We start from the raw sequence: 144,179 nt of genomic DNA on the forward strand, positions 1-144,179 counted from the left end.
TATGAAAGGTAATTGACGTGTAAATTTCAACAGGCTTTACTTATTAACCAGTGGGGAAGTTCCTCTCTTTCGACTACAAGACGCTTTTCTAAGAGTAACACCCCTGCACTCAGGAACGTGTGCTGGGTCCTTCTGTGCAATGGTTGCTAACAAACAACTCCCCAGGTTGCTGCTGTCTAGGCTGTGGGGCTGCAGAAAGCTGGATTCCTGTTGTCTGTGTGGGTAGAGATCAGTGTTTACTCAACAACACAGCGTTGGTTGGTAAGGAAAAAAATTTTTTTCCTTCCCAAGCATACCCTGGAGTCTTTCCAAAAAGGAGAGTACTGCACAGAACAATCAACAGAATGAGAGATGGCAAGTCTGCTTTCAGACAGATGGGGACAGAAAAGCCAAGAAAGCAAAGCACGCACTAAGCACCTTTACACACTGAAGGAATACCAGGCACCAGAGAACAGATTCAAAACCTCGCCTGCTGGAGGGCACTCGGGTCACTGGACTGTTCCTCCACCACAGATACTTTTCTTTCCTTCTTGTACCTTTTTCTCTTTCTTCCCATTTTCTTCCTCCATAGCCACAGCCCCACAAAAGCAACTGCAGAATAAAGAGGCTGCCCGACCCCAGTCCCATGGAGAAGACTTGAGCTTGCTGAATTATGGACAGCAGGTGTCACTTTCACCCCAAGACTGGGCTCCCACCACCACTGAGAAATCCTCCCCAGAGACAGAAGAAAATACAAACCTCAAATACTGATATCTCTTTTATTTTCTTTCATCATTCAAGTTTGTTCAGAACATTACAAGAGGCATGAAAGAAAAAATAATTCCATTTTTAAAACTCTGTCCAAAGTATAACATATGAAACCATGCCATTACCTTAGGAAACAAAAGCATTCAAAATTAATTTGGTATTAAAGTTCAAGATTCAGACTAACCTCAAAGTATGGCATGTGCAGTGTTTAAGTGCAAGAAGTATATTCATTCCAATTATTTTACAGAGATGCTGGAGTGACGTGTGCAATTTGAAATATTCAAATCCTTTAAGGTTTCTGAACTAAGTGTTTAAATGAAAACTGAAATGCTGCATAGTTTCAGTGGCTTTCAATTTCCTGTTTGATCTCAGAAATATATGGATGATCTTTGCCGTGAGCTATTTCCATGATTGCAATGGCCTAGGAAAAAGCAAGACAAACAATGAGAGCCTAGAAGCCAATCTCCTCACACCTCCACCCGGGGTAACTTTAAGTTGGATCTCTCTGCTTTAAGGCACAGGATGCAAACTGGGCATTAGAGCCTATGTTCTCCACCAGGACCTGTTTTTTTTTATTATTTTATTTTTATTTTTTAAATTAATTTATTTATTTTGAGATGGAGTCTCGCTCTATCGCCCAGGCTGGAGTGCAGTGGTGCGATCTCCGCTCACTGCAAGCTCCGCATCCCGGGTTCACGCCATTCTCCTGCCTCAGCCTCCCGAGTACCTGGCACCACAGGCGCCCACCACCATGCCTGGCTAATTTTTTGTATTTTTAGTAGACACGGGGTTTCACTGTGTTGGCCAGGATGGTCTCGATCTCCTGACCTCGTAATCCGCCCGCCTTGGCCTCTCAAAGTGCTGGGATTACAGGCGTGAGCCACGGTGCCTGGCCTTGGTTTTTTTTTAAAAAAGGAGACAAGACTATCTGGTAGCTAACTCATCCAGTGTCTACTGCTAGGTAAAACATTCTGCAAAAATATCCAGCTGGAGAAATGATGTCATGAAACTGATTTCATGACATTCTCTTGCCCCAAGATTCTAGCTCTTTCAGTAAAACATGCTTTAAGGACTAATTTTTTTGATTATGTTCAACCCAGAAAATAGGTGATGCTGGTAAAGTCCATAGTGAATTTTATATCAAAGCTATTTTGATTTTTAGTTGACATTACTAACCTGCAAGACATAGTTAAACTATTTTTCCCTTTCGAAAAGCATACTCTTTCCTTTTAATACATATTCTAAAAACTTAAAAGAAAGGTAGCAGGTTTCATTGAGGGATGCTAGAGAATGTACTTAAGGTTTCTTTATAGTGAGGCAATGTAAAATGGTCAAGTTTCCAGTGGTTTAATCATTTCCTAGCTGTGTGGCCTTGGGTAATTTACTTAACCACTCTGTGCCTCATTTTCCTGAACTGTAAAACTGGAATAATACCTACCTCTCAGGGTTGTTAATTCAGATACAGTGTTTCGAACAGCGCCTGGCATACAGGAAGTTTATATCAAATGTCATCTCTAAGAATGTATTTGCTCTTTTGTATTCAGCCAAATTACTCAGAGAAAAAAGTATTCCCCCAGAGAATTTGTAATGGCCTGTGACTATGACAGCCATTACTATCTTTTATATATTCTCCTCCTAGATCTCAAGCCAAGAGGAGGCAGGCCAAGTAACAGTGCAAGCCTTCGGAAATCACCTGTTCCAGGTGCCGACTCTGCCCAGGCATTCATTTCAAGACTCATGTTCCTTGCTCAGATCTGCTCCAGACTTCATTGATCTATTACTTAATCACCTGACACACTTTGCAGTTGTGACCTAAATGGCTAATTCTCAGAAGACAAATTCCATGGTTTAAAACAGAAAATTTTGTTTTGTGCTCCCTTCCAGCCTGGCTGTGCCCTGACCCTTCTATTTGGGATGTGCGCCTTATTCCATCTTCGCAAATAGTCTATTGGGAAACTTTGGAGAAGGTGAAAGATTAGGCCTGCAGGCCCTGTCCATGGCCCCAGCATTTTATAAAGTCTCTTACAGGAGTAAATGGACTATCCCCTCAATTACACTGTATTGACTGTGAATTCCACATCACAAACAATGAGAATCAATACTCAGGATGATGACTCTGACCTCCCGTGATGTGAGGGTCGGGGCCTGGCTCCTGGGCAGCACAGGGCCGCCATCAAACCGAAGGCGAATGCTGCCCAGGGGTCTGGCTCCCCACCAGTTTCATCACAGCTTGAGTGGGAGGAGCCGAAGCTTTCAATTTAGACCCTCATTTGAATGAAGGCCCCACCATGCACCCTAGGCTATTACTCACTTAACCTGCTTGAACCTCACTTTCTTCATCAGGAAAGCCTCTCGTTTTTGTGAGAATTCAAAGGAAAAGCACACGAGGGTCTTGGTATGTAACTGGTCCTCAATGAACTGAGAGGATGATTAAGTGCATTTTAGAAACAGCAAATGCGCAATTCTAACATCCTAACCCTAACTCTCCATATCCTACCTCCTTGATTTCACCACAACTGGGGATCATCATTCTGAAAATCCCAAAGGTCAAACAAATGGAGAATTCCTCCAGGCACAGGCTGGGCCTGTGATCACGGCCAGCCCTCTGGATGTGGGCACCCATTCCCTTTGAGGGAGGCCTGGACACAAACACAGCAGAGGTGCACTCTCTCACTCCCCCATCACCTGCGGGACCCACCCCCGCTGCTCCCACGGCAAGAGGGTGGGTGAGAGCTGCTCACCCTCCACTGCTTCAGCCATTCAGCCTGGTGAGGCATGAAGGAGATGTGCTAAGGAGGCCGTCTGGCCACTGGGAATCCTAAGGCCGAGTTACAGACATACCTTCTTCAGGGCTTTCTCCCCTGCGGCTTTGTGTTCCAGGCCCATGTAGAGTCTCCCTAGCTTCAACCACATGGAGGCCACGTTGAGGGAGTACAAAGGATAGTGCTTACTAGAACAAGAGAAGAGACAACAGGCCACCATGTCAGCGGCTACTGAGCCGCCCCACAGGCTGGGTGCAGTAAGCCGGAGGCTGCCATGCTTAGGGCCAAACTCTGCCCACCAGTGGCCTCTCCAAATCCCACCAGGGTTTGGGTGGAGAGTGTGGATGCTGCCACCCTGCGGAATCATTGCAGATGTTGTTCATTATTTGTAGTTTGTGTGTTTCTGAAAAGCTACATAACAACTGCAGGAGAAATCCTATTCAAAAGCATTTGTAAACACAATCTTCAATCCCAGTCCAGATTTTTATATTTCAGACATACCCAGAGGAAGACCCTGGGAAAACAGCTTGTGAAGTAAATGTCCCATTTATGAAGGCAGCAATTAGGCCTATCACCTTAGGTACTCAGACATACAGCCACCCACCCAACCCCCACCCACCCCAATGTGTCTTAAGACCCCAGCTTTCTGTCACACTATGATATGGGCTGGTTTAGCAAAACAGTAAGTGCTCTGAAGTCAGAACACTTCCTGTGTCTTCTGGATGTTCTTTCCCCATTGTCCAGCAGGGGCTTTAGATACAGCAAGTGTTCTCTCCGGCTGTACCTGAAGACTGACTGATGGGGTCTGCCTGGGAAACAGCCATTTCCCTAAGAACAGGGCCCAGAGGCAGCTGGTGGGTGAGCCAGTGTGTGTGTTTACATGTGTGTAAGAGGTGTTTACTTAAAGGCTAGGCTGTTCCACCCTGTGTCTCCTGAAAGTCAGTCCAAAAAGACATGTTCTAGCTGTATTCCTGGGCAGGAGGCAGCCCTGGGACCCACGGCCCCACGGAAGACCAGAGCTGGGCTTCCGGGAGGTGGCTCACGCAGATAACGATGGGTCTAGCAGAGCAAGGCCCTGCTGGGAGAACCACAGGGCTGGGATGCTGTCTGTCTGCTCCTCTCTCCCTACAGATCTCACACAGAGAACTGTGCATGAGGCCAGTGCACTTCCTCACACACTCCAGGAGAAAAGGAAGGTTTGAGTTTATCCCCAATTTAACAAATTCTGTTTCCAAGAGCAGATTTTAAGAGCTGGCTTCCTTTGGGCTCCCCCTGCTGGCTAATCAGGGCACAGTGGGGTAAGTAGAGGGTGGAGTGGGCAGTGGACATTCAGACCAGACACAACCTTCACAGACCCTAATCTCGGAAGTGGAAGGAGACTGAGGGCTTCTCAAACTCCTGAGAAACACCTGGGATGCTTCCAGAACACAGATTTCTGGGTCTAATGCCCAGCGACCCTGATTCACTTGGCCCACTTGGTGTTGGACGTACCCTGTAAATGCATAATATCAGTGCCTTTAAAAAGAGCTCCAGTGATCCCATCTAGGCCACCTCAGCCCTGAAGCGTCTAGTCCGAGTCAGAGGACAAAGCCACAACTTCCGTCTGTCACCCACTTTTAGGTTTAGTAACCCTCTCAGGCAGGAAATCTCTCCAGGGCTAATATTCATTATTACTACAAATTAAAAAGCAACTTTTTTTTCTTTTTTCCAAACCTGGGGTGGGGAGATTAGATAACCACGGTCAACCCACTGGTCCCAGAGCTTCCCCATTTGCAAACTGGGGCTGTAACTTGAAAAAGCAAAAGAAGGGGATGGTGTGAGTAATGATGAAAAGCAGGGTTTCTGAGACCACCACTTAGTAATTAAACTTGGAAGCAGTGGGTGGGAAAAGAAGCAAACTAGTGGCTTCTCAAAACTAGCCTGAGTTAACTACTATGGATATGGCCCTGGATGGACCTGGGAGGGATCTTGCCCCAGTATCCGCTGCATAACCTCAACCTGTCTCCTTGGGATGGTGGTGAGAACAGGCCTGACTCGGGAGCAGTGCCCTGCACCAGCACCTCCAGATGTGGGTGCAGAGAAAAGGCAGCTGCGCTAGGCAAGTCTCAGCAATGGGCAGGAAGACGACACTATCGTATACATTCTAAACAACCAAATTCCACTCCGTGGATGATTAGAACAGCCTCTGCAATCACCTGTAGGGCTTAATGATTTTCTGTCCATACTGCAGGGCTCCTTCCCAGTCCTGCATGTACAAGCAGACACCCATGGCCTGGTACATCATGTGCAACATGTACACGTTACTGTCCTCAAACACAGAGCTCATCTTCTCCTGGCTGAGCTCGCAGATCTCCAGCAGCTCACTAGGGGGTGCTGTGGAGTCAAGGAAACGGCCACCGGGCCCAAGCTGCCTGGAGGCTTCCCCAGGCTGGGTTCAAGGAGTTCTTTCGTCCACTCCACTCTCACCCTTACCCCATGAAAAAGTAACTTACAGAAAGCCAAGCAAAAGTGAAAGGAATTACATTTCTCCAGAAAAAACAAATGAGGAAAACCTGAAGATCGGAACTGCTCAACTCAAGAATTTTAGCCGCAGGGTCCAGACCCCTAGTTCTGATGTAAACAATGTTGATTAAAATCACGATTCTAATCAAATTCAAATCCTCACCCAAGTTGGAACCCTGAGCACGACTCCCACTGTGGCAAAGTTCTTTCTTATGCTGAGAAACAATGTGCCTTTCTCTCATTTCCTCTCACTGGTTTTAAATTCTACCCTTTAGAGTACAAATCGAATCCCTTTTCAACTCCCAAGAAAATACTACAATACAATGGTTAAGAATATGGATTCTGATAGAGCTGGGACAAAATCCTAGATCCTATCACCATCAGCTGTGTCCTTTGGGCAAATTACTTAATATCTATCAGGCTGTTTCCTCATCTGCTGCATGGGAATGAGCAGAGTCCCTGCTCAGAGTGTGCCAGTGAGGAGAGCTGAAATAAGCAAGGCCCTTGGCACTGTGCCCTGCCCAAAGTAAAATACCCAAAGCACAAGGCCATCAAGGCTCTGTCCTTCACGGTCCTCCACCACATGAGGCTCCGAGCCAAACTAGCCAAAATAAGGGGAAATAAGATCATACAACTCCAACAGGATGGACACCACATTGTGGGTGGTCAGTACGCCTTTACACATTTACTAGGAGACATTCCTCCTTTGGTTTTCAGAATCTTAAATCCATCCTTCTCCTGCTCCCTCTTTCCAACTTCCCACCTTGCCTTGTTGGCGAGGGATAATAAGCTATCAGGGCAGTTGTAAAGGATATATTTATAGTGCTTGGCCCTCCGGAACTCTTCAATGACGTTGCGTGCATATCTGACCATGTCTCGGATGGCTTCTGCCTTTGGGGGATCGCTGAGCTTCCGGATTTCCACCTTGGCCTTATCCTGAAGGAAACGTCCACAAGGGCAAGGCGTTACCGCCCATGGAAACCACACTGATAGGGAAACCTCTCATATAATACACATTCCCACACAGCGGTCGACACTGGCCCATTCCAAGGTTACAAAAGAATGAAAGGAAATCAGGCAATGCATCTGAAGAAATTCAGTACTCCATTACCTTTTTACAGAAACAAAACAAAAAGATTAATTTTCTAGATACTCCTTATCTAAAATGTGTTGGCTATGGGCAGATATATGTGTTTACACATCTACGAATCAAGAGACTAGAATAAGGAAGGATGGCATTGACGGAACAATTTGGAAAATGCCAGGGAAACTTCCACATATTCTGGTGAACAGGTTGGAAAGCCTAAAGATTATACTCATGTGCTTTTCCCCCCTCCTCCTTTCAGCAGTTGTTTCTTTTCAAGAAAGAGCAGTTCGGCAGACCTTTCTCCTGTTTGTACAGTGTAATGGAAATGTTTTCTTTAGCTACTAGGAGCAGGTCTGAACAGAGACCTGGTCTAACTAGATTCCCTTTGGCTGTCTTTGTAAGGAGGGTTTAAAGGGTCAAAAAGATCCTAGAGGAGATCCGCCAAGTCAGACAAGCTCTTCGGCAGAGACGTCCTGAGATCAGAGTGCAGTCAGCGCTCTTGCCCAATGAACAACCTTACCTTGTCCTTGGTGGTGCACTCCTGGCACTCACAGGTGAAGAAATAAGAATCTCTTAACCGGTCATTTCTATCTTCCGTTGGGTACAGGAGATCAATATAGCTGGTAAAAACCTACGGGGTCCAAAAAGATAAAGCTTCAGTCTGCTACAGGTAAACTCAATCCTCGTCATTCCTGTGCCTTTGCAGTCACCTGCGGGGCCCATGCAGAGGATAAGGCAGGCTGCAGCAGAGGAATGCGCTGTTTACTTTAAGGCACCGAATTCCTGAACTGAGCAGCCACCTGACGTTGGCTTTCTCTAGAAGGTGTTCACTAATCCACAGCTGAACTGGGAGCTGAAGCCAAGGTGCAGGTTAGTGGAAAGAGTCTGTAGAATCAAGGAGTCCTTAAAACAGTGTCCTGGAGGGTTCAGAGGATCCCTGCCTCCCTCAGCTGCCTCTGCCTGGCCTTCATGTAGTTTCATGTTTCACCACCTGAGACGGCGCAAATGCTTCGTTGCCGTCATCACTGGATGCTGCGTGCAGGGGAGGGCATGAACACGCACACGCCACACACATGCAGCTAAGCTCCCCTTCTCCTCACATCAACTGGCAAGGGAGCAAGAGGCTCCACTCAGTGGGCTGGGACCCACAGCTCTGGGTGGCCAGCGGAGGGTGAACACATCTTCTAGGACACCAGAATGCTGCGGCCTGGCCCAGCGGGCAGCTCCTGATCCTGCAGGGCAGGGAGCTTGGAAAGTCCTCACCTTTGGTTCATGGGGCTCCACCGTCCTTGCCTTTTCCTAATGGGGTCTGTAACTAAGACTTGGAGCATATGGAGGAGACCAGCATTTAGATGTCCATTATCTACTCACTGGGACAGCACTGGCTACTCATCCCACACAATCAGGCAAATGTCTGACTGAACAGATGGATCTCATGAAGCCGCTAGCGTGCCAGTGACCGCGGGCACCACCAGGCAGGCAGGAGAGGACGCGCACAGGGCTGGGTGCTGCAGGGACAGCTAAGCTCTCCCCAGCCCATGGGGAGGTACTGGACACGTTGCAGCTCACCCCGAAACCCTGGGGAATGGGGTTTCTCCTTCTCTGAAGGGTAAGTAATCCCCAAAGCACTGACTTCCCAAAAATGAGGTTACTGCAAAGGTTACAGATCCAGGAGAACATGAGGGCAAAAGGAAACCGCAGCCACCCCTGCCCTGCCTCACACCGCAAGAGCCTGCCAACAATCTCTGTAATGACTGACAGTGCAACGTACGGAAGCTTCCAGAAGATGGCGACAAAGGCCACTCCAGTACCACTGCTCACAGCCAGACTGAGCCAGCCTAGGTGACAACCTGCTCATCTCTGCAGTCAGCCCACAGGTGCACTGGAGCCTGGGTGACTGCACTCTGACTGGCTGCAATTATCTGTTTCAAGAAAGGCTTCAGAGCAGTCTCCATAAGACCTTTGGAAACTCAGACACCCCAGCCGAAAGGGGACACACCCTCATCGTAATGGATTTAGCTGAAGGTAGAAGGGCCAACCTGCCTGCATCTTGGGCTTCAGCTCCCAGTGCAGCTGTGGATTAGTGAGTGCCTTCCAGAGAAAGCAAAGCACTTCTCATTCAGCACACTGACAGTTACACTTTACACTTCAAATACCCAGGCATGCACCGCAAAATAGCATTACAAATTGCTAAACTGAAATTTAACCTAAGTGTGTGATTACAAGTTCCTAAAAACTCATGTGTCTTGCTGGGAATTTACTTAAGAACACAGAGCATACTACAGCAATCCACCAGGCCAGCCCCTCCCTGGTGAGACATCTCATGAGGTAGTCAGGAATCACACATGGGAAGGGAACAGGGAATCGCTGAGCAGGTGATGGGAAGGCTGGTTCTCTCCACGTCCTGAAGCTGAGGAGGGAAACTAAGGTGCCCCTTGGCCACAGACTGCCTTGACTTCTCCTATTACTGCATATACCTGGACCTTTGATTTAGATTCCTAAAAAGTGAACTGCGACCTGAAGTTCAGATGTGGAATTGATAGAACACGAAATTCTGATGTGTCCCTTGGAGTGCCAGCTCTTTAGCTACTGCTGCGTCACTTGCTTTCTTTTGCTTTGGACCTTTGAGGGATGGTGGGGAACAAGCAAGAATTCACCAAATAAAATAAAATAAAATAAAGCTCAAGCTCAGTTGTTTGGCAATAGGGATACAGAGACTCTAAAGATAATCAAAAGTTTGACTGCGGTCATTTTGGTAGTAAATGTCTTCTTTCTCTGTAAATCTCTATAAAGCTTTGGGACAAATTTGACTCAAATTTATTACTTCCTGTTTTTCTTGACTAGAGATGGAAATGTATGTACCAAACAGAAGCCCCAAAGTGTGGGAATCTAAACTACAGGTTACAAATCTGATCACTGACTCCTGGAGAGCCTGAGGGCAGACTCAGCTAAAGTGCTGGAGGCAGTCACAGCTCATACTGTCAAGTGACACTGCACAGATCTGTCCACATTGCCTTTTAAAGAGCAGTCTCAAGCCCCCTGCTGCAGCCACCCATAGCCATGAACTCACCTCCTCTCCTGGCTTGATTTCCTGTACAGCTCTGACTTCTGCCAGGGTCCCTTTGTAGGTCACAATGACATTGGGGCAACAGCTATGATTCATCAATGCAACACTGTCAGTCAGAAGAGAAAACCCAGTTTTTAAAATGAGATAGGCAGACTGTTTAGCCTCCTTCACTACTTACTTGCTAAGTCAGAGGAACTGAATCTTTGCAAGACATTTTTTAAAAATCTAATAGTTGGCTATCACATTCTAAGAGGTTGTTCTGCATGCACTGATAATCCTATCTACCATCTCACACTTTCACCATATTAAAAACTGAAATCCACAATTCAAGTACTATCTAAGCCAAAACCAAAAAACACACAACAGCAAAAACAACAAATGCCACAAATATTCCTTCCTGATAGAATGCAGCTCTCAGAACCCAATACCCACAGCTAATTGCTACTTCACTATACACTGTCAAACACAGGTGCGTTGTCGCTTTCAAGCAGCTTTTTGTATTAGTGGATTATTTCTCACGTTTTTTTCAGATGTTGAGAAATGCCAGCTTCCTAAGGGAGGAAGGGTGTGTGATCCCCTGAGAGACCCGGAGACACCCGTCTGAGTTTCTCTGCACCTCAATTTCCTCATCTGGAAAATTGGGACATTATTGCTCCTGCTGCTCACTGTCTGCTTTTCAGGGACAGCGAGAAGGAGAGAGAGAGATTCGCCTATGCGAGGTGCTTTGAGCTTTCTGATTATATGAAGGTCAAAGTTCTGAGAACAGAAATTTCTAAACTACAGGGAAAAAGTGCTTGATCTCTGAAAATGCTGCCTTTGAAATCACAATGCCGATATGATTTCAGCCCAAAGGGATTTTTTCCCCCAATTAAAACTGCCCAGAAACTGGGGCTCATGCTCCTACGGGCACTCACAGCCATGTGTGTCATTGCTCTGGTGGCCAATGTCACCTCCCTGACCCTCCAGAGACCACAGCCCCTCTCCTGCTTGCTCCGAGAATACAAAAAGGGAAAGGGGTTTCGAAGCCTGATGAGGATGAACTGCCCCAGGCTGGCTATGGCCTATGGCCAAGTGCACTCCCCCACCTCCTGGTTGCTAAAGGCCTGAGCAAAGTATGTGGTTGGCCTGGTGCCTGAGATAAACAGGTAGCAGCTTCCTGTCTTGACCTTGGGGAGGGCCACCTCTGCACTGCACCAAGGCCCACTTGGCTTCCTGGAAAGTGATGCCCAAGGAATCAGGTCCTAGGAAATCAAATAAACAAATGCATCGAAGGGTAGTTGTATTAAAATAAAAGCACATTTCTAAAACCATCTTGTGGAAGTATTAAATAGCTGAAGGCAGACTCGGGTATCTCTTTAATGAAGGTGGGGGAAATGCACTAAGTCAAAGACCCTAAAACAATGCATGTTCTTGGTGTCATAATTCTGTTGGCAACCACCGACAGGTGAGAATCCTCAAAGCACCTCACTCTTTTTTTTTTTTTTTTTGAGATGGAGTCTCGGTTTGTTGTCCAGGCTGGAGTGCAGTGGCGCGATCTCAGCTCACTGCAACCTCCACCTCCCGGGTTCAAGTGATTCTGCTGCCTCAGCCTCCTGAGTAGCTGGGATTACAGGTGTGCGCCACCATGCCCAGCTAATTTTTGTACTTTTAGTAGAGACGGGGTTTCACCATGTTGGTCAGGCTGGTCTCCAACTCCTGACCTCCTGATCTGCCCGCTTCGGCCTCCCAAAGTGCTGGGATTATAGGTGTGAGCCACCATGCCCGGCAGCACCTTACTCTTAATCTTTTAGTCTTTTAAGATATTAAGAACAGAGACATTCCATAGTTCATTTCAGTTATAAAGGTGTCAATACACGCCTTCTTCAGTGGGTCCAATGCCCTCTTTTTCTCCTGCCTTTTCCCAGGGGCCAAAGTTAAAAAAAAAAAAAAAGCTTCTTTCCTCACTTCCAGAATTCCAACTGCAGATGATGCCATTTTGGCCCCAAGGACAAATATTACATGAACAAACTTTTTAGTCTCTCTGGTTCAAGTAAACCTGTGACAGCTGCTCACGAGACACAGACTGTACGGATTCTTCTCTTTCTGACCTACACAACGCACAGCGTCTGGCAGAGACGCACATAGCTAAGGGCAGGCACATCACTCAGGGCAAATGCATGAGTATTAAGGGTTTCCTACCTATGTGGCAACCTACAGACAAAGGCCCCTGCAGTATGTTAAGCAACCTCCCTCTGGATAGAACTTATCTACAATGTGGATTAATTTGGAGGCTGGGGGGATGCATGATGAATTCCTTGGCTCTATCTGTGAAGCAAGGGTTTGATTTCAGGGACTGAAGCATTTTGGAAATACTCATTCCATGAGACAGACAAAGGCAAAATCATTCTTGGCAATCCATTAAAGTCAGATCTATAAACATCTCCATTTGTCAACTGGCTAGCCTTTGCTGAATTACTCAAGTATTCTTCAAATCCAGAGAAAATCCTATAGTTCTTTGAAATTTTTATCCGGCCCACTACTTCAGCATATTCTCCCTCCAAATTGTGCTGTTTCTGTACTGGTATTTATCAAAAAGGACAGATGGAGAAGAAGCTCATATAGTCTGTACTCAAGCTTGTGGCCAATTCTTGGTTGGCAATTAATGTTTCACTTTGAGCATAAGAAATGGAAAGATTTCCAGAACCACAGATAGGCAGAAAGCAAATTTCTCAGCAGGGCATGAGCTGTTCCTTCTATGCACGCTATAAAATATTCTTTAATAACAGCTCTCTGCCTAGCAGGACTTAACAAGCAACTGTTCTCTTAACTACTACCTTTGGATCCTTAAGTGTAGGGGAAATATTTTGAAATCTGGCAGATTAAAAAGCTGTTTTAATTCACTTTGAGTTTCATGTCTGCCACATGCAGTTAGGTGGGTTATTTAAAAATGAAAAAAAAATCAAATTAGTGTTAAGTAAGTAAAAAGGAAAGAAATGAAGTCAAACACAGCCTACTCAGGAAATATCGCTGATCCCAAATGAGAAAGTTCTTCATCTTCAATTGTGAAGCCATTACAGTTAACCTGCAGCAAGAAAAAGGGAGAAAGGAAAAAAATGAGCTGGAGCTTCTTTCTGGGTAGAGATTATTTTTTTAAATTTTGACTTTTAACAAATTAGGAAGATGTTTTGGTGTAGTGGTTTTAAAACCTTTCTTTTGCCCATGTTATCATTCAAACAAAATTTACTTATCAGTTCCATGCATAAACAAACAAGCAGAATTGTGATGCATCCCTTAGTGTAGCCTACCTACCATCTAAATACAGTGGTCCAGGCACGCCAAAGACCCCCAAGACTCTGAGGACTGACGTTTGCACACTTGCATGGGAGTTAAGATACCTGGAGTCTAATCTCAATTCTGCTACAGCTTTGTTGTAAGATCTTAAGCCTATCACTGAATCACTGTGTCTTTAAAGAAAAGAATCAATTCAGCTGGGCGTGGTAGCTCACGCCTGTAATCTCAGCACTTTGGGAAGCTGAGGCGGGCGGATCACCTGAGGTCGGGAGTTCAAAACCAGCCTGACCAACATGGAGAAACCCCATCTCTACTAAAAAAAAATACAAATACAAAATTATCCAGGCGTGGTGGCGCATGCCTGTAATCCCAGCTACTTGGGAGGCTGAGGCAGGAGAATCATTTGAACCCAGGAGGCGGAGGCTGCAGTAAGCCGAGATTGTGCCATTGCACTCCAGCCTGGGCAACAACAGCGAAACTCTGTCTCAAAAAAAAGGAATCAATCCAATGCTCATCTCATAAGGTGAGGTGGTAAATATGAAGCCCTTATTCATCTAATCTAACTGCTATCCCTCTCTCTGTTAGGGAGGCAGAGGGATTGAGGGCTTAAAGCTAAGGCACTGAGACCTTGCCTTTCAAGTCTCAGCCAAATCACCTACAGGCCACCTTCTCACCCTTTAAAAGAAACGTTGTACGGGCCCGCTGGCTCACGCCTGTAATCCCAGCACTTTGGGAGTCCAAGGTGGGCAGATCACCTGAGGTCAGGAGTTCAAGACCAGTCTGGCCAACATGGTGAAACCCTGTCTCTACTAAAAATACAAAAATTAGCTGGATCTGGTGGCATGCACCTGTAATCCCAGCTGCTCCAACTACTCGGGAGGCTGAGGCAGGAAGATCACTTGAACCTGGGAGGTGGAGGTTGCAGTAAGCCGAGATTACACCACTGCACTCCAGCCTGGACGACAGTGTGAGACTCCATCTCAAAAAAAAAAAAAAAAAAAAAAAGAAAAGAAATGTTGCATAGAAAAATACCAAGGGCAACTTTCACCATTCTGGAAGCCTAACTTAGAACAAGCAGGCTGAAAATGAGGACTATACATGCCTAACTTATGTACTGTTCTATAAACTCATTCTTTCCACAGATATGTACTGGGAGCCCTTACATGCTGGGCACCGTGCACAGAAAAACAAACAGAAAGACAAACAGGCTGAAAATTTGTGGCCTCAAAGAAAATCAGACTATTAGGAGACAATTCGGTAGGTGATCTTCATGTCTCTAAAATTTCAGCACTGGAAGAAAACTAAGACTCTACTTTTTAGAGGACGAAACTGAAGTCAGAGAGGAACAATGATTTGTCCACAGTCACAAAGATACTTGGTGACAAAGGCTGAGACCCCTGCTTGTCCCACGCTGCTATGAAGTCTCTGTCCGTGAGGCACTCACACTGAACGATTCCACCCCACTCTCTTCTGCACTTGGAGACACAGCACTGTTACAATTCAGGCCAACAGATGGGCTTTGTAAAACTAGCATCCTCTGAGCACTCACTCTGGGCCAGGCACTGTGCTAGGTACTTCAGATTTACCATCCCATAAATCTGCAATATCACTATAGCATTACTACAGCAACTCATTTTACAGATGTGAAAATTGAGGCTCAGGAAGGTTCAATGATTAAGTGACTTGCTCAAGGATATGTAAATGATAAGTGGCAGAACAGGAGCCAGAATTCAGACTAGGCATTCTGAACAGCAACTCTGGTTTCTTCACACTATACCATGTTCCTTCTAAAATTGGTCAGATCTACTAAATGCTAATGTGGTTATTTTGCTTAACATTAAAGGGCCAAACGCAGGGGCTTGAAAATCTTGGTATACAAAGCAATAAGAGGTATATGATGGGTTTGACTTGCAGTATTTACAATTCAACACAAAAAGCAGAAAATGGGAGGGTACTGTGGATTAGTAAAATAATACACAGGCTTTGAAATCCTGAGGGATTGGGCATGTGTAAGTAGAAGACTTGGCATATTATTTTTTGTGCCAACTCTAAGTACCCTGACCAATTCTGTCACACAGACATTGACTAACAACCATTAACCAATGACCATCAACCAACATTAGGTAAGAGTAAATTAAAGTTTTCATTCATTCAACAAAATTACCGGAGCATGACCTGTATCCGGTATTATACTGGGTTCTAAATGATCTATGTATCATCTCAGACTGAGTACTACCACGCCTCAGCAGTTTCTGGTACAAATGTTTTCAGAATGAAACAATGAATCAGAAAAATTTGCAACACTTTTCAAAACTGATCTAGGGACAGACAGCTTCTGACTACTTTGGGGATGAGATTCTTGTTTCTCTGCTTTTTCAGTCCCTCCTCTGCAGCAAGCCCACTTAGACCAGTCGATGACTCCAGATTCCTTCAGACTCGATCACTTTATGACCATCAGTCCCTTTATTCCCTTCCCGGCTCCTCTTACTGTGGAAGACTGCGTGTGTTTCTTCATGAGCTAAGGCTCCCATGAGCCTAAGAGTCATTACTGTTCCTTTTGTGATGGTGTTTAAGCCTACTTACATAGCAATTTTCCTGCCAGCTTTCCTTCCCTTCTGAAATATCCCTAGAGAAGAAAAGTGAACTTGCATGTTAAGAAACATGCATGGTCCATAGTCTTTTTTCTGAAGTCAAATCAGGCGTAAGAACCTTGCAAAAGCTATTCTCATAATTAGCATTTAGACTAGATGTAGGCTGCACACCAAAAATACACTTCCCAATCATGCATATGTTCCCAGTGATTAGAACACACCTCGATGCTGTCAAAGATGTGTGGTCACCTTCTGCTGCCAGCTGCTGCCAGGTCTCGAGGTAACCCACAACAGCCTCCCATGGACCAGACGGTGGAAAGGGCTCAGGGGCTGGAACAGCAGACACGTGGTAGCTGCTGGCTGAGAGGTGGGACCGGTGGCATGTGGCTGCAGCAGCACTTTGCATTTCTGCTTTGGAGTTTTCTTTGGGGATAGTAAATGTCCCCTTTCAAATTTACATATGAAAAAATTATGTGTGTGTGTATTTGTGTGAACACAAATAATCTCAAAATGTATACTTATTTGTATTCACATGTAATCTCAAAATGTATACTTATTTGATAAAGTCAATAAAGGAATTAATTCTCTATAGTTACGTGTATGTGTGTATGCATATGTGTGTGTATATATATACATTTTTTAAGGTATATAAATGTTCTGAATTTTCTGAGTCAGTCCATATTTCAAAGAGTCAGTCACTTTCACCACAAATATACTTCTACTTGTGAGATGGAGTCACTTGATTTTTGGTTATGAAAATATGGTCCTGTAACTACGGCATCAACATTGAGAAATCCTATAAGCATGCATCACTGTGTTAGAGGAAAAGCTATCTTTTTCCATAGCCAGAAAAGTAGATACTTTATGTTTATTTCATCTCTCTGCTTTCTCATATATAAACTAATCCAGAAAAAATTATGTATTCATTTTTTCAGAAAATGTAAGAGAAGTCGATTCCTCACTTCCCATTGTCAGCCAAATCTATTGTCTCAGGATACTTAGGAAAGTACAATTTAAACCCAGGATAATATGAAAATTAGAAAGGTCTTTTATTCCTTCTACCTTAACACTCAAAACTTGAAGCCACCTTTTCACCTACAAGGAATCGCATATTTTTCTGATTATGACAGTCACATAACTGAAATATATCTAAATAAAGTTTATAAAAGAATTCAATAAATTGTTAATAGTTGTTCACAGTTGGGGAGAAGCTGAAGTGGGCAGAAGTGATGAATGACTCACTTTTTTTTTTCTTTATAGACAGGGTCTCTCTCTGTTGCCCAGGCTGAAGTGCAGTGGTGTGATCACAGCTCACTGCAGCCTCGAACTCTTGGGCTCAAGTGATCCTCCTACCTCAGCCTCCTGAGTAGCTGGGACTACAGACACACGCCATGGTGCCTGGCCACTTTCTTTATGTGTGTAATTTTTAAAGTGTGTGCTTTTTGCCTTTTTCTCCTTCTTAGCATGCTTTTTGTAAGTTATACATGCTCACTGTAGAAAATCCAGAAAGTCACCCAGTAAAAAGCCTAAATTTTTCCACAACTCGGAAGACAACTGTGAACTTCCACTTAATCTTTACGTTATGTGTGTTTTCGTATTATACCCTTTTTTCATACTTTTCATACTGCTTTGATACTTAATGTTATGTCATCAGCATTTCCCAAGTTTAGACAGTCTGTGAAACGTAACTTATAAAGGTTATGTAACCTTCCATCACATGGAGATGCCATAATTTATGTAACCAAACTCCCACTACTGGCCATTTATAGTATTTCCTTTTCCTCTTTCCTTTTCTTCTTCCCTTCCTCCCCTCCTTTCCTCCTTCCTTCTTTCTTTTCTGCCTTTGGCTTTTAAAAGAATCCTACAATAAACAATTTATACGTAAATCTCTGTCCATGATTTCTGATTATATCCTTAGGACAGATTCCTGCAAATAGAGTTACTGGGCAAAGGGTACATTAGGTAATGCTTATTCTATTCTAAGACAAAACCATGGAGGTGTCCACTTCATCTCTTTTACACATCCGGAGACTGATGTAGCTTCTTGCTCCCATGGAGCAGAATTCTAGTATTTCTCTATCTGGGAAGGTCACTTTCAACTAGATGCCCAGTTTGTAGAGGGCATCGCAAAGGCACATGAGAGAGAAATCCAATCTAGTAAGTCAGGCCAGGAAGAGCCACCCTCACGATAACAGGAAGGTTGTGTGTTCCCCGAGGCATGGCCGCTGCACCCTTTGTTCTCTCGTCCTAACAATGCCCAAGGCTTGCCTTGCCAGTGGCCTAGTTTCCAAAGCTGTAATCACTTTCAAATTGCTCTTGCTTAGAAGCCTAAGATTTCCTTAGATCTGATTTTGGTAAACCTAGACTTCTCTAAACAAGAGTTCTTAGCCACCGTCAGGAAAGACTTCCACATCTAGACCCACTTGGGCTCCTCTCGGCAGTGACTGTCCTTCCTTGGGCCATCACAAAGGGCCCTCCTATCAGTGCAGCCTTGGTTAGAGTGAAAAAACACTACAGATAGAACAGAAGGTTTAAGAGAGTAAAAGTAAAATTTAATGTAGGAACTTCAAATGGTCTTTTCTTTGCAAAGAGCTTAAAGTATGCCAGAGTACCAGGGCACTGACAACTCCTTTGTTTTCATGAACTCTTTGTGAGGCAGAGGCAGAGGCGAATTTCCTACACTCCACCCATCAATGAGGGCCAGCAGAGGGGACCTTGATCTGCTCAAGGTCACTGAGCAAGGCTATGGCAACACACGGTCCAATTGGCTCAGAGCTTCGTTGTCAGGAAGATGCCATCATTCTATTTGCATTCATCTTCACTGAGTGCTTGCTGGGGAGAGGGCCTTGGAGAGGGAAAGGCCAGACTGAGTGTTACCTGCTGCCAGCGTCCTTACCTGTGCAAAGACTACTATGAGGCTATCATTGTCAGGGAATTCGAGATGCTTGGAGTAAAAGTGATGGAGAGCAGCTATGTCACTCTGAATCAAATCCTTCTTCTCATTATCTAACTTATCCAGATCTGTGGATAAATAATCCATTATTCACCCAGTAGAAAGCGTGGGATTTCTAGCTACATCCTATTTTTGCTGTAAATGATACAGAGGAAAGGAATGGGCGGAAAAAAAAAACCCCAAAACTAACATGTTGAACCCCCAGAGAACATTCTTCCCCATTACTTGGTTTAACTGACAAACCCTAAGGAAAGAAAGCAAGCCATTTCTTCCTTCTCTCCCTCTGATGACTAGAAGTCACTTGGGACATGAGATTTCGACTGACTGTTAGCAATGAGGTCAGGGATGGGTAGCAATGACTCATAACCAGCCTCAGCCTAGTCAAGGGCCCCCCAATTGGCCCGGGAATCTGGGTCGTGGTCAAACAACTGGACAATCCCTGATTTCACGGCTTTCAGTAAGAACATCAGCTATTTAGAGGACTGCAATTCAGCAAAGATCCAAAAATATTCAGCATGCCAAGAGGGCCAGCAGGAGGTAGCTCAGGGTGCAATAATTCATCTTGGGAGCTCCTACCTCCTTTAATTATTTCCTAACAATCCTGTCAACTCAGAAGAAAAAAGCTAAAAGTGCTTTTCGAAACAGCACAAGAGTCAAAATAAAAACTAGTAATCAAAGAAATCACTACTCCTCTGAGCACAAACTAGCCCGTCCTCGCTTCAATCCTGCCCAACCCATGTGAAATCTGTGGCTGAGAGAACTGCGCGGCTGGTCACAGAAAGACTTACGTGATTCAAACTCCTTCACAGCTAACAATTTTTCCGAAGGTGTTCTCTCTGGGTGGATTTTCTAGCAATTGGGGAAGAAATCACACAGATACAGATTTTTTAACAACCAGTGTAATAAAGTGGCACTTTCACTTTTACATCAACATAAAGAAAAAGTAACAATTCTTAAGGAAGTAAATAAAACAAGCTACTCAAGGACTCCACCACTAGGGCTCTCCACCAGCCAAATCCAAAGACTCTTCTAAAGCGCTTTTTAAAATGTCTACCGTGTACCTAACACCCTGATAATACTATGCACACAGTAGGCTCAGAAATGCCTGTTACGGGAAAGAACAGGGCCGGAAAACAACTTTTTAGGGTCCTTACTTAAAAGGACTGGGTCTACAGACAAACCATCCTATTTATTATTTCTCCTTCTAAAAAGGAACAAAATCAAACCCCCCATCCATTTTACACTTTCTTTAAGCATAGGCTAAAATGATCTCAAATTCTGTGTTTCAAAAAGAACACTTTTGGTTGTATCTGTGAGCCCAGATTCACTTTAAACGCGTTGCTGGCTTTGTTCTAGACACCCCAAGAGGAGCTAACAATAGTAAACCCGCTAGGCTTTGAGAACATGAATAAACTTGGTGTTGACAAGAGTTCAAAGGCAGAGCTCAGGAGCTGGCCCAAGGCCGTGTCTTTGTAATCTGGCTATTCAATTTGGGGATACAGGTGGTCTAGCAGGGCACGCTCACCTCCCTAGTTAACATGTTAAGCCTCCCCTTGGTAGTTTGGTAGCCTGTCTCCCCTAATCCTTTGCAAGCTACTAGAATACAAATGGTCTGTTTTTTTAATCATCAAGTCCTATAGAGATGAAAAGATGGGCAGGTAACTTTCATTTAATACACTATTAGTAGTAGTAGTAATTATAATAAAACTTGAATGAAGCTTGTATAAACTCATCTTTGCATTCAGACTACCCTCCTGGTGCCGAAATATTTCAATAGTTCTTTTTTGGAGCAGAAATCTTCCATTCACGGGATGCATTTTTATAAGATTTATAAGTCATCTCGCTTGGGAAAGCTTTTCATTCAGGAAAGTCTACCAGCCTCTTCTGAATTCTTAACATATCACTATAAATATCATCAATAATTCAGGGGAACAAAATAATAAAACACCAGCTTGGCCACCCAATCCTCCCAAGATGTGCGGAGATCCCATCTGATGACTTACTGACTCTGATACCTCATACCCAGTCATCCTATTCCCTCTGACTCATTCAGCCCAAATACTCTGCATAAATTTAAAAATAACTGTTATTAAGGATCCGAAAGTTAACCTCCTGCAGGGGAACAATTCTGATGTTTTGGTCTCACTCTACAGGCAACCCATGAATGGCTTTTGTTACTCTCGGCTGGCGAGGTAGCATTTCAGCAAGCACCTGACCCAAGCTGAACATAGCTGAAGGATGACCTCAGAGTTTTGAAATGTTCTACTTCTGTTTACACAGCCCAGGATCCTAACTTGGTCTGGGGACAGATACATGCTAATCATTTCCATCACATTTGGCTTAGATTAAAAAATAGAAAAATTTTAAGGGTGGAGGAGGGCTGGTAGGTATACAGGAGAAGTGGATGAAATTTCAGTTTGTTTGTTTTTTTTTTTCATTTTTAGAGACAGAGTCTCATTTACTTTGTTGCTCAGGCTGGAGTATGGTGGCACAATCACAGCTCACTGCAGCCTTGAAGTTCCGGGTTCAAGTAATTCTCCTGCCTCAGCCTCCAGAATAGCTGGGACCACAGGTGTATACCACCACACCTGGGCAATTTTTTTAATTTTTAAAATTTATTATACAGAATGGGTCTCACTTTGTTGCCAAGGCTGGTCTCGAACTCCTGGATTCAAACAATCCTTCTGCCTTGGCCTCCCAAAGTGCTAAGATTACAGGTACGAGCCACTATGCCCAGCCAAAATTTCAGCTTTAAAAGATTTATAGTCCAGAGGCCCTGCCACCAACTTCTCTGACAGCACTGAGGAGCAAGACCTCCACAGCCTGGACATATGCCGTCTAAGCCCCACACTGCCTATTTCATTGGATCACAAGGACAAGTTCTATGGCATTTTCCTGTCCTCTTTTTAGTTTGGCCCTTCGAAGATTAGGTGTCTAATTATTATGCAATCAGCAAGAATGAACCAGACCAGGCGGAGAACAGTCAGTACGGTGGCTAAAGCAATTTCATCTTGGATGCTGATACACCATGTTGATTTCTGGTTAACTCCTGCTCTGGGAATGCTTCTAAGATTTCTACTTTGTCTATGGCTACCTTAAATCCTGCCTTAGGTCAATACAATCTTGAGCACAAATCTTGCTCTCAGGCAGATTTGCATAGCATCCTTGCCTTTCCTTGTAACTGCTGTACAAATTTCTTCCCTATGGTATATAAGCCCTGGGTCTGGTGGGTAATGGTGCAGGGATCCACCATCTTGTCGTGCTGCCGCCCAAGACATAGACATGGCTTCAGTTCATAAGTCCTAGTAAATGTTTCTAATAAACTGGATTTGTCAGCTTCTTTCTTCTGTCTCTCAGCTTCCTCACTCTTTGAGCGTAAGTTTGCATAGTCCTGCCCACCACGGAATAGTCAGAGTTGGCATCACTTCTGGAGAAAGCCATTGATGACTATCATCTGTTTCCATCAAGGGCACCTCTTTCTTTCCTTCTTCTTCACTTTTTTTTTTTTTAACTCTCTTCCCCTCTCCCTTGCCTCTATTTCTACTTTTCCACTCTTTCTCTTCTTTGCACATGTCATAGTCAAGGCTGTTCCATCCAATTCTTTGCCTGCCTATGCACAGGCAAGAAAGGAGCCAAGAAAGCAGAATATTACACAGGAAAGGGGAACAGAGTACACTCTTTATGTCAGAATGGAAAGAGAGGAAAATCTCAAAGCTGCTCAGACCAATCTGGTTCCCTAGGAAGCTCTAATTATTTGAGGTCAGGCTTTTCATGTCATGTATTTCCATGTAAACCTGTCATGAAAACAGCTCAGAATTTCAGAGCTGTGGCTATGCTCCCGGTCTAGGGTAAGCAACATCCTAATTGCACAGGGCACACAACTAACTAGATTATGCCTGGAGTATTTTCCCCACCCTTGTCCATATGGATATGATAGGAAATGTAGTCTAAGGATGTTTAACGAGAGATGGTTACCAAAGGTCAGTTACTCATCTTTCTGACCTTTAAAAGAAAAACAAAATAAAATGCACTTGAACATTGTCCCATTTCCTCACCTGTTTGGCCAGAATCCTTGCTGTTAGTCTTACAGTCTCCGAGGGATTCCAGTTTTCCCCAAAAACAACCATGGGAGAACATTCCAGCTTGTGCATGGGCCAATCTTCTTTCTGGGAAGATTGAAAAAAACATTATTAAAAAATAGCACATACACTGGAATAAAGTGTGAGAGGAGAGGATGCAGTGAGTCCCCCTAGTTAAGGTCAAGTAAAATATGTTTCCTTTTGGAAAACACGAGGGTGCTCACAAAAGCTAGAGATAGAAACATCCTTTAAGATAGGCACGATTGTATGACCTTCACTCAGGCCTGGGTCAAGCTTGTTGGGATGAGAAGATCTACTTTGTGTTTTTTCCTCAAGCACCTCATGGCTTTCTGCAGCCCCTCAATATTCTAAACAACACATACATCTTTCCATCATCTGTGCAAGCTGTCAAATTGCAGAGGGAGCAATTTGAGTATCAGCCATTGATTTGGCTTTGTTGCCTCACAGTTCCGCTCTGGCTTTGTTCTCACGTCAGGGCAAATAATGGAGAGTTGACTTACACAGCAATGAGTCCCTTTTACAGGCGACTTTTTAAAAAGCACAAATGAGGGTTTCATGAAGGGCAACCACTGGAAAGATTTAGGAATAGTTAGGACTTCCCAAAGATGCACTGGATAAAACAGTAGTATTCTTTCTTTCCTTTTTTTTTTGAGACAGTGTCTCGCTCTGTTGCCAGGCTGCAGTGCAGTGGCGCGATCTCGACTCACTGCAACCTCTGCCTCCCGGGTTCAAGTGATTCTCCTGCCTCAGCCTCCTGAGTAGCTGAGATTACAGGTGTGTGCCACTACGCCCGGCTAATTTTTGTATTTTTAGTAGAGACGGGGTTTCACGATGTCGGCCAGGATAGTCTTGATCTCTTAACCTCATGATCCACCTGCTTCGGCCTCCCAAAGTGCAGGGATTACAGGCGTAAGCCACCATGCCTGGCCTAACAGTAGTATTCTTTCTATCATACGCCCTGAAGTTTCCCTGCCCCGGGTAGAGGGATGAAGGATATTTGCTGCTGGAAGGGTGGAGGTGCCATCACTTGAGATGGGGAAGGCATTGAGAGAAGGACACCATGGTGTTTTGGAGGCTGAGGGAAGCAAGTACTTTGAGGACTAGCGAGTAAATGATGATGCCAGTGCTGGAGATAGGCTTAGTGTGAGAGGACGGAGAATGTGATTTGGAATCATGGAAGCTTGATGATTTTCATAAAAACCAGTTTTGGTGGGATGATGGGGTAAGAAATGACTGGGAGCAGATTCAAGAAAGAATGAAAGGAGACACAGCTTAGAGTAGTGAAAAGTTGTGGGGGATTTTTTTTTTTTTTAGATGGGAAATATCAGAGCACGTTGTATACTGATGGAAGCCCTTATACACTGTCTCTTTCACGATGGAATTGGGTACTGTCCTGCTCTGTCCTTGGCCTTTCCTAGCCAGAAAATGGCCATAAATGCTCAGGGCAGGGAGGCTGACGTGGGCGGATCACCCGAGGTCAGGAGTTTATGACTGGCCTGGCCAACGTGATAAAACCCCATCTCTACTAAAAATAAAAAAATTAGCCAAGTGTGGTGGCGTGTGCCTGCAGTCCCAGCTACTCAGGAGGCTGAGGCAGGAGAATCGCTTGAACCCAGGAGGCAGAGGTTGCAGTGGGCTGAGAGTGCACCGCTACACTCCAGCCTGGGCAACAGTGTGAGATTCTGTCTCAAAAATAAAAATAAATGCTCAGGCCAGAAAGCTAGAGTCATCCTTGACGCTGCTCTCTCATTCACACTCCACATTCAGTCAGTTCTGGCAAATCCTCTGTCTCTGCCTGGAATCTGATCACTTCTTAGCTCCCCAACCTTTCTACCCGGCTGCAGCCCCAACATCTCTCATGACTAATGTCCTGCCACTGCCTTCTAACTGGATGCCCGCTTCTGTCCTTGCTCCCATGGACTAGGTTCCAGAGAGCAGCCTGAGGGATTCTGTTGACAAAATTCGGATCAGGCCAGTCCTCAGCTCAAAATCTAATGGCTTTTCTCATCCAGGCAAAAGGCCAAGCGCTAAAGGTGACCTAGGAGGCCACACGTGATGGGAGCGCCCCTGCACCACCCCAGCCCATCATCTCCCACCGTACTCTCACCTGCCTCACTGCACTTAGCCACAGCAGTGTCCTGGCTGCGCCTGGAGCCATGTACCTGCCTCAAGGCCCTTCGCACTTGCTCTGTTTTGTGGCTAGCACTCTCCTCCCCTGGATATCCATGTGACTCCCTCCCTCCTCTCCAGCCGCTGCTGGAATGTCACCTTCTCAAGATACCTGCCACAATCACCCTGTCAGAAAGAGCACTTCCCCATCATTCTCCCTTTCCTTGCTTTCTGCTGCTTCTTAGTACTTCTCACCACCTGAGCATATTACATATTTATTAGTTGTTTGGTTTAGTATCTTTTACCCAGGAAAATAAAGAAACTTTGTTTTGTTCGTAGCTGTAACCCCAGAACTGACAACAGTGCCTGGCATTTACTAGGCACTCAATATAGTTGTTGAAGGAATGAAGATATCTCCCTACCCCCTTCCCTCCACACTGATCCCCCAAGAAGGAAGCACATAATGTCACTTAATGATTTAATGCAGTCTATGGTGCAGCCCCTTAGCTCAAGTTCTGGGCCAAGATGTTCTGCAGAGTTAAATAATGCCGCGCCAAATATAACTAAGAGCAGGGAGGAAAAGAAATGACAAGATATGCACAAGGGAGAAGAGAATCTGTTTTTAGCCAAAGCCTAAAATGAGAGCATGGTGATGAGGCGAAGAGGTGGGAACAGGTGGGTCTGGCTCCCTGCAGACTAATCGGCTCCCTCCTCAGCTGCAGGGCAAAGAGGAAAAGACAGAGATGACCCTCGGGATACCTGAGAGGATATGGGGACCTACCAGCTGGGGACAGATGGATCATTAACAACTATAGACAAATGCCCACTCTGACTCCAGTAACTCCAAGAAAACTCCAAGACATAATCTCTGTCCCTAATGGGCCTGCAAGCTGTTGTTTTCTGAACTGCAGGTGGTGCTTTGGTGTTTAGCAACTACACTGAATTCCTGGGAAGTTAAATATGAACATTTATTAATGTAATTATTATTTATAAAATATAATCAATTTATTAATGTAGTTGATTTAAAATTAATGTTACTGTAAATATTACATAATGGTGACATTTATTGATATGAATGTCCTCAAAAGGAAGGGAATCAAACACAAGGAAAGCTCTGGGAGGAAAGCAGAGTGCTGTCAAGCAGGAGGGCTGCTGACCTGGGACTCAAGAAACCTGCATTTTATCCCCACTCGCAGCGAAGCAGCTGTGTGACAACGCAGATCTCTTAATCCCTTTGCGCCTGTCTCCCTGGCTGTAAATAACATGAACCCTAAGTTACTTAGCAAGTCCAGAATTCTGAGTCTGTGAGTTTACACCTTCCAACAGCGATAATCAGATATCAAGCTTGAAGACTACCAACAAAAGTGGACCAAATAGGGATCATCAGGCATTCATCAGGCACAAAGGATCCCATCAGCAGATCCACAAGAAGCACTCAGAACAGTGCCTGGCACAGGCTGCGCTCTGAAACATTGGTAATTGTTCATTCATTCATTCATTCATTCATTCAACAAGTGCTGCAACTGACCCTAGAGGCAGGGATGGGAGACGAAGTCTTTGACTTCAAGCAGTTTATGGCAATGTCAGAACCAAGATAAAAGTAAGAGCACCTACAGTTAGATACAGTCCCGCTCATAGCAGTTAAAATCAGGTAGCTGGATAAATTCAAGAAAATGCAGAATCAGGTTAAATTTCATCAAAGGAAATTTACCATAGTAATAACGTTTCACTTTCTTTTTTGAAGGTGGATTAACGGAGGAAGGGCAGAGATATAACACGATGGCACTGCACAGCTTTAATTCTTAAAAAAGGAAGATGTGATAGTATCTAGTAAAAATGTCAGGTTTTAAGCATATTTTGATACATTCTCTTCTATCATAGAGATGGTCCACATATTTTAAAGAACCTGACAGCAGCAACTACCCTAGTTTTGCCCATAAGAAATTACAAGCAACCAGACTGGACAAAATTGAAAAAAAAATTAGGCTAACCTGATGAATAGGAATGAATGTTATAAATTACCGTATTTTTGAATACTGGCAGTACTGCTGTATACAGAGTGATTTTGCAACTCTTTATGCTTTTTAAAATGTTATCAATTTTTCTAAAACTTTTCCTACTATTCTTCAAAATTCGAGTTAGTGCTCCCGCCCTGACTGCAATACTTATAAAATTTTCTGTAAACTAGGATCTCATTTTCCAAAAAAAAAAAAAAAAATTAATAAAATACACATATAAGCACAGAAGGGATTCAGGAAGATATATACCAAAGTATTCTCTCAAGGAACAAGATTATGAATACTTGTTCTGTTCTTTTAGTCTGCACTTTCTGATTTTCCCATAATGAGGACAGACTGTGTAACTTAAATCCATAAAAAAGGTGAGATATGGAATTTTTCATACGGATGGTCCTCTTTTAAAACTTCTAATTCATTTTCAACTAAGATAATAACTACTGTGCATGACTTTCACTTTCGTGCACAGTCAAAAATGCTTAAAGATGCATAAAGAGTTGCGAAATTGTCTCATGGTGCACCAGCATTTCCAGCACTGGAAGAAAAGAGTGATTATTATGGCATCCAGTTTTCTGCTGAGCAAATATGTTGCCTTCCTCGATAAGGAGACTGGATTTTCATCATGAAGTCCCTTTTCTGCCTCTAGCATTTGGTGTTTCTATTCTTCTAACAACAAACACAGCCTACCTGTACACATCCACATCTTATTTCTTAAAATGTGGAACAGGGAGAAAATGTCACAGGATTTCTGCTTTCCACTAGCATGATCCTTGAGAAGAAGTGTGCAAAAGCAATCAGGTGGACACCTGACCACCTTATACAAAGATGGCCCGTGCTGCTGAGCTACCATCACTAGGACATATGCTTTGCGTTTTCCCAATACAAGCGATGAGACATACTCAGTCATTCACACACATTTCTTCCTACTGGTGATGTTAAAGATTTAGAAAAAAAGAGTGGCCCAAATTTAAGATGCTTCCTATGGCTGACAGGAGTGAACTGAACCAGGATTGAACCTACGACTCTGGCCCCATTACACTAATCACCCATAACAGCAGCATTTATTAGACATGTTCTATACTTCAGTTATTTTCTAGTCAATGATAAGGGCCTACTATTTTCTCACATGCTCCTCATACACACTTTAAAAAATCCCTTCCTACTTTCAAAGCTTACTCATAACCCCCTCAGCAGCAAAACACAAAGGTTTTCTTCTTTACATTCATTAGAGTTAAGAAATACACCCTAGAAAGTCCTACTGCACAATGATTATTCTATATAACAACTTTCTAAAACTCTTCTCTTGAAAATATCCTGGTACAATTTATGGGTGAGTGGGTGAATGAGTAACATACTTTGCTTCCCAGGCGTATTTAGAAAAATAAATACAGTTCATTAAAACACACAGGTTACAAAATAACGCACCCAACTAAAAAGGAATTTCTGTTTCTTTTGTATTTCCTCCCATTACCCTTTCATGCATTAGCAATTAAAATCTTTCCTCTGGCACCATCACACTGAGTCAAGTGAACTAAGAGGAAAGTAACGGGACAAGATAGAACCAAATTGTATCAAATAAAGCAAAATCCGAAAGCACTGCAGACAGAAGAGGGCTTGGGGAGAACATACACCATGGCTAGGATCCCCTAAGAAGCCTTACTCCATGTAAAGAGGAAATCCCCAGGAAGCAATGTGAGCCTTTAGCACTCTTGGAGAGGTGTCTGGCCAAGGCAACAATGGACGCAGCTCTCCCCTTTCACATCCACTGAAGGCCACTTCTCTTTCTCTGACATTCCCACAGAACCTCCTTTCCTAGAGGGCCCTCACTTCTCCCAAGCACACTACTGTAAAGGGGTGAAAGCCCTCCCCAAGTAGTGTGTAAAGTCTCATCTCTGTTCTGCCACTGTTTGACCTTGGGTGATCTTGGGTCACCCAACCACTTGGGACTACGCTTTCTTATCTACTGACATATTGAACTCGATAACCTCCATCCCAACTCCACCATCTGCTGTGTGGCACTGACCACCTGATGACTCCAGGGGGGTAGGGCCTACCTTTGAGGAAGGACCAGTTAATTACTAGCAGCTGAAGGCCATGCTTTCTTAGGTGGAGAATCACTCAATTACCTTCCTCATCGCTGCTCTTGTTTTGTGCCACGTTTTATCCTTTAAGCAGAGCCTCTACTTTGATCCCACGCAAGCACTCCCTTAAGCCGAACCCTGAACACATTTATATCTGGAGCAAATGCCCCAGATTCCTCCCTAATGATTTCCTTTACGAAGCCCTTGTGCTACCCTTTATTTCTAGGCACTTACTTTTATTAAACCTTTATGCCTGCTCTATCTCTTTATAATACACTGCCCACACTTATTTAGTTCTTCAGTACTAAAGGATGAAAAACCTTAATGGTCATTAGCCTCTTCCTTCAGCAGTGGGAGACAGATGAAACAAAAATGAAACTTACAGGTCAGATCCAGCCTGCCACCTCTAGAAACAAGAGGCTTCAGGAGCTGCGGTACCACTCACCTCCTAGGAGGGTACTTTGGTCACCAGATACTTAACAGAAGCACAGGAAAGCAGAATTACAGAAGTAATCCCCAGTGCTCAGGGTGCCCCTGTCCGGGAACTGAGTGAGCAGCAGGGGAAACTCCATCATGAGGCTGGACACAGCAGGCTCTCTTGGCCTGCAGCCTTGCAACAGTAGAATCCCGTAACTGTTTCCTCCATCCTGGGGTTCCTTGCTCCCCAAGTAATTGTCTCATTATGAAGCGGCCACCTGTACAGTTTTGTCTTCAAGGGCAGGAAATCTAGACTGTTCAACTTCTTGTTGTAGAGTAATAAACTGGCATTGTGGCACATACAGGTTGGGATATTGGTTAATGTGAGCCTCCCCCAAGGGAGGACACCCCTCATTGCACGCTTACAAATGAGGTCTCTGGGTCTGCGAATCTGGGATTCTAGGTCCTGGGGGCAGGGAAACCATAAAGGGCATCTCAAATCCCAATGTGGGCCATGACGATTCATCAAAATACTGCCACCTCATGAGGCCTAACAAGTTAGTTTAGCAGCGTGCTCAGAAGACTCAGACTCGGAGCTAACTCCACATGCCACACACTCTGATGGTACTCATTAATACACTGTTCACAGCTACTTAAAGGAGTTAAGACTCATTTTGTAATAAGCCTTATTCACACAATGTACACCATCAGCACCCTCAAGTTCTTAGAATCCAGTCATTCTCTCAGGCTGAAAAACCAAGCCCCTTAAATCAAAACTATGCTGTTTATTTCTTTGCATAAAGCTAAGCTTTAGTCTAGCCTGAATTACACAAATTCGATTTTCCTGTGGACTGTAATATGTTTATACTAACTCCTCACACCTGTATATAGGGTTACAGCTTATATAAAACTTTAATATCTATCACATCATGTAGTCCCTAACTCATCAAGGTGGGCACCATTGTGCTCAGTTCAGATTTAAAGAAACTGAGCCTCAGGGATGTTTTGTAACTTGCCAATTTCTTTCTTTCTTTTGAGACAGAATTTCACTCTTGTCGCCCAGGCTGGAGTGCAAAGGCACGATCTCGGCTCACTGCAACCTCCGCCTCCCAGGTTCAAGCGATTCTCCAGCCTCAGCCTCCAGAGTAGCTGGGATTACAGGCACCCGCCACCACGCCTGGCTAATTTTTTTCTATTTTTAGTAGAGATGGGGTTTCACCATGTTAGTTAGGCTGGTCTCAAACTCCTGACCTCAGGTGATCTGTCTGCCTTGGCCCCCCAAAGTACTGGGATTACAGGCATGAGCCACCGCGCCTGGCCATAACTTGCCAGTTTCATAGAGCTAGTAAGTAGCAGAGCCAGGACCTGCTCCTGGGACCATGGCCTCCTGCTACTCCATGCCGTATGATCTGAACTACATGTGACTCCCTATGCTTGCTTTGCTACAGAACGGAATGAGTTAATTTTTCTAGAAGTGTTTAACTTACATATAGAAACAGCTAACTCATCTGGCAGGCCTAGAATCAAACCATATATGTCGCAGGGCCTGCTGATCTCTACAATGCCGTTGCACTACTCTATCTACAATTGGTAGGAGCAAAGTATGATCTTTCCTCTTCAAAAGAAGGCACCCTCCCCGAAAACTCAACTACAAGCTCCGTTTATATTCTCACTGCCACACAGGCTGACAGCCTCCAGGAGCCTGCTGTGGGAAACACAGGGAAGGGGACGGTGCATACGGTCTTCAGAGCTAAGGCAGAGTCTGAGCTTCCCAAGCCAAGGTCTCAGCCTGTGCTTCATTCTGGGGAGGGGCCGCTGTCCCTGGGGCGCTACAGTCAGATGAGACACCAGGGCTTAGCAATCTCTCCCACTGCTAAATAATGCTCTTTGAGGCCTTTCAGAAGCCAACAGTGTAGGGAGGTGAGAAAGAAAAAAAAATGAAATAGTGGGTAATCCAAAGTAGACCGGGGATGGGGCTGGAGGGTGGGGATGGGGGAAGGACAACACCAGGTATGGAACAACAAAAAGAGATGCAGCTATAGAGAAAATCTTCCCTGTCCCGTAGAGCCACCCTTTAACAGCATCACCATTTCCCAAGGTGTATTAATAGGTTCCCTTTAAAAATAAATGCCACGGGGTGTCCAGAGAGATCAAACAAGAAGGCTTAGAAATTCACAATGCCATACTAGTATATTAAAGACTATAACAGGTTCTGAAGTAAAGAGACTACATTCCCCTAAATTGTTTGAACATGAAATGCATTTTCTGTGGAATACCTACGAACATTTTGTGGAACAAGTGTTTACTATAACAGTTTGGGAAATACCACTCTTAGGCCCTCAAAGAGTCTACCAAGAATTCCTCCAACATCCTCCTTATTAACCTTCCCATCCCTACATTTCAGGATTCATTTGAGACTCATCCATGCTGAACCCCTCAGCCCTGGCTGCTCCTGAGGCACTGGCCCCAATTACGAGTTCAGAATAGCCCCCCTCTGGCTATACAGAGGCTGGACTAGGGGATCATCTGAGTCTCACTGCAAGCAGGTTAGGTTCAAACAGCCCAAGGGTAAGATGTAGCCTGCTATGGAGGGATTTATAAAAATACAACAACAAAAACGTTAAAAACTTAAAGATAGCATTTTAATATTGTTTATTTGTCAACTCTGCATTTTCCGTCTGTGGCTGCAGTCCTTGGGGCAGACTTGCTAGCACACCTGCCTGTATCTAACATGGTCTTCTTCTGCACCTCGATGTTGGTCCTGCATGCGGCCTCAAACGGTTACTGCCTATCACTGGCCGCCTGTGAGGTCGGGGTCAGCACACATCCAAGGATATCCAGCCACATCCTATGCTTTCCAGCTCTGGCTCCAGGAGGGCGCTGAGGAATGCCATGACAAGGAAGAGGAGGACTTCAGAGGAAATTAGGCCCTCCCTGCCAATGGCCCAGCACCTACCTGACACTCCACATTGCAGTAAAATGCCTGCTTGCATCTTCCACATTTGGACAATCCTTCTTTCCTTAAAAACAGAAAGGGCACTGTAGTGGTGACAGACACAGAAACGTGAAGCTGTACATTTTATCATGCAATAACAAAAGCCACTTGGTTGGAAAGCAGAGCCAAGGTTCACCTTACCTTACTCTCCCACCGAGAAGGCGCATGTTCCTTAAGAGTTTGACCAGATTCAGCCCTTGAGGAGTGAGTGAGTCAAATAGCGCATGCACTCACATTTACTAAACCCACCAGTATGAAGAGCACTGTCCAAAGAGATGAGGGACAACAGCTCTGACTGACTGGTGACCTGGCCAAAGACACCAAGGCTATGAACATCGTCTGCACAGAACTACTGTACAGGTCAGTAGCTCAGGGCAAGTTCAAGTTCTTATGTCCCGATTTTCTCATCTGCTAAAGAGGCACAGAAATAAAACCACATTGAAGGTTTGACCCCATGAAGATGGAGTGTTGGGGTGCACCTACTCTGGTGAAAATCCCATGTGAGTGACAACTCTCATTATTTAGAAATTGCAAGAAATGCAAAGATGGAATTTAGTATGCTAGGACTATTCGAATGTTGTCCAGAAAGCTAAGTTTAAAAGTGCAACCTAGCAAGTGGAGATAGATTCTTTTTTTTTTTTTTTTTTTTGAGATAGGGTCTCACTCTGTCACCCAGGCTGGAGTGCAGTGGCACGATTCTGGCTCACTACAGCTTCGACTTCCCGGGCGTAGGCCGTTCTCCCACATCAGCTCCCAAGTAACTGGGACTATAGGGCACGTGCCACCATGCCTGGCTAATTTTCGTATTTTTTGTAGAGAAGGGGTTTCACCATGTTGCCCAGGCTGATCCCCAACTCCTGGGCTCAAGCCATCCACCTGCCTCAGCCTCCCAAAGTGCTGGTATTATAGGCATGAGCCGCCGTGCCCCCACCAAGAAATAGATTCTTGAATACGGTATTATGGGATCTGATTGCTATACATACCCATTTTGTCAGTGTACTATTTAGCTATTCTTCTGCCTCTTCATAATGGGGTCGATTCAACTTATTCATTGTTATATTATTTTTCCTGCTTCCCATAAAGGACAGGGACATTGTTGCTTCCCAACTGTTAGGTGCTCGCGTGTGTATTGTGTGAGATGAACCAAAGCTTTTTCAAAAGCTGAAAAGCCACTGAATTAAGCCACATACTACAAAACTCTTTACTTTTTTTCCGAAGTGGGGAACAATTACATTGTCTAAGTCAGAGCGCAATCGGTAAAACCTGCTGTCGAACTCTTGCCCACCCCGGTGAAGCCAGCTTCTGGACTTGAGGAGATACCAACACCACGAAGCGGCTACACTACCGCAGAGCCACCCTGTGCCACCTCGTCCCCCTTCCTCTGCAGCCCAGCAGAGCTGACGGGGGCGGGGGCGTGCGCGGTGGGGGCTGACATCTTATAATACGGATATACATATTGTCACGCTGCAGAATCCTCCGCGGCTTCTCGTCAGCAAGTGGTAGTCACCACACTCCTCCTACAGAATTAAGGAAGTCTTCCAAAAATTCTACTGTTGGAACTAAACAGACTGCCTTGCAGCTTTCATGACAGCACTTGGATTCCAAGAAGCAGACTGAAGAATGTGGGAGAAAAATGCGTCTTGGGGTTGAGGCATAAATAAATATTCCAAGTTTGCAGACCTCAATAGTTCAAAAAGGAACCCGCTAATTTAGCTGATGTATTCTCTGGCCTAAAATACTCCCCCTATCCCCTAGGGTATATCTGAAGGGACTGAACTCTGACTTTGCATTTTGGAATATAGAAGAAACAAGATGCACAGACCCTTGCTCTCTCGGGAAATGCACTAAAAAATCACGGTGAAGTGACTCGTCAGCAAGCACTGCGTGATGTGCACTGTGCAGAAATGCCCAGGGGAGGAAAAGCAAAGACAGCAGAGCCAGGGAGGAAGCTTGCAAACTTCTTTCCACAGAGAGGTGTGTCAGGAAATAGATAACGGTGGGAGATGCTACCCTTTAAAAATGTCTATCCAAAAAGTCATCTTTAATATTTGTTTTTATAGGGGGCAGGTTAGAGACCTCTGAGAGTTTGGCTGAAGCTTTTAACTTACTCTAATAACCCACCTTCTCCCCCAACCCTAATGAAACAAAAGAAGTCTGTAAAATTTCAAGGGCTTTGCTGAGCTGTTAAATGCTGAACAACAACAAAAAAAATTAAAGGCTCAGGGGCCACCTGAAAGCCCATATGTAGGACCAGCAAAGAGCCTCTGACACCAGCGTTAAGACCCCCTGATGTAAGAGATTAGAAAATTACCATGGTTAAAAAGACATTTATTAGCTCCACAACATACAAAAAAAGCAAGGATTAATACAGGTTTTCTTGCACAGAAACCAGTAGTAAAGTTAACCTGAAACCAACACTTGTTTGCAGTCTCCACGTAACATCCCAAGGAGAGAGTAGGCAACTAGTCTCTAGGGAACTAAGAAAGAACTCTAGTGAGATTTCATCAAAATAATACCTCTACCAAAGGCTGGCCTTCATTCGAACCAGCTCGTCACCAAGTCCACAGCCACAAATAATAAAGAGCAGGAAGTAAAGGCTAACTTTTCAGTTTTGACAATATGATATGTCATTTCTACTATCTATCTCAGTGATTCTCAAGAAGGTCTACAGACTGCTGGGGTCCCGGAGACCCTTTCAGGGAGTTGGTGAGAGACAGAATTCAGATTATTTGCTTTTTTCTCACTGTTTTAACATTTGCAATGCAGAAGGTGTAAGGCATAAGGCGTAAAGGTTCCTGAAGGGTAGTAAACCTTCAGATGCCTAAGCATAAATCAAAGCCCAGGAAACACTGTATTCTTTTTTTTTTTTTTTTTTTTTGAGATGGAGTCTTGCTCTGTTGCCCAGGCTTGAGTGCAATGGCACGATCTTAGCTCACTGCAGCCTCCACCTCCTGGGTTTAAGCAATTCTCCTCCCTCAGCCTCCTGAGTAGCTGGGATGACATGCATGCGTAATGACACCCAGCTAATTTTTGTATTAGTAGAGACAGGGTTTCACCATGTTGGCCAGGATGGTCTCGAACTCCTGACCTCAGGTGATCCACCAGCCTCAGCCTTCCAAAGTGCTGGGATTACAGGCGTGAGACACCGCGCCTGGCTGCAAACACTATATTCTTTACTGCCACACTGGCAGTAAGAGGGTGAAAGCCAGTCTCATGAATGTCCCTGACGACGCAGTAATGAATATTAACTTTACTAAATCTCGATTCTTAAGTATATATGTCTTTGGCATTGTATAGTGAAGTGGGAAGAATGCAAAAAGTATTTCTGCTTCATACTGAAGTCCAGTGGGTATCTCACGGAAGAGCACTGGTGTGATCACTGGCATTGTAAACTGAACTAGCCACTTTCTTCTTGGAAAAATTCCTGGCTTTTTTTTTTTTTTTTTTTTTAACTTGAAAGAACAGTTTTAGATAAACTGTGGTTATTCAGACTTGAGCATTTGGCAGATATATTACTGAAATGAATGAAGTGAGCCTGTCACTTCCAGGAAAACAACACTTGTTGCCAATGATAAAATTTGAGTTTTCAAGCAAAAATTAGCATTTTGGAAAACATAGATCTGCCATCTTAAGCTTGACAGCTTCTCAATACTGAAGACTTATCTGATGAGACTAGTGGTAATATTAAGAATTATGATTTTTTGATATGGTTTGATAAAATGAGTCAATTTTCAGGAGATCTGTACAATCTAGGTAACTAATATTTTCCAAATGGCCAATGACACTGTTTTAAAAGTTATGCATGGCAAAAAAGTCATTCCAAGTGCAAGGTAAACCAATAGATTTTATGTCATTGAGTACATAAAGTTCACAATATGGCTTCTGATTGCACATCACAACTTTTAAGACAACATCAATTATCAAAGTTTACTGATTAATCAAATAAGAACATCCGCATTTAACTGAGAAGGGTATCGAAATACCCTTCTCTTACCAATTACATATCTATGTGAAACTTTATTTTTGCTACATAATCCAACTAAAACATAACATGACACACTGAATTCAGAAGCATATTTGAAAATCCAGTTGTCTTCTATAAATCCAGACATTAAAGAGACTTACAAAAATTTAAAACAAAAACACTATTCTCAGTAATTCTTTTGTTTTGGAAGATATTTCTCACAGAAAAATGTTAGCATAATAGTTGTCATTTTAAAATGAATAAACCTTCATAATTTTCTGTTTAACTTGACATATGATACATAATGATTGCTATAACTCATATAAACAAAAGCTCTCTGCGGTTCTCAATAATTTTTAAGAGTACAGAGGGACCCTGAAACCAGAAAGTTTGAAAACTGCTGATCTATTTTAGTAATCTCATCAGGTCTAAGAAGCTATTGTTATTCCTATTTTTCAAATGAAGATAATGAGGATCTTAGACGTGAAACAACTAATCTAACATGGTCATTCTGCAAGTAGGTGGCAGAATTGGAATTCACACATTTTGTTTCCATCACGCCGAAGCATCCTTCCTTGAGTGCTGTGACAATGGTTCAGGAGGGTAGACTCCACACAGCAAAAATAGTCTCTCTACATGAGTGGATAAGCTAATAGTAACAACAAAGCATAGGAGAGGCATGCTTTACTCTGGTCTGCATAATGCCCCGGCTCCAGTGGTATCCCATTAATGTCACTTTGCTTTAAAGATGCAATGGGGAGGGGATCCAGGATCATTTTTCAAAATGAGATATGGGGAGGGAACATCCGCACAGAAGAGCGTCTCTCAACCCATTGTGCTCCAGGAACCCATTTCACTTGAAACAGATTGTAAGAAAACAAGGATTGATGTATTTATTGTGTACATAGAAGGTCCCTCCTCTCATTCAGTATCGTGAGCCTACATGTTTCTCCAACAGATCCTGGGAGAGTCCAAGCTGGATCATGTGCTCTAGGAACCTGGTGAGAGAACACCGCACTCCTCACTAAAAACTGAAAAGCTTTGCCTGGCTCTAGGGAAGATTTTACTACATGTATGCTCAGTGAACCAAATACCTGGTTATATGTAAATTTTCTTTTAAAATAATAATTTCAACTTTTATTTTAGATTCAGGTTTGCTGCATAGGGATTTTGCATGATGCTAAGGTTTGGAATATAAATGATCCCATCACCCAGGTAGTGAGCATAGTGCCCAATACATAGTTTTTCAGCCCTTGCTCCCTCCCCTCTCTCCTTCCTAGTAATCCCAGGGTCTAATGTTGCCATCTTTACGTCCATGAATACCCAATGTTTAGCTCCCACTTCAAAGTGAGAACATGGCTGGGTGTGGTGGCTCACGCCTGTAATCCCAGCACTTTGGGAGGCCGAGGAGGGGAGATCACGAGGTCAGGAGATCAAGACCATCCTGGCTAACACGGTGAAACCCTGTCTCTACTAAAAACACAAAAAATTAGCTGGGCATGGTGGCAGGCGCCTGTAGTCCCAGCTACTTGGGAGGCTGAGGCAGGAGAATTACTTGAACTCGGGAGGCAGAGGTTGCAGTGAGCCGGGACAGCGCCACCGCACTCCAGCCTGGGCAACAGAGATTCTGTCTCAACAACAACAACAAAGAAGTGAGAACATGAGGTATTTGGTTTTCTGTTTCTGCATTTGCTTAGGATAAGGGCCTCCAGCTGCAACTATGTTGCTGCAAAAGACATAATTTCATTCTTTTTTATGACTGCATAGTATTCTATGGTATATATATATATATATATATATATATATACAGTTTTGTTTATCCAGTTCACTGTTGATGGGCACATAGGTTGATTCTGTGTCTTTGCTAGTGTGAACAGTGTTGCAATGAACATTTGAGTGCATCTGTCTTTTCAGTAGAACAATTTATTTTCCTTTGGGTATATACCCAGTAAAGGGATTGCTGGGTCGAATGGTAGTTCTAAGTCCTTTGGGAAATCTCCAAACTGCTTTCTACAGTGGCTGAACTAATTTATATTCCCACCAACAGTGTATAAGCGTTCCTTTTTCTCCACAGCCTCACCAGCATCTGTTATTTTTTAATTTTTCTGGAGACAGGGTCTCAATCTGTTGCCCAGGTTGGAGTGCAGTGGCATGATCATGGCTTGTAATTATGGCTGCAGCCTCAAACTCTTGTGCTCAAGCAATCCTCTCACCTCAGCCTCCCAAGTAGCTGGGACCACAGGGACACACTACCATGTCCGGCTAATTTGCTATTTTGTAGAGATGAGGGCCTCGCTATGTTGCCCAGGCTGGTCTCAAACTCCTAGTCTCAAGTGATCCTCCTGCCTCAGCCTCCCAAAGTGCTGGGATTACAGGTGTGAGCCAGTATGCACAGCCACATCTGTTATTTTTTGACTGTTTAATAATAGCCATTTTAACTGATGTGAGATGGTTTCTCATCGTGGTTTTGATGTGGATTTTTCTGATGATTAGTGATGTTGAACATTTTTTCATGTTTATTGGCCACTTGTATGTCTTCTTTGCCCACTTTTTAACGGGGTTACTTGTTTTTTGCTTGTTGAATTAACTTCTTCACAGGTTCTGGATATTAGACCTTTGTCAGATGCACAGTTTGTGAATATTTTCTTCTACTCTGTAGGGTGTCTGTTTGCTCTGTTGATAGTTTCTTTTGCTGTGCAGAAGCTCTTTAGCTTAATTAGGTCCCACTTTCAAGTATTGTTTCAACTGCTTTTGAAGACTTAGTCATAGTCCTTTGCCAAGGCCAATGTCCAGAATGGTATTTCCTAGGTGTTCTAGGATTTTTATAGTTTGAGGTCTTACATTTAAATATTTAATCCATCTTGAGTTAATTTTTGTATAAGGTAAAATGTAAGGGTCCAGTTTCATTCTTCTGCATATGGCTAGCCAGTCATCCCAGCACCATTTATTGAATAGGGAGTCCTTTCCCCATTGCTTATTTCTGTTGACTTTGTCAAAGATCAGATGACTGTAGGTGTGCAGCTTTACTTCTGGGTTCTCTATTCCGTTCTGCTGGTCTATGTCTCTGTTTTGTAACCATACCATGCTGTTTTGGTTACCATAGCCTTACAGTATTATTTGAAGTTGGGTAATGTGATGCCTCTGGCTTTGTTCTTTTTGCTTAGGATTGCTTTGGCTATTTGGGGTCTCTTTTGGTTCCACATGAATTTTAGAAAAGTTTTTTTCTTATTCTGTGAAAAATGACTTTGGTAGTTTGGTAGGAATAGTGTTGAAATCTGTAGATTGCTTTGGGCAGTATGGACATATTAACAATATTGGTTCTTCCAATCCATGAGAATGGAATGTTTTTCCATTTGTTTGTGTCATCTCTAATTTCTTTCAGCAGTGTGAATTTTCTTAACATAGGTCTTCTTGGGCCAGCTTGCCTTCAGAGCAGAGAAGAAAAGCTAACAGTTTTTGATAGCTACTGTTACTGATAGTGAATAACATAAGAATCGCCTTTGATCTATTTTGGTTTAAGCAATTCTAGATGAGGTGGTGGGGTGGAGGCGGGGATGAAGCCCTGTTTAAATTATTCAGATATGTGCTGCAGTTCTTTCCAGAGCTAGCGAGAGATTTAAACTCTTCATAAGTCTCATGGCTGAAATTCAAACTAAAACTTGCTGAGCTGGTACCTGCACTGTGTATGTGCAGTATATGTGCTTGAGAGAGGAGAGAGATCCTATGAGTGTTCGACTATTGCTGACTGAGGAGTTACAGCCAGAGAGAAACTTCATATGGGCTATCCATTTTCGCTGTAGGACTATACAAAGCATTTGGAACAAACTCCGTTCCTACAAAAGACACAGTCGTAAATTTTTCATTTGCAATGTAATCTGATCTGAATTGTTCAGGAAGTCTGGGAAAAGACTGAGCAAAATAAAGAAAACAAAATTTCCCTAAAAAAAAAAAAAAAAAAACTGAAATAACCCCAAAGGAATGGAGCGAAGAGGAAAGTGTAGAGTGAATCACTAATAACCTCTCACAGTGGTTCTCAACCTTGGTTGTCTGGGGCAGGGATCATCAGTTCTCATTCAATTGGTATGTGTTGGGCCCAGGCACTAGGACTTTTAGAAAGCTCCCAGGAGATTCCAGTGTGCTTCTAGAATGCGGAGCCACAGGCCTATGGTAACACATTTGGGTGGAGTGGCTTTTTCGTGTGGAAATTGCTGTATACAGTTGAAGCACTCTGCAAGGCAGATTGTTTAGATTTTTCTGAGATTCTTAAGAATGAGTCACAGGATGGATCAGGTTGTTTAACTACCTTGATGATGAACATTTACATAAGAATAAAGTAGCTGACCCTGTCTTTTTCTAACCTAAGATCAAGTATCCTAGAAGCAGGTGCAAGTTTTAAGAAAGAAAACCTCAGCTTTCGTTCTGCTGCTTCTTGATTCCTGTCTCACAATTTAGGATGAATATGATGAGTTACTCTTCCCACTTCCCTCTCTCAAATCCTTTTTTCTTTCTGGTACTTGATGTACTATGTGATCTTGGGCAAGTTACTAGTCCTTTCTGAACCTCAGTTTCCTTCACTGTCAAATAAAGATATCGTTTCCACCTCATAGGTTTGCTATGAAAGTTAAATGAGAAAATGCAAGCAAAACATTTAATACATTGCTTAGAACACTGTAAACGTTCAATAAATGCTGGGTACTACTACACTTTTAATTAGTCTTTGTGCTTTTTTTTTAAAGTGATGTCAACTGTTGAAATACCATCAGCACAGTCTCACTCAGACTCATAGCTAGAGGATCTATGTTTCTAAAGCCTTTGTTTTATGGGCAAATATCTACCCTACTGTGAACAGAAGGGCTCTCTGAACTTAAGAAATAGTTCTATCCACAAAGGAAGAAAAGAAATGTTACAGGAAAATGCAAGTATTTGATTATTACTGACTGGAACAGAACTTAGAAGACACGCTCCTGTCATTTCCTACTGGAGGAGACACACACAGTGATTAATTTCCTTGCTTTTAAAAATCGGAAACCATGAAGATCAACAAGTTAGAAATGTAATTAACAACTCCTGCTAGTTAATGCGTTGCCGCAGGTGCTGTTGGTCTAGATAAAAAGGATTTGATTCTGTAAGCTCCCTACTTTCTGCTACTGAAATGAATGCTTAGTGGGTTTCACCATGAAAGAAAATGATACTGGCATAGAGGGGGTTTGCAATAACAATTACTTTTAACTAATGGTGACAGAAGAAGTGACAAGTACGCTCTGTTGAACAGAGGCAGCCCCAGCCAAATGAAAAAGAGAATGGGAAAAAAGCCCCAGCAGTGCAATATAACTTCACCATAGGTTGAAATAAGACAATCAGAAACAAAGTTAGCCTCCCACCCAGCGAGGGTGGTTATACTAGCAAGGCCTCCAATCTTGTTTAAGAGAAATAAAAATTGGAGGAATTGTGGCAGAACCCTATTATAACCCTGGTCAGGACACAAGGATAATACTCAGGCTACAGGTTTTTGTGTAATAGTGAAAGGTGCTCCATACATCACTTTAATCCACAATGTAACAGTGAACGGGACCCACGTGCAGCGGGGGGCTTCTTCCCAGGGCTGTGCTGAACCTTCGCTCAGCACCAGGCTTTGTTCTGAGGCTTGTTAAAAGTTAGAGCCCGCATCCTCTTGGGGAGGCAGGAAATATTTAGGGCAGTAAGGTAGCAACTAATAGGTTTTCCCAACTATTGGAACTGGAGCTGTAATTTACAAGGAGGAGGCTGGGCTTGGTGGTCAGAGTAATGGCTGACCTAGTTATAAAATAACACAGATCTGTTTTCATGCAGGCTCTGGCCCAGACAAAATTTACCTTTGCCTTAGAAAGCAAAAAAAAAATTCATGAAGCTTATGAATATAGGAGAGAAATATTTAGCCTGTGAAACAGTGAACATTACATTTTCTTTTCAGCCCCTGGACAACACCTATATCCGAAGCTCCTCTTGTAGGCCCTGCACAATCTCTAACAGTTAAAGCTCGTCCAAAGAATGAATGTACGCACTTTTAAAATTTCATGTCTTCCTCTGGAAATGCTCTGTCTTAACTTTTGTGCAAGGTCAGAGTAACACTTCCTTGCTACTTTTATCTTTACTTCTCTAATGCCTTCTGATTGAAAAGTCAAAAGCAAAGAAACAACGAATGCCTTTCTAACTCAGTTCTCTCATAGAGGAACTGACAATAAAATAATATCCACCGCTTCTTCCAGTTAAATGACAGATGTTACTATTAGTACTTTGTAATGAATACCAATATTATTAGATTCCCCTATGCTTGCTGTTGCATAAAACTCACGTGATTAAAAATCAAAGAAAATGACAAAACCAAAGTAATATAAATAACTACTTGAAAACTTAAAATACTCCTAACAGTATTCCTCACTTCAACATTCTGTCCGTAAAACAGAAATAAACCATGGTAAAAATTCCTTTATAGTCTAATGCTAATTGTGAGTTCCCAGAACATGGTCAGGTCTGCTGCAGCAAAACATGTGTTAACTACCTGTCCAGACAGAACTGTTCTGAATCTTACTTACAGGAAAATGTGTGTTTTTTGTTTGTTTGTTTGAGAGAGGGTCTTGCTCTGTCACCTAGGCTGGAGTGCGGTGGCACAATCTTGGATCACTACAACCTCTGCCTCCCGGGTTCAAGAGATTCTCCTGCCTCAGCCTCCAAGTGGCTGGGATTAATTACAAACATGAACCACCACACCCAGCTAATTTTTGTATTTTTAGTAGAGACGGGGTTTCACCATGTTGGCCAGGCTGGGCTTGAACTCCTGTCCTCAAGCCATCCGCCCGTCTTGGCCTCCCAAAGTGCTGGGAATACAGGCGTAAGCCACCGCGCCTGGCCTGGAAAATGTTATCTTTTTAATTGCCTACAGAAGAATTTTAAGAGTTGAGATTCTCTCATCCCCTCAGTTTTATTTTCCTGCAAACAAAATATAAAAAACTGAATTACCAATTTGTTTAGGCGAATTACCCCGAATTGTGGACTTTACCTTGAAAACTTAAACTGATCAGATACCGTTTGAACAGATTTAGCAGACATTTTTCTTTCAATCCTTATTGATTCCATTTGTATTTCTCTGAATGGAGAACATTTTTAATACTATAAAACCTTGCACATGAGGCTGTAAGAAGACATGTTAATCTATCATAGCTAAATAATTTCTATTCAAAAGTGTTATTTTCTAGGTACAAAAGTACTGTGCTACAGCCATACTGGGAAATAATATTTTTGTTTAAAAAAAAAATGAGTGGCTGGGCACGGTGGCTCATGCCTGTAATCCCAGCACTTTGGGAGGCCGAGGCAGGTGGATCACCTAAGGTCAGGAGTTCAAGACCAGCCTGACCAACATGGAGAAACCCCGTCACTAGTAAAAATACAAAATTAGCTGGGCGTGGTGGCGGGCGCCTGTAATCCTAGCTACTCGGGAGGCGGAGGCAGGAGAAATGCTTGAACCTGGGAGGCGGAGGTTGCAGTGAGCTGAGATCACGCCATTGCACTCCAGCCTGGGCAACAAGAGCAAAACTCCATCTCAAAAAAAGAGCTATTTGGGGAAATCTGCCCTGCCTACATGAGAGTGGTAAATATAAATATCAGGCAAAATGATTCAGCATCCAAATGGCCCACATGACCTGGAATTGAGAGCAGAAAGCTACCCCTAGGACTGAGCTCTTTGAAGATACAGAAGTTAGGGAAATAGCACTTACTGAGCATGTTGTCTTATTCATCTCTGAAACTCCACAGTGAGAGCACAATGCTTGGAATAGTAGGATGTTCAAAAAATGTAAATATTAAATTATTGTAAAATAAATACAAACAAGTCGATAAATAAAATGAAAGCTGTGTGGGCTGAAGTAGTTAAGAAAAAGCTTTGGACCGGGTGCGGTGGCTCATGCCTATAATCCCAGCACTTTGGGAGGCCAAGGTGAGTAGATCACCTGAGGTCGGGAGTGCGAGACCAGCCTGGCCAACATGGTGAAACCCCATCTCTATGAAAAAATACAAAAATTAGCCAGACGTGGTGGCACGTGACTGTAATCCCAGCTACTCAGGAGACTGAAGCGGGAGAATCGCTTGGACCTGGGAGGCAGAGGTTGCAATGAGCAGAGATCGTGCTATTGCACTCCAGCCTGGGTGACAGAGAGAGACTCTGTCTCAAACACACACACACACACACACACACACACACAAACAGAAAAAGATAAAGCTTTAGAAAGAGATGCAATTTGAGCTGGATCTTTCTTGAGTATAAACAAACTGAGGCTCTAAGGCCTTACCTAGGAAGGAGGCAGAGGATAAGGAAGGAAATATTACAGAGCAAAGTACTCTAGATGACAAATAGACAATAGGAAGAATGAAGAATGACATTCTTCAGCTTTGCAAAGACCACCCAAATTGAACTTGGAGTCTAAGTCAAAATGTAGTGAGGGATAATGCTGGATACGATGGGAGGGGCACTTAGTAGGGAACTTGTCCTGAAGAAAGCAGGGAGTCAATGAAGAGTTCTGAGAGTATTTACAAGAATTCATTTCCAAGAATGAACAGTTGCATATTAAGAGAGGTGACGAGGCCTATGCAAAGGGCCACTAGCAAGATAAGATGCAGAAATGAGACTAATATATTTCGCAAATATTTATTGCAGTAACAGAGGCTAGTCTTCTTGCTAAATGCTGGGGTTACAAAGATGAGTAAGACCTAGTTCATGCATTCAAGGAGCAAGTGTGATAAAGGAAGTTTGTATGAGGTGCTGTGGGAGCAAAGACGAAGGGAACTAATCCAGACTGCAGAAATCAGGACAGATTTCTCAGAACCAAAGGAGTGAGCCAGGCAAAGAGGGACATAGAGAGGAGAATCAGCAAGGTGCATATATGTGTGTGCATGTGTGTATATGTGTGCATTCATTACTATAAACAATTTAGGATGACCAGAGTGAAAATAACACAGCAGAGCAAGCTAGACTCAGATATGGCTCCTGAGGCTTGGCCTGAGGGTGTCCATCAGGAAGCCCCGACTCTACCATGGAGTTCTATCAGGGGCGTCCTCAGATTCACAGACAGAGAAGATCAAGAGAGGTGGGCTTCTCTCTCTCTCTCTACCTAGAAAATATTTAGTAGCTGAGTGCCTTGTAAAGCTGGAACATGTGCAGAAATCAATTAAATATTGGATGAAATAAATAGATTGTTCCTAAATCCCTACTTCCTTGTTAACCTGAATGTTTTAAAGTTAAAAAACAAACAAACAAACAAAAACCCTAAAGGTTTTTTTAGAGTGCTGTTTAAAATATTTACTCAGGTGTATGGGTAGGCCATATTTCATTAACTTCTAAAATATATCTACCCAGAGCTGGGGCTATTTTAACCAACTTAGGGATGTTGCCAATTCATTGGACCTAAGTATTATCTGATCAAAGCTCTCTCCTAGTTTGTGTCAGTCATGAGACAGGGTGTTGTAGTTGTAGGAGTGGAAAGATGTGATGTCTTTCCTCATCCATCATAAGGGTCGTGGCCAACACCCCTGGAAGAAAAGACATACTAGCAAGATAAAAACATAACAAATGTATTTAGTCAAAGTTTTTATGTAAAACAAGATCCTTCAAAATGAGAGCCCAATAACTCAAGAACTCAAGGAAAACTGCCTATTTTTATGCTTAGGTTCAATGAAGAATGGACAAAAGGGTATGAGCTAATAATGGTAATAGACTGAGGGGCAGGGAAGGTCACAGAGTCTTCGCTTCTGAGGCCCTTCCAACCCCTTTCAGTGGAAAGTGCTCTGTATGCCAAAGGGCCAAACTTCGGGGTATCATTTTCTGAGTGTCAACATGGTTAAACATTCTGGTTAACAGAATGTTCTTCATGACATCCCTGGATGACCAGAAGAAAGAAAAAGAACAAACCTTCCTGCCTTTTATACAGCATCTGCTGAAGCCTTACAAAATTCAAGGAACTGGAGGTAAAATAAAGATGAATAAAAGCTGGAAAATAAGCTCCGTGGTGGTAGGGATTTTTGTTCCTTTTCTTTGGAGTTGTTTTCCAGAACTATAGAACCCACTAAGTGTCCACAAATACAAATGTTTTTGATTGAGTTAAAAAGTAGAATTCCTACCCTTAGGGAGTATACTATTGGCTCATAATTAAATGTGTCTTATTGGTGAGGTTTTAAGAGCATATGAGGCTATCACTGTGAACAGCAACTGTCACTGTACCACGGATTCATGGAATTGACAGACAAGAGATTTTTCAGGTGGCAAATGAGCAAATGTTTCCTATCCAAACATCACCAGAGTAAGAAAAATCCCCATCTCATCAAAAATATGAGCCAGTACCTACATCCCTGAAGAGTCTTTCTTGGTACCCAGATTAAAGAGAACACAGATTTCAACATAACTCCTTCCAAGTGCCAAGACATAAAATCCTTGAGATTTTTATTTGGCTCTAATAAGAACCTGTATCTTTTTGGACAGCCAGATTATCTTACCATGTCCCTCCCCCAAGATACATTCAGGTCTTCAAGCCCTGTGTGAATTTCACTTCTCTAGGGAGTTGTCCTTGTTTCTCCTCTCCTCCATGATGACTCCGCGTCCCCTGGGCACCAACACACCCTGAGCATCACAGTGCACTCACTAAGACACAACTGTGTCTTTGTTATTATAGCACGCATTCATTTTTATCTCTAGGGACTATAAACTTGCCAAAGATAAGCACTTATGAATTCTCAGATCCACTTTTTCTATAAAAGCTAACCCAATCCATTTTAATAACATACATACAATATTTCTACTTAGTCATCCGAAACCTTCCACTTCATGTACAAGAGTCGCTAGATTTTATGTTAATAAATTAACACAAGGAGTTCCATGCTATTTTTAAATTTTTGATTGAAAAAGAATCTGAGAGACACAGCTGGATTCTCAGCGAATGTATGGACTAGAAAGATAAGTTGTTTCCTGAACCTTCAAGACTTTTTTGTATTATTTTCCTGCTAAATTGCATATTTCTGTCCTTCAGAGAAGTCTTGAAGAGATCTGATTTCCTTCTGTTCTATTGTGTTGGTGTGAACGCCTTTGCAATTGAATAGGAAGCCGCGGAGGGTGGCAGGAACAAGTCAGCAGAAGTTACACAAAGTGAGGTGTGTGCTTTGTGACTGGTTAGAGCTCTAATGAGGCCAAGGTCATGGGTTCAACCCCTGAAAAGGCAGGTACTTCAGTTAATTCCCTGCCAAAGGACTGCACCCCTAAACTACTGCAGATTTCCTAGAAATCCAAAGAAGTGAAGGTTGGGGATGTGGGTGGGCTAACAATGCAAGTTCCTGAGAGGCAAAGGAGACCTCAAAATGCCCTGCCTCCCTCAAGTGTCAGAACAGGCCACTCATCAGGAGGAAGGGGCCAGTGCAGGGGCCCCTGCCCTGACACAGCTACAGAAAAACGCTGAGTGAGCAGGAGGATCAGAAGAGAGCTCAAGGTCTGAATCTGCCAAGTAAAATCAGGGTGCCTTGTTCTAGGTGTGTCTAGTTCCCTAGTGATCATCAGGACACACATACACATGTATTCAAAGATACGTAACCAAACCCATGGAGGAGCTGTCTGTGAGAAGAGCAGGAAATGAGAGGGAACATTCTGAAAAATCAAATTTGCCTTGCACATACCAGATAAAAGCATACCTTGAACTCAGAAGTATGATTACCTCAACTACATCTGAGGTCCAAAAAAAAGATGTGTGTGGATGGGGGGAGTCAATTTAATTATTCATGACTCCAGGAAGATAAAGCATGCTTGTAATTATTGATTGCTTCCTTCGAGGACAGAAATAAAGTGGCATAAAACAGTAATTATTTCATATTTTTATACTGACAGGGAAAAGAGGAGGGAATATTAACCTAAGTTCAAAGCAGTAAGCCTAAAACACCCAAATAGTAGAAACTTCCTTTGCAATTCTCTCACTATACCAAATCCTAAAAGAGACAATTTTGCTGTCCTGAATTCTCACCAATTCTGAGTTCTCCCAAAGACCAGGTTCCTGCCGAACTATAGCAGTGAGCCCTGGATCTTCTCAAAGAAATTTAACATATTTTTACAAGAACCTTCTCACAGGTGGTGTGCAACTTGCCTGTTCTACAGGAATACCAACCAGGGGCTGCCTCCTATAGCTGCACCATAAATTCCATTTCCACAACTCAAGAGATTTAACTTCTGCAGAGAGAGATCCTGAAGAATGGATTTGCTTAAGGAAAAAAAAAAAAAAAAAGACTATGGGCTGATGCTGCCCTATCACACGGCACAGAAACAAACTCTTTATATGTAGGTATAAAGGCTGAGATGACTAACTCTGGTTTAGTCCTAGTGTAATATTAAAAATATTCCAAGCCTACAAAAGGACCAAAGCCTCATGTTCTTTTTATGTTTTATTACATAATAATTCATACATATAAAAGAATATGTGTAGCTCTTATGCAAATTTCAAAGCATTATAATAAAAACAACATGTCTAAGTCCATATCAGCATAAAATATAGATCTAAGATGGCTGAATCAAACATTTTTTAAAACTTTAAATAATTCTTTAAACAATGCATTCGTTTGTTAAATTGTTGGCCAATTATAAATTCTATTCAATCAAGGAGATATCAGAGATGGATTAAGCCCCCAGTCTCCAGGGAACCACACAGTAGTAAAGTAGGGTGAAGTCCCTGGGTGAACCACACAGTAGGTTCAGGCCAAAGGGGGCACAGAAAGATCACACGAGGAACAGGGAGATTTGGCTCCATCCTTGAAGGTCATGGAGTCTGGCCTTTAAGAGGCACTCAATAAATATTTGACAAAAAAGGTGTGAAATTCAGAGAAACCACTTAACTTCTCTAACACTCAGTTTCTTTCTATGTAAAATGGAATAAGGCCCTGTGTATACCAGCCATCCTTGGAAGGATCAAAATAAGAATGTATCTGGAAATGCTTTATGGGCTGCAAAGAGCAATATGATTTAAAGAAATGCCATTTTATACAGGTTCTTCGATTTTTTTTTGATTGAGAGGATTCTGTGCAATTGCTTTGGGAGGGAAAGGTGTTAGATGGTGGTTTTAACTCACCAGGGTTTGAATTTCACTTCAGGATATCCTGCTGTTATTCTGTCTCTTTCATCTGAAATCGGTTCCAAACGTGCAGCTTGGTCACTGAGCCCCTATAAGCTATAACAGAAATTATGTTCCCCGCATATGAAAAATAACGTGAGTTACTGGCACATTTGAAGTCTTAAAGGATGGCTCCTTGCTGCAGTTGAAACAATTGTGCTGAAAGTAAAAGGCAGAAAGGAGCCCTGATATCCTTGCAATGTGGAAAATTCTGTTTTCTTCCATTTCTCTCTATAAATATTTGTTTTTTCTTATTAAAAGAATATTAAAGTGCCTAAGACTTTGGAGTGAGAAAAGGCTCTTTTTTGAAGAAGGTTTACCTGTGTAGGTATATTATATTATTTCCATTAGGTTTTGAAAAATACTGAAAACTAATCCCAGACCCCATCATTAATTCTGGGGAACCCAAGGTTGAGAACTGCTGGTTGTGGCTATGGGTCAACAGGCCATCTTTTTTTTTTTTTTTTTTTTTTTTTTTTTTGAGACATAGTCTAACTCTGTCTCCCAGGCTGGAGTACAGTGGCGCACTCTCAACTCGCCACAACCTCCACCTCCCGGGTTCAAGCGATTCTCCTGCCTCAGCCTCCCAAGTAGCTGGGATTACAGGCGCCCGCCACTATGCCCAGCTAATTTTTGAATTTTTAGTAGAGATGAGGTTTCACCATGTTGGTCAGGCTGGTCTCAAACTCCTGACCTCAGGTAATCCGCCCGCCTCGGCTTCCCAAAGTGCTGGGATTACAGGCATGAGCCACCACGCCCAGCCAATAGGCCAGCTTAATGGTGACTCCACTGGTCAACAATTTCCAGTATTTCCCTCCTAGTATTCACCCCTCCCCACAACTCCATAAAAACGCCCCTAAAATTATAATATTTTATCACACAATTTAATTAAGTTAGAAACATTTAGCCAGCAGAGTTAATCAAACAAGTATGAGATCAGGCCAGGCGTGGTGGCTCATACCTGTAATCCCAGCACTTTGGGAGGCCAAGGCAGGTGGATCACCTGAGGTCAGGAGTTCAAGACCAGCCTGGCCAACATGGTGAAACACTGTTTCTACTAAAAATACAAAAATTAGCCAGGCATGGTGGTGCATGCCTGTAATCCCAGCTACTCGCGAGGCTGAGGCAGGAGAATCACTTAAACAGCGGAGATCGTGCCATTGCACTCTAGCCTGGGTGACAGAGTGAGACTCCATCTCAAAAAAAAAAAAAGAAGAGAGATCAGAGTGATTTTGATGGCTCACTATGTGCTAGGGTTGTACTGACTTAGCTTGGTTGGTAGGGTGGGTATTCATACACTTTTTTTTTTTTTTTTTTGAGATGGAGGCTAGAGTGCAGTGGCATGATCTCAGCTCACTGCAACCTCTGCCTCCTGGGTTCCTAGGTTCAAGCCATTCTCCTGCCTCAGCCTCCCAAGTAGTTGGGACTATACCACACCTGGCTAATTTTTGTATCTTCAGTGGAGACAGGGTTTCACTGTGTTGGCCAGGCTGGTCTCAAACTCCTGACCTCGAGTGATCCATCTGCCTCAGCCTCCCAGAGTGTTGGGATTACAGGTGTGAGCCACCATGCTCAGTCCGCACTTTTTTATTTTTTTTAAGAGACAGGGTCTCACTTTGTCTTCCAGGCTGGAGTAAGTGATATGGCTTCCTGCAGCATCAACCTCCTGACTCAAGGGATCTTCCCACCTCAGCCTACCCAAGTGTAGCTAGGACTACAGGCCCAGGCTACCACAGCTGGCTAAACTAAATAAAATTTTTTTTGTAGCGAATGGGGTCTTGCTATGTTGCCCAGGCAGGTCTCAAAATCTTGGCTTCAAGTGATCCTCCCACCTCAGCCTACCAAGTCCTGGGATTAACGGCACTGGCATTAGTACGCACATTTTACAGATAAGGGAACCTGGGAGTTCAGAGAGGTTAAGTGATAACTGGCCTAAAGACAAACCATCAGGAAAGAATGAAACCAGAATTCAAACCCAGTCCACCTGCCACAAAGTCCCTGCTTTGTGGTTTCTACTGAAATAAGGTCATGCACTAACAACATTTTAGTCAATGACAGACCACGTGAACAAAGGTGGTCATAAGACTGTGATACCATATTCTCACTGTGCCTTTTCTATGTTTAGATATGTTTGGATACACAAATACTTACCATTGTGTTACAACTGCCTACAGTATTCAGTACAATAACATGCTGTACAGGTTTGTAACCTAAGAGCAACAGGCTATACCATACAGCCTAGGTGAGTAGTAGACTCTCTCACGTAGCTTTGTGTAAGTACACTCTAGCATGCTGGCACAAGGATCAAACTGCTTTACTAAGGCAGTTCTTGGAACATATCCCTGTCATTAAGTTATGCACTAATGTACATGGAAACCTTGAAATACTGAAAGGTGGAAAGTGAAAACAGCCATTTCCTTACCTAACATACAGATAGCTGAATTTTGCATTCTTTAATGGCACTTTTTACAGGAAATCTGTTGTATGTATGTTTTAGTCTTACCACCTATTTTATAAAAATACATCTAAAAAAGAATGGGAACCCCTTTATTAGAGCATGTATTCAATTTTTTTATTCAGAAAACATGATTTAAATACATCTGAAGCCATTTCTCCCCCAAAACAACTCTCAAAGCATTCTCAGGAGAGCCAGAGTCATAGCAGTCCTGGGGACAAGGTCCCCTTCTCATGCACAGCTTCAGGCAGCCAGAACCAGGGCTAGTTCAGAGAACTTCAGGAAAACAGCATCAGGATTTCATGGCCCTTAATACTGATTAAGATCAACTAAAAATTATTCTGCCGGTTTGATAAAACAAGAGGAAAGCTAAGATGAATACGCTAGAGAATAAATCTGGGGGACATGAGGAAAAAAGCCTTTATAACTGCTGAAATAGGACACCTTAATCACAGGGTTTGGCTCAGGCAAACAATTTAATTTTTAAAACAACTAATCTAAGTCAGACATGACCGAAATTCACTGAAACTGGGTTCTAACAGCTCTATTCCAAGGAGGCTAAATGGGCTTTCCTGGTTCCCCCTACACTCAGAACAAACAAAGAAATGTCAATAATCTCATCCTTAAATAACCCACGAGCCAAGAGAACTAAAGATCAAAAGGGAGACATCTGCCTACCTGAAGAATGGCACATAGAATGAATATTTAGATGGAACACTGGGTTAAAGCAGATTTCTCTCCTTCTGAGACAAATCACATTGGGGGTTAAAATATGTCCAGGCCAGGCACGGTGGCTCACGCCTGTAATCCCAGCACTTTGGGAGGCTGAGGCGGGTGGATCACTTGAGGTCAGGAGTTCGAGACCAGCCTGGCCAACATGATGAAACCCTGTCTCTACTAAAAATACAAAAATTAGCCGGAAATCGCTTGAACCCGGGAGGCGGAGGTTGCAGTGAGCCAAGATCGTGCCACTGCACTCCAGCCTGGGCAACAGAGTGAGACGAGACTGTTTCAAAAAAAAAAAAAAAGTCTAAAACTTAGTTTAAAATACAACATACTTGGCTGGGGGCAGTGGCTCTTGCCTGTAATCCCAGCACTTTGGGAGGCCAGGAGTTTGAGACCAGCCTGACCAACATGGAGAAACCCTGTCTCTACTAAAAATACAAAATTAGCCAGGTGTGGTGACGCATTCCTGTAATCCCAGCTACTCGGGAGGCTGAGGCAGAGGAATTGCTTGAACCGGGGAGGTGGAGGTTGCGGTGAGCTGAGATCACGCCACTGCACTCCAGCCTGGGCAACAAGAGCGAAACTCTGTCTCAAAAAAAAAAAAAAAAAACAAAAAACAAAAAATGGTGATAAATGGCCAAAATGTATATATGTGCATTTATGTGTGTATGTGTGTATAAAGTGTATCTGAGAAGTCTGATAGGGACAGCTTCCAAGTGGAAAAACTTTATATAATATTATTAGGAGCTGCCTTCTAGCAGTTCAGGCAAGATACGCATGTTCTCCAGTGGCACCCACCAGACTGAGAAATGTGATATAAATTAAAAATTCCCCAAAGCAAACCTTTGTCTGAATTGCCCTGACCGTAAGAATCCCATTCTGTTGAGACTTAAGACATTTTCCATTATTTCTCAATTTATAGAATATACTTATTCCTACCTAAAGAAATCACTTTTCTTTCCTTCAAAAAAAGTTAGATCCTGATACAATTAGTATGACATGGAAATTCTTGGGTCGTTCATTTATCTTAAGCAATATTGTTTATGTTAAACTTCTGGCAAAAGAAAGGATAAGGGGTAGCTTTCTTTTGGGTGTGTGGAGCTGGGGCAGGCAGCAGATTTTGACCTGTAAGTATGAACATTTCCAGAATTCTACTCCTATACTTTGAGGCCCTATGGAGGAAAATACACGTTCCCCTCATACATCCGGACAGACTGATTTGTCCTAAGTCATATACAAATTGCTGACAGAGGAACTGATGCTGAATCTATCAGATGACCTAACCACTAATACTAAATGATTCAGATTTAATAGAAATCATGAAGTAGGGTACAAGGATATTTCTAATTGCATAAGTATCATGGATATTATTTCTTTTGTATTATTTTAATTGACTTCAAATAATTCTTTGGGGAGAGAGAGGAAATAAACTACGGGTATTGACATAAGGTCAGGGAAATCAAACAGAGAAGTGGTTTGCAAGTTGTAATAACACCCCATTGCAAGTTGCAGCCCTGGTGAGGGACCCAAGGCAACAGTGAGTAACACTAATAAATGTCAATCAGAAAAATTTAACAACAAAAGAGGCAGCAAACTGTCACATATGGCAGAATAATCCAGGCTGAATGCTTTGTGAACTTGCATCTGACCATCCATTAATGTTCTAAGGTTGGGGGTATGCGTAGTAGATACAATTAGGAGACTTACAGCTAAAGAGAAGCATCTCTCAGTTCTTCTCATCCCTTCTAAATCCAGAGGGATTTGATTTTTCATTCACTGGGGGCCAGGGCTGGCAACTACCCATATAAAGTAATCACCTACTATGTGCCTGGCATCCATGGTCTTAGGCGATGGCTTCCAGGAATTGCCAGGATCCCTGATGGAGGCTCCTTCTGTGCTGCCTGACCTGCTTTGCTCCTGCCACTGCAGACACCCACGCTGCTGCAGACTCCGAGCCACAGCAAGGCTCAGAAGATCAAGGGACCAGTCACAGCAGCCTTTTTAACTTTGGGAAAACCCAATGCTCACTTCACTCAAACGTTGCAAAGTGGTGCCATGACCCTTTAGCTCTTGGCTCACCAATTCAAAGAGCCACATCACATACAGCCCTTAAGCTGCCCACGGCATGATTCCGTGTCTAGTTCCTTTCCAGGTCCCCCCAAGCGGAAGACAGTTCTGGCAGGGAGTCTGGGCAAGATTACTACAATATTTAGCCTTTGTCCCTTCTTTTGCTACGTCTTATTGTAGAATGAGGCACACAGGTCTGAGAGATTGAGTATGCTGGACTTGAGACCTGTACTCAAAAGGTCCCTGCAGGACCGCAGGTCAGCTTAATCTAGGCCAGGAATCTCCATTTCAAAGATGAAGAAACTGAGGTTCAAAGAAAGCAAATCATGGTCTCTACTCAGAGTACTGGAAGGCCTGATATAAACTTAATCCCAATGTCATGCCTCCTGCCTTAGTAAATTTACTGAGCACCTAACCAGTGAGAAATAGGCAGAAGTGAATAAGGCCAGATTTCACTCCCTTCACTACTGGTGTGAATGGATAAAGGTAACTCCACTTTCTCTCTGGGCTTTAGTTTTCTCATCCATTAAGTGAAAGACAAGACTGAATTGGTGATTTCTAATGTGCCTTTAAGCTCTGAAACTCTCATAAGAGTTGAGGATATAATTATGTGTTGGTGTGTGCAAATGTATATGCATCATATATACAAACACAGACACATATATACATATGGTATCTTACAATTAAATACCATTAGCAACCACACATCTTGCCCAATCCCTTCCTGCGACCATGTTTTCCTAATCCCAAACCGAAACTGGACACTGCAACTCATCGTCGCAGCTCCTCAGAATCCAGGGGGTGTGGTCAGTGCCCACTGGCGTCCCTCCAAACACCCATGTAAGCGTACTTTAACATGTAAGCGTACTTTACAAGACATATACTAAGTCATTAAATTCCTTGGAAGAAACGGCCAATCTGAGGCAGGGCTGGACTGTGGGTAACAGAACACACCGCAGGAAGCATAAGTTAAAGGTGACAGCCCGTGGCTGCCCAAATTTGGGGCTCCGCTGCCAATGCACCAGGAGGGCAGTGAGTGCCCAGGCTTGGAACAAGCCTGGCTCGGAGCCCACATTTGAGGGCAGGAACCTGCACTCCCGGGTTTGCGCATCCAGCGTGAGCAACTCTGAAAACGTGCAGTGCAGGGCGTGCAGCGCGGCACCGGTCCTGTTTCCTCTCGCACGTGGCGCCTGGCGTGGGGCTGCAGCGCGGGGCCTCCTCCCCTCCCCGCCCCCCACCCCGCCCCAAGGGCCGGCGCTAGGACCCCGCGAGCCGCACGCACTTCCTGGCGCCGCGGTCTAAGCCTCCCGCTCGGCGCCCCCGGCTCCCGCCCGCCGCCGCCGCCGCCGCCGCCGCCGCCCTACCTGGTGAAGCAGTACTCGCAGTGGTTGCCCCGCTCGTTGACCGTGAGCACGTAGGCATAGGCCGGGCAGGAGAACAGCAAGTCCCCCACCTGGAAGGGCTGCAGAGCCCGCAGCCCCCGGCCTTTGCCCGGGCTGCAGAAGCGCTCCAGGCCGCCGAGGCCCTCGGCCCTCATGGTGGCGGCGGGGCGCGGCCGCCGGCTGTGCCCGAGCTGCGGCTCCCGGCGAGCTGTTATTGGAGACGCGTCACCCAGAGCTGCGGGGGGCGGGGTGGGAGCCGCCCGGCGGACGCGGCGGCGGCTCCCCGCTCCCCGGAAGGGACGGCGGCCCCGCCCGGGCCTCGCGCGCCCCCGCGGGGAGGGGGACGGGCCCGGCGGCCCCGCCTAGCGCCGGGACCCTCGGCGGCCGCTCCGGGCCGTTTCCGGTGTGGCCGCGACAAAGAGCCGCAGCCCCTGTGGCTTCTGCGAGGAGGCGTGAGGCGTGTGCGCCTCCGCGGCGTCTCCACGGAGCGAGCGGGACGCGCCCTCCTCCTCGGTGGGAGGGAGGGGGGTCACCTGCGGGGAGCAGGTATCCGAGGGCCACCGCTAGACAGTCAGCCTGGCCCGAAGGATGACCAGCCCCCGGTAAATAGAAGGGGGCGAAGCCAGCTCCGAAACCTTACGTTCGCTGTCCCTTGTAAAGACCCTAGAGGCAGTGATCGGGGAACGCCAAGGAGAAAGCGGCAGAGGGGAAACCACAGTAGAGAAGTTTGGTGTGCAGAGGGTTGAAGTGTGCTTTTCCAAGGTTAGAGGTTTTTAAACCTTGTGGCTTTAATGGGAACGTAGTTTGCCCTCTGCTCCTGTAGTGGAATTACATGGACGGAAGAGGAAATGCATTGGCTGGCCCAGCTCACCGAGTCTCTGAGGCATGCTGCGAACGATGCAGAGGAAGCCAGAGAGAACCTTGCCTTCAAGGAATTTAGGCTGTTGGGGGATAATGCGATGCTGTGGCCAGTGTCCAGGACACTGCGCTAGAGTTTGCAGTAGTTTTAATATGCTTGACCACCCACGAACTGTGATCTTAGAAAAATCACTTGGGTTAGGAGTCAAAGGATTTAAAGCCCACAAAGCCTGAAATGTAAATCCTATACACATGCACGCTATTACTTTTCATATGAGAAAGGAAAATATAATCCGTGTTCCACATGGTTATGTAAAGACTGGAATTGATGTACATGCAGTAAAGACTAAAATTGTGACGAGATCATTTAGCAGAAACCACTACTTCAAACTAGGACCTCAAACAGTTAACCTGTGTAAGTTCAGGACTGGTTGAGCAAAGGGAAAGGATTAATATGATTGGAGATGTAAAATCAGTGGAATTTTTGGCATTTCAGTAAAATGTCTTTATCAGCTGGGTGTGGTGGCTCAGCCCTGTAATCCCAACACTGTGGGAGGCCAAGGTGGGAGGATCATTTGAGCCCAGGAATTGGAGAGTTGGAGACCAGCTTGGGCAACATAAGACCCCGTCTCTATGGGAAATTAACCACCTCTCAAGTGGTGCTGAGGTGGGAGGATAGCTTGAGCCTGGGAAGTCAAGGTTGCAGTGAGCTGTGGTGACTCCATTATACTCCAGCCTGGGTGACAGAGCAGGACCTTGTCTCAAAAGAAAACAAAAAAGCCCTTATTAGTGGCAAACTAAATAAGCCTCTAACCCGTCTTCAAGTAAAGGAAGTTATGATAGTATTTTCATTTATGCATTTTAAGAAACTTCGACTGACTATGGCCAGCAACTGGGATAGAAAGATGGACATCAGCCGGCTGTGGTGGCTCATGCCTGTAATCCCAGCACTTTGGGAGGCCGAGGTAGGCGGATCACCTGAGGTCGAGAGTTCAAGACCAGCCTGACCAACATGGAGAAACCTCATCTCTACTAAAAATACAAAATTAGCTAGGTGTGGTGGTGCATGCCTGTAATCCCAGCTACTCGGGAGGCTGAGGCAGGAGAATCGCTTGAACCTGGGAGGTGGAGGTTGCTGTGAGCCAAAATCGCACCATTGCACTCCAGCCTGGGCAAGAAAAGCGAAACTCTGTCTCAAAAAAAAAAAAAAAAAAAAGGACAAAATGTAGTCCTAGGTCCCTGCATTTGGCACTTTCAAGTTTGATAATACTCACCATTAGTTATTGAGTATTGTTGACCAGGTGCTCCATCATTAAACACATTATCTGGTTTATCTTTACAACAGGCTAATGAGTTAGGTATTATGCCCCTCATTGCCAAAATTAGAAAGGAAACTAAGACCCAGAAGGAATGATTTTCAAGGCCACACAATAAATTGCAGAATTTGGTTTCCAAGTCAGTCTGAATTCAAGGTCCATGTTCCTAACCACAGTGTTTTGCTGCAAACAAACACAGTTCACTGGGATAAGTGCAGTTGTGGTGGCTTGTACAAAATGTTTTGTGGTAGTACAGGCAGGGAGTGACAGATTTAGCCTGCTAAACAGTCAAGACAGGCATCACATTCAAGTAACATTAGAGCTGAGCCTGAAGGATGGACAGGATTTTGCAAGTGGAGGTGGGGAGAAGAGTTTTCTGGGCAGAGAGAACTGCATACAAAGACAGAAGACCCTGAAAGCACAGAGCTTGTAGTTGGGGGCCCCTGAGCATCTGGAAGAGAGGACAGGAAATGAGGCAGGAACAGCTGAAGAGCATCTTCTCCAGAGGTGAGTTCTGCCCCAGAGGCCATGGGAGAGCCAGTTAAAGCGTTTAAGTGAGGGGTGGCACATTGAGTCCAGTGTTTTAGACTGATCTGCCAGCAGCATTGTGGGTTGGCTGGGGTGCCAACATTCAGCACTTCATAACTGTTTACATGTATATAAACAGCCTTGGCATGTGAGACCACTGACAGTTTGCATTTGTCTGTGTGATGACCTGATTAGTGTTTACATCCTCCACCAGACTGTACAAGCTCCATGAGGGCAGGGAATGAGTCCGTTTTTGTTACCCTTACATCACCAGCTCTTATCACTACTCCTGGAACACAGAGAGAATGGAAAAAATATTTAAAGGTTGAATAAATGTCATGGAATCTCATTCTGATTTCTGGGGGCTCTAACCAGCAAAAAGATGAAAAGACTGACGTAGAAGTAAACAATTACAATACAGTAGACAGTTTACTGTTTCAATGATTAATTGTGCAAAGTAATCTACCTGTTTACTTTTTTTATTGCAAGTAACTTTTTCCACTTTAATTGGGAAAGATTTCCACAGCTGAGAAAAAAGCAATTACATAGCTACCGAATTGTCTTTCCAGATGAGTGCTGGCTTATTCTTGAGGGTGGAGGTGACTGTGATTTGAGAACACTGGAAAAGAAACCGCCTCATTTCAGAAAAATCCCTGTGATGAACTTAAATGACTCGAGATGGGGAAATGGTCACTGAAGCAGTAGCCATGAATTTAGGAGCTTAAATTACTAAGAAAACTGTGTTTAAAATAAACAGCCAAAGAATGGCAATAAACCAGCCCGGGGAGACTGATGACAGCGCTCTTCATGAAGCCCATACTTGTCACTCTGCCACTCTGTAATCTCACATTCCGTGAAGTCTTTGAGCAGCCAGGACCCATCCACTTTTCCTACGCCCTCTGCTCCATAACGTAGGAGGTATGGAATTTGAAAGGAGTGTTTTTGGTTACTTTGCCTCACTGAAACTCAGGAGAAGTGGTACAAGGATGAAAACTCCTTTGCTTAATTTCTCTAACCTAGAAGTTGATCTAATTTATAAGTAAAAGATCCTTCCAACCACAGATTAGCACATGAAAGAAATAGCTCTGGCCTAGGGAAATGAAGCCTTAGCAAAGAAGGTATCCCAGTGAACGTGAGCAAAGGGCCTAGATGCTGTATAGTTCTGCATCTATGTCTACATGTCACTTATTGAGGACATACTATGTACTTACACTGTGATAGACCCTAGTCATACCAAGGTGTAAAGACCAACACACATGAAAACAGTTATGAAGTGCTGAATGTTGGCACTCATAGATATTAGGTTCCAATCCCTGGAATCTATAAATGGCTTCAAAGGGTCTTGCAAATGTGTTTTAAGGATCTTGAGAGAGTGAGAGTATCCTGGAACATCCAGGTGGGTTCTCTGTGCAGTTGCAAGTTTTCTGATGAAAGAGACAGAAGGAAATTTGACACAGACAGGAGAGGAGGCAGCAATGTGACTAGAGGCAGTGATGAGAGGGATACAGTGATGGGCTAAGGAATGCTGGCAGCCACCAGAGCTGGAAGAGGCAAGGAACACCTTTCCCCTAGAGCCTCGGGAGGGAGTGTGGCTTTGCCAATACCCTCATTTCAGCCTGTTAATCTAATTTCAGACTTCTGGCCTCTAGAACTATGAGAGAATAAATTTCTGTTGTTTTAAGACAACTGTTTTGTGGTAATTTGTCATAGCAGCCACAGGGAGCTAATAAAATAATCCAATACAATTTTAATAGGGAGCTGAACAAAGTGCAGTAGGAAGGCTTCACAGAGAACCTGACATTTTAGCTTCTAGAAGGAAGAGGAAAGATTGACCAAGGGAAAGCAAAGCTCCCAAAATGGGCTTAAGACTAACAGTGCAGAGCTGGGCATGGTGGCTCATGCCTGTAATCCCAGCAGTTTAGGAGGCTGAGGTAGGTGGATCACTCGAGCCCAAGAGTTTGAGACCAACCTTGGCAATGTGATGAAACCCCATCTCTACAACAAAAGCAACACATTAGCTGGGCGTGGTGGCATGCACCTGTAGTCCCAGCTAATCAGGAGGCTGAGGAAGGAGGATCGCCTGAGCCCGGGAGGCAGAGGTTTCAGTGAGCTTTGATCATGCCACTGCACTCCAGCCTGGGCAATGGAGCTAAGCCTTGTCTCAAAAATAAAAAAAATAGGCTGGGAATGGTGGCTCACACCTGTAATCTCCGCACTTGGGGAGGCTGAGGCCGGTGGATCACAAGGTCAGGAGACTGAGACCATCCTGGCCAACACGGTGAAATCCCGTCACTACTAAAAATGCAAAAAATTAGCCAGGTGTGGTGGCGTGTGCCTGTAATCCCAGCCACTTGGGAGGCTGAGGCAGGAGAATACCTTGAAACCGGGAGGTGGAGGTTGCAGTGAGCCCAGATTGTGCTATTGCACTCCAGCCTAGCCACAGAGTGAGACTGTCTCAATAAATAAATAAATAATAAAGACCACAGTTGAAATTCACTGGGGTAGGAGAGACTTTGACAGTCCAATGGACAATTTTTCTTGGACTTAACAAATGTTTCCATAGCTCTCACTATGTACCAGGTGCACCTTTAAAATATATTCTCATATAATCCTTCTAATGACATTCCACAGAGGAGAATACCGAATTGAGAGGTGAAGCTAGCTGGACTTCCTGGGTCAAGTGGGGACTTGGAGAACTTTTCTGTCTAGCTAGAGGATTGTAAATGCACCAGTCAGGACTCTGTAAAAACACACCAATCAGTGCTCTGTGTCTAGCTAGAGGATTGTAAATGCACCAATCAGCACTCTGTAAAAACGCACCAGTCAGTGCTCTGTGTCTAGCTAAAGGATTGTAAATGCAACAATCAGCACTCTGTGTCTAGCTAAAGGATTGTAAATATACCAGTCAGCACTCTGTAAAATGGACCAATCAGCAGGATGTGGGCGGGGCCAAATAAGGGAATAAAAGCTGGCCACCCAGGCCAGCAGTGGCAACCCGCTCGGGTCCCCTTCCACACTGTGGAAGCTTTGTCCTTTTGCGCTTCACAATAAATCTTGCTGCTCCTCACTCTGGATGTGCACTACCTTTATGAGCTGTAACACTCACTGCAAGGGTCTGCGGCTTCATTCCTGAAGTCAGCGAGACCATGAACCCACCAGGAGGAACAAACAACTCCAGACGTGCCACCTTTAAGAGCTGTAACACTGACTGCGAAGGTCTGTGGCTTCACCCCTGAAGTCAGCGAGACCATGCACCTACCAGAAGGAAGAAACTCCAGACACATCTGAACATCTGAAGGAACAAACTCCGGACACACCATCTTTAAGAACTGTAACACTCATGGCGAGGGTCTGCAGCTTCATTCTTGAAGTCAGAGAGACCAAGAACCCACCGGAAGGAATAAATTCCAGACACAGAATCACAGAAGTGACATGTGTGAGCAAGCTGTCTAGCAGTGAGTCCAGGCTCAGAACCACTCGATCATGCTGCCTCTCTGTTCAGCCAGAGCTACAGCTTTCCTTAGAGTACTTGGGATGAAGGTGGATGGGCAGGAGTGGGCCCCATCATGAAACCCATGAGCCTAGGAGCTAGACAGCACTGTGTAGGCACGTGAGTCAGAAGAATTTTGGCTGACATGATCCGAGTTTTGCTGTAGAAAGTTCATTTTTTAGCTAAATAGAGAATACACTAGAAGGGGCTGAGGAGACAGAGGGAACTGAGGCGCCTGATGCAATAAAGGGTCCAGAGGAGAGATGTTACTGGAATGAACAAGGGCAGTGACGATGGCAATGGGAAGGAGGGACATGGATTTGAAGAACTTTTAATTAACAGGACACGGTAATTGGGGCGAGTGAAGAGAAAGGAGAGGGAATATGAGCCATAAAAAATATGCCCAAGGACAACTGACATCATCACCTCCATCCAGTCCTTCCAGTTCATTCCCCCCTGCCCCCCACTTCAGCCTTGTGTTTATTCCCCAAACAAGATTTTGTTATTTCTTCATTCGCCATATCTCTTGTCTAATCTTTTATTTCCATTCTTAATGCCACTCAGCCCTTAAGTCTTTATGTCTGGTTTTGTGCAGTAGACTCTCAACAGCAGAGTGAGTTCAAATTTTGAGATATTAGCCTGGGATCATACATTCCAATTCTGTGTTTCCTCTTACCCCTTACCGTTAACTTCCCACTTAGTCAGTGGCATTGACTTAGAGAAGAAATGATATTGCAGAATAGGAGCAAAAAGTCCCCTGAATTTAGATTCAAAAGCCTAGGGTTTTGGATTGCAAAAGCCTAAGGACTTGGGGGACTCAGGGCTCCAGTCCTAGCAAATTCAGGATGATGCAGGAGCCACAACTCCCTCTGCCAGAAAAGATTCTCCAGACCTGTGATAAAGGAGAATTGGAAGGAAAGCCAGAGAGAAGTTGGGGGTACTTCTCTGAGAAAGAGGCATGCACCATAGTTTCCTTCCAGACTGAACCTTGGATGAGTGAGACAACATAACTAAACCCAACCCCGCCCATGGGTTTGAGGGGATTCAGAACAAGGCTGACCTATGTCCTAGTTTTACATTGACCCCCAGACTCCCTGTGTAATAGAAATTCAGTGTGTGGGAGAAATGACTGAAATACTTCATGGGAAATAGGAGAGTGATTTCCCATGCACCCAAGAGGAGCACTAGAGTAGACAAGTTAGCCGTCTGCTGTGATCTGAAATGTTTGTGCCACTCCCGCTCACCCCCTTTTCCCCACCAAATTCATATGTTGAAATCCTAACCTCCAACATGGTGATATTAAGAATCGGGGCCTTTGGGAGATGATTAGACCGTGAGGGCATGGGCCTCATGAATGGGATTAGGGCCCTTATAAAAACGGCCAAGGTGGCCGGGTGCGGTGGCTCACGCCTGTAATCCCAGCACTTTGGGAGGCCGAGACGGGTGGATCACGAGGTCAGGAGTTCAAGACCAGACTGGCCAACATGGTGAAACCCTGTCTCTACTAAAAATACAAAAATTAGCTGGGCGTGGTGGCAGGTGCTTGTAATTCCAGCTATTCAGGAGGCTGAGGCAGGAGAATTACTTGAAGCTGGGAGGCGGAGGTTGCAGTGAGCTGAGATCCTGCCACTGTACTCCAGCCTGCGTGACAGAGCAAGACTCCATCTCAAAAAAAATAAATAAAATAAAAATTAAAATGGCCAAGGGAGCTTGTTTGGCCTCTCACATTGTGAGGCAAAAAGGCAGTATGTATTAGGAATAGGCCCTCACCAGACACTGAATCTGCTGGTGCCTTGATCTCTCTTCCCCAAACTGTGAGAAATAGCTGTGGCATTTTGTTACAGCAACCAGAACGGACCAAGACACCATCCAAGAGCACCATTGTGATGACCCAGAGATCTGTGTGGATTGATGATCAAGGACCAGGTGTTCCAACCCCAGCCAAGCACTCACTGCCTTAGCATCACTGTGCCAGCCAAGTGCAAGAAGCAACCCCAGGAAACTGACCAAGATGACATCTCTACCACCCAGGGAAAATGAACACTCATAATGAAAATTATCACAGTTTCTTAAATACACAAGTTTACAGATGAGCGTCATCATTCAGGTCTCCCTATTCTATATGCCTTTGTTACTGCTGTCAAACACATTGTCTTAAAATAACTGCATTAATAGTGACATTTCGTTGAAAAACTCCCAGTTGCCCTTTATTAGATGCCTCATCAAGGCCAAGCTCTCTTTTTGGCTTTGAAAACCCAAACCTTAGCTGTCGTACACATCTTGAGTTCTATCTATGTTGTGAAGCCTTCTCCAAACATTTCTTCCATAACAGTCCCTACTTCCTAAAGTAAGTCTTATCTGTACCTTGTTGGCTTATGATCATCAACCATAAACACACACACACACACACACACACTTTTGTGTAGTCCCATGTAAGTTAAAAGGTCTTCAAAGGGAAATACTGTATATTGTATTTATTTCATAGTCTTCTTAGTGGAGAGCTTGATACTTGCTATGTGTTAAATTTGGAAATATTTTCTGAGTGATTGAGGTACTGAAATTGCTGATCAGGCTTTGATGGGAGGTGACACTGGATTTTAACAAGTATGTTACACGGGGCATGTTTTTGAACTTGTACCTAGACTTTATGACACCATATCCAAAGAATGAATACATAATTCTAGGTAGTGAATCTATGAAGTGTTTAAAGAGATCAGTAGCTTTATTCATCAGAATCTATTCTGAAGTAGTTAAAAAACAATTATATTAGTAGAAGTGATGAGAGTTTCCTAATCATGGAATTAGTGTTGTCTTCGGGTGCCTATGGATCCAGATGGCCAAAAGGCACCCACGTAATGCTCTGCCATCTCACTGGCAAGGAAAAGTTGTGGACTTGAACAGAAAAAAACCTTTGCTTCCAGGCTGAAGTGCAGCATAGCAAAATTCCCCTAACGCATAATTTACAGTCCTCACACCAGCATCTTAACTGCATTGCAGCATTTTTACTAGAGGCAGTTACCCCAGAAGAAGAAACTCTTATCAGTGGGAGGAGTAAGAAAGCCAGAGAAATCATGCTTAAATTAACTATTTGAAGGTCAGATTTGATGAATTCTTAAACTACCAGCCATGCCTTGTATTTGAGGGGGGTTGGTGGGGAGAAAAGCTTAAGCTGACTTTGTATTCATGATTCTGGTAATGTAATAGCTCTGACCAGATACTAAAAATTCAATAAAAAGGCAAAAAAGAGCCCAGAAAATACTACATTATAACATGTTTGGTCCTGAACTAGACATGAAAGCTTTTAAAATGTTTATCTCTGGTAAGTCTAATTACACTTTTTTCCCCATCTCCCCACTCCACCCCCGCCCACCCCAAAAAGTACCAAAGGTAACAAATTTCAGAAGTCTTGCATGTTTCCGTCTTGTTGAGAACTGCTAACAACTTCGTTATTGGGGGGAGGCAGTGTCATCTAGTGGCTGAAGGAGGGGGCTGGGCACAGAACTTGACTTCACTGCCACAGGCTCTTTCAGCATCTCACATGAAGCCAGATTTTTCAGTGCTTCTGTGAAATTCCAACTGATTTTATGTGAGAGCAGGGAAATTCCACAAAAAGAAGAGAGAGGTGATATTTAAAACCTTATTCTACCTGTTTTATTGGTTTAATCTTGACATAGAGTTTGAGTATATCAGTCTAATTTTTCTTCTATATGAGGGAAGAAAAATACAGGAGGAAAAAAGTTCATAGCTTTGAGCTGAGGAAGCTGACGTGGTCACATGCTGTCATCTTATTTGGAAGGTATTGCAACACTGCAAAAAAAATTGGGGGGCTTAGTTTTTTTCCTAATAAGGGTTAAAATCAGTAACATTAAATGTTTGTTATTTGGGAAATTATTAAGATTAAAGGTAGATATAACATATTTTCTTAAACCAAAAAAAAAAAAAAGACCCAGGATTTTTTCTTTTCTTGATAACAAATGAATTTATACAACTTTACAGCTAATTTAGTGCTCAGGTATTAATAATTATTTTAAATGTTTTGGAAAGTACATAGAAGTCAAGCAAATATCTGAATATATTTCAAATGCTACTTTTTATGAAGTTTTAAAAATTCAGGCTTTTGTTTCACTGGCTTGTATTTCTGAAATATAGCACTTTGAATACAGCAGATGACATTTTTATTTTTTTCTTGCATCAGTTGTTAGTTTCCCTTTACTAGAGGCTACGTCTCTGTCTTTTGTTATCTTCAACATTTCATAAATTGAAATCAGAAACATTGAATACTGATGAGAAAAATAGATTATGTGGAAAAACAAGAAAACGATTAGCAGAAAACTAAATGCCATATGTTCTCACTTGTCAGTGGGAGCTAAATGATAAGAACTTATGAACACAAAGAAGGAAATAATAGACACGGGGGTCTACTTGAGAATGGAGGGTAGGAGGAGGGAGAGGAGCAGAAAAGATCACTATTGGGCACTGGGCTTAATACATGGCTGATGAAATAATCTGCACAACAAACCCTCATGACACGAGTTTACCTATGTAACAAACCTTCACATGTACCCCTGAACCTAAAATAAAAGTTAAAAAAATGATTAATAAGTATAGCTTTCAGGGTCAAAGGATAAACCAATCGCAGAACTTTTGCATCCTTTCCTTATTTAGTCATTTATTGATTTAACTGCAGAATGCTTTCTTAGGTGCTGTGGAGGAGCCAAAATTAAATTGGAATCAGATCTTGTCCTCCAAGAATTTAGACTCTACAAGAAGAAACATGACATATACTTAGAAAGCTCTAAAAATCTACTAGAATGAAAACCCCATGAGGTCAAGGATGTTTGTCTATTTTGCACACTGCTATAGCCCCAGGCAGAGCCTGACACAAAGTAGGTGCTCAGTAAATATTTGTTAGATGAATGGATAATACAAGGCAGAGCATTGAGCCATGTTAAGAATTGAAAACAAATTAAAAAATCAGTGATAGGAGGGACAGGTAAGTTCCAGCATCTTTGAAGTTATAAGTGTAATTTATATATGATTAATCTGACAGTCGGGCCATAAACAAAATCTCCTGTGTTTTGCTATTGTTTTTGAAATCAATCAACTGCTCTGCCATCCTCTTCATGTAAGATCAGAAACACAATGCTTAATATGCTTAACACATTTCTTCATTGAAATGAGGAAGTTAGAGTAGATTTGTGTTTGTGGGGTCCTTTTAGGTGGCAGAGTGATTAAATGTGGACAGCTAGTTCACTAAACCCCTGATTTCATAGATGTTATTGCCTTGGAGGGAGACTTAAAGGAACTAAATAAATAATAATGGAGGTGTTATGCAAATATGCCAAAAATTGTGAAGATAAAACATGAATGACTGAAGTTTGGGAAGCCTGGGAAGGAAGATCATTAAGGTTATGTGAGTTTTAATGTTTTATTATTTAAATTAACTTCAACCAAAAAATTGCCTTTGTCTTGCCTAAATAATGTTAAATAAACCCAGCTTACTTTCTTATATTCTCTGAATTGTTTTTCAACAACTTTCTGAATGTTTGACTAAATACACACAGTGTCTGTTTGTCTTGGGGCATTTTCTTACAGAGACCTCTTTACTAGATAATTGTGCCTCCTAAGAGGCAGTGCCAGCGTCTGCTACGGTTTTTGCCTGTCTGCAGCAAAATGAGAAAAGCACGGTGTGCTACTTTTAAGGCTAAACTGACTAATTTTTAAGGACTTTAAAAAATATCTAAGATCAGGACATTTTCAAGATTAGAACATCTTTTCCTTTTGAACAACGGAGGCTGTAGATGGTATTCTTTTTATTTTTATTTTTTGAGACAGACTTTCGCTCTTGTTGCCCAGGCTGGAGTGCAGTGGTGCGATCTCTGCTCACTGCAACCTCTGCCTCCAGGGTTCAAGTGATTCTCCTGCCTCAGCCTCCTGAGTAGCTAGGATTGCAGGCATGTGCCACCATGCCTGGCTAAGTTTTCAATTTTTAGTAGAGATGGGGTTTCACCATGTTGGCCAGGCTGGTCTCCAACTCCTGATCTCAGGTGATCCACCTGCCTCTGCCTCCCAAACTGCTGGGATTACAGGCGTGAGCCACTGCGCCCGGCTGTATTCTTTTTAATGTTCTAGGCAAAATAAAATTTGTCAACACTCTGTAGATCCCATCTTCTTTTAAAAAATATTATACTAGTCTCTAAAGTGTAGAAGCACGAATGTTATGAATAGTATTACAGTGTCATTGCAGAGACTACTCTGGAATTATTTCTTAACCCAGATTGTTGCGTCTTCAAATAAATTTATGCTAAATGCTTAGAATCATGACACTTTGATTTATTTTAGGTCTTGGTCATGGACACTGGTACATGTCTACACCATTTAATATACATGACTGCTGTGGATCAAGAAGCATAAGACCACATGTAATTGAATAGAAAACTATCATTTATTTAAAGGCATTTTAAAAATTCATTTCTATCATTACAATTTCATTGTTTTTGGAAGACAGATTAAGCATCTTTGAGGCCAGTGTTATTAACACTACTATATTAAGCATTTACTGATATAGTTTTATTGAATCCTAATTTTTCTTTGACTATAAATGATTTGTTTATGTTACCCAGAGTACTTAGGAAACAAACTATGGAAAAATCACAAGGCCACTGATTTTATTGCTTTATGAGCATTCTATATTAATTATAAAAAGTTTTGAAAACACAGATCAACCCAGTGATTACTAGTGTGAAGTTTTTGTTATAGATCTTTTTATACATTTCTTTATGTACATATAAATATTTTATAACAAAAAGGGGATTATATTGTACATGCTGTTTTATAACCTGGTGGTAAATCTCTTTCCAGGACAGTAAATAGTTTTCAATATCATTTTAGTGGCTTTATATTGTGATGTTCTATAATATTCTGTCATCTACTTAACTAGTTCCTTGTTCAATACCGTTGATGTCCATTTTTTTCTATTATAATGTTGAAATCAGCATCTTTGTCAAGTAAAATCTTTATTTACATTCCTGAATAATTTGTTAGGCTAAATCCCAAAAGTAGAATTGCTGGGTAAAGTGTATACAAATTTATAAGACCTAGTACCTTATATGGAACTGAGGTAAAATGTATATATTTATTTATTTGCATACTTATTGTAATGTTTACAGCCCACAGAGAGGATAGAAAAAGTAATTTAACTCATTGAGTATCGCTCCCTGCATTTCATTTAATTTCCAATAAATTCATCACAGGTTATATGAGACATTTTAGATGAAATCATCAAACTGTGGAGTAAGAGATTCTATTATCATTTAGCCCAAAAGCTTTACTAGAATCAAGGAAACTGAGGCTGAAGTCATTACATATCCTATTCACAGATATAGCTAAGAAGGATCAGTGCCAATCCAATCGTGGACTCTGGTGCTGTCTTTTTGCTCCAAGATGCTCAGGGAAGTTCAAGTTGTTCTTCTTTAGATATCCAAGTAACACTTGAGAATTAAATGCAAAGAAGTGAAATAGACTCTGATACAAAGTTTCACCAGTAATTTTGTGGTTGGTGTTATTAACAAGATAGAATATTTAAAAATCATTTTGTGATTAAAATGCTTAGCTCGGAAAAGCTTTCTAAAAAGTTGATTTATTATCTGTAGTTTTGTAGGAATGGCCACCAAATGCATAAGTCTAGTCAAGACTGCTCTTACCTATTTATTATCTATTTATTTTTTGAGACAGTCTCGCTGTATTGCCCAGGCTCGAGGGCAGTGGCATGATCTCAGCTCACTGCAGCCTCTGCCTTCTGGGTTCAAGCAATTCTCCTGCCTCTGCCTCACAGGTAGCTGGAATTACAGGAGTCTGCCACCATGCCGGGCTCATTTTTGTATTTTTTAGTAGAGACAGGGTTTCACTATGTTGGCCAGGCTGGTCTCGAACTCCTGACCTCAGGTGATCCGCCTGCCTTGGCCTCCCAAAGTCCTGGGATTACAGGTGTGAGCCACTGCACCCAGCTTATTTATTTATTAAAAATAGAAATAGCTTTATTGCTTTTTCTAACTAAGACATATTCATTGTGAGATCAATAATAAAAATATAAAATATAGAGTAAAAATGATATATAATCCCACCAACCAAAGATAATTACTATTAACTTTTTGTTTATATCCATGCCATCTTTTACATATATATTCTTTATGTGATCTATCTCTCTATATAGAGAGATAGCATACAGAATTTCATACTGTTCTATAATCTACTTTTTCTCAAATGTCATTGTCATTTCTTATTGTTAATAAATACTGACCTGGCGGGGCGGGGTGGCTCACGCCTGTAATCCCAGCACTTTGGAAGGCCGAAGTGGGTGGATCACGAGGTCAGGAGATCAAGACCATCTTGGCCAACATGGTGAAACCCCGTCTCTACTAAAAATACAAAAATTAGCTCGGCATGGTGGTGTGTGCCTGTAATCCCAGCTACTTGGGAGGTTGAGGCAGGGGAATCACTTGAACCAGGGAGTCGGAGGTTGCAGTGAGCCGAGATCGCACCATTACACTCCAGCCTGGTGACAGAGTGAGACTGTCTCAAAAATAAAATAAAATAAAATAAAATAAATATTGACCTATATCATAATGTAACGGCTACATGCTCTTTTATTGTACAGTAGTAGTTTCTTTAACCAACCCTCAGTTTATAGACATCAGTATTGTTGAAGGTTTTTAACTAGTTGAACAATACTGCAACAATCTTTTAAATAGTTGTTTAAATATCTTTAATAAATAAATTGCTTTTCTTTTGGGAAATGTTACAGGTAGTATTTTTTCCTGGATATTTACAATTCACATTCATGTCATAAGCAAATATTTACTAAATACCTACCAATTATGCTAGGTGCTGAGATTAATATTTTAATGGCTCTGAGAATTCTTTTTTTCTTTCTTTCTCTTAAAATAGAGACAGGGTCTCCCTATATTGCCAGGCTGTTCTCGAACTCCTGGGCTCAAGGGATCCTCCTGCCTCAGCCTCCCAAAGTGCTAGGATTACAGGTGAGAGCCACCACGCCTGGCCGCTCTGAGAATTCTTATAGTAAAGAAAACTTTTTAGTTTTATGTAATTTAAGGTTTCCCAACCTTTTTTTGATCGTGGAACCACCCCTTTAAAAAATAGAATATCTACTAATATTTCACTGGTCTTATCTGGAAAGAATTTGGAAAACACTAACCTAGTATCAATCTTGTTGAAAACTACTAACAGGTAGATAAGTACCTGTGTCTACCTGTTACTTTTCTATGAACTCTGAAAAAATCTTCAGAATTATTTGGAGGAAAGATATGCTTTAGGCATTTCAGAGGAATACATCTTTGATCTAAATTTCCAGATTAACTTCCAGAGTAAGTAGTATTTTGGTATGAATGTTTTGATGAGCACACTGGAGTTGTTTTTCTTTTTTAAAATGATATCCATATCATTAGAACAAAAGGGATACTTGAAAGTAAAAGGGGAATGTGGGATATAAAGTTTTTGGCTCATCGGTGGATTAGTTGGCGTGGGGGTAGAGTGCAGAGAAGTGAATTCCCGTGGGGAAACAGAATAGATTAGGAGGAGAAAGTCAGAGAGATAGGAAAGTATTAAGAGGAATTAAGGAGGGAGGTTATGAGGACTTTTACAGCAACATGTGAAATAACTTTTAAAAATCTGGTAGAAAATGAAGGATACAAAATCCTATTCATAGTGTATAAAAACCAATAAGAAAAAAATCAGAGGAAAAATACAATAAAATAATAATGTTTGGATTGAGTCCTTTTTTCCCTCTTCTCTAATTACCGTTTTCATTTTTATTTTAAAAATATACAATAAAATTGTAAAGAAAAGAAATACTAAAGGATCAGACAAAATTAGGAGAAGAGAGGCTTATGGAGGAGGAGGAAGAGAGTGGTTGAGTCGAACAAAGGCAACAAATGGATTAAAGTGAATAAGGATAGAAGAGAGAACATTCAGTTTGGCTTGGAGGAGATCATTAATGGCTCAAGTGCTGTGAAGTGGACAAAAGCCAGTCTGTAGTGGGGTCAGATGAGAGAACCAGGGAAGAATAATTTTTTTAGCACCTAGGATCATAATAATTCACTTAGTGGTTCCCCCCCAGCCACTATTACTTTCGTTCTGGTTTTATCATGTTGGGATTTTGCCTGTATCAGTTTTTTTTTTTTCCCCAGGCGCTGATAAATGAAAACCTTAAAAAAAGAAATCCTATGAGTAAGTTTCTTTGCCCTTATTTTTGAACTGAAAAATAAAGAAATAATAAATTCTTTTTCTGAGCTGTTCTATGTGCTAGAAATGCTCCCATATAGAAATCTTAATACTACACTGGGCATGCCATTTAAAAACAGAAGAACTTGATCGCCCAAGGTCATTTCACATGCCTTTTTTCCTAAGTGACTTGTGTATATTTTATCCATAAAAGACAAATTATTATGAAAGGATGTGAAATATAGGTTTAAGAAACTCAAAGAACAAAGTGCATTCTTTGCTCTTTGAATTTCTTAAAATTAAGTTCTTAAGACTCCTGCTGCTTACCTTCAAACAAGCAACCTTGAAACTGCTCTATGAAACCCGGTTAAAGGACGAACCAAAGAGTTTCACTTATTAAAAAAAAAAAAAAAAAAGGCACATGGGAGAGAGAACATTCAAGTCTTCCAGTATCCATACTTATTAACTCAATTGAATGCCTGTGGTGGGTCTCCTGGGAGCACACAGCAGCAGCCTCTTTGTATTACAACTCAGCCAGAAGCATGTATTCCCTTGTAATTAAGGCCAAGGGTGCAACCAGTGATGCGAAAGGAAGTAATTAGATGGATTGTTCAGTTCCCTCAACATTTCTCAAGAGTTTGTGTGTTTGTGGTTTTATGTTTGCTTGAAGTCCCTGTATAGCTCCCTCGGTTCTCCTTGATACTATAGGTCCAGCCGCAGATGATAACAATAACTAATATGGAAACAGCACTTACATGCCAGGTGCTGTTTTAGGGGCTTTAGATATATTAGAATCCATCGCTTGAAAACTGTATGAGGGCTAAGTGTTAAGCCCTAGGTTCCCAGGAGCAGACACTGAGAGGTTTAAATGCATGGGATGTATCCCTGAGGTGGTTCCAGGAGGGACCTGTAATGAATTGGGGAAGGTAAGACAGGGAAAGGAGGCTGCCAAGCAAGGCTCTGTCTCAGGCCAGGGTCCCTCAGAGGGTAGCTTCAGCCTGGTCCCATAGCATGACTCTAGGGTGCAGGCTAGGAAAGGGAAACTGGCGCTCATCCTGCTGCACAGTCATTGGTTGACAACCTCCAAGGATGGCACAGAAGGTGTATATGTGTGATCTGTGGAGGAATGTGTCAGGTGCACACCGAGAGGAGTGCAACAGAAACACCCACTTTATCTGCTACAGGTAGACACTATCGCTGCCCCACCATGTGACAGCCAGGCCACTGAGTCTTGCCCAAGGTCTCAAAGCTTGCAAGTGGAAGAACTGGGATTTGAAAGCCTGCCGTTTGGTTCCAAAAGCCATGTGCTTAACCACTATGCTATTTTGGATAAGATCTGATCTTTACCATGTGCTATGGTATTATCAATAAATTTCTACAATTTTCTCAATGGACTATGTAACATAAACTATTTTGATTTTATTGGATTTTTAAAAACGCTGAAAGTATATCTGCGATGAAATCCATTAATACTTTGTTGAACTAAGCTTCAGATACCTAAGCCCCTAAGCCTAAGGTAAGTTCAGAGAACAGATAAAATATTAGACAATGGTATACTTTGAAAAATGTAGTACTCCCAACCCTCTCTGACAGAATGTGCCCAGTTCCTATAGAATTATGTAAAAAGTGATTCCATAAGTCTTTTTTAATGAGACATATTTATACAGAGCCTATTTTTACATTAAGATGACAGTTTAGAATGCCGCGTTGATTCTCTATATACGCATCATCCTCTTAAACCTCACCCCCACCGTTTTTTTAGTTTTGGTGTAATGCGAGATCTGATTTCTGAAAGTTTTAAAAATTTCTTTGTTTTAACTTTAGAAGAGTTTGCTTTATTTTCACTAAAAGAATTCTCTTTATTTTTCTGTTCTAAAAACAGGAGTATGTATAATACTTGTCTATCGCTTTTGCTTGATAAAAAGAGGGAAGGTCTGTGCATAGCGGTGGGTGACTAATTTCGTAACCTCTTCCAGATTCTTAGATTGGCGGTGCTGGACAGCAAGTGACCAGAAGAGAAACAAGTGGTAACCCAACCTGCATGAAGAAAATTCAGTAGAACCTTGCTGGTGTAGAGAAGATGGCACAAAGAAGAGTGAGAACACTTTTATGAAAGGCTTAGGAAATGTTGAAGTTTTCCAGTTTTCTTCCTATGTGAAGGAACATAGTGAAGGGGGAAAGGCCCCTTTTTTGCACATACCTGTGGAGGGTAACGCTGTGTGGGTGCATTTAGCCCTAATCTCTGCCGTGGATCAGGATCGTTGGTTGTGGAGGAGGGAAGAAGAGAGGGAAAGGCTTGAATACTTACAAAAGATTTTGAGAGCCTAAATGATGAAAGCTAGCAGTTCTACAGTGTTTACTAAGTGCAAGAAACTGTTGTAAGAGTTTTGCATATATTAACTCCTTTGATTCGATTCTAATGACCCTATGAGGTAGGTGCTATTATTATCATCTCCATTTCACAGAGAAGGAAATTGAGACACAGAGAGATTAAATAACTTGACCAAGATCACACAGCTATAATAGTCAATTGTGGAGCTGGGATTCAAGCTCTGGTGTCTGCTTTCAGATTCATACCCTTACCCATTACCCTGTACTACCCATCTGGAATGTGGAGAACGTGCTGATAACATTGCTAATAATCATCTGTCGTTTATTTCTGACTACTCTCCAATTTTTTTAAGAGACCTGTATCTAACCTTTGGTGATAACTAAACTATAGGAGAAAACTTGAGTTCTGATAGTAAGAAACATTTACAAAATGGTCTGAAAGTTGATATGAAGTCGAAAACCCTTATATGTGTTTGTAAATTCTAGAGAAGAAGTGGCAGCCAGGCAGATGAGCTCTCTGTTCTGTGCAGAGCTGATGGTACTCCCTGCCCTGGGGAGCCGGCACTGGCAGCGATTACATCACTAAGTCACCCTCCATACTCAGCTGCTTGCTAAGAATTAAATTGCTGGCACCAGATCTGGTGAGCCTCATGTTACCATGGCTTGTTTGTGGAGAGCACATTAGTGTGATATGTTCAGTCTTCAGAAACAGTTAAAGATCAGCTTTATTACCAAAAAGATAGTGTATGCTGATATTACTCCTGGTTATTTGGTTCAGCTCCTCAAGTGAACAGTCCCACACCTCTTTAGCCCATTGAGTCAAGCTGACCTCCTTTCCCGGTTACGGGTTTGTGGACAGGAGTGACAGGCGGGTTCACTTGCAAGGGAGCCAAAGAGCCGCTCGTGCCTCTGCTGCCCTCTAGAGGCGTGTCAGGCCAAGGCCGCTCATCTCTGAGCCTTGCAGGCGGATTGCACCACCAGTCCACCTTTTGTCTCCCTTTTGAATCTCCACTGAACACCATTTGTCAAAAGGGTTGAGGCAAAACCACTCTGAGCTTCCAAAACAATAATAAGACTTAATTAGAATTCCAAGCTAAGCCATTGAGAGTTGCTGTTTATATTGGGGAAGATGTAACACTTCAGTCCTGTGTTTTTCAGCCCCTACATCTCAACCATCAAAGGGAAATGAGTCAAGGTTGTTTTAAAACTATAAATAGAGCTAACACTTACAAAGCATTTGCCACATGCCAGGTACTATTCTAAGCGCCTCGCATATGATGACCTATTTAATGAGGTGGGTGGTATGAGCATCTCTATCTTATAAATAGGGGAACTGAGGCAAGGGACTGCTAAGTATTTCTCACAGTTCATGGGTGGTGGAACTGGCTTTGAAGCCCGGTAGTTCTGGCTCCATGAACTTGGCTTATAATCACTTTACTCTACGGCCTCTTTTATAGCTATCGAGGCATGCATTGCAAGTCCAATTTTTAGGTAAAAGTTTTGTTAAAAATCTTTAACCTTAATCTTGTAATGAGGAAACAATTGGCCCAGACCCTTTAAAAATGTCAATGACGTAATAAATAAAGAAGGAGAAGGAGGAGGAAGGGGAGAAGTATTTTAGAGCTATGACAACTAAATATAATTCATTGTCCATGGTTAGACCCTGGATATAAAGAGACAAAACTACAAACAATATTATTGGGAAATTAGGAAAATATGAATATGGGCTATGTTTTGGATAATCATATTAATGTTGCATTTCTTGAGTATGATCTCTTATTGCTGTTATATAGCAGTATGTCCTTGTTCTTAAGTGATACTTGAACTATTTAGGGGTAAAATATCATGATATCAGCAAATTACTATCAAACAATTCAGGAAAAAAATATACCTGAGAAAGAAAGAGAAAGCAAATGTGGCAAAATGTAAAATAATTAGGAAACTATGTAAAGGGTATATGGTGTTCATTATGCTATTTTTAAAACTTTTTTCTAGGTTTGACATTTTTAGCATAAAAAGTAGAGGCAAAATAATTACTTATTTCAAAATAAGAGGTAGCCATGGCTACACCCAAGGTATCTGCCTGGACACCACAAGTGGTACAAATAAGCAAAGTGTGTTAGTTGGGAATCCACAGGCAAGCTTTGAAATCTGTAGACATATGTTATATGAAAGTGTATGAGATATTACATCTTATTTATTCATGTTTTTCCATTAGTACTAGGAACTACATGCATCATTATGTATTTTCAAAAAAGATCAAGTTTCCATCCAATAGAAAATAAATAATGCAAATTATAAAGTCTTGTATGAAACTAAATAAGGTCTAATTGTAGTCTTGGGATTATTCTGTTTTTATCATCAACAAATAAGGCATTTGTAGGAGAGTGCCTGCCCTATTTATTCAGCACTGTGTTCCAGGTACTGATTTAGTGCTGGGGATACACCAGTGAGCAAACCAAGATCTCTGAACTCATGGTGCTCGCCTTCTGATGGGACAGAGAGACAAACATTATAGCTCAGTAAACTGCAGAGAATGTTAGAAAGTGATTATTGCCAAAGAAAAGTAGAAAAATAGAGCAGCATAGTGGGAAATTGGGACAGGCAGTTGCAGAGAAGAGGGTTTCGGTTTTAAAGAGGATCCCCAGGGTAGGTTTCATCAAATATGACCTCATGGCACCTGGAAGGAAAGTAGAAGAGAACAGAGAAGAACAACCCTAAGGTGACAGCATGCCCAGAGTATGGCTAGAGCTGAGTGAGCAAGGGGGAAAGAGGAGAAGGATATGAAGTCAGAGAGGAAATAGAGGATGAGTTCACAAAGGTCACCATGAAGGCTTTGGTTTTCATGCTGAGTAAAATAGGAAGCCACTGGATGATTTTGAGCAGAGGAGTGAGGTGATCTGACTTAACACTTAAAAGGATCAATCTCGTAGGGGGACAAAGGTGGAAGCAACATCTCCCGTTAGGAGCCTATTGCAACAATCCAAGCAAGAGAGGAGAGTGACTCAGCACAGGCTGGTAGAATTGGTGGTGGAGAGATGTGATCAGATTCTGGATATTTTGTTGGTAGAGCCAACAGGAAGGATTTGCTGATAAATTAGATGTGATGTTTGAGAGAAAAAGACAAGGGTGACTCGATATTTTTGTCCAGAGCAACTGGAAAAATGAAGCTGTCATTCCCACAGATAGGGAAGACTAGGTAGAGCAGATTTTGAGGGAGAAGATTAAGAGTTCAGTTTTGGACATGCTGAGTTACAGCTGTCTATCAGACATCCAGATGGAGATGTCATAAAGGTAGTTGGATATAGAAATTTTGAGATTGTAGAGAGGTCAGGGCTAGAGATTTAAAACTGGTCACAATTGGTGTACTGATGGTATTCATAGCCATGAGCCTGGATAGGATGACCAAGACAGTGAGTGTGGATAGAGAAGAGAAGAGTATTAAGGAATGTGCCCTTGAATTCTTCTGTTTTATTGTTTATTTATAGTTGTTATGTTTCTCATTTTGTTTGGAAAATTATTACGCTGTGTAAAATAAAAAGGAGAGTTGACAATTATTTAAATTACTGAAGATAGTCAATCAAATAATTAAATTTGCAAAGTATATTAATTGTCCTTAATTACCTGGTCTGATTTTCTACAAATGTCTGTATTATTCAGATACTATGACATCTACATTTTGAGCTGTTAGTGTTATTTAATCAATAACATACCCATCTTTAGGACAGTAATGTTCAAAAATGCTTTCAAGCAATTCTCTGGGTGGAGGAATAGTCTGCATCTGTGTTTATTTTCTTAAATTAAGTGTGCTTTGTTGGAATATGAGAATTCTTTCCTCTTTTTCTGATGGTTATGACTTGACAGTCCTCATTTTGGTGATATAGTAAATGGCTTTTAAAGGTTATGCCTAAGCATAGCTACTATTAGCAAGGACAGAGAGGAAAGGAAATGCTGTCTCTGGGGGGTTGGGGGGGATACACACACACACACACACACACACACACACACACATATATTTGTTATTTTCATAAAATAAAAATAACTGGTGAAAATGAGGAGTTTACTCAACTGCAAATAAGTCCCTGTGGTGAATGTATTAGTAAGTTTTGAATTTTAGTGTCAGACCCATTTTAACACTACTGGGTAACTGTTATAACTGGTTAACTGAATAACTGGTTAACTGGGTAAATGTAGGTAAGCTCCAGAACATATTTTCCCACCACAATACACTGTATAATGGTAGTAGACAAGCTAGATAATACAGACATATGATGAGGTTTATCAGTAGAGGAAAAACCCAATTTAATCTAACTTTGGAAACACAGCGGCTTATTGAGTCATATGTTGAAAAATACAGAGGTAGACCAGGCTTCTGTATTTTTGATCAAGAATCTAGTTGTTTTATTTCTTTCTTTGTTTTTTTTTCTTGCTTCTCTGCTCTGCCATCCAAATTGTTGTCTTCCACCCAGTGCTGGCTTTCTTCGCAGGTCTAGAGAGGCTGCCAAAAGTAAGCTGGGCTGTTTGCTTTCTTGAAAATGCCCAAGGAGAAGAAATGCCTTTCTTCAATTTATCAGGGAAGTGATTTGAGTTTAGTGCCAATTCTTGTGGCCGGTATAATGCCATGTGTTGGCAGTCTTATGGCCTCAGTCACCTGAGCCCTGTGACAAGTTCAAAGGGATTCCCTTGACTTGCATTTTTGGAGATGTTGGTGGCGCCAATGCCCTTCGAAGCACGGGGCTGCTGTGCAGCAGGGGTCGGGGGTCATGGCTGTTGGGGAGATGAGCATCATGGCACTCCATGTGGCCTAATCACCCACATAATCCAAACTCAATTAATATTACCTTTGGATTTATTGTGGAGACTCAGGTTCCTAACTTTGGTTGATATTTCTCTCTCTCGGGGGCTTTCTCCATTTGGTAGTGATAGAAAACCAGCTATATCTAGTTATGAAAAAATCTGAACTAAAACTCAGTAGACATGGACAAAAGGAAGATACTTCACTTTTTCCTTAGCTACTAGTCAATATAAACAAATGCCTTTTTACCTCTATGGAGAATATCTTTTTTTCCTGTTACTTAGAGCAGATTTAGAACAACATATACATAAATATCATTTTTATGTGAACACTTATCTGTCACTGATGTTGTTTGAATGAATTTTTATGATAGAAGCTTATTTCCAACACTTTCAAATTCCATTATATGGATGACTCCAAGAAAGACATTATATTTATGTCACAGTTTAATGGGGGCTTTTCAACTAAAGTTGATGAATTGAACATATATGATTACCACAGCTTCCTCACTGACACCATACTAAAATGAAAGTAAAGGTGTTTTTAAGGGCCTACATTCTCAAGGACAAAGAGAATTTGAGGGGAGACAACAACAAAATGTTGGAAGTTGAAAGGTTATGGACAAATTCCAGATCATGAAAACTGAAAGCTTACAGTGGAAAAAGTACAGAAGAAATCCAGTTTGAGCCTCTAAACCACCAAGGGCTCAGGAACTGGCAATATGAGGTAACTTTGAAAGTGAAGGTGTATACAGGGTGGAAACAGAATTGTTGATGAGATTGTTAAAGAATCAGATAAGCCCCACATCGGTATTCTCCTGCTGCTTTGAAGGTGGGCAATTGCTCCCCTTCTCAGTCCTCCACTCCATAATATAAAGAGAGGAGATCTATTTTCTGGAGAGGTGAACCAGAGGATCTCTGGATGGGGGGACACCAGCACAGCTGAGGGTAGAGGATATAACTGGGTAATCAGGTGGAACTCTATACAATAAGAGGGGTGAAGGCCAATTTCATTGCCTCTCCAGACTCCCAAAATTCCAGGAGCCATGCAGAAGATTGAAAAGTCCCTTCTTTGAGGAATCCAACTAACCCAAGAGCATGGACCTAAAAGTATTGAAAGCCAAAGATCCAGTAATGAGAAGACCAAGCAAGGCTGGGTGCGGTGGCTCATGCCTGTAATCCCAGAAATTTGGGAGGCTGAGGTGGGTGGATCAGCTGAGGTCAGGAGTTCAAGACCAGCCTGGCCAACATAGTGAAACCTCATCTCTACTAAAAATACAAAAAATTAGCTGGGCATGGTGGCCGGCACCTGTAATCCCAGCTACTCAGGAAGCTGAGGCAGGAGAATCGCTTGAACCCCGGAGGCGGAGGTCGCAGTGAGCTGAGATCGTGCCATTGCACTCCAGCCCAGGTGACAGTGTGAGACTCCATCTCAAAAAAAAAAAAAAAGAAATAAAAGACCAAGCAAAATCACCTTAGAGTGAAGTCCATTACTCATGAAGCCTCAGTCCCTCACAACTTCCAATCAGCTCTTTAGTTCTCCACTTTAAAATATGAACAGGGCTGGGTGCAGTGGCTCATGCCTGTAATTGCAGCACTTTGGGAGGACAAGGCAGGCAGATCATGAGGTCAGGAGATCGATACCATCCTGGCTAACATGGTGAAACCTTGTCTCTACTAAAAATACAAAAAAATTAGCCGGGTGTGGTGGCACGCACCTGTAATTCCTGCTACTTGGGAGGCTGAGGCAGGAGAATCGCTTGAACCCGGGAGGTGGAGGTTACAGTGAGCTGAGATCACACCACTGCACTCCAGCCTGGGCAACAGAGCGAGACTCCATCTCAATAAAATAAAATAAGAACAGATTACCATACATTTGAGGGAAGCCTCTATCAGGAAAGACAGAGACCAAACAACAGAAAATGAAATTTGGAGAAAATAGAGACCAGGTGGAGAGAAAACTTTTTGTGAGGGAAAAACTAGCCTGAGAAATATAAGAAAAGTCATTATATCTATGAAACAAGAACATGATGCTGTAAAAAAAGTACAGTCACAGAATATTAAAGAACCCTTGAAACTAAAACTATGATTGCCCCATACTGGGCAACATATTGAGACCCCATCTCTACAAAACATTAAAAAATTAGCTGAGCATGGTGGCATGCACCTGTAGACCCAGTTATTTGGGAGGCTGAGATAGGAGGATCGCTTGAGCCTGGGAGGTCAAGGCTGAAGTGAGCTGTGATTGTACCACTGGACTCCAGCCTGGGCAACAGAGTGAGACCCTCATCTCAAAAAATATATATGATTGCAGAAATGAAAATACAAAGGAGGAAGAAGAAATGGTGGAAATTTCCAATAAAGTAGAACAATTTGACAAGAATAGAAGATAGAAAAGATTAAAAATTGTAGAGGATCAGTCCAGGATTTCCCATATTTAAATAATAGGAGTTCCTGAAAAAGAAAATAGACCAACAGAGGAGGTGGAAATAATCAGAGAAACAATTTATGAAATTTCTCATTACTTATTGAATGAGCCCACCAAGAGCCTAGCATAATGGATGAAAATAGATACACATTACAAGATATCACCATAGAATTTTAGCATACTGGAGAGAAAGAGAAAATCATGAAGTTTCCAGAGGGAGCAGGGAGTGGGTACTAAGTCACATACATAGAATATCAGAATGGCATTTGAGTTAGCCACAACAACACTGGAAGTTAGAAGACAATGGAATAATGGCTTAAAAATTCTGAAGGTAAATGACTTCCAACTTGGAATTTTATATCCTTCAAAAGTATTATTCAGAGTAAATGTATTTTCTGACATACAAGTTCTCGAAAAATATGACATCTGTGGCTCCTTTTCCCAGAACCAACTAGGGAATGTGGTATAGCAAACAAGGAAACAAGTCAAGGTGAATAACATGGTATCTCGGATGCATATGATTGGGAGAAAAAAGTATCCTGGGATGCTAGTGAAGGAAGAACCTAGGACATCAGTTGTACAGCCGAACTGCAGAGCTCCCAGTGCAGATTGGGACTAATCAGATAAAAGGGGGAATATTCCTGGTCTTGCCTTCTTTCAGAAGATATTTGTACTTTTAGAGAAAAATTTGTGGATGAGTTTGATAAGCATTTAGAAAACAACACAAATGAAAAATATAAAATAATAGCTCTAGGAAAACAAAATGTCTGAAACAATAAATATAATCATAGTATATTATATTCCATGGTTTCTCGGCCTTTTGGCTAAGATCAATTGTGTTATATTCCATATTTTGTTGACTCTAAGATGCCATCAATTATATATGCACCAATGTTTCATGTACTACTAAGAAAGAAAAATCTCTGCAATCAAATAATGACAGAATGACAATGTTAGTTCTGTGTAATGTATTAATCAGTCACATCTGTCTCTGCTGCTTTGAAATTTATTGCACCTATACTGAGGGTTTTGGTGTATTTTCCTGTCTTTAGTTGCATTTGCTATAATAGGGAATCTTTTCATATTCTCATTAACTAACATAATATAGTTTCATCTATTTGTGGATATCTTCTTGTTTTAGATTTTTTAAAGTACTCGATTATGCTTTGCAAGAAAATGTGCTGCTGTCATTCCTCCAATATAAAACATTTATTACTAGTAAATTTATGCTCTATTATTCTTTTTGTCGTCTTTCCATGTACACAATAACTTTTTGTTTTAATGCCAATTCTTCTTGAGGATATTTTATGTGGTAGTTAAACTCAGTTGATGTGTAATGCCAACCATGCACCAACTCACCTGAAGTAATGACATTATCAGTAGCTTTGACCAAACTTTTACATATGCAATGACAACTGTATTACGATGACTCTCTGGCCAAAAGCAGTTTGAAAGACACACCCACACACCCAGTTTTCAGAGTTGATATAATATAGGGGGGAAAAAAATCTTCGAATCAACTTAATAAAGTTGCTCATCTATTATTAGGATAAACATAGTAATAATACTATAAACACTGAATATGAAAGTTAAGATGTAATTATATTGGGAGGATAGAGGGAAAGAAAATATACATATATATGATGGTGATGAGCTCAGCAAGTATATGTATGATTATACACACACACTAGTCTCGGTGTCTGCAGGGGATTGGTTCCAGGATTCCTGTGAATACAAAAATCCATGAAGTCCGTTATATAAAATGGTGTAGTATTTGCATATAACCGAGACACATCCTCCTGTACAATTTAAATAATCTCTAAATTACTTATAATCCCTAATGCAATGTAAATGCTATGTAAATAGTTGTTATATTGTATTTTTAAAAATTTGTATAATTTTTATTCTTGTTTTGTTATTTTTTAGTTGTTTTTTTTTTTAATGTTTCCAATCCATGGTTGGTTGAATCCGCAGATGCAGAGGGCCAGTTATATGCAAAAATCATATACATATATCGTGATGATGAGTACAGTGGTGGTGAAGAAAAGCTGAATCTTTAATTTGTAAGGTGAGGAAGTCCATTGTTCATGCCTAATTTTGAATACTCATACAAGTAATCATGTTATTGAAAGATAATATTAACAAATTAAATAGCCAAAATAATTGAGAGAGATTGTCTCTGGACAGTATTTTTGGGGTCAGAGACTTTTTTTTAAAAATAAGCCTTTGAATTGCTTGAAACTTTAGACTATCCATATATAACATGGATAGATACAGTATTTAAATTTAAAATAAAGCAGTGGCAACACAAAGATTGCTAGCATAATTTTCTGTTCCTAGTAAGCTATAGTGAAATTTACTAGTCTTAGCTAACATTCAAAACATTTCTGGAATAATTTTCTTATGGCAAACATAATACACAAAATGTGATCTAAGTGTGGCATTATAGATCTCTTGCTCTTATGGAGTTATATTGAACTGAGCAAGATAGCTCCTGCGTTGTTACTGAAGGTAAATTTTTGTGTTTTGGTTCAGATTTAATCTTACCTGAGATATATAGAAACGAAAAACGTTCTCTCTTTGAGTATCTTATTAATGAAGGCATTTATAGCTAAAATGATTCTTATGTTTTTGCATGTTAGTAATCATGACTGGCTGGGCTTCTAACCAGCCCCAAAGAAGGAGCCCCCACACTCCTCTATATAGTGTACAGATAAACCTCCTTCCCTTGCAATTTATTACATTTTTGTGGCTTCTCTTTCCTCTGCTCACATCTTAGGTTGGTTGTAAGCTGGTAGGTCAGATTTCTTCGTCAAGAATCAGTATCTCCTGTTGTTTAATTAATCTGAACCCTGCTAATTAGTGACTACCAGGGCAGCGTGATTTAAGGAGAAAAGTACTGGACCATGAGTCAGGAAACTTGATTTTTATCCCAGCTGGGCCATCTGTATCTCACCTCTTTGTGCCTTAGTTTTCTTACTTGTTAATGAAAGGTTTAGTATAAGAGCTCTCCAAGGCATTTTACAGTTACAATATTGTATGAAAGCATATGCATTTATTTAGATGCTTTATTACTAGATTACATCACAGTGTAAATTTATTGAGACCTTTTGATAAAGCTCTGGATATTGGTATGTGCAATAGGTTGACAAATAACAGAAGGAACTACATAGACTTAAGTTACTGGGCAAAAAAATAAATCTAGGTAGAGCACAAACAATTTTTTAAGTTTAAGAAACATTATTAATGTTGCATTCTATGCTAGTAACTTATGTATAGCATGATATTCTAGGGATAAATGCTTCTTAACTGGTTGCAGCACATTTGTAAGGAAATGGGACATATTTTTTCTAAATGTTGCTTCTAAGCAAATTAACTACCTTAAATATTAATCCATTATATTTTATGCTCCTGCAACTATCATTTCTTGTTTTATGCATCCTGTGATGTTGCCAACCAAGGCAGAAGCTGACTTTGCAAAATCAGATGAATATCTACATTGAAGATATAAGTCATCTGTACTCAGTTCGTTAAAGAATTAGAAACCATCCTAAAAAATGTCAGATTCTAACATAAAAATGCTCAGTAGGTATACATTATGTACCATCTAAGAAAAAATATCTTCAATTTAGTTATGGTACTTAATGAAAACAGTAATAAACAAACACTGCCTTTAATAATAATAATTATGCGAAACCCAGGCAGGCTACAGTGTGCTCATTTTGTGACTGATAAGTACAGGCAGTATAGTCTTTCTGCTGCTAGGGGAGTGTTGGCCTACAGTTCGAAGACAGTTAGCTTTTCTTTCTCAGTTCTACCCCCTCTGGCAAATGCCGTGCCATAAAGGGGAGCCAAGTAAACAACACAGATTCATTCTTGTTACTAGAAGAGGGAGTACAGAATGACAAGTCTTTGTTCAAATTTATTACTTGTTATTTAAAGCCCTTAAATATGAGCCAAGTCACTATTTCAATGGTTTTCAACTTGTGATACATACTAGAACTATCTGAGGATTTTTATTTTTTTCAAATTCAAGTGCTTAGACCCTCAATATTTTGCTCAATCTATCTATAATCTAATTTTTTTGAAAAACTGCAGTAAATGCCAATTCAAATATCAACCAAAGGTTGAAAAAGATTGTTCTGTATGACAGCTAACCCTGCAATGAGACAGATGTATCTGACACAATCCATTTCTCCTATAATTCATTTGAATTCTAGACCATAACTTCAGATTTGAACTTTGGGTGGGAAATGTTAGTGATAAGTCCTCTTAGCTTACCATGTTATGGCCTATTTGTTTTGACAATATTTTATTGCTCAAATGGAAATAATTAGTTGTATTCTGCCTTGTCTTTACTTTTCTTCCTTTTACAAGGTTTTACTGAATTATTTATTCTATATTTCTCAAAGCCTGGGGAGCAGGGAGACCTGTACGTCTTAGGACATGGCATATGAAAAAAGTAGGTAGAAAATTATGTTACCACCACTTTTAAATATCTCCTTTCCCCCTTCAGTTTTCCCTTGTTTGTATATAGGATCAATACCCATGACATGTGACCATTTTCTGATAATGTATAATTTCAGAACCTCTCATTGTTGGTAGGTTCTTATCTTTCTCGATCCCCTCAACTCATTTCCTCTCTGGTTCTTATCTAGTACAGTAGGTAAAGAAAAGTCCAAAGGAAATACAAGTTACAGGCAGAGTTCTCCTTTGCCCACCCCACCCCACCTCAATTTTGTTTCCTATTATTCATGACTAGATGAATAGGGTTATGAGTGATGTGAGTGGGGGCAAGGGAGAAAAGATTGGAAAATTTTGACATACCTTGTTCTGTAGGAAATTAATTTCTTTAATGAAATCTTCTCCTCAGTAGATCTTGGTAAATTGCATGTTTTGACATGGATAGGAGGCTACAAGATCAAACTAGTTCCACATGCAGCAAGGAGGTGCGGTGTGCCTTTAAAATGTGGCTGGGCTGACTTGGTACCTGTTGCCTTCATGGTGGAGCTACTCAGCGGGACCCTCCATGGCCTTCTGATTGGGAACCTGAAAGTCCTCTTTCTGTTTTCACTTCTGGGCATGGACAAAGCCCTAGAGTCCCAGGCCCAAACCACCTTCACAGGTTTTAGAAACCAAAGTCTTGGGCTAGATTTTATCCCATCTTTTCCTAGATATATTCTTTAATTCACACACACATGCACATACTTTACTTTCCAATGAACATGATGAAGGGGAGAGAAAGAAAGGTGAAGGATCCAAGAGAACAGACAGATCCTGTCTTTTATCTCAAGTCTCTTTGCTTCTATGGTTCATGGGACTTTGGTTTTGGAGTCTCAGCCCAATTTTAACGTTCAAGCTGCCTATTACTGGTGGAAAAGGGGGGGAAAAAAGAGCCGCTTCCCTGTCTCTTTGCCTTCATCTGCTGTTCACGTGGAAGTGTGTGCGGCTGACCCAAACCTCGCTGACATGTCAGCGTGCAGCCGCAGGACGAGGGGTGTTTGATTTATAAATGGAATGTATAATAGGCACGATGCCTTCTGAGCCGAACGTTCATGGAAAATCACATGCCGCTCACATGAGGGACCAAGATCTTTTTTTTATTATTTTAATGAATTGAGTTTTTTCAGTGCACCAGGGAGATAAGAAGATACCTGCCAATAACCCTCTGATTGTGTCCTCGGCCAATTGGTGGGCTTGAACATGGGTACTCCTCTCGTCAATTGAGTTTGTGTGTTCAGTCAAGGTTTAGCTTTGGATTTGAAGCTCTCGCTCAAACAAAGCCACAGACGCTCCGACAGTGGAAACCATCACATAATTCTCCTCTTTGTTTCTTTAAAGAGGACGAGGTTGGTAAAAAAATCCATTTTGGGAAGATTCAGTCTGAAGATAATGATAGTGAAGATGAGAAAAGACAGCAGGTTGTAAGTTCTGGTCTAAGTTCGGAAAGAGGAGGGAAAAAAAAGGTTGAAAAGGCAATAAACTACAGCAAGGCCAACAGATCAACCAACATGAGAAAAACCAACAGGTAACAAGGGACCTCTGGAGCTTCTGAAGAATAGAGATCAGTAGGAAAGCATTTTGAATGAGAAATAAAATGCTCCTTCCTGTCAGGGAGGAAGGGAGGTGTATGGTGCTTGAGAAATGGGAAAAAAATGCAATTAAAAGCCAGATATGAATAAAGATCAGGTGAGAGAGGATGTCACCCTGTGGCCTTTGGAACTGTGTTTCTGCTGCCTCCAATTTTTTTTTTTTCCTGGAACAAAGGAACAATGTTGTGGAAAAGTGGGTGCCAGATACTTTAGGAAAATGAGACACAGTGAAGCGGATAAAGGAGACAAAGACAATTGCAGTCATATGCAGTAAACTGGAGGCAGCTGAGGCCTGAGACAAAAGGTGAAAATTTGGAGCCAGCAAGATGACTGAACCATGGGAAGGAAGGAGGGAAAGATGATTCACAATAACATTTGAAAGACATTGGCTTGAATATTTATTAGCGTGTTGCACACTGCTTGGCCTTGGGGAACTGCCTTTGTTCAGTGAACCATTTCCCAGTTTTAAGGCAATCAACAGGAAAAGAGCTTGAAAGATGGCCACAGATGCATGATACATAGTGTTTGAGAGCAAACCTGAGATAAGACTTTGGCTCTGAGAAAGTGGTGGGTTGGAGGCTTTGTCACCCAGGGGGATCATCTCCCTCCAGAATTAGACTCCAAGAGGAAATGCATGATTGAAGTGCCACGAAGGGATTCCTTTTCATGAGACTAAAGTCTCCAGCACATTCTAGTCTAGGGTAATTTCATTTAATTCATCCTGGATATAGATGAGAATAAAGAAATGAGTAAGGCCAACTGTAGAATAACTAACATTATAAACCTATGAGTAATTCTCCTTCGGGGACATCAAGCCTATATACACATCTGTGTTCTTTCTTAAAAACAATCACATCAGAGGCCATTTGAAGTGAGACTTATGATCCACCCATCTCAGGATTTTTTTCCAGAAAATAGGACGGAAGGATAATTTGTAGAAAAGGTGATCATCATCCTTTAGGATGCTGTTCTCAAAAAGTTACTGATGCACTCAAAAATATAATATCCTTAACCCTTTCTTATTGGCATTATGGCTCTGTCCACAAAGAATTTCCCTTCTATTATTTGTTCTTAACAGTAAAATACATTTTTATTAAGCCAGTCAAGGACTACTTATATAACTAGTTAGCTGGTGTTTAGTCTGGTAATGAAAACCTACTCATAATTGTGGAGTTGCTGTTTAAGCATTTATTAGTAAGATTCTGCCCAAAATGGGAGACAAGAGAATCTGAATATAAACGAAAAGAATCCCAAAGTTAGTTTTCTACGGAGTTGAAATACTGGGTCAAATGGCACAAGAAAAGACATAGAAGAATGAAAAGCAAACTTGGAAAACAGAATTGTCTGAGGCATCAGTAAGCCCGAGTCGGCTCACGGTGTTTGTGTGCAGTTAGCGGAAAATGAATGCCGTTGCTAATCTTCTAGAGCACTCTATCAGGGAGTAAATGCACCGGTGCTAGCTAAGGGAATGGAAAAGGAATTAAGTCCTGTCCAGCTCAATACCCACAGTGCCATATGTTTTCACTGTTGGGTTTGCAGAGGGGTGTCTGTATCACAGCAGACACAAGGGTTAGTAGAAGTGAGGCCATCGAGAGAATAGCACTCAGCAAAGACATTGACTTGTTGTTGGAAATGAAATAGATGTTCAGAATCTCAATACCCCCAAAATAATTGTTGTCATCTTATGTCTTCTGCAAAGGGGGAGCAGAACAATCTGGAAAAGTCCAGAGGCTCTTACTTTGCCCTTTTCTCATATTGATGATTGTGTAGATATACATGAGAGTATGTGGGTATATATGCATGGGTCAGTTGAGCTAGGGCCATGGGGGTTTCTGGTTGGTTGGTTCAGCTAAAATAACACGGAAGTTATTTTTCAGTCTTCCCAAATTAATGATGTGGAATCCGTGAGTTGCTCCATCATATATCAAAACATTTACCACTATTTCCTGAGAAGAAAAAAAATGCAGAAGTATTTACTTCACATAAAATTCCAGGTTTTAAATGTAAGAAGCAATAATTACACGTAATATAAAACTAACATTTTATAGTTTGCAAGTGCTTTTAATATGCATTAACTCATTTAATAATTTGATGATTATTTGCCTTGACTAGATAATTGAGGACAAACTGTTTGTCTTATTTATCTTTATATTATCATTGCCTAATATAGATTACAGCACATAGTAGGCATGTGATAGAGATTGCTGAATAATAAAAAAAATTATTTTTATTTCAAAAGAGACTTAAGTGACTCTTTAATAATTCACTTAGTCTCTGTGGTCTCTAGTTTCTCCTGTAAAAAACAAGATGTTTGGACTAAATTTGCCCATATTGGACAGCAGGACAACTCTGGGGCTCCTTAAATGAATACATTCCCAGATTCCATCCCAGCCTACACAATCAGAATCTCTAGTTGTGGATCCAGTGAAACCACATTTAAGAACCAATGCAATAGATAAGCTCTGAAGTCCCTTTCCCCTTTAAGATTCTCTGAAATAAAGAAGGTTCCATAACGCTTTTAAGTGTTTGTTTCTCATTAACTCCTTGACAGATAAATAAAGGGGGGTAGTTTTGATTCAGGCCTTTGTCTATTAGAAATGAAGATGATACATCTTGAAATTATCACATAAGGGAAAAGAAAAAGAAAAAGAAAAGAAAAAAAAAGAAAAAGGGAAGAAAAGCATGCTTGTGATGTTTAATACTGAGTGTCAACTTAATTGGATCGAACGATGCAAAGTATTGATCCTGGTTGTGTCTGTGAGGGTGTTGCCAAAGGAGATTAACATTTGAGTCAGTGGGCTGGGGAAGGTAGACCCACCCTTAATCTGGTGGGCACAATCTAATCAGCTGCCAGCAAATATAAAGCAGGCAGAAAAATGTGCAAAGGAGAGAATGGTCTAGCCTCCCAGCCTACATCTTTCTCCTGTGCTGGATGCTTCCTGCCCTTGAACATCGGACTCCAAGTTCTTCAGTTTTGAAACTCGGACTGGCTCTCCTTGCTCCTCAAGCTTACAGACGACCTATTGTGGGAACTTGTGATTGTGTAAGTTAATACTTAATGAAATATATATTATCTATATATCTGTATATCTATCTATCTCCTATTAGTTCTGTCTCTCTAGGGAACCCTGACTAATACAATGCTTGATTTATAATGCTGTTTTATACACTTTCTAGAAGAAAACCATGACTATTGTTGTAGCCTCTTGTGTTTGTGTAGCATGTTGTCAACCACTTCATCTCATTATCTTGTGTGTTTATTCCACAATAATTCCCCCCCCCCCCATTATGTATGTGTCTCCAGAAACCCACACTGACAGGTTGGAGAGGAGAGGACAGAGAGAATAAAAGCACAGACAGCAAAGAACAAAAGGAGGCAGCATGCTTGACCCTTCTGGTCATTATGGGATGTTCACATTGTTAATCAACTACCTAATTGCAATTTGGAAAGTCCTAGTTTTCTCACTTAACTATATGAGCTCCATTTACCCAGATGCTTTCTTGCCATGGCTGATAATTAGATGGTGACTTCTGTCCTTCTTAAATAGGCAAATTTGGAGCCACATTAGATTGTTTTCAGCAAAGGGACACTGCTGAGCCTTCTGGGCAGTTAGGACAGCTCTGGGGCAAGATTCAAAACAAGAGCTGGTAAAGCCCCCTGGGATGGAAGAACTGTTAATGAAGATTTAAAAAATACAGGCTAAAAATGTTTCTCTGCTGGTTTTTCTTCTCATTTTTAAGAAATATAGTGTAGATCATTTTGAATTTAAAACCACATTAGGCCAGGTGCGGTGTCTCATGCCTGTACTCCCAGTACATTGGGAGGCCAAGGCGGGCAGATCACTTGAGGTCAGGAGTTCGAGACCAGCCTGGCCAAAATGGTGAAACCCCGTCTCTACTAAAAATACAAAAATTAGCCAGGCATGGTAGCACACACCATCTACTCTGGAGGCTGAGGCATGAGAATCGCTTGAATCCGGGAGGCAGAGGTTGCAGTGACCTGAGATTGCACCACTGCCCTCCAGCCTGGGAAACAGAGTGAGGCTGTGTCTCAGAAAACAAAAAACAAAAAAACACACATTAAATTAAAAAAAAGACTAGAAAGAGCCATAGCCAAGAAGATAGGAAACTTACTTTTCATGTCTCTGATGACAAAGTCAGATAAGAATGTTTCTGAGAAGAAGATAAAGATTTGGGGACACGCCCATAGACAATTAATTGGACTTTGTCTTAGACAACAGTAGGGTGTGTGTGTGTGTGTGTGTGTGTGTGTGTATGCATATGTGTGTGTGTGTTTGAGGGGCAAGAGGTGAGTTGAGGAGTGCGAGTTATCAGTCTTTCTTAAAACCCAAGTATCTTCAAAGGAAGAGGAAAGGGCTACAAAATCATTTTAGCTGAATTTACCCCAGAAAAATTCTCATTCAGACAGATCTAAGGCAACTGGAATAATTTCTTTCCTCTTCATTCCCTGGAGCTGTGGTTTTAATTGAGAAGCCTTGGGAAAGCCAGACTGTGGGCAGGAGGGCAGGAGCCGGTTGGAGGTCTGAAGGAGAGTAATGTTTTGCAGTGCTGGAGGTGGGAGAGGCGGCACGGAGAGGCAGCACAGAGCGGAGAGAGAAATGAAGGGTTGCCTGGAGCTCACGCAGAACATTTTTGGAGAACAAATTCAGATTCATGAAACGACTTTTGAGTTCGATTATAACAATGTGAAAACATCCATGTCTTTGCCAACAAAGATAAGGAGAACGTTTAGAATACTATTTTAAAAGTCAAATTTTCGGCTGGTCACGGTGGCTCAAGCCTGTAAGCCCAGTACTTCGGGAGGCCGATGGGGGCGCATCACGAGGTCAGGAGATGGAGACCGCCCTGGCCAACACGGTGAAACCCCGTCTTTACTAAAATACGAAAAATTAGCCGGACGTGGTTGTGCATTCCTGTAGTCCCAGCTACTTGGGCGGCTGAGGCAGGGGAATCGCTTGAACTCAGGAGGCGGAGGTTGCAGCGAGCCGAGATCGCTCCACTGCATTCCGGCCTGGCGACAGAGCGAGACTCCATCTGAAAAAAAAGTCGCATTTTCTTTTTTTGTGCAAAGATTTAAAAAGCTTAAATACTTTATGTTAAAAGAACATTAAAAATCAATGTATCAGGACATTAATTCATTCAACAAATACTGATTAAGAACCTACTGTGCTCCAGGCATGTCTGAGCTTCTGGGAGACAGCAGTGGACCCGATCCCTCGTTCTTGGTTCACCTGGGTAGCAACCGCAGCTGCTTCTCAAAGGTAAGCCCTCAATCTTGACCACCAAAAAGCATCAAGGAGCTGAAGCCCAAGGAAATGCAGTCTGCTATGTCAGCAGCCTCCTCCCTGCACTATTCCTGAAAGCATACAGGAGTGAATCTGAATGAATTTAAAGAATACCAACAAGTTGATTTTATAGATACCTTTCTTTTTTCTGGGTGTCCTCAGAAAAACTCATCCTTTTAAATGACTATCAACTTGTTCACCTTCAGGAAATAGAAATAGAAATAGAAATAGTCATGATGTCACTTTGAACTATCAACTAGTTCCATGCCCCAGCATTAGTACTTTAATTTCCCTCATATAGAGCCATCACTTCTGCAAGTGTACTTCTCATCAAGCAACACCAGGGTAGACAGAGACCAGTCAAATTATGTGGTCACAGGGGGCCCAAGTTCAAGGCCCTCTGAATAGTTATCCTCTATACCAATGTCTACAAACACACACACACACACACACACACACACACACTTTCCTTGAAATGATATGAGGCTTTAGTATTGATGGTAAAGATTCTTATTTCCTAGGGTTAATACTTGGAAAACCTAAAATGTGGCAAACATTAAAGAGATGGTATGACATTAAAAAAAAAATACACTGGGCCTGTAATCCCAGCACTTCGGGAGGCTAGAGGGAGGGATCACTTGATGTCAGGAGTTCGAGAGCAGCCTGGCCAACATGGTGAAACCCTGTCTCTACTAAAAATACAAAAATTAGCTAGGTGAGGTAGCACACACCAGCTACTTGGGAGGCTGAGGCAGGAGAATCGCTTGAACCCCGGAGGCAGAGTTTGCAGTCAGTCGAGATCGCACCGCTGTACTCCAGCCTGGATGACAGAGGGAGACTCTGTCTCAAAAACAAAACAAAACAAAACAGAAACCACTGGGTCTATCTCAGCAGTATTTCTGCTAGTGTTTAGACCACCTGCATTAAAATCACCTGGAAGGACTGATTAAAGTGCAGATTCCTGGACCTACTCCAGACCCGAGGAATCAGTAGCTGGGGGGAAGGGGAGATGAGAGGGTGGGAATTCCAAACAAAATTGTAAATATCAACAAGCAGCCTGGGAAATTCTGATACACACTGCATTTTGTGATCTAGCGCTTTACAGAAGGCAACAAGAATGCTCTGATACCTCTATTTCCAATGAGCAAGTGTAGTTTATCAGCCAAGAACCATGACATCTTCTGATGCTGCCTTTAAAACTGGCTGGCCCTTGACGTCAATGGTGTTGTCCTCTGGAAAACCACAGTTAACTTGATCTGTGAGGTGGTGGTGGGGCAAGGGTTGGCAGTGTCTCAAGGTCAAAGGCATCCTGACTCTTTGTGGGTGAATAAGACTAATGTTAACCTCAGGAAAGTCTTCATCCTGACAGTTTGTCTGTACCACTCTGTGCAGTCACCTGACTTAGGCTGGGAGGTGTATTAGTTTGTTCTCGCACTAATATAAAGGAATATCTGAGACTGGGTAATTTATAAAGAAAACAGATTTAATTGGCTCACGGTTCTGAAGGCTGTACAGGAAACATGGCAGCATCTGCTTCTGGGGAGGCCTCAGGGAGCTTTTACTCATGGCGGAAGGCAAAGCAGGAGCAGGTGTCTTACACAGCAAGAGCAGGAGGAAGAAGGTGGGGGAGGAGCCATACACTTTTAAACAATCAGATCTCACAAGAACTCATTCACTATCACGAAAACAGCACCAAGGGGGAAATCTGCTCCCTTGATCCAATCACTTCCCACCAGGCCTTACCTCTAGCACTGGGGATTGCATTTCAGCATGAGATTTGGGTGGGGACACAGATCCAAGCTCTATCAGAGGTATACGGCCTGACTGAACTGGTTAGCCATATCAACAATTCTTAACTAAATGGGCTTTTCATAACTGTGACTTAACTTTTACGAGCAGCAAATCAAAATCTCCAGACATTTTCTTATACAACTTTAAGTCCAGCTTCTATTTAAAATTATTTAAAAGTCTGTACGGGAGTGTTACAGGTCTAAAGTAAGATTTCTAAAGGTGTGGTGTTATCATTATGCCACAGAATTCTCATTTTGAATAAATCAATCAACAGGGGGACTCACAGACTATAGGAAAGCCTGCAAGCTTACCTGTGTTACTTATGTCATCCACGTGTCTCCCCCAAGAAGCTGCTGATCAGTCTTTCCAGGGCAGGCTCTGTCCCAAATTCCCTTCTAGACCTTTCCTCTTTTCTTCTTCACCATCCCCCACTTTGTTCTTTCTTAGGATTCTCTTGTTCAAATGGACTGCATTCTGATTTGCAAATTTTTTTCTGTGTCTTTATATGTTTTCTCACCTTTCCCTCATCTTCCAGGCTTCTAACAGTTCTCAAAGGGGGAGCTTTAGAGGGTGTTTCTAAAATCCATGGAGAAAAGCCTGTGGAGCCATCTTCTTCCCCATGATCTTCTTCTCCCATGTCCTCCCTGAATGGAGGAACACAAATGAGTGAGACAGACATGAAGGTCACCTTGGAACAGTCCACCCAGGAGTTCCCAGATTATTATATTTGATTGATGAAAATGTTGATGACGATGATGGTGATGGTGCTAAACGTTAACTACCTCATTGTGCCCTAGCTAATGCGAAAGGAACTTCTCTTTAAATGTTATAGGTTGGATTTTGTTCTTTAGCACTGCTACTCTACTATCTGAAATGGTAGCAATGAGTCATCATTGGCTATTCCTTTCCCAACGTGCAGAACATTATTTTATTAGAGACGGGAGACAGGAAGTGATACAATAATGTAAGACAATATAGTCCTTGCTGATTTTAGGCTTATAATACAACTGGTAAGCAGGTACATACATATGAATGTATACTACACACATATTTAAATCGATGTATATTCATATATAAAATATATACTATAATTCAATACACATACTATATATATATACTTTAATACATATATATTTTAACACCTTATTTGCCCTTGCATTTTTGGACAGCATGATAGAAAACTAGAATATAAAAATGCTGAAGAGCATTTATGAATGAATGAGCATAAATGCAATCTTTAACAATGATGTGGAGGAAAAAACAAAAGAATGATTAACACCATTTAGATTTGAGAGATTAACCAAAATGAATAAATTAGCTATTAATATTGTAGCATCATAAAACAAAAAGTGCTCATTATGATGACTGACTGAAAAGTTTGGTTTTGTTTTCCTCATTAAAATGTGTGAATCAACAAAGTTAAAAATATATTGCTCTCCATGTGGGAAAGCTGTGATCACTGAAAATTAATCTGCTTCAAATATTTCCATGAGTTATCAGCTACCCTTTAAGGATTCAAGGGATTGTTGACATTAACCAGGATTTCCAGGAAATCAAGATTTGATTTAAATTGAGACATGTAAGATTTTATGAACCCAAAGATTTAAAAGGCATTAAAATAAATGTTGACTAATCCCTTAGGGAAATCAGTCTAGGATTAGATTATGTTGCTATAATAAATTAGAAATATTCAAGAAAATGGATAAAACACTATGCGCACATTAAAATCTATGTTTTACTTGGAAAATATGAAGAATGATACATTTATGTTGATATTTTGCCTTTTAAATCTACTTGTAATTCTTGTTTGCAAAATTTACTCAATTTTATTTAAATATCATATCATAGAATAATGCCATGGACATGTTGGATATTTTGTTGCTTTTTCAGGGAGGAAATAATGCTTACATCTAAAAATATATAGTCATAGGATGACACGGCTACAAAGATCTTTATAAGGTGATAGCCTTTCCCTTCTCACGAGGGAAAAACGAGGCTCAGAGGGACACGATCTGCTCTAGGTCACACCCATAGTTCTCAAGAGAGACACGTCTAAGAGTGAGGTCCACAATTTATATCTTCTCCAGAATTGTCATCTTTGACAGATGGTTCCTCAAAAGAGAAGCAACCAGCCGAGCTGCCTCTTGAAATTTTTCCTGATTATTTTAAGTCACTCTGTGGCTAAAAATGTGGTAGAAGAGGAAGAATTAATTCCTTGCCAAAGAAAAAATCAACTGTTCCCTGAAATCTGAATGGAGTTTAGGGGGGAAAAAATGAGACCACATCAAGGGGTCTAGTTACCATTAAATAACAGTTAAAATGTGTTGAGTGTTTACTATGTCCCAAGGGTTGTGTGCTAAGAACTCAAAATGATTTTTATTTCATTCACTTTTGAGAAGCATTGTCTCATTTGATCTTCCCAATAACCCTATAATATAATTGTTATTAGTTGCATTATTATTAGGTTCAGAGAAGATAAGTATAATTTGCCTATGGTTTCATAGCTGGGAGGCTAGAATTTGAAACCAGTCTGACTGAATCCTTAACCAGGCTTGTAAGCTTTCTACTATGTCCCATAATGGAGGGATATTTCTATTGAACCTCAAGAGAATGTTGCAGGTGGGAGTGCTGATGTGGACAGTTTAGATGGACTTCTCCAGGATTCACATGAAATCTCCCTTAAAACTGGCTCTGGGAACCAACCTATCATTTCTCTCCAACCTTGAAATAAAGAATTCCCACCGCATAAAATACAATAAAAACCCTTGCTTTGTTTTATACTTTATCAACAAGGTTTTCTTTCTTTCTTTTTTTTGTGAGATGGAGTCTTGCTCTTGTTGCCCAGGCTGGAGTGCAGTGGTGTGATCTTGGCTCACTGCAACCTCTACCTCCTGGGTTCAAGCAATTCTCCTGCTTCAGCCTCCCAAGTAGCTGGGACTACAGTCACCCGCCACCATGCCAGGGTAATTTTTGTGTTTTTAATAGAGTTGGGGTTTCACCACATTGGCCGGCTGGTCTTGAACTCCTGACCTTGTGATCCGCCTGCCTTGGCCTCCCGAAGTGCTGGGATTACAGGAGTGAGCCACGTGCCCAGCCAGTTTTCTTTGTTCAATAAATGTATTTTACTGGGCTACTAGAAATCTGAGGTTGGAGTAGCATTGTTCTCCAGGATAATATAATGCTGTGTTTCTCAAACTCTGGTCTCAGGTCTGCATTACACACTCTTAAAAATTATTGAGGACTGGCTGGGCATGCTCATACCTGTAATCCCAGCACTTTGGGAGGCTGAGGTGGGAGATCACTTGAGGTCAGGAGAACAAGAATTACAAGTGGATTTAAAAGGCAAAATATCAACATAAATGTATCATTCTCCAGGAGTTCGAGACCAGCCCGGCCAATGTGGTAAAACCCCGTCTCTACCAAAAAATACCAAAATTAGCTGGGTGTGGTGGAGCGTGCCTGTAGTTTCAGCTACTTGGGAGACTGTAGTGGGAGAATCGCTTGAACTCGGGAGGCAGAGGTAGCGGTGAATCAACATTGCACCACTGGACTCCAGCCTGAGTGATGGAGTGAGACCCTATCTCAAAACAACAACAAAAAATTATTGAGGACTTCAAAAAACAAGACAAAACATTTGTTTATGTGGGTTATCTTTTTTTTTCCTTTTTTCTGTTTAAAAAATTTAATAAACTAGAGCTTATTTCCTTACACATTGATAAAGCAACAGAACACAGATGTGAGGAAGCACAGCATGACTCAGTGGGTTAGATCATGCTATTTTTATCTTCTTCATAGAGACATGGACAATTTAGATATATTTTAAGGAAAAGAAGACATTTTCCTTAGACTTTTTTTTTCCTCAACACAATTTTATTTTGCACATTTTTTTTAAAGTTCTGGGTTACATGTGTAGAACGTGCAGGTTCGTTACATAGGTATACATGTTGCACATCTTTTTTAAAAAATCGGTGTGATGGTAAACTTAACAAAATATATTTTAACTTTTATTTTAGGTTCAGGGGTACAAGTGCAGGTTTGTTATATAGTAAACTTGTAACTCGAGGGTCTGGTGTACAGTTATTTCATCACCCAGTTACTAAACATAGTACCCGATAGGTTTTCTTTTTCTTTTTTTCTGAACTTCTGCCTTCTCCCACCCTCCACCCTTGAGTAGGCCCCAGTGCCTTTTGTTCCCCTCTTTCTGTCCATGTGTTCTCATCATTTAGCTCCCACTTATAAGTGAGAACATGCAGTATTTGGTTTTCTCTTCATGCATTAGATTGCTAAGGATAACGGCCTCCAGCTCCATCCATGTTCCTGCAAAAACATGATCTCATTCTTTTTTATGACTGCATAGTATTCTATGGTGTATATGTACCACATTTTCTTTATCCAGTCTACCATTGATGGGCATTTAGGTTGATTCCATGTCTTTGCTATTGTGAATAGTGCTGCAATAAACATACACAGGCATGTATCTTTATGGTAGAATCATTTATATTCGTTTGGGTATATACCTAGTAGTGGGATTGCTGGGTCAAATGGTAGTTGTTTTTAGTTCTTTGAGGAATTGTCACAGTGATTTCCACAATGGTTGAACTAATTTGCACTCCCACCAGCAGTGAATAAGCGTTCCCTTTTCTCTGCAACCTTGCTGGCATCTGTTATTTTTTGACTTTTTAATAATGGCCATTCTGACTGTTGTGAGATAGTATCTAATTGCGGTTTTCATTTGCATTTCTCTAATGATTAGTGATATTGAACATTTTTTCATATGCTTGTTGTTCACATGTATGTCTTCCCCAGACTGAAAACTGGACCCTTTCCTTACACAATATACAAAATCAACTCAAAATGGATTAAAGACCTAAATGTAAAACCTAAAACTATAAAAGTCCTGGAAAATCAGCTAGGAAATACCATTTTGGTCATAGAAACTGGCAAAGATTTCATGATGAAAACACCGAAAGCAATTGCAACAAAAGCAAAAATTGACAAACAAGACCTATAATAACTAAACTGAAGAGGTTCTGCACAGCAAAATAAACTATCATAGTAAACAGACAACCTACAGAATGGGAGAAAATATTTGCAAACTATGCATCTGACAAAGGTCTAATATCCAGAATCTACAAGGAACTTAAACAAATGTACAAGCAAAAAACAACTCAATTAAAAAGTGGGCAGATGATATGTGGGTAATTTCTAGAAATATTTACCATGATGGAAATGAAAATCGATAAATTTTTAAAATATGAGAATACATAAACCCACCTTCTATTAGCTGTCAGAGTGTTGCTGTGAGCCCACATCACATAGCTTCTGGAAAATTCAAGTGTACACTCATGAAAAAACAAAAGTGAAAAAAGGCAAATAACTCAGTATTATAAAAATAGTTTTGGCCTTGGAGATGCCCATTTCTGTAATGAGAAACTCTGCTATAATTTAGGTTCAAATTCTGGCTCTGTCACTTACCAATTAGCCAAGTTGCATAATCTCACTAGGATTCAGTTTCCTCATCTTAAGTTGTGTATAGTAATGTCTCTTCATTCAATAAAATAATGTATATAAATACCATAGCTAGTTCCAGGTAAGCCCTCAATAAGAAGTAGCTGTTATTAATATGTATTGTATATCTAACTGAGAAATTTTAGCCCACCAGCAGTATTAGGTAAGGGAGCAGGGATTGTCTGTACCCAGGCAGTATTATATCATCAATCCTAATGAGGTCTCACCCAGCCTGTTTCCCTCCGTTTCTGAGTAAAGTATATTAGTAAAACTGTATTTCTAAAATGAATATGACTGACAGAGAAAGAAAATAAAGTAATAGTTACTGAATACTTTTATAACTTCTGTGCATTTTGATCTATTAAAGAGGAACATTTATGTATTTTATTCACATCATTAAATTTTCGTTTAAAAACAAAATCTATTTTTACAGAATGATCTATTCTACAAAAATGGTATTTGTCCAAAGGAAAAAGGCAGTGAGGAGCTATCACAACAAATATTACTAAAGTTAGTATCTCTGATATCCAAAACAGATATTCTTTGATTTATTATCATTAGTTTTTTGAAACAGGGACTTTTCTATATTGCCCACGCTGGATTTCAACTCCTGGGCTCAACTGGTCCTCTCACTTCAGCCTCCCCAGCCTGAGTAGCTGGGATAACAGGCGCATGCTATCATGCCTGGCCAAATTTTCAAATATATGATAATAGCTTACTTATTTCAGGATCTCTTTTATATATAACATTGCAATGACATTGCAGAGTTGGGAATTTGCTGAGACCTGATTTGATTCGAATAATTTGTGAATAGCAATTGTTTATGGGGTAGGGTATTTTGTAGAAAAATGCTCTGAAAACATAATGGAAAAGAATGTATAGATATAAATTTCATCTTGGCTCCATGTATAATGAAGTAAATGAAATATAATTTTAAATAAAAATCCCTATGATCTTCTTTATCTTATTCTTGCTATCAATAAAGTGTCTGCTTAGTCACCAAAGAGCTAACACTTGGACAAGTTAGGATTGAAATGTCCGCAGAAATCTGTAGCTGAATTAGAGGGAAAAAATAAGGTTCACAAAAGTATCTAGAGTTTTCATTTTTGAGAAAGTAAAAAAATGAGAAAGTAAAAGATGTCTAAAATTTGTTCCCCAAAGCAATGTCTATTGGATGTCAGCTGAACTTCCTGCTTCTTCAGAAGTGCTCCACAGTAACTGAGGGTTAGCATCAGAGTCCTGTGACTCTGCAAGACTCAGGACCATTTTCTAGGTGAGGATGAAGAGGGCTGCCTCGGTTCAGAGGGCTTCAGGATCAAATGGATCCTACTTGATCCTATAGATCCTACTTGGTCACATAGAGGGACCTTGAGGATATCATGCTTAGTGAAACAACAGTCACAGATGAGTAAATATTGCATGATTCTACTTAGATGATATATCTAAAATAGACTCATAGAATCAAAGAGAGGAATGGTGGTTGTCAAGGGCTGGGCAGAGGAGGAAATGGGGAGTTACTAATCAATGGGCTTAAAAATGCAGTTAAGCAAAATGAACACATTCTAGAGATCTGCTGTACAACATTGTCCCTATAGTCAACAATACTGTATTATATACACTTAATTTGTTAACAGGGTAAATCTCATGGTAAGTGTTCTTACCACAATAAAACAATATTTTTTTTAAAAAAGCAAACTATTTTCTCTGAACATTCTGGGTTAATGTACTGTCTCATGAAAGTAAAAGGAAACCGACCTAGTCAGACCCAAGAAACACAGTTGCAAGGCTTTCTCTTCGACTTGTGATCAGGCACGAGTGACTCAGGCAGATTCTGACTATAGTTTCTCTGTGATGTGTTCTTCAAGTTAAGTGGTGTTTTGAGGAGCAGTCATGGCAAAAACTCCAATTAGTTGTGAAATTATTGAAATAGGATCTGCATGTGAGAGTTGAGAGGACATCTTGTGATCCTTAAAAGCAAATGGTAATGTTTGCTTTTATCCTATTTGTTTTTAGAGAAATCTGCAATGGCAGTAAAAACCAGATCATAGGCTAACAATGAAGAGTCAATAATGAGCCACTTCAGGCGAGAATCCTAAAATGACCCCTGCCAGGTGCTCCAGATGTTTCCTCTTGCCTTGCCTCATCTCTTCAATTTTATCTGTATTGCACTTTTGCCAATTTCTTCTACCTAATTGCACCCCCCCACACTAACCAATACTCCCTTTAATGTCTTTAAATAAGCCACAGACTAAGAGTTGAGAAAGGACGTGTTGACAAGAGTGATCGTAATTCTCCAAGCAGTGTCTACTTATCCACAAGTGTAAAAACACATCCTTATCTCTTCTCAACTCACTGAATGATATTTCCATGCCATCTCCAGAAGGTGTTTGGGTACCTATGCCAACAGTTTTTCTGAAGCCATAGAGTGAAAAAAGAATTTTCCCCAGAGGACAGAAGATTATTTATGTTGGAGCTACCCAGATATTTTGCAGGATCCTGTACGATCATTTCAGCTGGTGATGAGCGGAAGTTAACTTCTTCTGACACGCAAAGAAGAAAAATGCAATGTTCTCCCTGTTCTGATGTCATCTCCGATTGTTATTTTTATTCTACTTCTGAATAATAGGATTTCTGACATAAAGATTTATCTCAGGATTCAGCACAGTAGTGTTCTGAGATCAGGGCCACTTGTGATGATGGATTTATTACCGGTTGTGATTCTCTGACTAATTTGCTTTGAATGAAATGAACACTTGGAAAAATCAAAACATCATTCCCAAGATTCTACCTCCTAACTAAAAATACAACAGGAACTGTAATGCAAAAATTTATTTATTTTTTTGCCATGGAATGACAAGATAAACTTTTTCACTTGTTATTTTAAGTAATTTAAAAAATAAATGCTGATAAACTCAGTGGGACTAATTTTTTCTTTACCCAAAAATTGGAAGACCCTGCAGTACCTTTTTCCCTTTTTGCTAATGTGAATGATTTTAAACACTTTCCATTTTGCTGGAAGTATTGATTGTTTTCATGGCTTCCCCTCCATGTTCCATAGATATGTATGCTCATGTTTTCACTTTCAACAACAGAGATGAGGAGGGGGTTCAGGTCATGGTAGGGGTCTGTATGAATCTGCTGGGGATACCATAACAGAATGCCACATACTGGGTGGCTTAAACAACTGAAATTTCTTTTCTCACAATCCTAGAGCCTAAAAGGCTAAGATCAAGGTGCTGGCAGGGTTGATTTCTGGTGAGGGCTCTCTTCTTGGCTTGCAGAAGGCCACCTTCTCGCTATGTCATCACATAGCCTTTCTTCTGTGTGCCTGTGGTCCTGGTATCTCTTCCTTTTCTTATGAAGACACAAGTCCTATTATGAAGACATAAATCCTATTGGATTAGGACCGTACCCTTATGACCTCCCTTAACCTTAATTACCTCCTTAATTAGCTCCAAATATAATGTATAAATTCTGGGGAGACACAATTCAGTCCATAACAAGGTCTCTGATAGCATCTTATGATTATGCAAAAAAAGTTTGTAGTTCTTACATCGATGGAAAAAAAAAGGGAAAGAAAAATGATAGTTACATGTGGCTAAGAGCAAGTAGTTATTTGGAATTTTATGTATGAAAAACAGAAATTAAAGAACTGCTAATTCCCTTCTGCCGAAACAAGTGTCAGAGAGGACCAGTGTCCTCATGCAGTGAAATGGGGGCCTCCGGGGCCAGGCAGCCAGTCAAAGTCCTTGCAAATCAAAGCAGAAGCAAAAGCATTTACGCCCATCATCTGGTGTGTAAGAACTTCGGCTGAACCCAATCATCTTTTCTTTAAGACTTGGGGAGTGGGTGCTCATGGTGATCAGCCAATCTGTTTTAAGGCATCAGGGCATTAACTTGATTGTACTTTTCTGATATTATTATTCCCTTCTGGCTACTTGCATCAAATCTGAAGTATGTCAAAGGTTTATTTTAAATAAAAGTACACTATTTTATGGTTTGTGATCAATTTGATGAGGTGGAATAGGGGAGGTTTTATTTTTATTATTGGGAAAAATGTAATACAGGGTGATTTTTTCAAAAGCTTACTTAAAATGAAAGCAGTGGAAAGAATATGGATATTGGAATTACATCTCATCTAGTCACTTGCCAAGTTACCTGTGTGACTTGCTTAACTACCTCTGCTGAAAAATTAACATCTCTACTTTTTTTTTTTTGAAACGGAGTCTCGCTCTGTCACCCAGGCTGGAGTGCAGTGGCACCATCTCGGCTCACTGCAACCTCTGCCTCCTGGGTTCAAGCGATTCTTCTGCCTCAGCCTCCCGAGTAGCTGGGATTACAGGCGCGTGCCACCATGCTCGGCTAATTTTTTGTATTTTTAGTAGAGATGGGGTTTCACTGTGTTAGCTAGGATGGTCTCCATCTCCTGACCTCATGATCCACCCGCCTGGTCCTCCTAAAGTTTTGGGATTACAGGCGTGAGCCACTGTGCCGGGCCAACATCTCTGCTTCTTGCAGTAGTTGTAACTGTGTGACAAAATGAATCTAGCTCTCAAGGAACACTTAATGAATGCATATTATCTACCAATATGTGCTAGGTAGTACCAAAAACATTTTTATTTTGTATTTTTACAATTACATAAAATAATGTGAATTTGTGGCCCTTAAAAAATTCATTTTTAAGTACTTTCAAATTACTAATCTCATTTTATCAATAACTGGAGTGGGAAAAGCTGTTATTTCTTTAAAATGAAAGAACGACTGCAAGTTATAAAATATAGGCCTTACATGATTCTTAGGGATGATCTGATCTAACTCTTCCTGTCTTAAATGAGGAAACTGAGACCTGAACGAGTCAAATGAATTGCTCAAGGTCACACAGTAAGTTGTGAGACTGGATTTATCTGTCAAACAGTTTCAGAGTTTTTACTCTTGGCAAGCATCTTGCTGGGTATTGAGCTTGCTCTTGGTGTGGAAGAGGAGTCAGCCAAGCACAGACCATGATGGTGCATTACTATGCATACTGAGATGAAGATGGTCTTAAGGTACAGTGAAAGCATGTAGGAGGCAGGCTAGGGTGGTACGGGAAGGCTTCCTGGAGGAGGAGTTACCTAATAGGAGTTTTGATGCCTGAGTACATTAATTAGGAGAAGGAGCAGGGCAAAGACCACGTCTGACAAAGGAAACAGTGTGTGCGAAGCTACAGTGGCTTGACAAGGCCTGGTATGTCTAGGGAACTACCAGTGGTTCAGGACGGCAGGAGCCCAGAGTGGTTATGATGTGCAAAAAAAGAGAGGCTGGAGAGGCAGGGTAGGGCCACATGGTGCCTTCCTAACCTGTGTGCCCTGCTGAACAGTATGGATTTTCACCAGAAGGTAGAGGGGAGTAGCTGAGGGATCTTAAGCAAGGATTGAGAGCTTGTCCTTGAGGGGAAATAGAACATCTCTTCCACTGGGTTGGGCAGAAAGGAAGTAAGAATTAGGTATTGGTGTGAAACTGAGAGACAATCCAGGCTTATCCCAGCACACTTCCTTCCACGGTATACTGTTTTAATTCTTGTTACTACATGTATGTTCTAAAGCACCATGTCTTGAAAAAAATTATGTAATTGGATCACATTCTAATTCAGAGTAATCAAGGCTAACATTTCTCCATAGATTTGTGGACAATGGGAAATGTATACCTGAAATGTTACCTTGGTACATGAAACAGTAAATATAAATCCAATTCTGCTCCAAGTTAGGAGAAAAAGCTAGGAATATGCAGCTTTGGAAAGTAAAGACACAGGATCTGGGAAAGAGCACTAGGTGAGGAGTCTGGAGAGTGGGTTTAGCCATAGCTCTGCCACCAGCTCCCTTGGTGAACCCTGAGAAACTGAGTTCGCACTAAGAGCAAACACTTGCATTGTGTATACAGTATGCCATGGCACGGTCCTAAACACTGCATAGGTTTTAATTCTTTTAAACTCTCATAATTGTCTCCTTAGGTAGGCTTAGTAGTATTATCCCCATTTGAAAACTAACACATTGTTGAGTTCACAACTTGCCCGAATTTCTACATCTGGAAAAGTTCGGATGATTGCGAAGGCTCACCTGGAGCTATGAGAATGGAAGGTTTTACTCACGTAGCTTCTGTAGCCCTTTCTCTTCAGATGTTTTTTGGAGCTTCTCTGCACATTTCCATTAAGAAGCCCAGAATAGACCCTTTGCTGAAAGGTGGTCACACAGATAAGGTCACCCAGGAAAAGCAGGTGAGGTGGAACAGATGAGGGGAGCTGCCATTCCCTGAATGCCTCCGGGTGCCTGGCCCTTTTCTCCCACACATCCCCCAAGGAGGATGCATGATCCCAACTTTGCAGACAGGAAAACTTTGGCTTGCAGTGGGTCAATTGTACGTCTAATTTACAGAACCAGTTCGTGTGGGAACCTGGATGGGAATTTGCGTCCACCCAACTGCAGGAATCATTCACTGCATCTTGTATTTATGTCTAACTGGAGTGAGAGATGGTGTGGAATGTTCTGAGGGGTAGAAGTCAATGTTGGTATGGGCATTTGGATTACATTAAACAAAATGTTTTGGATGCTTTGGATGAGTTTCTGCAAGAAAATTATCTTTTTCTAACTCCTCAGATGGAAAAGTTCCTAAGATAGGCCCCGATTCTGGGAGCTTGCCCTCTGCCAGATCTTTCAGGGATGATCCTTCAGAGTCAAAGGTGGAGCCACTCCTGGAGGCTCCTGTGTTGTGAGAGGTGAAGGAGGTGGCCACTAGGTTGCTGCTGATTGAGACCCCCTGGTCTGTGCCTCACCCCTGCCACCAGGGCTGGCTGCCAACTTACACAGTGTCACCTCCATCCTTTTCCTCCCTTGGAGTGGTCCGTTTTTTCATTTAAGCTATTTTCTTATGTATCTGTGTGTTTCTGAAAAGGAAGAAAAAGATGCGATTAAAAAAAAAAAAATCTGGGTCACACACACCATGCAGCTTGCCTGATACACTCACAGGAATTTTATATGATTTTCAAGAACTTCATTAGATCCGTACTTGGAAACCACTTTTCACATACTCTTTCTCTTTAAGTGATATCATTTTTGTATGAATAAGTCACACAAACTCTGCAGGCCTCACAGTTAACTGAACTATGAAAAAAAGGGAGTTAAATAACATAATATTAAATGTATTTAAAATAAGGTTCTGCAAATCTCAACTGTGTGGTTATATATATATCTATTTTAAAGCAAGAATGTAGAAACAACTTGATTGTGTAGACCGTAAGCATAGACCATAAGCTCTTCAAGGGCAGGGACCACCTCTTTAATTTCTTTTGATTCCCCCTAATGCTTGGTGCTTAGCACTGAGCAGGTGTTTGTAAGTGCTTGTTGGCTGTCAAGCCAAGCGCTAAGATGCAGAAGCTTTATTTGTCTTCATGAATCTGTGCTGGGGCCATCCCTGCCAAAATAGGCCAGCGAATTAAATATTCTATAATTAGACATACAGTGTTCCACCAGGCACTCTGTGTTCCTGCTTGTCAATGTGTCTCCACAATGACGTAGTGACAGTTGCCAGTCTCTCTGAGGCCTGTGTTCAGCCGATGAGAATGTTAATTTCACTTTATTTTTATTCTTGGCAGAGGAGAAACTCATCATTCAAACCTATCACAGAAGGGCTGTTATTTTATAATTCAAGAAAGGGATTTTCTTTCCCTTGAATTGCAAGTAATGGGTTGCGGGTCTAAATTAGAAAATTGAAAAAAGGTCTGTCTGTAAAGTCAAACAAATGTAGTGTGAGTTGTCTGAAAAGGGAAATACATACACAATTTACTCCCATTTATTGAGAACTTCTTATGTGTCAGGAATTTTGTGTATAATATGTTATTATCCCACTTTATCTTGACAGAAACTCCCTGGCAAAGCTCTTATATTATTTCCCCATTTTACAGATGAGGGGATGGGTTCAGAGAGATAAAAAAGCTTTCTCAAGGTCACATAAATGGTGTTAAATACAATTTGTAGGAGGCTACTGATTTGGCTAAGCCCCATGCACTAGGCTCTAATAAACCAAACCAAAATGGAATCACTTGTGCTAAAGTTTCATGTCACCTAAGTGGTTTATCTAACCTTCCGAGAAATCAGGAGAAAGAGATAATAGCCAAATATCCAAAGAGGTCAGTTTTAGCAGGCATGATAAGTAAGTCCCTCTGCTTTAACCCTTACCAGGAAAGTAACTTTGAAATGACAGATCCACTTGGTGTTCTTTGTTTCTGCTCTCTTCAGCCTTTTCCTGCCTGTGAGTACTCAATGCCCACAGTTTGGAGTAGAGTTCTCTGAACCTCTTCTGGTCCTGAGTGCTGCCTCTTCGTGAATCGCTCTTTGATCAAATAAAATTTAACAAATACACTTTGTTAAACTGATTTTGACTAAAGTTTTCATTTTGTCATTGGAGACTGGTGAAGGGGGTCTCCAGCATGTCTCTCAGATCTCAAACTGCTGTGCTTAATCACTTCCTCTCCTCTCCCCTACCTCCTCTTCCTCTCTTGCTCTCTCCACTCCTGCTTGGTAGTTAGCCAGGGAGCAGGCACTGGTGTGTGTTTGCAGTGGCCCTTCTTCCTTCTCCCTATCTATAGTCTGGGTTAAACAATAAATGTATAGTTTTCTTGAAAATCTTCTAGAATTGTTCTGTTTGTAGGCATTTCTCTGTTGGGCTCTAGCAACTGTATATATTTCACAATTTTTTTTTCATGTGCATTCTTTTTCCATTTCTATTACTTTAGCCAAAGAAAGAATAGAAGCTAGGATTAGGAACCATAGCCACCATAAACACACCAGTGTTTGGCACTGAGGTATCGTTTTACTTGATCCTCACAACAAATCCTGGGGAGGCATGGAGGGCAATATTGCGAATCCTCAATTTTTGCTCGAGGAAGAGGAACCTCACATTATAAGTGCTCAAGGTCACTCAGATGGTGAATAAGACACCACACTGGAATCCAGGTCATTGACTCTAAATGTGGGATTCTTGAAAATACAGTGGAGTGTGATTTAAATGCTCAATTCCCAAAGGTTTCTCAGGGATTTGAGGCAGATGGCAACCTGACTCCATCCCACTCCCCCTCCATTCCCAGCTCTAAACTTGTTGTCTGTCCTGAGCCCAGCAGTTGGGGGGCTGGCAGGCAGCTCAGAGCAATTAAAAACTTGGGCTCCATGGCGATTCTAACAACTGGGTGAGGCCCCTAAAAGCAGGCAAGTAACAATAACAACACATACAAGAACACCCTTCGGCCAAGTAAGTGAAGATCAAAGAGAACAATCTGAATAAAGTGGAGCAGCCTGGGAGATATTTGTCAACTTTAATTAAGGAAAATAAGGTGACTTAAGGGAATTCAAGGATAGTTCAAAGAAGACTTTGCAATTAAAGGCTATGATTTGAGAAATTCAAGTTAATAATTTGGAAGACCAAGTAGAAAAAAATACTCTTAAAGGAAAAAGAAAAAGTCAACCAACCAACCAAAGGGAGGAAAATAGTGGGGAAAAGAAAAAAGCATTAGTGAATAAATCCTGGATGGCTAACATGAGACTGTGAGGAGTACAAGAGGAAACAATGGAAGAGATGGAGGAGAAGCAATAACAAAACGAAGAAAAGGAGAAAAATTTCCTGAGTTGAGGCTATTAAAGAAAACTAAGAGGGGAATGGTGTAGTGGGTAGCTCCTCTAGCCCATGGGATTCAGACTGTGCCTGTTCAGCAATGAGAGGTTATTAATTTGTACACATGGTCCTTGACTTACCATGGTTCAGCTTACAATTTTTCAACTTTGCAGTGGTGCAAAAGCCATATGCAATCTTGGCTTAATGATGGGGTTACGTCTGGATAAATCCATTGTAAATTGAAAATATAAATTGAAAAAGCACTTTTGACTTACGAGATTTTCAACCTATGATGGGTTTATCAGGATGTAACTGCATTGTAAGTTGAGGAGCAGCTTTACTTGTTTCTATGAATTGAGCATTATGTGTATGTATATGTATAAGATTTTATAGTCTAAGGGTTGAAGAGACACATATGGGGAGAATAGATATATAAAATTTGTATTGCTATATATGGGTGTATACGCATAACGTATGAAGGTATTGCTTGCAAACCCCGCCCCCCCAACTATGTGTGTATCTCTTTGTACCTTAGATTGTTAAGTTTTTTTTTGAGAGACAGGGTCTCACTCTGTCACCCAGGCTAGAGTGTAGTGGTATAGTCATGGCTCACTGTGGCCTTGAACTTCTAGGCTCAAGAAATCTTCCTGCCTCAGCCTCCCAAGTAGTTGGGACTGCAGGTACATGCAACTATGCCCAGCTAATGTTTTAATTTTTGGTAGAGACAGGATCTCATTATGTTGCCCAGGCTGGTCTTGAACTCCTGGGCTCAAGCGATCCTCCTACCTTAGCCTCCCAAAGTACTGGGACTACAGGTGTGAGTCACCATGCCTGGCCCTAAACTATAAGTTTTTAAAGACAAGACCTGTATGTTTGTGTTCTTTGTAGGTCTCTGTGGTGGCTTGTATTCTGAACCTAGAAGGTATTTAAGATTGGTGACCAATTGACTTTTATCTTTATGTTCTACTTCTTTCTGTTTGTACTCTGGCCAGAACTTTAGGCTTTTTTATTTTGTTTTGTTTTTGTTTGTTTAGATGGAGTTTCACTCTTGTTGCCCGGGCTGGAATGCAATGGCACCATCTTGGCTCACTGCAACTTCTGCCTCCTGGGTTCAAGCCATTCTCCTGCCTCAGCCTCCTGAGTAGCTGGGATTACAGGCATGCACCACCACGCCCAGCTAATTTTGTATTTTTAGTAGACCATGTTGGTCAGGCTGGTCTCGAACTCCCGACCTCAGGTGACCCGCCCGCCTCGGCCTCCCAAAGTGCTGGGATTACAGGCGTGAGCCACCCCACCTGGCCTATGCTCTTGATAAATATTTGTTGAATATTGGCTGCTTAGGGTGGGAAAGAAACCAGGATAAACGATCTTGGGAGGGGAAGGTGGCTAACATTTTTTTTTCCTTAAAATCACAGCTGCTCCTAGGCAAAGTTGGGAAGAGGTATGTGGTTCCTCACCCACTCACCCCAGCCTGAGAACTCTCTGTCTCAGTCTTGCTGTCAGCTATCTGTCCCCAGTTCAAAGGGTACTAATAATCATTGCTTTAGTATGCAAAACCTCTCAAAGTTGTTTGTGATTCTTCCTTTGGTTCGACCCTGAAAAAACCTATAGGAACAACTTCTAAAGAGCTGAAATATTAGATATTAACAGGCCATGAAAGAAAGTGGGGGCAGGAGAGCCTTTCATGAGCCCCGGAAATGGCAGGGATTGGCCCCTAGAAGAATCGTCGAATAAGAAACACTAACAAGTGTGTGGGGCAGAATCATTCCGCCCAAGTGACGAAGAGGCTGAGCCAATGCTCTGCAGTTTCAAGCGGGCGGCGACCGGATGGGAAAACAGGCAGGTTTCCATACAATCTTCTTCCCTACTCACCGTCTGAATTACCCCGCTCTAGAATGGCAAACCGTGTGTAAGATACTCAGGCTTCTTTTAAAGTGGATCCAAGAAAGGGCTGACAGATCAGTGCGCAGCACGGACTGGGGAATATTCAGCTGGGAGAAACTGAGCAGAAAGAAAAGTAAGCAAACAGCTGAGAGGGCTTCCCATTAGTATTAATTTAGGCATCAAAGAGAAACCTGACAACACAATGAAAGCAGCAGTCAAAGACCTTGGTTGTAGGAACAGAGGATAATAAGGCAGAATTAAAGAGCTGTAAAACACTCAGTGCCAGCGCCTCCCCAGAGCCAGGCGTCGCAGCTCCTAACTAACGAGGAGGGTGAGGAGGAGGGAGGAAGAAACGGGAGAACTGGAGAGATGAATTTTGCTCCCTATCAGTGTGGGAAACCAGGAAGGATGGAGGAAGGGAAGAGCCTGCAGCATTGCGCCACGTGGCCAGCTTGGGCCAAGCCGCTGTCCCTTTCTCTCACCTCCCATATGATGCAGTGCCTGGCCCAAGGAGGGTGCTTGGTGAATGTGGAATGCCATTTGCTTGTATGAAGTTGGGTCCATGTTTAGTTGAGACTTGGCTGACGGTAACTTCTCTGCTTCCTTATTCTTGAGACGGAGTCTGAAGCTGGGAAGACAGCACCAGTTATCTTTTAATAATCTGCAGAGAAAGCAAAAGCAAATTAACTAAACCCCACAAATCCCTAGAAGTGAAAGCCTAACATTCACATCTAAGGGCATGTTTTACTCATCAGGGTACTGTAAATTCCGTTTCTCTCTTTCCTCCTTCCTTTTTTTTTTTTCTTTGTGGGCGGCTGGGGGGATAATTAGTAAATGCAAAATTGGAAGAAGCCACACTTCTGAAGACGTGTTTAGGCCTTCATTACTTCTCTCTTAGACCAATGCTTTCCAAATTTTGATGTGCATTCAGATCTCATAGAGATCTTGTTAAATGCAGAGTTTGATGCAGTAGGTCTGGGGTGGGGCCCTAGATTCTACATTTGTTTCTTTTTTTCTTTTTCTTCCTTTTTTTTTTTTTTTTTTGAGATGGAGTCTTGCTTTGTCGCCCAGGCTGGAGTGCAGTGGCGCAATCTGGGCCCACTGCGGCCTCTGCCTCCCAGGATCGAACGATCATCCTGCCTCAGCCTCCCAAGTAGCTGGGATTACAGATGCCCGCCATCACACTGGGCTAATTTTTATATTTTTAGTAGAGACAGGTTCACCGTGTTGGTCAGGCTGATCTTGAACTCCTGACCTCAAGTGATCCACCCACCTCAGCCTCCCAAAGTGCTGGGATTATAGGCATGAGCTATGGTGCCCAGCCCTCCATTTCTAACAAGCTCCCAGGTGATGTCAGTGCTTCTTGGATCATGGTTCTTGGTTCCCCTTGAATCTCCTGGGGAGGTTTAAAAATTCTGATGATGGCTGCCTGATGTGGTGGCTCATGCCAGTAATCCCAGCACTTTGGGAAGCAGAAGTGGGAGGGTCGCTTGAGCTTAGGAGTTTGAGACCAGCCTGGGCAACATAGTGAGACCCCATGCCTACAAAAAAATAGGAAAATTAGCCTGGCATGATGGCACACTCCTGTAGTCCCAGATACTCAAGATATTGAGGCAGGAGGATTGATTGAGCCTGGAGGTCAAGGCAGCAGTGAGCCGTGATTGTGCCACTGCACTCCTGAGCGACACAGCGAGACCTTGTCTCAAAAACAAAAACAAAAACTAAACTGAAGTCAGTGTCCCACTCCAAAGATTCTGATCTTTAACTCTGGGTGCGAGAGTTTTCCAAGCCCTCCAGATGACTTACATGTGTAAGTCAGGGTTGAGAACAGCTGACATGGAGAGTGGAAGGAGGGTGGAATGGTGGTGTGGAAGCACATGGGCTGGCAGCAGATTCACCCTGGTTTGAATCCGGCTCTGCCCTTGACTGGCCAAGTAACCTTGGGTGTGCAGTCCACTATATAAGCCTCAGTTTTCTCATCCATAAGAACAGGGGATAATACTGCCTGCCTCCTAGGATCGTGAGGCTTAGCCCATTTATGCCTGAGGTTGCCCTTTTTTGAATTTTTGCAATCAAACCTTGGCAATGACCTTCAGCAGTAGGATATCAATAACTCCCACATGCTTAGCACTCCAATAATGGAACACTAGGTATAAATGCGTTTTAAACACATATGTTCAGTTCCTAACACAGGGCAGGGTATACACGATCAATCCATATGAATATTTCTTGCCTTCCCTCATGTTACTTTCTAGTCTAGAAACACCTGGAGCAAGATTAAAACTCACGGTTTGTGATTCAAGTTTGGTCAGTAAATGAGTTTTAATGGACTTGGATAGTATTTAAAAATTTTAAAAATCTATTGTTTAAATATCCGAGGGTTACATACAAGTCTAGATTTTGGTTTCTTTGGAAGCATATCAAGATTTGGTAATAATGGGCAACATTTGGCCTGTCTGGAGCTGAGTAGCTCTTTCCCCCTTTAGAAAGGGCATTGCCTTTCCATTTGCTGAGCATCCTGTCAGTGTCTCCATCACATCCTCAATGTCTACATGTGCACCTACATTACCCTTCCAGCTTTTGCATTTACAGTGCCTTCCTGCACCTCATCAACATTTGAGCTTGCCACTTCTGGTCTACAAACTCACGTTGCAATTCTTCATCTTCCAGGATCTGGTTACAAACCACTGGGCATGGCACTTCTTGCCATTTGTTACACAGACTCCAAATTTTCACACAATAATGCTTAAAGTTTTCTCCCTGCTTCCTGGAGTGAAATGACTTTCCTTCTTCATATGTTGCTTGTCTCAGTTGTGTGGGGAAAAAACAGGTGTTATGGAATTTTATCTTCTTCCCAATTCACGTGTTGAAGCCCTTTGCTAAGGAATATTTATATCCTTTTTTTTTTTGAGATGGAGTTTTGCTCTTGTTGCCCAGGCTGGAGTGCAATGGCGTGATCTTGGCTCACCACAATCTCCGCCTCCCAGGTTCAAGTGATTCTCCTGCCTCAGCCTCCTGAGTAGCTGGGATTACAGGTGTGTGCCACCACACCTGGCTAATTTTTGTATTTTTAGTAGAGACAGGGTTTTGCCATGTTGGCCAAGCTGGTCTCGAACTCCTGGTTTCAAGTGATCTGCCCACTTTGGCCTCTCAAAGTACAGGGATTACAGGTGTGAGGAGATGTTTCAATAGATAAATAAATTAGTACAAGATTCAAGGAATCAAATCATTTAGTTATACTTTGGGGAAAAGCCCCTGGATTATTTGATTCAGCCCAAAACATCCAGAGGACATTTGTCTAACATCTGTTGGGGTACGCATCAGCCCTTGGCTCATCCAGAAGTCCCTCAGTGGCACCAGTCTGATGCCCACTTTCCCTGGAATTGCTCATCTTCCCAATATGTTGACCGCATCACAACTGGCTCTGACAGCCAGAGATGGTATGTCAGAACAGGTTTGCTCAGCAGTGAGAAGAGTCTACCTTTGATGGGCCAGGAAAAGATTAAGTGGCTAGGGGAGAAGCAGTACTGGAGGAAATCCTAATAGCAGTAGATAAGAAGTACAAGGCCAAGCGCGGTGGCTCACGCCTGTAATCCCAGCACTTTGGGAGGGTGAGACAGGTGGATCATGAGGTCAGGAGATCGAGACCATCCTGGCTAACACGGTGAAACCCCATCTCTACTAAAAATACTAAAAATTAGCTGGGCATGGTGGTGGGCGCCTGTAGTTCCAGGTACTTGGGAGGCTGGGGCAGGAGAATCGCTTGAACCTAGGAGGCGGAGGTTGCAGTGAGCTGAGATGGTGCCACTGAACTCCAGCCTGGGCGACAGAATGAGACTCTGTCTCAAAAGAAAAAAAAAAAAAAAAAGTATGGCCAGAAGTACGACCAGGAGGGAAATGCAGTCTCCTTGTGGTAACCATGTGCCCAGCTAAAACCTGGAATTCAAATACTAAGGAATGAAAGTCACATTTTCATTCCTTAGTATGAAAGCCTCTGCCCCAGTTACTCAGTCTTTGAGTTCAGGGTTCATTGGGTTTCCTCTTCCTATGGTTGAACTAGTTCTAGAATATCCAGAGACGCTTGGGGCACGCATTCATTCATTCTACAAATATTTACAAGTGAGCCCTTTCTATGTGTCAGACAACATGCTAGCTGCTGAATTACGAAGGGTAACAGGCAGACAGATTCACAGCTTGGGCTATATCTATTTCTCTTAACCTGATCTGTTCTATTGATTTACATACTTACCTGTTGATGGCAATAATAATATCTAACATTTATTGCTTTTTATATGCTTGTTATAATTTTATCTTTATCATACCAGATAAGATAGGTGCTATTATTACTACTATCCTCATTTTACAGATGAAAAAATTGTGGCTCAGAAATATTAAGTAACTTGCCTAAAGTCATAATTAGTGGATGGCCGCTCCAGGATTTGAGCCCAGATATGTCTGACTCAAAGCTCATGCTTTAACTGCTACTTTATATGGTCTTTCTAAAAACATAACAGTGGTTCTGGGCCATGAAAGATGGAAACTTCTTAGAAGATGATGGGTCTTTACATTAAAAAAATTTAACAAAGATATATATGCACATAGTTTAAAAGTCAAGTGGTTCTGCAATGCTTATAACAAAAACCACCAATGCCTTGCCTACTTATATCTCCATTTGCCATTCCCTAGCAACAAACATTTCCAACTAGTCTGGCTTTTCTGCTCTCATTTCTTAATTTTTCAGTTTTAGGGATTATCCAATGAATTCTCACCATGGAAGACAAAGGTTTATCTCTCTTTAACTGTCCACCTCCACTGTAACACACATATTGCTTTCTGCCCACCCACCTGCATCCTCACAGTATGGTTAAATCATACTTTCACTTAGCTCTGAACCCAGCATTTACATGATTTTGCCTATATGAATGCTAATCGCATGTGAGCCATGTAGTACATCGTGATTATGTCTCTTTTCTTGTGCAACTGTTTGTTTTCCTGGAGTTAATAATTATCTCATGCTTTGCTTTGCTTAGCTTTTCTATGTACTCATCACTAATTCATCCTCCAACCCCTCTCCCCATTGTCTAAATCTCCCTCACACACAGCAGGAATTCTGTCCATTTCTTCTCCTGGGAGACAGCTGTCCGAGAGCCTCCTGACCTGCTCCATTCTGGGCTGCAACAGAATGGTCATCCTGGATTTTTTTTCTTCAACATGTTGGGGATTCCCTTTGTGTCCCTCTTGAGTTAGAGCCTCCTTTTCATGGATCCATTTTCTTCTTTTTCCTTGATCTAGAAATTTCCTGAGAAAGGTGCAGAAAAGGAATATTTTGAAACTTCGAATGTCTAAATATATCTTTACCTTCATGTGTCTTTGATAGTTTTGCTGGGTGGAGAATTCTGTGTTGGAAATATTTTTCTCCTCAGTATTTCAATGCATTACAACTTGTCCTACAATGCTAAACTGATTCCTGATGCTTTTAAAGGGACATGCTTTCCCCCACCCCTAGAAGAGTTAAGGATCTTCTCTTAGTCCCCAGTGTTCTGAAATTTTACCAGGATGTGCTTTGTGTTGTTTTATTTTCTTCCACTGTTCTGAGCACCCTATAGGCTCTTCATCTGGAAAACTCAGGGAAACTCAATATGGGAAATTTTCTAAATTGTTTCCTTGATGTTATCCTCTGAGGAAGAATGTTTCTTAGAACAATGGGCTGGGATTTCTTAGTTCCCACAGGGGAAAAAAACTTTATATATATATATATTTTAAAAATTTATCTTTACATTATTTAGCAATAGCACTGGGCACTTGGTGCTCAACAATTGTAAAACTCAACAGAATTGAGGTAAGCTTCTTGCAAAGTTGAAGTTTTAGGATTTAAATTTATGACTGTATTTGTCATATTTCTCAACAAAGGCATAAGATGCTCAGAGTGCTGAGTGACTGGCTCTGCTGGTGGCCCCTCATTCCATCTGAGGGTTCAGTCCAGCCAGATTTCAGAATGACTACCTGTTAATATGGTGCTCCCAAACTTCCCATAACTTTTCCCTGAATTATTCCTCCATAGCCAGCTCATCACTGTCTATCTCTTGCCACAATGATGCTGGATTTTCCGTGGCTAGGGTGGGTTGTGAGGGCAGGGAATAGTGGTCAAAGAAGGAAGGAGGAGACGTATCCACCAGTTTCCTGCTGAGTTGATGGAAGTGTTTCCTGCTTGACCTGCCTTTAGAAAGAACTGCCTGCTAAGGCGTATACTGATGGCTGGGAGAGTCGGGGGCTGAGGGTAGGGCTGGAAAAGATGTGCAAACCTTTTGGGAAAATCCAAAGGAATGAAGGTTAAGTGTAAAAATTGTTGAATTTAAGTGGAAATCCTTTGGAATACTTTTTAGGGATAGTTTATCTTTTAACTCAAGATTTATATTTGAAAGGTTTATGGTTATAGAGAAGAGGAATACTCAAATATCTTCTTTAAAAAACGAACAAAAGTGTCATTCTCACCTCCAAAACACTGCACTTAATTTTAGATTAGTAATAAGTAAGACATCTGGATGGAACTGAACAGAAGTGTTTTGAAGAATTTTGGGAGCTTGGCAGGCTTTTCTGCAAATGAACAGCAGGCTCTGTTTTAAAAATATATTTTTTAATGTCTAAAGAGACAGCTAAGGATGGGTTTCCCATTATTTTCTCCCTGGGTTACCTTCACCAACCACAAAAATTTTACAGAGTGTCTTTGGGGCCAACTCCTTATAACAGGTGATGTAGACTTGGCTTATTACTTATTACTTAGGAAGGGGAGACTGGGTGCTGGTGGCTTATGCCTGTAATCCCAGAACTTTAGAAGGCTGAGGCAGGAGGATGGTTTGAGACCAGGAGTTCAAGACGAGCCTGGGCAACATAGTGAAACTCTGTCTCTGCAAAAAATAAAAAATGTAAAAAGGAGGCAAAAGATTGAAAACAAAGCCAACTTTTTATGAGATCTGGTTTAGTTTAAACCAAATATAAAAAGGATACCCCATAAGGAGTAGCAGCCGATAGGATTAGATTAGTGAGGAAGGATCGTTGAAAAGGGGCAACCCAGGCTTTGTTTTGTTTGGTTTTTTTCCTTTCTGTCTATCTCCTGCTTCTATAGAAGCCATGCCAGAACTGTGGGATGGCCTTCAATCTGGTTTTGCTCTGTTCCCTTCCACAAATATTGATAACACAGTCAGCCTTGCTGTCCCTGTGTCCTCTGTTCAATGCCCTGCTTGACCACAAGGTAATGCGGAGGAAATATAACATAGAGCTCTAATAATGTTTTCTGTAGTTCAAGAAGTTAAATAGATAGTGTGAAGTCCACTTGTTTTGTCCCCAATATGTACAGGTGGCTTTGAGAGCATCTACTCTGGGCGAGGCACTGGATTGTTCCTCATGAGAGGAGTACAAAAGAGAAATGGTGGCGACTTTCAAAAAATTCTTGTGAAATGAATGGATGAAAGGCCAGCACAACAAACCCATATAAACAGATTTTCAAATGTGTATGATTTCTGCTGTGGATGAAGCTCTTGCAGGAAGAGTCCTCCAAGCTTGGAGCAAGGAATCTGCTCTGGGAGATGATGTTGAAAGCGTATCCCAATCCGCCTTCTCTCCTTCATGTCTCATCCCTCGGCTGTTGCATGGGGCGTGTGTCCCTCTTCAAGTAGATCCTAGGTCAAGAAGGGCCCATGGAACTTTGACTCTTGTACATAGGTGTAACGGCTTGAGTTTTTATTTTACTTGTAAGAGAATCCTCTCCTTAGGTAATGGGCTACTTTTCACCAAACATGTGGACTTTTCTCCTTGTAGTCGTCATCCCTGCTACATAAAGGGTGGAATACAACTCCTGCTATTGTAGTGTGTTGTTTCATTAGCATTGCACTTTTGGAATACTGCTATTTGGGAACTACTTTCATGCCATTTCATTGCTCAAGAAAGATCCTGGTTAAATTTCCAAATTTAGAGATAGTCCTTATGCTTTCATCACTTTGTAGTTTAATTCTAGACAGAAAACCCACAGCTCTGAAGATAAGCATGCTACCTGAATAACCAGGCTGCCTGAAATCCTGCCTAACCCTGGAAGCATTGCAGTTGCATGAATACAAAAGGAGAGAATTCCCCTGAAGGCAAAAATGAAGTCTGTCTGGTCCTGCTGAATACCTATGTCTGGCCCAGCATCTGGCACATAGTGCATGCTCAATAAATATTTGTTCAGTGAAGGAGAACAAACAGCAAATGCAATTTAATAACTCTCCCCAGTCCTTGAAAATATTCCTGTCTGCATCAGATTCTGACACAGCTGGTATCTAATGGACAGCCATTAGGTACAAGGGCTCCATGTTTCACATTTGCCAATTCATTGAATCCTTCTAGCCATCCTGTGGTCTTGCTTAAAAAATCAAATCTAACAATTACAGTTTTCTCACCAGACTTGAGTAGAATATGCTTGCTAAACTTGTCCCAAACTTTTCCTGTAGTGTCAGGTTTTACCTATAAAAATTCAAGGCAGGTTGGGGCAAAATTTCTTTAGCAGCCTGGAAGCTCAACACATTTCCCTGTTACAGCCTAACAACAGAGTAGTTCTCTGGGGCGTTATCTGCTTTTAAAGTTAAAAAATACTGTAAAAGTATCAATATGCTTTGCCAAACATTCAAACCATACAGAAGCATATTTAAGCAAATACGTTACATGCCTGGTCTCTTCTCTCTTCCCCAGACCTTTCTCTGTGAACTTCATTCACCATAGGTGGCTACCACAGCCACCCATCATCTTCAGATGCTTCCCTGAACTCTTTCTGGGCCTTTCCCTAAGAGCATAGTATTCACATTGCTTTGCAACCTTGGTTTTTTAATTTAACCATACGTTGTGGACATCTCCCAGGTCAGTACATTTGATTTCACTCATTCTTTTTATCGGCTGCCAAGCAGTGACGAGCTGCCAGTACCTAACATTTGTTGAGTGTGTCTATGTACCAAGTACCAGGTGTCATTTTTATTTTATTCTCACAAAAACCATATGAGGTAGGTACTTTTTTCTATCCTATTTTTATATGAGGAAACTGAGGGTTTTAAAAAATTATAATCCACTTAACTAGTCCCTATTAAGGCATAGTTAATTGAATATATATTTATACACACATACACACATCTGTAGGGTAAGTCCTGGATCCATTCATCCCACACTGATTTTTGAGAGCCCACTATGTGCCAAGAAGTGTGGTAGGCACTAGGAATGCTGTGTTGAAGACAATATAGATCCTGCTTCAGTGGCGCTTATACACTAGTGCCTAGACAGACAAGAGTCATGATATCAGGTGGTGACGTAAGCTAAGAACGATAAGACAGTGGAGGGAATGGAGAGTGACAGTTACTATTCCAGAGTGTGTGGTCAGGAAAGACTTCTCTGGTGAGAGACCTGAATGAAGCAAGGGAGAGAACATTCTGGAACAGGAAATCAAAGATGGAAATGTGGCAGGTTCAAGGACAGAAGAACATATCAAGGATAACTCCAGGGTTCCAGGACTTCACTAATATGCTGAGTGGCAGGGCCATTTACTAAGAGGGGATGGGGAGCAGGGGCAGTTTTGAGAAGGTAGGGGAAAGGAAAAAGAATTCCATCGTGGACTGATGTTTGCTGTGTTTATTACACATCCAAAGGGAGGTGTTCAGAAAGGAGCCTGGGGTGCAGAGGAGAGGTCAGGGCTGGAGACTTAATTTGGCCACTGTCAGTCTATGGGACATGTTGAAAGATACAGGACTGACTGAGTGCACCTGAGTAAGGGAGGCAGAGAAGACTAGAATTTCTAAGTCAAGGAAATGCAAACATATTCCTAAATGTTGTCAAATTGTTCTTGAAAAAGTTTTGCCAACTTATACTTACCGATACCCCAGGAGAAGGCTGACTCCATACCCTGGGGTGAAAAATAAACTATTGTTTCCATTTAAATTTGTATTTATTTACTATGAATTAAATTGAGCACATTTCCAATGTTTCATTGGCCCTTTGCTCCATTTTATCCTGTGATATGCCTCTTCATGACATTTGCCCATCTGATCAATTGATAAGAATATTGATTTACAGGATTTATTGATCTATACATTTATTGATTTATAAGAGCTTTTAGAATATTTATATTTAAGAACATTAATTCTTTGTCATATGTTTTACAGCTTTTTATTTTTTCTTCTGATTTTCAAAGTGCTTTTTGAAGTTCAGATGATTAAAAGTTTTATGTAGTCAAGTCTAATAATACCTTTTCCTTTTAAAGCTTCTGAGTTTAATACTTAGAGCGGTCTTTTATAATCTAAGATGGCAATAGGATTCCCCAGGTTTTCTTGTAATTAAAAGTTTCCAGTGTGTCTGATTTCTCTTATTTTCACTGCAGAATTACTCAGCAAAGGAATCCATGGAACTAATTTCTTTTTAGGCTCATTTGGCAACAGTTTGCTGCTGGTGAAGCAGGAGGAGGTTAAATAGCAGCTGCCAAGCTTTTGGTTGTGCCCAGAGCCCAGCACACGATAGGTGCTTAACATATCTTTACTGAAGGAATGCTTTGCTGGCTTTTGTTTTAACTTGGGTAAAACTCTTCATAGTTGCCAAGTACTTCCCTGATGTTATCTCTTCCGAAGCTCCAGCCTTTCCTGCAGTAGAAAGAGGGGCCGGGGAGGAGGCCAGGGTGACTTGGTCAGCACTGACCAGAGCTAGGGACGACAGCTTTATAGAGGAAACGCCTCGCAGATGCCACTGGGGCAGTTCCTCTTCACCTTTCTTGGATTTGGTGACTGGAGAATTTCAAATACACAATTGCAGTTTCTACTCTGGAGCTCGCTTTGAGGAAGGAGAAAGTGTTTGCTACTCAAACTATATTGTAGGCAAAATGCATTTTGTTTTGCAAGCAGGGAGCTAGTGTGTGTGTGTGTGTGTGTGTGTGTGTGTGTGTGTGTGTGTGTGTGTGTGTGTGTGGTTGGGGGGGGGGTCCCAGTTTCCAGTCCTTTTCTTGTCACTTTCTGCCATCTACTGGCCATAGCACAAAATACTCTGGAATGACTTCGATGATGCCTATGAGGAAAGAGGCTTTATTCCTGTACGTTCTCAACCTGAAATGTAATTTCCCAGATAAATTTTGCCATAATTCACCGGGATCCAACATTTATTTTTTTCAAAATAACAGTTCTGTGAAGGGACTGAATCATTTGAGCAATGACTTTATTATTTTTGTTCCTTTGTCTGAGAAGCAGTATTTGAACTCTGACCACCTGAGTTTCAATATTGGCTGTATAATTTATTGTCTGTGTGACCTTGAGCAAGAAACTCAACCTCTCAGTGCCTTATTCTCCTCATTTGCAATGTGGATTTGATACTAGATCTTGCCTCTTAGGGTTTTGCTTAGATTACGTTGAGTTCTCAAATATAAAGCATATAGTATCTTGCACTGCAAGAGTACTCCATAAATGTTATCTGTTATTTGCTTGAAATCTATGTGAGTTTAGGTAGGCATTACTCTGGGACATAGAGAATTCCATAAATTAGATATAACCTATGCCCAATATTTGTGTACCAATTTTGTTTCCAAACTGCTTGCATTTTAACTCTGGAAATTCAGCCCAAAAACAGCAGCCTCTGTTCTGGAGCCCTCTTTATTACCTCCTGCTGGAATAATCCATATTCCCTCTGAGCTCCCGTAGCCCAGTATCTGGTCCTCTCTTGGACTGACGATTTCACCTTGGAATGTGAACTTGTCTCGCCTTGTACATTGCCTGGGTCCCTGAGGGTAAGATGCAGTCTGATTCATCATTATCTCTCACAGTCTCCCTTACACTATGTTATTCAGCAACTACTCAACAAATATTTGTTGAAAAGCCGAATGAATAATCTCATTTGATTCTCCCAGGAATCCTGAGTCAGGTACAGCAGATATGAATTGTGCACACTGAATAGATGAGGAATTGTGAGACTTGCCCCAGATGAGATGGAATGGGGCTAGAATTCAAGGCTGGGGAGAGTCTGTGACATGCCAAGAATGTGCATGAAAGAGAATCAAGGGAGCAACATAGAATAGAAGGCTCATCCCCAGCCCGTATGCAATGGAGCTACACACTGAAGAATAATTTTGGTGGGGCTAGGAGGAAGGGTTTCGTGTCTGAAGCTGATCTTCTGGCTGTCATGCCTCATCCAAGTCCCACGGAACCGCATTTTCGTAGTCCAGTGCCAGCTTCCACATTTCCACTGTCTCATCAATGATTGTCAGTCTCATGACTAATGCTTTGGGACTAGATGTCAAAATATTTATTTCTCAAAATCACTTATGATTGTCAAGGGGCCACAGAACCCCTTCAGAACATCCCTGTTACTTATGATTAGGTACAAAGATCCTAGCTTTACTGGGAGTCAGGGACCATGAAGATGTCTCTATTCTATTATTCTCTTATTACATTTTCATCCTTTGCTTCCACAGACGAAGGCCAAGTGAGTCTCTCCTGACGATGTTCAACCTTCATTCAACAAGCTGAATAATTACAACAAGCCATAATTACTGTTGTACATGTGTACAACAAGTGCCTATGGAGCACCTGCTAGGGGCCATGCTGTGCTGGGTGCACAGGGAAGATGTGGTCCTTGTCCTCTTGCTTACAACCAGGCGGAAAGCCAATTGCACATATGAGCCATTGATATCAGTCAGCCTGAAGAGTTTGATTTTAACTGGATAACTCAATCTAAACATTTTTTTTTAAAGTAGAACCCTTTGGGTGATTTCAGACACACAGAGGCTGACTGGCCAAGGAATCTATTCCTCTTTCTAGTATTAGAAAGGAATATATTCTTAGGAATCTTTTCTTCTATCTAATATTTATTGTCTTTAGGCTCACTTTTGCATTCTTTCATAAAAGGTGGCCAAGTATCAAGAAAAGGCAACCCTTTCCCACACCTGCAGCTACTAGCTGGTCATCACCCCAAAGAGAAGGCCTCTAGCTGAGAATAAAAGTGGTACATCTTTACAGTCTAACAGATACCCTTCCCTTGTGTCAGAAACCATATCTCAGATTTGTAGGGAGGTGAGACTACATAGCTAGGAGATATTATGGATCCTAGTGAAACATTCTAACCCCAGAAGTAGGGGTAGCACTTGACAGTGTTAGGACCTGATGAGACATTATTGTCCCTCTGGAACCTGGGGCTGCTGGAGAAATTGGCCTGTATCCCCCAAGGACACCATAGCTGTGGAGGTTACATGGGGTTCTCAGCTCAGCCAACAGACACTGTACATGTCAGCAGTGGTGTGATGCCAGCTCTTGGGTGTGGCAGATGGGACAAAGAAAGTGGAGGGTTTTCTCCTCTGTCCAGCTCTCTTAAGTAACTAAACTTTGGCCCCCAATTCCCCGACCCCCACTGCTGATTTTCTGTAGCCCATCCAAGCAAATGAGATCAGAGAACCAAACCAGACCAGAAATGTGATATCTTTTTCCTCCCTATTCCTCATCTACCAGAGCTCTATGATTTTCACCAGTCTAGCCAGGAGAGAGAGCTCTGAATGAAGAGTAACTGAGACAATAATATGCAAGTATCCTAGACCATGCTAAATCTCTAGAGCTGGGTAATAATGTAAGTGTTTGGCTTTCAGTAGAGCAAAGTGGAAAAATGTGAGGCAGACAGAAGGTGTTTGAATCTCCCACTGTTAGCTTGGTAGCCACAGGCAAGTCATTCACCTTTGCATTTGTTTCCTCATTCGAAAAATGGAAATGTTAATATATCCCTTTCAGATCCATTATAAGGATTAAAAATGTATAAAGCATGGAGCATAATACAGCATCTATTATTATTGTGAAGAATATGTTGTCTTGCCCTCAAGAGACTTGTAGTGTAGTTTGGAGAACTAAGACCATCACAATAACAATCACAAGAATGTGGTCTGTAACAAACAAATGGCTGCGTAAGTCAGATAGAAATTGAAAGTAGGGAGAAAATTATCCCACCAATTCCACTACACCTGCTCAGTTTTGTCCAAATACATTTATTAAACATCTACCATGTAGCAGGCTATATTGTCATAGTTGTGTAATTTACAGGTTCAGGAGTAGTGCAATTTACAGGTTCAGAAAGACCTGGCTTTGAATCCTGTCTCTACCATTTACCAGAGGTATGACTTTGGCCATTACTTAAACTCTCTGGCTTTGGCCATTACTTAAACTCTGAGTTTATTACCGAGTGTCCTCATCTGTAGGATAGGGTTGTTAATAGTACCTGGCTCACAGGTTGCTGTGAGTAATATATGAATTAATGTATATAATATATATTATATGTATATACTGTAAGTAAATATATAAGTATATATAATACTGAGTTATAAATGAATTAATATATGTAAAGGAAACAGCAAAGTCCCTGACACATTGTAAGTGCTCAATGAACAGTTGCTGCTATCATCATCATCATCATCATCATCATCATCACCACTACCACCACCAGCACCACCAGTCCCTATGCTTAATGTCAGGGATTTTAAAAATGAATGATACATTTTCTGCCTTCAAGCACTTCACAGTTCAGTAGGTCCTGGTATTCCATTGAATCCCAGAAGCCTTTGGTAAGTGATCCAGGTGAACATAACCTATTTTTCTAGAACAGAAACAAATTTTGCTTAGGAAATTTGCAATATTTTGACCTAGAGCAGGGCATTGGCTTTTACCCAACGACGTCTGCTTTGGGAATGTGCTTCCCTAGAGCTCCCTGTGAAACTGAGATAGAGATTTGAGTCTTTCCTAGGCCTATTGGTTTTTACAAGAGTGAAATTTATCCTGTTCAGTCCTCATAATTATGCAAGTGAACAGACTTATTTATAGATCAGGAGTCTCAACTTACTGTATCCTTTTATATATATATATATATTTATGCATAGCTGTGGCTTATATATTCCAGGGTATTCTAGAGTTCCCAAAAAATATGATTGAGCTGCAATTGTACTACATAAGATTAGGAAAGATTGTACTACATTTAATTAGGAAAGTAGCATTTTAGAATTAAAATGCATAAAAGTCATAAAGTGTGCTGCAGAAAAAGGATTTCCTAGTATCTGAATTCAGAATTGAGGATTTCACTCCTGGTTTATGGGGTTAGAGTGGTAGAATGACGAGAGCTTATTAAAGTCATTTAATCTAAGAATATTGAATGGTTACGTGTAACTCTGCTCAGAGGTGGGGGCTAGACCAATTGGTTTTAAAGTTTTTTTTGCTTTGCAGTATTTAGCTCAGCTGATGGAAAGATGAAAAGAACACAGAACAGTTAAGTGGGAACTCCCACCAATCACAGGCTACATGGAATTCTCATAAGTTTTTCAAAGCTGTCCCCAAACTATCTATAACAAGTTAGCATCCACTAAGGAGAAGGACATCTGTGTATTTTTAGACAGAAAAGTGCTGTCTCCTTGTCACTTTGTAGAAAACCCTTTTCTCTCTGCTTCCTCTCATTAGGCCTTCTGATATCTCAGAAGGGAAAGGAGCTACCTGGTAAATAAAGATAAGCTGTGCTTATTAGCAGAGATTTGCAAGGAAAGTGGCTGTTTAAAAAGGGATAAGGAGGTCATTGTGTTCCTCTGGCTCTAAAGCAGGGACTCATTTTCCCCAGCCAGGGCAGAGCAGCCACGAGGAGCTGAGCGAGTTGCTGGCCACCCCAGGGTGACCTATCGTTCACATGGAGGAAGCTGCACTCCCTTCGTCGCAGGAATCCTTAGGCCTTTGAAGCTGCCCGGTTGTCCTGACAGTAGGTGCCTTCCATGAAGGACTGATGCTCTGCCAGGAAAGCAAAACCTAGTGATTTTTAGAGGGCCCTTTGGAATAAAAGACGCAGCTGTGCCGTGCAGCCCTGGTGCCAGGCTCACATCCGATGGAGCTGCCATTGTTGAGTCACCTCCCTTGGCCCTTGGCTCCTCACTGAGTGAGGACCGGGACACTTTAGGGCTCTTCTGTAAGTTGTTGGGAGGACCAGGTAAACAGTTGGCTACGGAAATGGTGGGTGGTGGGACAGGCCGTGTCTTGGGATGCCTAACCTCCGGATCTAAACTGAGTTCAGTCAGCTCTCCGGATGTTTCTACATGCACAGATGTTTGCCAACAGGAAGACAAAGCAATCTCTTGACCGCATGTTGCTGTTTCCATCTGATCTTTCTGGAGAGACTGGTCTGTGCTATCAGGTTTGCGTTTGGGCCTGACGAAGTGATCTAAGCCAAAAGACAAAGGCACCCAAGTTTCTCTACTTAATGTTCATCTCTGGCATATTCCACTTCCCTGCCATCCGCATCACGAGCTGTGTGAAGCAAGCAGAGATCTCTATGCTGAGGCAATGAGTCTGCTCTTTGTCCACACATGAACTCAGCTTATCCCGATTGTGCTGACTCTGTGGGATTCCCAGAAAATAAAAGCCAGCGACAAAGCACCAGGAAAATGACCTGGTCCCCTTGAGCCTGGCCTCTTTCCCAAATGCCCGCTGTCTGTGTGTAGACGGGAAGGCGTGCTTGGAAAGGTTATGCTGAGAAATGTGGCTACCTCTGCAGGCCCCACGTCCTCTTCTCAGGCTAACTGAGGAGGTAGAGCGGGCGTGTGTGTATCTGATGCCTCAGACGGTGTCTCAACACAGAACACAAAGACTGTTCCCTGGTATTAGCTGCAGATCAGTTGTCATCCCCTACCCCCACCTCCTGTGAGTTTTTTGCTTAAGACATTTCAAATATCGTCTGGATATTTGGTTCCTTCTGAGGAATAAAGAATAGCTGTGCACTGAATGGTATTGGAACATCCATTTACAACTGTGATTTTAATTCCTTGGAAATGTGGAAATTCAGTTTTTAAATGTCCTGACTCCATTTCTTCCTAGCAGTGTCTCTTTAGGCTTCCTTTGCAAAAATAGAAAGACCCCCAGATACTTCCGGACTAAACCTGCAATTTAAGAATACCCTCAGTTAGAGGTGTGTTTACCATGAATGAATAAAACTTAAGCTGCAGGGCTTCTCAATTTCACAGGTTGCTTTCAAAGACCTGAGAAGGGGTCTGGTGATGTGGTCACATGGTCCCATGTTTTTGTTAAATCTGTGAAAATAAGACTTTTTAATACAGTTTTCCTTAAGAACTTTTTCCCTTAAATACCCCAATTGTGTGAGCTTTAGGCCCCTGAGCAATATCTTAGAGCATGTGAGTAATTTCTTATTGCTGCCAGTATCCATCTTAATCAGGGAATATAAATTAGGCTAACAGAATAATTTAGGAGAGAATTTCTTTCTTTCTTTCTTTTTTTTTTTGCAATTGCCATTATCCTCTCAATATGCAAAACACCATTTATTATACTTGGATTTGTCTTGAGAAAAATTGCTGCAGATGATTGAAGAGTTTCTGGAGGGTTTCACAATGCTGAATAATGGGGAAGAAAATAATACCTCATATTTCATGACAGAAAGGGCTGCCTCCTTGTTATTTGGTGAAACATGAGCTATTGACAAAAGAACTGCAAGGCACATCCTCTGGGCCCTTTCTCTAGGACTTGGAAAAATGAGAGGAATGTTTGAAATGACATAGGGGCCTTCAGATTTCCTTTGCTCCTTTCATCTATCAATTTTTTGAGTGGCAAGGCTTCGGCCTATGCATTTACTATGTTTGGCCTTGGTGAATCCAGTGGTTCCAGAGAAGCAGGGAGCCAAGAAGATCCCTAGGGCAGTGTGTGGGCTTGGGAGGGGGCCCGAGTTTCTTGAGGATCTGTGTTGAGTTTCTTGAGGCTCAGTGAGTTTCTGGAGGGTTTGTGTTGCCTGGACCCCAACTCTGCTTCTTATAACTACACCATCATGAGGGAAGCTTGCTGAATCAGAGGCAGGACATATGAACATCATGTGCCCCGGGATTTAGTTAGTATGGGCCAGGCCTCAGTGTGTTAATGTACCCTCTCTCTTTCCTTCTTGCTTTCCTTGTGTGTTTTAAATTAATTCAGTAACTCAAGTGATCAGAGCGTTTTGACTTGCTCTGTTAGCCTTTCTGTTCTGTGACCTCTGAGGTAGCCTGCCTGGTAGTATCCTTGCAGGCTACCTCTGAATCAAGGTGAGTTCCTACATGACCTCATTAATCAGGGTTCTTTAACTCTGGTAATAATAACTGCTAAATTTAACAAGTTTAACAAACTTTGGGTTTTTTGCTCAACAACGATTTAATGTGGATGTTTGTTTTCAGGCAGCTTTTCAGAGCAGGTCTCCTTAAAGCTCTGATTTGGGGACATGGAAACCTTCCATCTTTTGGCTGCACCTCCTTTAATCATTAGAATTCTCTCCATTAAATGGGCAGATGGGGAGGATTCCATGTGGGAGGATTTTATGGGCCAGAACTGGTACACATTACTCCCACCCACATTCTATTGGCCCAAACTAGGACACATGTCTGTGCCCAGGTGAAAGGGAGGCTGGAAAATGTAGCCTAACCATGTGACCAGAAGCAAAAGGGAAACTGGGTTGTCAATACTCAACCAGTGTGACAACACACCTGTACCAACTATGAAGGAAGCATGTGGAATCTTCATCCTCAAAATTAGTGTAGCAAGATTATTCTAATTATTTTCCTTGAGGCAGGGCAGTTGAAGATAGTGCCTTCTTAAGCCAATTAAAAATGGCACAAATAGGCTGGGCATGGTGGCTCAAGCTTCTAATCCCAGCAGTTTGGGAGGCAAAGATGAGAGGATTGCTTGAGGCCAGGAGTTTGAGATCATCCTGGGCAACGTATAGCAAGATCCCATCTCTACAAAAAACAATTCAAAAAAATTAGCTGGATATGGTAGCATGTGCCTGTAGTCCCAGCTACTTGGGAGGAAAGCTGAAGCAGGAGAATCACTTGAGCTCAGGAGGTTGAGGCTACAGTGAACTATCAATGTGCCACTGCACGCCAGCCTGGGTGACAGAGCAAGACCTTGTCTAAAAAAAAAAAAAAAAAGACAAATAATCAATGCCATTTTGGTAAAATGAATAAACACAGATTTAGGCAGCTACTTGTTATACATTTTCATCAATGTTGTAATATATTGGTACAATTCTGCTGGCTGGTAAGGCGTGTGCAGCATGATCTTTTAAGATTATATTGAATCACAGAATAATTTAAGCAAATAACTAAGTTGAATAATATAATTTTAGAATTAGAAGAAACCTTAGAAATCACTTAATCCAAAGTTTTAAAGGATGATGAAACTAACTGAAAGTAAAGCAAAGGGAAGGTAAATTTCTTGATCCTCTATGATGCTCTGAGGTTGATGTTCTCTCCATTCCATAGAGAAGCATACTGACTTGACTTACCCAAAGTCACACAGCTAGTGAGAGAAGTGAGACTGGGACCCCATGCTTCAAACTGGAAGTCAATGTGCTCTTTGCATATATTTAATTAATACCTCCCTCTGTATATACACACATACATTCATGCCCCTCTTCCTACCCATTCACGTGAGCTTAATTTACAGTCCGCTGACATGGAAGGCAGATATGATTAATGTGCATCATTCTCAAAATATGAGGCTAGCAGGTCTGTGGTGTTACAACTATAATAGCATCATTTTCACGGCTTGTATGCTGTTTTGCAAATAGCCCGAAAGTATTTTGTGTGGTGGTCACCAATTTCCAAGAGAAATGAGATATTCTTTTCACTGGTCTGGAAAAGAGCAAGTTGCAGTGGCTGACTTTAGAATGACCCATTGTTCCAAGCCTAACAGGTGCAGGTTTCGACACTAAGGGTCGGATCCCATTACCACTCAAGTTGCATGGATCACTGATTTCGAAAGGGGTCTGCACACACATCAGTGTGGGATCTGTCCTTTACGAGCCACGGCCACTAATCTGAATGGCTATTTAGGGTGTGAATGGCATTTAGCTGGCGTCCCTCCATTCTTCCATGCTCATTGAAGAATCTCAGTCCTTCTCCTCCTGCTCATTAGAACTGACACTTCCCAGGCCAGAGGGATGACCAGCGTGAGTCAGAGAGATGAGATCTTCATCGTGAAAGACAGGGTACAGTTTGGGGCCAGCTGGGAGTGAAAAAAGGCACGTTAGGCTATTGGGACTTGGAGCTTATGATTGTGCCTCCATCACAACAAACACACAGTGACATGGAATATCTCAAAGATGCCTTGGCTTAAAAGTTGGTTGATCCAATCAAGTCATTTTATAATAGCCTGTTAAAAAAAGAACGAATCTTTTACCTCTCCTGGGTATACCACCCTTGCCCACTCCTGATTTCTCAAATAATCAGGCATTTTCTCTCTGAAGCTGGTTTAATTTTTTTCTGTTTTCATTTTATTTCCCTTGTTTAGTGTGTAGTTTGCTTTTGTGTACATGGAGGTCATATTTATCACTTTGACTAATTTCTGGATATTAAAACATGAGAAATGGTTCTACAAATGTTTTAGGAATCCAACTGAATTTTGAGGGCCTGTGGCCACTGCATGGCAATTTCATGGAGCAAATTTGTTTGCTACTGGGTGCAAATGAGATATTTGCCACTCTCAAATCCCACAGTTATTGTCAGTTGCTTAACTAATTCTCTACTGATTGACTGAAGGCAGTAAATAGCATTACATAGAAGTATCAAAATAACTTTTGTTTAGAGACGCCAGGGTTTTGATTATCTAGCTAGTCCATCTATTTTAATTGAAGTAGATGCAGTCTACAGTTGTGGATGTGAATACAAGGAATGATGGCAACATGGGGAATGATCGCTTCCTTTATATACTTTGAGGATATCATGAGTGATCTTTTCAAAAAAACAACACTTTGAAAATTTTCGATTATTTTGAAAAGTATCACTGTGGCTTACACGTGATAGTTATTTATCATATTAATTAATGCTTTCATTCATTCATTTAGCAAACAATTGAATACTTCCTATGTGCAAGGTGTCAGAATACAAAGATCAGTGTGACATGGTCCTGGCCTTCTTCAAGGGGCTCACAATCTAGTGGAGGAGACAGACGAACTCCTGACTATCACATGATGTGCTAAGGGTTTTGATGGCTGATATCGCTTGGCTGTGGCCCCACCGAAATCTCATCTTGAATTATAGCTCTCATTATCCCCACGTGTTGTGGGAGGGACCTGGTGGGAAGTAATTGAATCATGGGGCTGGGTTTTTCCTGTGCTGTTCTCGTGATAGTGAATAAGTCTCACGAGACCAGATGGTTTTATAAAAGGCAGTTCCCCTACACACACAATCTTGCCTGCTGCCATGTAAGATGTGATTTTGTTCCTCCTTTGCCTTCGGCCATGATTGTGAGGCCTCCCCAGCCGTGTGGAATGGTGAGTCCATGAAACCTCTTTTTCTTTATAAATTACCCGGTCTCGAGTATTTCTTCATAGCAGTATGAAAATGGACTAATACAGCGGCCATACATGCAAACTTATGTATTTGTAGGCATTTATACACTCATGCTCCTCTTCCTAGCCATTTATGTAAGCTTCATTTATAGCTGTCTGGAGGACTAGGGCAGTTCTCTAAGGGGCATGTGGAGGAAGGATAATGAGTTTTTCCAAGGAAAGTCAGAGAGGGTATCAGGGAGAAAACGTGGGGGGCTTTGCCTGAAAGGGTGGGAGAGGGCATTCTAAAGACAAGTTATGTGGCCCTAAAACTCATAAACATGGAAGAGTAATGAGGGCAGTGGAAATCTAAGTCCACATGCTCAGGTGCAAGGGGCATGTACCTTCACTTATTCTTCTATTGATCAACCTATTTTTTAAAGCTCTCATCCTGCCGCGTGAAGAAAACTTAATCTCCATCTATTCTGGAATCCTCTCTTCTTTTCCTCAGTTTTCCCTGGGTTCCAAGGCTTTAAATAGATATCAATGGGAGTGGAGAATGGTCAGGTGACTGCTATCCTGCCTGACTCTTGGTCGTCAGCTCTTGATGGCTGCTGCTAGGTCATTCTGGGAAGGCTGCCGAGCTGCTCCCAGGGTCCCAGGAGGCAGCCTCAGGCTCTGAGGCTCTCTGACACTAAGATCTGCTTTGCTTAATCACACTGCATTCACTTCTCTGAGCTCCAGTTGCCTATTTGGGGCTCTATTTGGGAAGTAAGGCACAAGACCTTCTGATTTTGGATCCACAGACTTATCAAGAAGGATTTTGTCTCCCTTCTCCCCTCCACCCCAGGAAGACAGAGTACAAGCCCTCCATTTCTCAGAGGCGACAAGCTTCCAAGCGCTGTCCTTACCTCCTTTTCGACTCTCTTCCCAACCAGGGTTGGCTTTTGTCATTTTCAGGGTGTGGATTTAGGATGTAGAAATGGTGGTGGTCATGATGGAGAATCTTTGGTCTTATCCATTGTGCATTTTACAAAATTTTTGTTTAGGTCCTGTGTTCTGTTCATTTCTTTTGAAAGCTAGGCTTTTGACACTCAAAAGCTGACAACAGACCCCTTTTGTCCTGATTCCTACCTTGTAATTTCTTTCCTGAGCGATCTAGAAAGGTCTAGCTCAGAGTCCTCCACCACAGATGCATGTTACTATCACTCTGAGCCATAACATTGAATACAGATGCAGAAGTCTACTGGCTGAGGCTTTGATTTGATTGGTCTGAGGTGGGGCACAGATATTGGTATTGTTCTGAAAGCTCCTCCCCAGTAGGTTCTAACTATAGTCAGGTTCAAGAACTGCTAGTCTAGCTGAATTGTTAAGGAAAGGTCCAAAGTATTAAAGAAAATGATGCAGGGAAAACATTGGCTAATATTGCAAAGCATTATCCAGGCCAGTAGGTCAGGGTTGCATTTGGAAGAATTGTGAATGCCCTCTTATGGAATTTTGACTTTATCAGGTTTAGAATACAAAACTTCGAAAGAAAAAGTTAATTAATGTTAACTTGCTTACCCTAGGTTAAGTGCTATGCTTTATATATCTATCTATTTTAAAAATGTTATTGTAAATTGACAAATTATAGTTGTATTATTTATGGGGTACAAAGCGGTGTTATGGTCTGTGAATACAACGTGGAATAATGAAATCAAGCCAATGAACGTATCCATCACTTCAAATGTTTATCATTTTTTTGTGAGAACATTTGAAATTTATTCTCTTAGAGATTTTGAACTGTATAATAATTAATTAATATACTTAATAATAATGTATATTGGCAATAGACCTAAAAAACCTTATTCTTCCTGTCTTACCAAGGCTTTGTATCCTTTGACTATCATCTCATTTCTTCCATTCCCTACCCTTTGATAACGACCATTATACTCTCTGCTTCTATGAGTCCAGTTGTTTTAGATTCCATATATAAATCAGAACATGCAGTATTTGTCTTTCCATGTCTGGCTTACTTTGCTTTTTGTTATGGCAAATGACAGAATTTCTTTATTTTTTTAATGCTAAATAGTATTCCCTGTGTATATGTAGCATATTTTCTTTATTCATTCATCAGCTGATGAATACACAGGTTGATTCCATAACTTGGCTATTGTGAATAGTGCTTCAATGACCATGGGAGTGCAGACATCTCTTTGACGTGCTGATTTCAAATCTTTTTGGTAAATACTCAGAAGTGGAATTGCTGGATCATATGGTAATTCTATTTTCAGTTTTTTGAGGAACCTCCATACAGTTTTCCATAATGGCTATACTAATTAACATTCCCACCAACTGTGTACAAGGGTTCCCATTTCTCCACATCCTCGCCAACACTAGTTATCTTTTATTTAGATGGTAGCCATTCACATAGGTGTGCGGTACTATCTCATTGTGAGTTTCATTTTCATTTCCTTAATGATTAGTGATGATGAGCATTGTTTTCATAAATCCATTGGCAATTTGTATGTCTTCTTTTGAGACATGTGTATTCATGTCCCTTGCCCATTGCTATGTCTTACCTATTTATCCAATATTAGCTTGAGATGAATCCTATAAGGTAGGTCTTATTGCCCTTGATTTTGCAGATAGGGAAATCTAGCTTAGTGAGATTATAGGAATGCCTCACAGTCACTGGGCATGAAAATAGCAGGTTGCTGATTAGAGTCCAGTCTGTCTGCTTCAAAACTCAGGCTGTTTTGAAATGCTGTTGCCTCCCAAAATGAAATAATAAGATAGTGTATTAATTGAACAAATCAGTGAATAGTTCTGTCAACAAAATAGCTGGAGTTCAAAAAATTAGCCCTAAGGAAATGACTTAGCTTATTGGCTGTGGTTGTCTTCTCTTTCGGGTGCTTGTGGTTATCTCTTGAATTGTTACTATTGCTTAGGTCCTAAACTTCCATTCAACATGTATAATACAGGTGGAGTATCCCTTATCCAAAATGCTTTGGACCAGAAGTGTTTTGAATTTTGAATTTTTTCAGATTTGGAATATTTATATTCTATACTAACCAACTGAGCATTCCTGATCTGGAGATCCAAAATCCAAAATGCCCCAGTGAACATTGCTTTTGAGCATCACGATGGTGCTCAAAAAGTTTCTGATTTTCTGGTTTGGAGCATTTCAGATTTTGAATTTTCAGATTAGGGATACTCAACCTGTGTAGAGAACCAGAATTCAACACACAAGTTAATACACTTGCTCGTACTTGCTCTACAAAAATATAATTCTTTAGTAAGTAATCAGTTTCATAATTAATTTCAGCATTACTTTGCACAAGTGGAATATAACATTACAGTGAGAGCAAAGATAAAAAAGCTTTGCTTTTCTTACATACTTTGGAGGAAGACCCTTATCTTATTTTCACCTGTGAGTTATTTCAATCACTTTTCATGACAGTTACCAGCGTTATTCAGATAAAAGTTGCTAATTGTTTTCTTACCTGTGAAAATTACTTTTCTCACTTTCTGTTCATTATTATTTAGGGTAGGTACATGACTATCCATGCTTACTACCTCCATTTCTCCTTCTTAAGATGAGGGTGGGCAAAGCTTCTTCAAAACTTGTTGCTGAATAAGGTACTTTCTCAGAGATTGTCCTCTGTTTTTTAAAGTAGTTTCTTATAGATGATACCAGAAAATCAGAATATATGCAAAACATGGTTTTGCCCCCACTGGTTATCGTATATTTACCTTTCCCAGTAATCCAGGCCCTCGCAGAGTACCTGGCACAGCTCAATAAATGTTAATTCTAATGGGATCTTCATGTGCTAAAGCAGTGTGGGATAAGCCAGGTACATTTAATTATCCATTGTTGAAATGCAGATGTCCTTGTTATGCATCAGGTGTCCAGAGGTATCTATACAATTCTGATTTGAGAGGAATGCCTAATGAATCTTCCTTCTTCTGATGTTTAGGTCATTAATGCACAACCCTTTCCTCCTCGACGTAATAGTGAGCTTTCCTTTGATGTCCTGCATTCTCCATATTTGTTTCATTTCCTCTTCTGGACTCACACACTTACTTATTCTCCCTGTGCATGTTTTGGGGACATATCTGCTTAGTGAAAGAACACTTTCAGTGACCCTTTCTGCTTTTATTATGTTTCTATTAGCTATGCCCTTCTATTACACAAATTGACCTGGGCCCCATCAAAGAAGGAAGGGGCTTTCCACTTACATGATCTGGGTAAGAGAGAAGAGAGACACATAATGGTGGAAGCAAAATTTAGTACTGAAGGTCGGGGCATGTAGAAAGATGGAGAAATCATGGCTAGAAGTAAGGTGACTGGGTGGTGGGGTGGAGAAGCTGTGCCTCTGGAGGAATGGAAGCAGCTACTAAGTGACTAGTTGGCGCGTAGCATGGATATGATGGACGAAGGGAGGATTCACATCTTGGGTGGAACAGAGTGGAAAGGTGTGAGATTTTGTCATAGTACTCAGAACAGAACACAATTTAAGACATAAGTTGTTAATTCTGGAATTTTTTATTTAATATTTTTGAGCTGCACTTGACTGTGGGTCGCTGCAGATAAGAGAGGGACTACTGTAAAGGGAACATTTTATTTTATTTATTTATCTTTTAGAGACAGGCTCTCACTTTGTCACTCATGCTGGAGTACAGTGGCTCCATCATGGCTCACTGTAACCTCAATCTCCTGGGTTTAAGTGAACTTCCTGCCTCAGCCTCCTGAGTAGCTGGGACTACGGGCATGCACCACCATGCTGGCTAATTTTTTTTATTTTATTTAATTTTTTTTTTAGAGACGGGGTCTCGCTATGTTGCTCAGGCTGATCTCCAACTCCTGGGCTCAAGTGATCCTCTGCTATGGCCTCCCAATGTAAAAGGAACATTTGTATTGTAGAGTATACGGAAGATGAAAAGACCAGGAAGAAGGAATGGAGAAATTGAAAGGAGACACTCTGCAATGTTTTTAAATAGTTATAAACCTGATGCTTTCTTCAGGGAAGTTGCTGCCCTGAATTTGTCTGTTGCTGGCATTCTTGGAGTTCTCTAAAGTGGTTCAGCATTGGTTTTAGATGATGTTTCTTCTTCCTGTTTTGTCCTGTCCAACTAACTTCCCATTTTGGTGAATGAGATCTGGATCAGTTGTAGTAAACAATTGCAATGGCATATAGAAAAATAAGATGCAAGCAAATAATAACAAAATTGTGCTTTGAAAATAGTTTCCTGCAGATTGTAGGTAAACATACACAAACAATGCCACCCTACTCTCCCAAATTTTACGTGCAATTCTGTCTTAGCTCAATTAATTTATATTTTATGAAGACTTTTTTATGTCTCCAGCAATGTTTGTTATTCCCCTTCCTTGCCCTATGAAAAAATGTTTAGCTTTGTCTTATTCCCTTGTAGACAGAGTTAATGCCTTAATTTCTTAAAACTTGCATTTAGCAAAAGTCTAGTAAATATTTTTGAATGAAATATAGGTTGAAATGCATGGAAAATATTAAAGATTCTTTATAAACTGAATTGGCATGCTCTATTTTCAGTTTGTAATAATTGCATAGCTATATCTATACACACACATGCATTAACCTTTACCTGTGTACGTGCGTGTTTGAAGGCAGTGGTGGGCAGAGATTTGGCATTCAAGCTCTGGAGCTGCCTACCTTGGCTTTCTTTTTGTTTTTGTTTTTTGAGACAGGGTCTTGCTCTGTTGCCCAGGCTGCGGTGCAATGGTACAATCAGGGCTCACTGCAGCCTCGACTTCCCAGGCTCAAGCAATCCTCCTGCCTCAGCCCTCCAGGTAGCTGGGGCTCTGGGCATGTACCCCCACGCCTGGCTAATTTTTTTGAATTTTCGTAGAGACAAAGTCTCACTGTGTTGCCCAAGTTGATGTCAAACTCCTGAGCTCAAGTGAACCTCCTGCCTCAGCCTCCCAAAGTGTTGGGATTACAGGCATACCCAGCAACCCCGGTTTTGGCTTTGAATCCTGAGTTTATTCAGGTGGGTGATCTTCGGCAAGGTCTTCAACCTATTTTATTTAAGTGTTCTCTTGTATAACTGGGGATGATACTAGTATCTGTCTTGTAAGACAGTCGTCAAATAATACATGTATGGCTCTTAGAACAATGCCCTTCATTAGTAAATATGTGATCAAGATTAGCTATCAATATTATTATTATTATTATTACTGTCTTGCTTACAAATTCTTTCATCTATGTAAGTCTCATGCCTGATTTCAGGTTACAAACTTCTTTTGGGTAGAGACTGTTTCTTTCTTTTCTATATTCCCTAGCTCAATCCTAAGCATACCCTTTTAATAATTACATATTTCTTATTTGTTGGAATTAAAGTGATACACCAGAGCCCAGAGAACTCATGGTGCCTCACAACATTTCCCTGAAGCATTCCAGGCAGTAAAAGTGTGAAGGTAAATGATAGTTCTGAACCCAGAGAATCCCATATTTGGCTGGAAAAACCAGGGGCCTCTGGAACTTTCTGAGCTGGCCATAAGAAATATTTATAGCTATAGGCAAACTCTTTTTCAACAAATAACACCAAAAAGAAACTATATACATTCCAAGCTCTAAGAAGGCCCATGTTTTAGGGTTGCTGGATTCTAGCACATCTGATGAATTTGGAGTATTTTTCTTTTTCTTTTCTTTCTTTTTTTTTTTTTTTTGAGATGGAGTCTCGCTCTGTCTCGCCCAGGCTGGAGTGCAGTGGTGCAATCTCGGCTCACTGCAAGCTCCGCCTCCCGTGTTCACGCCATTCTCCTGCCTCAGCCTCCCAAGTAACTGGGACTACAGGCTCCCACCACCATGCCTGGCTAATTTTTTGTATTTTTAGTAGAGACGGGGTTCCACCGTGTTAGCCAGGATGGTCTTGATCTCCTGACCTTGTGATCCACCCGCTTCGGCCTCCCAAAGTGCTGGGATTACAGGCGTGAGCCACCGCGCCCGGCCTATTTTTTCTTATTGTTTTATTTTAACAGTAAGATTTGAACTTAAGCTCTGCTTCATTTCCATGTCCTGAATTAAGCTTATCTAGGACAGCGTTGGTTTCTAGTTGGTACAAAATGAGCCTGGGAATATTTTAGTGCAACTTTGAAGACTCTATTCAAGGAGGTAAAGGAATACAGGACCTAGCAAGACTATGGAATTGTAAAGATAGCTTCATCTCTTTTTTAAACATTTTGGGATGAGTGAGACCTCACATGCATATTACTAAATAAATGCCTCCTTTACCACAAAAGCATCAAATATTTCAAGAGAAATGAAATCCTTCAGACCCCGATTCTTTTACGCTTGACTCATCAGGATCTTCTTTTGTAAGAGGAATTTGATAGTTAAGAACGCCTGAGAGCCTTTATTCTTGAAGTAGGAGGTCACATTTTTGCCAGTACTCATTGCAACTTGAACTGAGGGAAGCTCAAGTTCAAATTTGGAACCCACAACCTTGAGTGAGTTATAATGCTGGTAAAATCTATTCTCCCTGTAAACTCATTCAGAGGCAATGCTTGGGACTGTATGGACATCACAGAAAAAATATGTTTTCTAGGGGAGGAAGGAATTGTTAGGCTAGTCAAGATGTGTCCAGTGGGTCAGGTCATGGGCAGAACTCAGTCCCTGCTGTGACATTCTGGGAAAGATGAGAAGCGGAATTCCAAGGTAGTGAACCCCATGTGCCAACTAGGGAAAGGGGTAAAACATCAGTGGTTGTGGACAAGGTGAATGAGTTTTGTGGACTGAGCTGTCAATGAATTCTCCACAGTGAACACTCACTATATGTATTTGTTCAATAAGCAGACACAGTGAACAAAGATTGCACAAATACTGGAAATATGGTAGTAAGCAAGGCAGAAGGGTCTCTCCTGTCAAAGATAAGCAAAGCTGGGCACTGGTTAAAGTGGTAAGGACAGATTTTAATCAGTAATAACTATCGTGATAGGGAAAAAATAGTACAGCATGAACTGAACTGAACTTCAATTTGTACATTGGCAATTGGGAGTCTTAAAGGTATAATGAGGGAAAGGGAGAGGGGTGAGCAAGGGCTTAGTACAATCAGGGAAATGGAAAAATACAAAAAGTGGGAAGGAAGGGTTGGTCCATGAAAAACCCATCTGGTTTTTTGCTAACTTGTGCTGAATGAAGTTAAGCTCCCACCTTCCCACAGAAACTGGAAGACAGCACTTTATCTTCATGTGTTAGCTGGAACCAACAGTGAATTCTTTCGGCAGCCTTAAGTTTTCTCAAGCTGGCACTTTCAAGGGGACTAGGGTCATCCCAGGGTTATGTCCTTGAGCTGTTAGAAACTGTGTTAGTGCATGATCATAGTCTTTATCAGCCAAGGTTGAGCCTCGTCAATAAGAGGGCTCAGATCATGGGCAAATCTATTCTGGAGGGCTGGAGTTTGGTCAAGAAGAGAGACTTTCTCATTTCCCTTGTGAAACATCATTCTCTCCAGAAATTACAGGGTAACACTATTTTTTTTTTTTTTGAGACAGGGTCTCACTCTGTTGTTCATGCTGGAGTGCAGTGGCACAATCTCAGCTCACTGCAGCCTCAACCTCCCAGTTCAAGTGATCCTCCTACCTCAGCCTCCTGAGTTGCTGGGACCACAGGCATGGCCACCACCATGTCCTGTGGCTAATTTTTATATTTTTTGTAGAGACAGAGTTTTGACATGTTGCACAGGCTGGTCTTGAACTTGTGGGTTCAAGCGATCTAGCTGCCTTGGCCTTCCAAAGTGCTGGATTACAGGTGTGCACCACCAGGCCTAGCTGAGAGTTATGCTTTAATGAAATGTCTGATGAAATCTTTTCGTATTTCTTTATGGTGGAGTGCTCGTTTTGTACTTTAGATGTTCCTAGCAGGATTGGTAAAGAGGAAACTTGTCAACTTTCCATGAAATTAGTTAATGTGGGAAATTCATGCAAGAACCACACTGAGTCAGGTGTAACATGTAAATGAGATCCTCCCATTTTGGGCACGCTTGTTTCACTGTGCTCAAAACGTCTGCTAAGATTCTCAATAGTCCACTTTTCACTGGGCATCCCAGAATGATCTATGTAGGTCATGTTCCTGATGTATGTCGTATTCTGAAGGTCTGAACTCTTCAAAATCAATGATTCAGATAAGTCATTTCAAACACATGCACACATTTCCCCCCAGATTTTAATTTTGACAAGATGACTTGAATAGTTTCAGAACCAACTGCGGCCCTATCTAGAGATAATTTCTGACTTCAGTCTCCAAGCACTACCTTCCTACCATTTTTGTATTTTCAAAGTGGGAAACTTGTAATGTCAGGACACAATAAAATATGAGCAAAAGTGGAACCTGAGTTCTGATTTCATCTCAGTCACACTTTCTCTAAGATACAGGACAAGTCAACCCTTTGGGGTATTAATTTCCTACTCTCAATTCAGTGGTACGAGTGCAATGAGATGTTCCCAGATGGAAGGGCACTGTGAAGACCAGAACATGCTATGCACCTGCTAGTTTCCATGGACTTCGTAAGCGTGCATTGAGCCTGAAGGACACAGCACTGGATTAGGTACTGTGGGTGACGCAAACTATGTAGAAGACTTGATTCCTATCCTTAAGATACTGACAATCAATTTGAGTTGATGATATAAAGAATTAAAAGTGAAAAAGAGTGATACTACAATTTTTGTTGTTGTTTTGTGTTTATTTTAGGGGAAGGAGTTGAAAGGAGCATTAATACTCTTTTTTTTTTCTTTTGTCGTAAGCCCTATATCAGAGTGGCTAGAAAACATACTTATATTTAATATGCATTATGATTGATTAGTACACAGGATGCAAAGTTAGGTAGTGATCTGACCACATACACAAGGAGATCCAGACATATCCTTCTCTGCTGCAGTGTGTGATGATGATCAGGGGGCCATGTGGTGTCTGTCTCCACAGGGCCTTTTGCCCGGAATGATGATGACTGATAGGCTCTCACTGGGGAATGTTACCATTCAGAAGGGCCTTTTCTTCTTCTAAGAGAGGCATTAGATACTCAAAGTGGATCAAAATCTCATTTCTTCCTCATCTTCGGCTAAAAGGTTCACTTATTTGTCAATTTAAAAGCAACTGAGGTTCAAAGTCCTGTTAGTTCACAGTCCTTGACTTCTTGTCTGTTCTGGCCCCTTATCAATACTCTTCAGAGGGGGCTGTGGCAATACAAAAGGAGCAAAGAGCTATTGTGTGCA

General features: G+C 41.7%; 1 protein-coding gene across 2 annotated transcripts; it reads right to left on the reverse strand.

Moving 5' to 3' along the window:
• Positions 1-744: 744 nt before the first annotated feature.
• Positions 745-56,784, reverse strand: SMYD2 (SET and MYND domain containing 2). 2 transcript variants are annotated; one of them, XM_003308746.7, is made up of 12 exons: positions 56,436-56,784; positions 32,658-32,721; positions 23,035-23,145; positions 19,768-19,828; positions 18,923-19,047; positions 13,159-13,226; positions 10,169-10,271; positions 7,619-7,729; positions 6,827-6,947; positions 5,705-5,879; positions 3,589-3,697; positions 745-1,168 (listed from the first exon to the last, which is right to left on the reverse strand). In XM_003308746.7, exons 1-12 carry the CDS (start codon positions 56,606-56,608, stop codon positions 1,088-1,090), a joined length of 1,302 nt encoding a protein of 433 aa, XP_003308794.3. In that variant the 5' UTR covers positions 56,609-56,784; the 3' UTR covers positions 745-1,087. The 2 variants fall into 2 exon arrangements, with proteins under 2 accessions (XP_003308794.3, XP_063648180.1); XM_063792110.1 differs by lacking the exon at positions 32,658-32,721 and having other exon boundaries at positions 56,436-56,751.
• Positions 56,785-144,179: the final 87,395 nt, after the last annotated feature.

This window comes from Pan troglodytes, chromosome 1, assembly GCF_028858775.2.
Source record: "Pan troglodytes isolate AG18354 chromosome 1, NHGRI_mPanTro3-v2.0_pri, whole genome shotgun sequence".
Classification (NCBI taxonomy): domain Eukaryota; kingdom Metazoa; phylum Chordata; class Mammalia; order Primates; family Hominidae; genus Pan; species Pan troglodytes.

Coding starts and splice junctions, on each gene's coding strand:
- SMYD2 (XM_003308746.7), bottom strand. CDS start 56,608: ATGAGGGCCGAGGGCCTCGGCGGCCTGGAGCGCTTCTGCAGCCCGGGC. Junction 19,829..23,034: donor CAAGGATTCTGGCCAAACAG/GTGAGGAAATGG, acceptor CCCAATTGCTAG/AAAATCCACCCAGAGAGAAC. Junction 1,169..3,588: donor GGGAGAAAGCCCTGAAGAAG/GTATGTCTGTAA, acceptor GCTTTTTCCTAG/GCCATTGCAATCATGGAAAT.